This window comes from Suncus etruscus, chromosome 8, assembly GCF_024139225.1.
Source record: "Suncus etruscus isolate mSunEtr1 chromosome 8, mSunEtr1.pri.cur, whole genome shotgun sequence".
Taxonomy (NCBI): domain Eukaryota; kingdom Metazoa; phylum Chordata; class Mammalia; order Eulipotyphla; family Soricidae; genus Suncus; species Suncus etruscus.
In genome coordinates, this window is record NC_064855.1 from 115,291,295 (window position 1) to 115,403,794 (window position 112,500).

The 112,500-nt window shown below is 48.3% G+C and overlaps 2 protein-coding genes and 2 non-coding genes across 4 annotated transcripts in view; 3 read left to right on the forward strand and 1 right to left on the reverse strand.

Moving 5' to 3' along the window:
- Positions 1-18,927: 18,927 nt before the first annotated feature.
- TM9SF2 (transmembrane 9 superfamily member 2) lies at positions 18,928-71,285 on the forward strand. The gene is made up of 17 exons (XM_049778617.1): positions 18,928-19,224; positions 33,911-33,978; positions 35,563-35,656; positions 39,339-39,466; positions 48,953-49,082; positions 50,295-50,419; positions 51,560-51,671; positions 54,700-54,779; positions 56,250-56,358; positions 58,246-58,378; positions 61,416-61,535; positions 62,216-62,273; positions 64,384-64,543; positions 67,503-67,654; positions 69,068-69,179; positions 69,319-69,490; positions 70,576-71,285. The coding sequence occupies exons 1-17, from the start codon at positions 19,054-19,056 to the stop codon at positions 70,641-70,643; spliced, it is 1,992 nt and encodes a 663-aa protein (XP_049634574.1). The 5' UTR covers positions 18,928-19,053; the 3' UTR covers positions 70,644-71,285.
- Positions 23,013-23,122, forward strand: LOC126017013 (U6 spliceosomal RNA). Its single transcript, XR_007498691.1, has one exon. It is a non-coding gene; the product is annotated as a U6 spliceosomal RNA (small nuclear RNA).
- Positions 52,990-53,093, reverse strand: LOC126017027 (U6 spliceosomal RNA). The gene has a single exon (XR_007498704.1). It is a non-coding gene; the product is annotated as a U6 spliceosomal RNA (small nuclear RNA).
- A 19,872-nt stretch (positions 71,286-91,157) lies between the features above and the next one.
- Positions 91,158-112,500, forward strand: part of CLYBL (citramalyl-CoA lyase) — a 160,070-nt gene continuing 138,727 nt past the window's right edge. Inside the window, 2 exon segments of the mRNA XM_049778524.1 lie at positions 91,158-91,218; positions 91,296-91,407. Of these exon segments, the coding sequence (XP_049634481.1) occupies positions 91,158-91,218; positions 91,296-91,407 (173 nt within the window).

The window sequence follows — 112,500 nt, forward strand, 5'->3', positions numbered from 1 at the left end:
AGGCCCAGGGGCCTCAAACACAACAAGCATGTACTCTGCCGCCAGCCCAGAAGACACGATGACAGCCTGGAGCTGGAGGGAGGACCATACGGACTGAGGTCCCCTGGGTCGGATCTCCAGCAAGCTCATGCACCTGGGCTCTGAAGAGCCACAGCAAGAGCAAAGATCAGAGCAAAGCCAACACACCTCAAGGGTCAGGGCTGGGAGCACTGGAGAGGGGAGTGGGCCAGGCATATGAGAAGTAGGACCATGTCCTCCTTAAATAGGCTCTAAACCAACAGCACCTCAGTGAAGAGCGATAAAAAGTGATAAAAACCAGACAGTAGGGGGTTGGAATAATAGCGCAGTGGTAGGGCATTTGCCTTGGATGCAGCCGACCCGGAACAGACACGGGTTTGATTCTCTGCATCTCATATGGTCCCCAGAGCCCGTGAGAAGCGATTACTTTTTTGTTTTGTTTTGTTTTGTTTTTGGGTCACACCCAGCAGTGCTAAGGGGTTACTCCTGGCTCTATGCTTAGTAATCACTCCTGGCAGGCTCAAGGGACCCTATGGGATGTTGGGATCGAACCACCGACCTTCTGCATGCAAGGCAAACACCCTACCTTCATGCTATCTCTCTGGCCCTCAGGAACAGTTTCTGAGTGCAGAGCCAGGAGTAACCCCTGAGTGCTGCTGGGTGTGGCCCAAAAACAGAGGTTGGGGGGAGAGGAGAGCATTTACTTTTGCCTACCAATTCAGGGTTCGATCCTCAGCACTCCATAGGGTCCCCTGAGTCCCACCAGAAGTAAGCCCTGAGCACGGCTGGATGTGGCTCAAATACAAAACAATAAAAGTGATGAGCTTCTGGCTCTTCTTCAGAGGACCCTGGGGAACCAGTGCCAGGATGTATGTCACCCCATCCCAGGGAGGGACAGGCCTCCCAGCATGTGACCTTGAACGACTTTCCCAGGATCCATTAAAAAGTGCCAAGGACTGAGCCCAAGGACCCCGGGAAAGGCACCTTGCACTCGGCTGAAACAGGTTCAATTCCCAGCACCACCAAGAGTCAATCCTGAGCACAGAGCCTGGAGTCAGCCAAGGGCCTAGCCAAGTGTGGCTCCCATCTTGCACACTCACATCACGTGAACACATAAAGTGAGAGATTTTTCCTTTAGCCAGGACAGATCTGGCTGGGGCGCCTTCCGGCAGAGCTGAGAGGTGCTGAGAACTGAAATGTCCCGTGGTGGTGTGGAAACAGGAAACCACCCAGAAACAAGTCTTGGGCCCAAGGAGGGTTGGATGGGAGTTCCCGGTCTCCTAGGAGCGGGACTTGTGCATAGGAAGCACCTGGGGGAGAGGTCCATGGGGTCCCCCAACAGAAGAACAGCAAAGGCCACTGCTTCTGAAAGTGGCAGGGGATGGGGCTCTCCCATGGTTTGCTGAACCCCCAAGTCCGGCTCACATTTGACCCCAGAAAATACTCAAAAATTTGAGTCACTGAGGTCCCTGAGTCTTGCAACTGGACATGGAAAGACCTGACACTCCCACTGCCTAGCAGCCCGGGGTGTAGAGTCACCTCTGGCATGGACAAGGGGAGGCCAGCATCTGCCTGCTTTTGGAAGGGCCTCAAGGGGATCTTGGGAAAGTGAGCTTGCTGGATCAGGGACCCCTTTCCTGGAGAAGGGCTCCCACCTCTCTCTGGTCCTGACTGCAAAGAAGGCAGAGCACTGGGCTCCTGAGTACCTGGTCGTTAGGTGCCCATGAGAGTAAGCTGACATGTGGCCCTGTGTGGACAGGGCCCTCAGTTCAAAGAAGGTGGCTGGGTGACATGCATGTCCAAAGGGGGACCCAGAAGACGCTGCACAGCACAGGGAGTTCAGGGCCACGCTGCTTCAGCGCCCCTGTGTGGGAGAATTTGGAACTACAGCCCTCACAGGACACTAAGTCAGTCCCCTGCTCATAGGTCAGGCTGCCCGAGGACTGGGGACCCAAGGAGGTGATGGGAGTGGGGGGTGGCTGCCTGTCCCCTGGCTTCTTCCGAGGAACATCGTGCTTCAGAGTTTGGAGGAAGCGCCAGCACAGCTCTGCTCACACCCCAGAAAATTGACATCAGAGAACCCAGCAGAGAAGAGAGGTGACGTCAGAGCCCCATATTGGGCAAAGATGTTATCAGAGCCCATGGAGAGAAGTATGATGTCAGAGCCCCACACAGGGCAACAATGACATCACGAAGGGCAGAGATAACATCAGAGCCACACACACAGGGCAAAGGTGACGTCATGCAGGACAGAGATATGTCATTAGAGCCCCACACGGAACAAAGATAACATCAGAGCCCATGGAGGACAAAAATATAACATTAGAGCCCAGGTAGGATGGGACGCTGGCGTCAGAGTCCCACGAAAGACTGCGGGATGACATCAGATCCCTACGCAGGGCAGGAATAGGACATCAGAGAAGGCAGATTTGCAGATGGAAAGAGAACCACAGGCTCTGTTGGGCACAGGGGTCCCACGTGGAAGAAACAGCATCACACTCTTTGAAGCTGCAGGGTCAGGGGCACCCCCTTTCCACCAGCAACACTCCCCTGAGTCCCGCTTCTTGCCCTACGGATCACAGCTTCTTGCTGCTCGGCCCAGCTGCTTGGGCTGGTTCCCCAGGTAAGAGGGACTGTATGCCAACTGAGGGGGTTATGGCCTGGGTTTAGGAACCCCAACCTCTTGGACTGCCTTGTGAGGAGGAAAGAGGACACTGTGGCAGGCAAGGAGAGAGTACTGGAGCTGGCATCCCCCACTCCAAGAGAGGATCCTGGGGGGCTTCTGGGGGGCCTGTTGTCCTGTTGTGCTCTTGGTCCTACCTGTCGCCAGCAATCACCAGTCCTCAGGACTGGTGGCTTCTTGCTGTGCTTTGCACAGATCTTCAGTCTCTAGCAGAAAGTGAAAGCTCATGCCTCAATGTTTGTTCTGGCTTTAGGGTTTTTTGTTTGTTTGTTTGTTTGTTTGTTTTTATGGGTCACACCTGGTGGCATTCAGGGGTTACTCCTGGCTCTGTGCTCAGAAATCACTCTGGCAGGCTCAGGGGACCATAAGGGATGCCAGGGGTCAAATCACCGTCTGTCCTGGATCTGCTGTGTGCAAAGCAAATGCCCTACCTCTGTGCTATCTCTGTGGACCCCTGACTTTAGTGTTTGAATCAGAACCAGTGGTGCTCAGGGCTTACTCCTGGCTCTGCACTCAGGAATCATTCCTGGCAGTGCTCAGAGGGCCATATGGGATGCCAGGAATCAAACCCGGGTTGTTCACTTGCATGGCCTGAACCCTATATCATTGCTCTGGCCCCCCTGTTTTTTGTTTTAGGTGGAATGAATCGCGTTCCTGAGCTCTGGTGCCCCCAGTCCGTGCTCTGTCCCTTCTGATCTTCTCGGAATTATCTCGGAATTATGCCTGGGCTGTCCAAAGAATCTTTCGCCCTATTTTCTTTCTCTCTGGGGTTTTAATCCATGGTTTTACTTCCTCGTTGGGCGCTATTAATAGATAGTAAAGGGTTGGTATGGGATCTTTTGCAAACACGGAAGCTGTTAATGACCAAGCCTGTAAGTCCTTCTGGTGTGTAAGATCATTCTAAGGGTTTTCTGGGACGAGGCTATTTGCAGTTCGATAATTATTGCCAGAGATAAGGCACAAAGAAGCCACCAATTTACACCCTCTGGGCAGTGGGGAATAAGAGATTATTCTTCTCCACACACACTCCCTTCAGCTGTTTTGACAGAATCATCTGAGTACTGGAATGACTCAGGGAGATATTTTCTTTTCTATTTCTTTTTGGTTTTATGGGCCACACCTGAACCGTCAGGTGGTTACTCCTGGATTTGCACTCAGAATTTGCTCCAGACAGGCTGAGGACCATATGGGATACCTGGGATCAAACCTGGCTTGGCTGCATGCAAAGCAAATGCCCTACCCTCTGTGCTATCATTCTGGCCCCTATTTTGATTTCTTTTTACAAGTGAATTGGCCCTTTATAGCTGCTGTTTATTATTTTGGGGAAGGAGGCCACAACCAGTGGTGTTCCAGGGACCATATGTGGTCTTTGGGGTGACCTGTGGAATTCAGTGTGTTAACTTCACTGTCTCTCCTAGCCTGGCTTAATTTTTCTAGATATATTTAAAAGGGTTTTGTATTTTCTGTTTATGCACACTTAGGACATTTGTTTTGACTAATTTTTCTTTTTGTTTTGTTTTTCTTAGTGGCTTGTTGAATTCTTGATAGATTATTGAAATTCAACCTTTGCATGGGAGATATCTACAACGAAATACTAATGACATAGATTTTTTAAATTTGATTTGCAGATGAATTCAGATAATATCTGGACACATAACTTTTTTCCTTTTTGGAACTGTAATCATGTAATTATTACACCAGGCTGTGTGGGGCCCTGGGTTCTGAACAAGAAGGGATGCCATTTTGTGAAAGACCACTAGTTAGGCTTCTCTTTCTCAAGCTTAAATTTCCATTAACACTGCCCCCAAGCTACCTGGCCATACCAGGTAGCCTATCAGGAAAGGACATAGGGGGAGTGGTAGGAAGGTACCTAGACAATAGCCAATCATTTGAAAGGTCATCAGAAGGGCCCGGTGTTTGCCTTGCTAGCAACCAATCCAGGACCAAAGGTGGTTGGTTCGAATCCCAATCCCGGTGTCCCATATGGTCCCCCGTGCCTGCCAGGAGCTATTTCTGAGCAGACAGCCAGGAGTAACCCCTGAGCAACGCCGGGTGTGGCCCAAAAACCAAAATAAATAAATAAATAAAAATAAGAAAGGTCATCTGAAGCTAGAACCTTCTTATTCCCTCCCTATATAAACTGTTAGCTTGGGTGGGAGTTGTCTCTTCTGGGGCTTGTGGCTGATGGAATAAAGTTTTGTTTAGTTTTGTTTTTGTTTTTTGTTTGTTTTGGTCACATCCGGAAGTGCTCAGGAATTACTTCTGGCTCTGTGCTCAGAAGTCCTTCCTGGCAGGCTCAGGGGACCATATGGGATGTTGGGATTCAAACCACTGTCCTTCTACATGCAAGACAAATGCCCTACCTCCATGCTATCTCTCCAGCCCCAGGATAAAGTTTTATTTTGCTTTACGCCAGTTGTGTGGTCTCATCGTTCGATTTCACATCCTAACAATCTGTTTTTTTTCTTTACTTCTGGGAATTGCATGAATATACTTGATTGTAAGCAAGTTTTTGTCATTAGCTTTCCCAAGTTTAATTTTCAGGTTGATCAAACTGAAACTCTTTTGGTAATGACTAAATTGGGGGTAGGGGTGGAAAGGGAAGCCACAGCCAGCAGTGCTCAGGGCTTTCTCCTGGCTCTGTATTCAGGGATCACTCCCAGTGGAGCTCAGGGATAGAACCCAGGGTCAGCCACATGCAAGGCAAGTGCTCTTCCCACTGTCCTAACATCTGCCCAGAACACCTAACTTTGTTTCTTGAGGTTTCATTTCAATTATGATATTTTTCTGATGTCTGAACTATATGCTTATGATTAATAAACCTGCCTTTACCCTCACCCACATCTCATCCAAGACCTCCATCAAACTTGCCTGTCTGTTCCCCGCTCCCCCCACCGCCCCAAAGCCCTCCACTCCAACCTTTCAGTCTTGGATGCACCTAAGATTTGAAATTTAACCCATGAGTACTTCTGTGGCTGGGGAGAATTTTCTGGTTGTTCCCCGTTATGTAGGTCTCACCCTTTCTGCAAAATAAGCAAATCTTCCGTGATCTTTACTGTGTAATTCCCCTGCAAATGTTGTGGCCTGGAAATTCATGACAGTTCATGAGAACAGGATCATTAAACAAGCTATTAAAATTAAGCAAACGATTAACCAGAGGCGCCTTCACAGTTTCTGAACCAGTGTTCCATGGACAGACTTTAGAGCAGGAGTCTCAAACTCGAGGCTCGAGGGCCGTTTGCGGCCCTCCGTACAACATTTTGTGGCCCATGGCCGGCCTTCAAATATCGCAGTATTAGCGATTATTCGCTTACCGAATAATCGCAATAAAAATCACATTAGTAAGAAAAAAATCGCATTAAACATTCGCATACCCCGAGCAGTTACGTTCGAGGTATGCAAATGTTTAATGCGATTTTTTTTCTTACTAATGCGATTTTTATTGCGAATATTCAGTAAGCAAAATTTCTTTTTTTTTTTTTTTTTTGGTTTTTGGGCCACACCCTGTGACGCTCAGGGGTTACTCCTGGCTATGCACTCAGAAGTTGCTCCTGGCTTCTTGGGGGACCATATGGGACACCGGGGGATCGAACCGCGGTCCGTCCTAGGCTAGCGCAGGCAAGGCAGGCACCTTACCTCCAGCGCCACCGCCCGGCCCCGTAAGCAAAATTTCTTATGCGGCCCTGTCTCACCCCGACTTTGCCTCCTGCGGCCCCCAGGTAAATTGAGTTTGAGACCTCTGTTTTAGAGTGACCTGAACCAGAAAAAACAAAAACAAACAAAAAAAAACTTATCCTATCTTATCTTAGCAATACCCTTCTTTTTTTGTTTTGTTTTGTTTTGGGGCCACACCAAGTGATGCTCAGGGGTTACTCCTGGCTCTATGCTTAGAAATTGCTCCTGGCTTGGGGGGACAATATGGAACACTGGGAATCAAACTCAGGTCCATCTGGATCAGCTGCATGCAAGGCAAACACCCTACTGCTGTGCTATCGCTCTGGCCCCTTACCAATACCCTTCTAAGAGGAGAGTCATATAGATACTGGCTGAAAAAGACATCATCGCGGTGCTGCCATCTTCCTGGAATGGTTTAAGTTCACACCCCCTGGAAGAGTTCAGGGATACCTGACCCCAAAGCTGCAGAGGGAGTAGACCCTGTTGTTGCCTTAGTTGCAGACTTCTAGACTCAGGACTGAGGAGATGCTCCTATGTTTGAATCACCCCATGAGGGTCAGAGAATACCTACCAGTCATCAACAGAAATGATAGATACTTGGAGGCCAGCACAATTGGACAGCATAGGGCTCTTGCCTTGCATTCAGCCAACACGAGTTTGATCCCTTGCAGCCCATAGAATCTCCCAAGCGTCACCAGGAGTGCCCCCGAGCAGATCCAGGCATAAGCCCTGAGTACTGCTGGGTATGATCCAAAATCCAAATGAACAGAAAACACTGATATTTTCATATGAGGCCATGGTTGCCTCAGAGATTTCAGAACATGTGAGAGCTCACCAGGACTTTATTTTTTGGTTATTTTGGTTTTTGTTTGTTTTGTTCTGTTTTGGAGTCACACCCGGCAGCGCTCAGGGGTTACTTCTGGCTCCACACTCAGAAATCGCTCCTGGTAGGCTCAGGGGACCATATGGGATGCCGAGATTCAAACCACCGTCCTTCTGCATGTGAGGCAAATGCCTTACCTCCATGCTATGTGTCTGGCTCCTGTTTTTGTTTTTGTTTGTTTTGGGGCTATACCCGGTGATGCTCAGGCAATCTGGCTTTTGCACCCAGAAATTGCTCCTGGCTTGGGGGACCATATGGGATGCCAGGAATCGAACTGTGGTCTGTCCTAGGTCAGCCATGTGCAAGGCAGATGCCCTACCTGCTGTGCCACTGCTCCAGCCTTTACAGGGATTTAAAAATAATAAAACTGGAGAGATAATAAAATGCAGAGGGCACTTGCCTTGCATGTGGCTGACACGGGTTTGATCTCCAACATTTCATATGATCCCCTGAGCAAGCCAGGAATAATGCCTAATAATAATAATAATAATAATAATAATAATAATAATGCCTGATAATGCTAAGCTGAGTCACCCCGGAACGTTGCCAGGTGTAACCCAAAAACAAACAAAAAATTAATAAAATAGGAGCCAGAGCAATAGCACAACAGTAGTGCATTTGCCTTACACACGGCCGACCTGAGATTGGACCCGGGTTCGATTCTCAGCATCCCACATGGTCCTCTGAGCTTGCCAGGAGCGATTTCTGAGCCCAGAGCCAGGAGTGGGCCCCAAAACCTAAATAAATAAATAAATAAATAAATAAATAAATAATGTTTTTAAAAATTAATAAAAAAAAATGGGGCCGGGTAGGTGGCGCTGGAGGTAAGGTGTCTGCCTTGCAAGCGCTAGCCAAGGAAGGACCGTGGTTCGATCCCCCGGCATCCCATATGGTCCCCCCAAGCCAGGGGCGATTTCTGAGCACATAGCCAGGAGTAACCCCTGAGCGTCAAACGGGTGTGGCCCAAAAAACCAAAAAAAAAAAAAAAAAAAAACCAAAAAAAAAATTAATAAAATAAAATTGTTGCTGGTGGGGTCCCCGAGTGACCGATGTGAGGTGAGAGAGTCCTGACCTTCTTCTGGTGGGACTTCTGATTGGAGTGTGCTGACCTTCCGGTGGGAGTGTCTTAACATTGACCTTCGGTGACCTTCTGGTGGGAGTGTATTGACCTTCTTCCGGAGAATATGTCCTGACATTGACCTTTATTAGGTGACCTTCTTCTGGTTGGAGTGTACTGACCTTCAGGTGGGAGTGTCCTGACATTGACCTTCTTCCGGTTGGAGTGTTCTGACCTTCTTCTGGTAGGATTGCACTGACCTTCTTCCTGTTGGAGTGCTGTGACCTTCCGGTGGGTGTGTCCTGACATTGACCTTCAGGTGACCTTCTTGTGGGAGTGTTCCGAACTTCTTCCGTGGTACTTCCGGTGGGAGTATCCTGACCTTCTGGTGGGAGTGCTTGGACCTTCCAGGGGAGTGTTCATATCTTCTGGTGACTTTCTTCCTGTGGGAGTGTATTGACCTTCCTGTGACCTTCTTCCCTAAAACAAAACCCTAACCACAAACCGGAACCCTAAATCCTTGATCCTTGAAATTTGACCATTGACCCTTAACCCTAAACCATAACCCTTTATCTTTGATCCTTAACCCCCGATCATTGACCCTTAACAACAGACATGTGACCCATGACTCTAACCCTTGACCCAAAACTTTGACCTTACACCGGACCCTTGACCCTTAATATCTGACCACCGAACCTTTACCCCCTAACCCCAAACCATTGACCCATAACCCCTGAAAACTGACCGTTGATTTATAATCCACAAAAATTACCCATAACTCTGGAATATTGAACCTTGGCTCTTTTTTTTGGGAGGGGCCCACACCCGGTGACACTCAGGGGTTACTCCTGGCTATGCCCTCAGAAGTCGCTCCTGACTTGGGGGACCATATGGGACACTGGGGGATCGAACTGCAGTCCGTCCAAGGCTAGCGCAGGCAAGGCAGGCGCCTTACCTCTAGCGCCACCGTCCTGCCCAGAACCTTGACTCTTAACCCTGATAACCTGATCCTGGAACATAAACCTAGATCTTTTTTTTTTATTTGGTTTTTGGGCCACACCCGGCAATGCTCAGGGGTTACTCCTGGCTCTTTGCTCAGAAATCACTCCTGGCAGGCACGGGGGACCATATGGACGCCAGGATTCAAACAACCATTGGTCCTGGGTCAGTGCTTGCAAGGCAAACGAGCTACCGCTGTGCTATCTCTTCGACCCGACCGTAGATATTTGACACAGATCCTTGAGCGCATAACTCCCCGAACCTTAATTTCGACACTTGACCACGGATAACCGAACTTTGTCACTTGACCGTCGACTGCTGACCCCGAACCTTGGCCCCAGAAAGCTGACAAAGAGAAAAAATGACCCTTGACAGCTGACCCGAACCTTGAACCCTGAATGCTGACCAAAAGGAACATTGACCCTTGACCGCTGACCACCAAACCTTGACCCTTGATGGCCGACACATTTAACCTTGACAATTGACCGCTGATCCCAGAAACTTGACCCATGAACCTAGACCATGACCCCCAAACTTTGAACCTTGACAGCTTAAACATTTAATCTTGACAGATGACTGCTGACCCCGAAACCTTGACACTTGACCGCTGACCCCTGAACCTAAAAACTTGATCGCTTACGCCGAACCTTGACCCTTAACTTCCGACACATTTAACCTTAACCACTGACAGCTGACCCTTGATCTTCGACCACTGACCCCCGAACGTTGACACTTAACAGCTGACACCGAACCTTGACCCTTGACTGCCGACACATTCAACCTTGACAACTGACAGCTGACCATTGAACTTTGACCTCTGACCCCCCACAACTTGACACATGACCTATGACACCCGAACCTTGATACTTTGTAGTATATGAAAAAGTTTCCATAAGATGATTCATGGGGCCCGGAGAGATAGCACAGCGGCGTTTGCCTTGCAAGCAGCCGATCCAGGACCAAAGGTGGTTGGTTCGAATCCCGGTGTCCCATATGGTCCCCCGTGCCTGCTAGGAGCTATTTCTGAGCAGACAGCCAGGAGTAACCCTTGAGCAACGCCGGGTGTGGCCCAAAAACAAAAACAAAAAACAAAAAACAAACAAAAAAAAAAGATGATTCTTGGAATTGTTGTATATAAAAGTGTTTCCTTAGGATTGTTCTGTGACTATTGCCCCACCTAGCCCTTCCAGGTGGGGCGCTGTGGAGTTGGCAATAAATAGCTTGAGGGACAGGGGAGAGGGGGTCCTTCTGTAAAAGCTGCTGGCTGCAGGAGGATTCTCTGGCTCTCCTTGCCCGATCCTTTACACCCTATCCTTCTTGTCTGTGTGGATTATTATTTGCTGCAGATAAATATTACCAAGGTCTTCCCCCGAAAGGGGACAAGGGTATGGGAAGTAATTTCTCATTCTGGGGACTGTTCTTGGATTCACAAATACCCAGCAAAGTTAACAGCGAAGATACATTACAATACTTGACTGCTGATCCCTGAATTTGACCTCGACTGCCGACATATTTAACCTTGACCCTTGACAGCTGGCCCCAGCACCTTGACCCTTGAACCTCGACAATGAACCTGGAACTTTGATCCTTGACCGCAGAAACATTTAACCTTGACTGTTGACAGCTGACCCTTGAACTTCGACCACTGACTGCAGAACCTTGACACTTGACCGCTGACTCGAAGGTTGACCCTTGACTGCTGACATAGTAAACTTGACACTAGACCGTTGAACCCAGCACTTTGACCCTTGAACCTCAACCATAAACCGTACTCTGACCCTTGACAGCTGACACATTTAACCTTGACCGTTGACAGCTGACCCTGGAACCTTGACACTAGACCAATGACCCTGAACCTTGACACTTGACTGTTGAAACATTTAACCTTGACCCTTGACCACCGACACCAGAACTTTAACCTTTGAACTATGACCAATAATCACATAACTTTGACCCTTGACTACTGACCCCGGAACTTTGACACTTGACCACTGACCCCGAACCTTGATCCTCGACTGCCAACACATTTTAACCTTAAACCCTGACTGCTGACCTCGGAACCTTGACCCTCATCCCTTGATCACTGACTCCTGAACCTAGACCCATGACACATCGATCCTTTTCCTCTAACATTAGACCTTTGACCTTTGAACCTCGAACCATGAACTCATAACGTGACAATTGAACGTTGCTCCCATACCTTGACCCTTGATCATGGACATGCGAACCTTGACCCTTGATAGCTGACACACCGAACCTAGACCCTTGACCGCTGACATCTCCAAACCTTGACACCATGACCGTTGAACCCCGAACCTTGACCCTGACTGATAACCCCATAAATGCTGACCCCCAAACCTTGACCCTTGGCACCTGACCCCCAAAACTGAACCTTAACAGTTGACACATTGACCCTTGACCCATGACAACTGACACCTCAAACCTTGACCCTTGATCCCAGACTCTGAATATGAGTACTAACAGCATTATTCCTGACCCCTAGCACCTTGACACTTGACCCCAGATCCGCGAATATGGGCACATAACCCCTATCACATTGACCCTTGACCCCATGACCACTGACCACGAACCTTGTCCCTTGACTGCTGAAACATTGACCCCTGACCGCTGACCCCAAACCTTGACCCTTGACCTTGAACACTGTCCTTGCACTTTGATTCTAGACATTTGACCACTGACACTCTAACATTGACCCTTACCCTTGACCAATGACCCCAAACCTAGATCCTTGACCCTTGAACACTGACCCTCGAATCTTGATCCTTGACCCTTGACCACCTGACCTAGTACTTTGACCCTTGACCATTGAAAAATGACCCTCAAACCTTAATTCTTGACCCTTGAACACTGACCCTCGAACCTTGATCCTTGACATTTAACCTTGGACCATCGAACAATGATCCTGAATTTGACTACTGACCATTGACTGCATGATCCTTGAACTTTGACATTAGAACACTGACCATTAACTGCATGCCCTTGAACCTTAATACTTGAACTTTGACCACTGACATTTTTCTTCCTGACCCTTAATTTTTTTTTTTTTTTTTTTTTTTTTGGTTTTTGGGCCACACCCAGCGGTGCTCAGAGGTTACTCCAGACTATCTGCTCAGAAATAGCTCCTGGCAGGCACGGGAGACCATATGGGACACCGGGATTCGAACCAACCACCTTTGGTCCTTGGACCGGCTGCTTACAAGATAAACGCTGCTGTGCTATCTCTCCGAGCCCTTAACCTTAATTCTTGACCTTTGACCCACTGCCTTTGACCCCATGACCTTCAAACAATGTACCTTGAACCTTGATCTTGACCACAAAGCCTGGAATGCACCATACTAAAACCTTGAACCTACCATACTCAAACCTTGAACCTTTGACCGTCACCACTGACCTTTGACCGCATGACCCTCGAATCATGATTTTTTATTTATTTATTTATGTATTTATTTTTTGGTTTTTGGGCCACACCCGACAGTGCTCAGGGTTTACTCCTGGCTGTCTGCTCAGAAATAGCTCGTGGCAGGCACGGGGGACCATATGGGACACCGGGATTCAAACCAACCACCTTAGGTCCTGGATTGGCTGCTTGCAAGGCAAATGCCGCTGTGCTATCTCTCCGGGCCCTCGAATCATGATTCTTAACACTTGATCTTTGGCACTGACCCTTCATCCCATGATCCTTGACACTTGACCTTTGACAACCCTTGATCCCATGATCCTTGACACTTGACCTTTTACAACCTAATTCTTTTTTGTTTTGTTTTTTTTTTTTGGGCCACACCCGGTGACACTCAGGGGTTACTCCTGGCTATGTGCTCAGAAGTTGCTCCTGTATTGGGGGACCATATGGGACGCCGGGGGATCAAACCGCGGTCCGTCCAAGGCTAGCGTAGGCAAGGCAGGCACCTTACCTTTAGCGCCACTGCCCAGCCCCATGATTCTTTTTTATTATTATTTTTTTGACAACCTGATTTTTTACCTTTTTTGTATTTTATATATAGATATATATTTAATTTAAGTAACATGATCATAGTTGGGTTATAGTCACACACAGAACACCCCCCTTCACCAGTGTAACATTCCCCTCTCCCAATCCCTGCCTGTATTCGAGACAGGCATTCTACTACAGTTATTTGTTTTTAAGTTCAGTAAATTCTTTTTGTTTTCTTAAAGGATAAGAGTAAAAAAATATAGTAAAGGTGTGACAGTGGCAATCGCTGTTGTTTGCATAGGCCCAGAAAAATGTGCAGAAAACAGAAAAAAAGTCCTTAGCCTGATTACAAGAAGGCTTCACCCCAGTTTATGGCATAAGACCCACTCTGGACTCCAGGTGATCCTTGACCCTTGACCACTAACCCTTTACCTCATAAGCCTCAAAACTGGATCCTTAACCTTAACCTAACCCCTGACCTCATCCTTGACCACTGACCTTGACCCATTACCCTCAAACCTTGACTCTTAACCCTTGACACTAAACAACCTGATATTCGACACATAGCCCTTGACTTTGACCACTGACTTTTGACCCTGTAATCATTGACCCTTAACTCCTGATCACTGACACCTTTAAACTTTATGATAACCTTTGACCCATAATCCTCAAACATTGGACCTTTACCCTTAACTTGATCCTTGACTCTTAACCCTTGACCTTTAACCCTAGTCTATCCTATACTCCTAACCATTGACATTTGACCACTGGCCCTTGATCCCTATCCTTTTATCCCTGACTGTTAACCCCTAACCCTTGTCCCTGACCCCATTGTTTGACCCCTGACCCCTGTCCTTTGACCTAGCACTCATATTTCAGAGGCCCATCCTCTCTGGTATCTTGTGCTCTCATCATGATGGTAAAGGTCAGAACACTTCCCACTGAAATTGGTTTTGTTTTGTTTATTTTTTTTTTGGCCACACCTGGCGGTGCTCAGGGGTCACTCCTGGCTGCCTGCTAAGAAATAGCTCCTGGCAGGCGTAGGGGACCATATGGGACGCCAGGATTCGAACCAACCACCTTTGGTCCTGGATTGGCTGCTTGCAAGGCAAACGCCGCTGTGCTATCTCTCTGGGCCCTGGAATTGTTTTTTATGGAGGAGACTTGCGTGTCGGTTTTTTGGGCTATATCCAGCATGTTAGGGAGTACCCCTGGCTCTGCACTCAGCAATTAATCCTGGCAGGCTTGGGGGACCATATCAGTGGTAGGGTGTTTGCTGCTTGCACGCAGCCGATCCAGGACTGAAGGTAGTTCGAATCCCGGCATCCCATATGGTCCCCCGAGCCTGCCAGGAAGGATGGCAAAGCACAGAGCCAGGAGTAACCCCTGAATGCCGCTGAGTGTAGCCCCCCAAACACACACACACACACACACACACACACACACACACACACACACAAAACAAACAAAAAACCAAATTTCAGGTCTAGCTGGCGAAGGAAGGGAGCTGTAGAAGACATGTGCTCTCGTTAGGTGAGTCACAATTTTATTAGAGCCAAGCTCGGCGGAAATCAGATGAATCTCAGCATTCATATTGGGGACACACATAAACCAACCCCCCAGTCATTGCCTATCTGAAATGAAGGCCCTCCTGGGCACCCTACATATTCCCTCAGTTGCTGGGAAAAGACACAGAAGAGGGGGGACATCAGTGCCTACATCGGTGTGGCAGAGAGAAATGCAAGAGACCAACACAGGAATGGCCAGAGGGAAGAAAGAGAAAGTCACCCCCTTTTCCGGGGGTGGGGTGACAGCTGGGTCCCGGGGAATGAGTTCCAGGAAAGCACCATCAGGGTCCAACAGGGTGAAAGGAAAAACCCATATTTCTTCCTAGTTTGGAAATCGGGGTCCCGACTCAGCCCTTGTGCAGAACAGCAAGAGAAGGGGGCACCCACCAAGGCTGGCTGGGACCTGTCAATCACTCAGCTACCCGGGGCGTCCGGTAACCCGGGCAACCAGAAAGCGGAAGCGGGACCGGAAGTACACAGCAAGTCACGCCCACGATAAGCCACGCCCCGCTGCCGGTCTCGCAAGGTGACGTGTCTGAACTCAGCAGGCGGAAGGAAGCCGGAGCGAGGTCGCCGGGGTGGGAGGCTGGAGGGTCGTGGCCAGCCCCGCCTCTGCGCATGCGCGTCGCGTGCCGGTGGCCCGGGCTTGCCTCCAGCAGCCCGAAGAATCCGCTTCTCCGGGTCTTCACTCTTGCCGGTGTCGGGAGAGGCGGGGTTGGGGGGTGGGAAGGCAGCGGTGGCGCAAGCGGTAAGGCGTCTGCCTTGCCCGCGCCAGCCAAGAACGGACATGGGGACATGGGTTCGATCCCCGGCGCCCCATATGGTTCCCCCAAGCCAGGAGCAATTTCTGAGCGCAGAGCCAAGAATAATGCCTGAGTGTCACTGGGTGTGGCCCCCAAAAATAAAAACCAAAACAACAACAACAACAAAAAGAGATTTTGGGACTACTGTGGGCTGTCATTTCCTTTTCTTTTTCCCCTCTGAGAATGTAAGGTTCAAGGGACTGGGGAAATCTCAGGTTCATGGCAGAGCTGGATATTTGCAATTCTAAAGGAAGACTGAAAAATTTGGGGGGTTCCTGCTGATGACTTGCCCTTAAAGGCACCCCTTTCCCAGGCCAGTCGCTGCTGCTCTGGATCTTTAGGTGGGGGTCCCCATGGAGGTGTCAGGCTTGGGGATCAGGCCCTGCTGCCCAGTGCTCACCTTTATTCGGGGAAGGAGTCAGTTAAAAGACTCCCCTAAATGCACAGTGGAGAGGCCTGTGGGACCTCAGGGTGGACCCAGAAAGATCTTTCAACATTGCACTTAAGTGGAAGTTGAGGGGGGATTGCAAGAACTTGGGGGGGGGAGATTTGGGGTGGGGATGGGAGTGTGGCTGTGGCTGGAAAATAGTTGGAGCGGCTGGAGGAAGAATAGAGTGCTGGCCTTGAACTCTTCCTGAGTGATCCGAGTGATCTTTGGATGATCTCATTCGGTTCCCCAGCACTGTCAGGAGGGATTCCTGAGCGCAGAACCAGGAGTCAGCTCTGAGCTTCGCTGGGTGTGGCCCAAAAACCCAAAATCAAACTCAAAAGTATTAGGTTTCGTTCAGTCATGCAGGGACAGGACTTCCTGAAAGCCTGGAGGGGTGCAAGCAAAGGACGAGTCATTCCCCAAATTGGAGTAAGGAAGGCTGTGAAGCAGGGAGGGAGGATCAGAGGCACAGTTTCCCAAGATGGGGGAAACTGGTGGAGAAAAAGGTAAAAGATGGGTCGAATGGATCCAAACTGGTCAGCATGGATAGCACAGACGGTGGGACATTTGCCTCGCCCATGGCCAACTCAGGTTCGATCCCGGGCATCCCACATGATCCTTCCCCCCATCCCGGCCTGTCAAAAGTAATTTCTGAGCTGAGAGGCAGGTGTGGCCCTATAATAACAACAGCAAAAGATGGGAGGGAGTGTGCAGAGACCATGAGATAGGCAAATAGTTTGTCAGCTAAATAAAGACAAGATGGTGAACTTCTTTTCCATTTTCTTCCTGGTTCCTTCCCAAACAGAGAGGTCACCAGGGGCCTTTACATTATGTAACCGGAAATTACCATAACATCAAGTGCAGAATATTGTAAATCCCTTTCCCTAGCCCAACGCCCCCTTTGCTAAAGAGAAGCCGGGGACGGAGGCAAACATGTGCTCTGGTCACTCCTGCTCTATTAGCTTTAGCGGCTACAGTTCTGGGGTGCCAGGCACTGGGCCCAGCGCTTTATGGACGTTTCCTTACACCTCAGAGGCTAACAGTCTTTGCCCACTTCTCCCCACCCTGCTCACTTCCTTCTGCTGCTTTACTCGGAGGCAGTGCCCAAGGTCACACAGCTAGACAGCAGGATTCTAAGGCGGGGACCCTTGCGCAAGCAACCTGAGCAAACAAGAACTTCACTTTCCATTGTTCAGATAGCCACACAGTGAGGGCCTGGCCACCTTTGGGGTTTTGTTTTTTTTTGCAGGCTAAAAGAGCCCTTTGAGCATGGAACAGACTTGGATGTAAACTTGCCAGGGGAAAAAGATTTAAATCACCCAAAGAGTTTCGGTCTCATTCCACCAGTGCCCCACTTTCCTGCTCTGCCTGTTTAGCAAATGTGCTTATTCTTTTTTGGGGGGTGGGTTGGGGCATACCGGGTGATGCTGGGGGGGGGGTTACTACTCCAGTCTCTGCACTTTGAAGTCACTCCTGGCAGGCTCAGGGCATCATATGAGATGCTAGAGATCAAACCCGGGTCACTTGTGTGCAAGGCAAATGTCCTACCGCTGTGCTATTGATCCCTCGATCTTGTCAGGAGTAATTTCTGAGCGCAGAGCCAAGAATAACCCCTGAGCACACCAGGTATGGCCAAAATAAACAAAAACAAACAAACCAACCAACAAAAATACCAGAAGACATCCACACTAACAGTTCACCCCTTGGTAGGAAAAGGGAGAAAAGGAACCTCATTCTAAAGATGATTAACCCAGCTTCCAGGAATGCTGCACCCACTTTCCTCGGTGAGTTGTCGGGTGCATCCTGTTTTCCCTGGGCAAACAAGAGTTCATGCCAGCCACAGTTCACCATCATTATCTCCCACACCTCACATCTACCTAAGCCAAAAAAAGGTGCATATATTTTGTAAGCCCCCCCCCATAAAGCATGTGCAAATGGAAGTTCAGACCAGTGAATGCACACAGCCCACCAGTGAACTTTGCAGCTAGTTCAGACTCAGCCTGAGTCCCCTCCTGCAGTGCTCTCTGAGCACCAAATTCTAACAGGAGAGCGTTTTCTCCTTCACAAACACCGCTGCAAGGAATAAATAGAGTGTGCCACTGAATCCTATCAAACCTGCTGGGGTGGGGTGTGGGGGCCCTCCTAGGCCCAGCGCAACCCCCTCTTAAATGCAAATTACACCCAACTTCTGCATGGGAATCTGGATACACTCTGGGCGCTCAAGATCTGCTCCACCCCTTTTTTATTTTATTTATTTATTTTTGGTTTTGTTTTGGGGTCACACCCTGCAGCGCTCAGGGGTTCCTCCTGGCTCTCTGCTTAGAAATCGCTCCTGGCAAGCTCAGGGGGACCATATGGGATGCCAGGATTTGAACTACCATCCTTCTGCATGCAAGGCAAACACCCTACCTCCATGCTAGCCCCATATCTTGTTGTGTTTTTTTGTTTGTTTGTTTGGGGGTCACACCCGGTGACAACCAGGGGTTCCTCCTGGCTCTGCGCTCAAAAAATCACCCCTAACTTGAAAAAACCCAGAGGGGACGCCGGGGGTGGGGTGGGGAATCGAACCTCTGTCCTTCGTAGGCTAGCGCTTGCAAGGCGGACAGAGACGCCTTACTACTAGCGCCACCGCGCGGGTGCGCGGAAAACCCGGAAAGGATCAACTCCATTCCACTCCACTCTACTCCCCCCAGCCCGCCGCTTCCGGAAACTCCTCGCAGGGGGGGGGGGGGATATGAGGGGAGAAAAGGGGGCGTGACGCGGCCGCTAATACTGAGCATGCGCGGAAAGGCGCCGCGCATGCGCTTTCGAGAACAACCGCGCCGCCGCGCATGCGCCGTTGGAAAGACACGCCGCCGCGCATGCGCCGTCGGGGCCCGCTCGGGTGTCTGTTGCGGGCGCCGCCGCGGAGTCTCCCCCGAATCGCCGAGCGAGCGATCGAGCGATCGAGCGAGCGATCGCGGGGCCCGCCTGGTCGTTGCAGACATGAGCCCCCCGCCGCAGGCGTCGCCGGCGCCTCGGCTGCTGTCGCTGTCGCTGCTGCTGCTGCTGCTGCTCGGGGCGGCCCCGGGCCCGCGTCGCGCCGCCGCCTTCTACCTGCCCGGCCTGGCGCCTGTCAACTTCTGCGAGGAGGACAAGAAGACGGACGAGTGCAAGGTGCGGGGCCGGGCCGGGCCGGGGGCGCACTTGGCTCCTCGGGTTGCGAGTGCGAGACCCACCACCAGCAGCAGCCCGGGACTCAGTTGCCCCGCCCGGCCGCCTGCCTGCCTGCCTGCCTGCACCGAGGGAGGGCAGCTCCCGTGCATGGCGTTGCAGGAGTTGCAAGCCCCATGCCCCTCGGAGTTAGGGGGTTGGGGGAGCTCTCCCCATCCCAGAGCCGCACCCCTGGGCCCCAAGGCAGGCGCTGGGACTCTTGGGGGCAGTGCTCCCTTGCAGCTTGGCCTGGTTTGCCCTGCCTGGCCTCATCTTGCTTCCTGCTGGGCCCCCCAACTTTCCCTGGAATTTGTCCACTCTTTCCAGGCAAACGCCCTACCTCTGTGCCGTCCCTCCAGCCCCTATTTTAATTTTTTTAAATAATTTTTATCGTGGCCAAAGTGGATTACAAATCGTTCACAGTAATATATATGTATTTTGGTTTTTGGGCCACACCCGGCGGTGCTCAGGAGTTACTCCTGGCTTTCTGCTCAGAAGTAGGTCCTGGCAGGCATGGGGGACCATATGGGATGCTGGGGATTCGAACCAACCACCTTAGGTCCTGGGTCCTTGCAAACGCCGCTGTGCTCTCTCTCCGGCCCCATACGGTAATATTTTAGGTCCATAGTGACAGCGATTCAGGGGCATTCCCACCGCCAGTGTGGTCCTCCCTCCACTTCTGTTCCCAGCATGCATTCCATATCACCTCAGCTTCTTTACCCCCCATCCCGGGGGCTGCTAGTGTAAGTGGTCCCCTTTGTGTCTAGCTTGTTGTGTTTATGTTTGAGGCATAATGACAGATATCGTCCCACTTTGTTGCTGCAGTGACATTGTTCCTCAACTTTTGCAAGAGGAGGCGATGGCTTTGCTTTTCCTTCTCACCAGGCCCTTGCTTAAGATACTGATGCTTACCGGGGTCCAGTCTTTAGATTTGATAATAAAGGGTCAAGTTCTGGCCATGCACAAACGCAATTTTAAGTGGCCGAGACTCAGCATTTGAAAGACAGGCATGAATAATTTTAAGTGCCTGTAAGCAAGCATTTGGTGAACTTTTACAATCTATAACTTTTTTCTTTTAACTACTATGGTTTTACTTTCTTCTTCTCTTTTTTTTTTTTTAAAGCCAGTGTTTATTTTATTACCACTTGCTTTATTGTCGCTGTGAATTTGGGGTTTATTTTCGGGCACAAGGGAAACTCTTAAATGGTCCTCAGCTGCTTGTATCTGTTGGCAGGCGTGGGTCTCGCCAAGTGTCTGTCCAGGGGGCTTTTCTGGTTCACTCCTGTATGCTTTGCTTGGAGACTTGGCACTCCACACCCACCGACCCTGCCCTGCAAAAATCTAGAGCTTGAGGGAGTTCGGATCAAGAAGAGAGAAGCTCTGTCTTGCATGCACGTTGATTTCTCCATTAACTCTTAGTGATCAATTCTAGAAACTAAGTCATATGATTTTTTCAGTTTCTTGGCAGTATTCTTAATGAAGCAGGTATCAAACAAACAAACAAACAAACAACAGTCTCACATACCCTTTGGCAGAATCTCAAGGGAAGATTTACGGAGCCTCCAGGTTGGCATGTCAGGACATCCCTGAGTGGAATCTAAAGCGATTTGACCACTCATTCATGGTTCCCTCAGGTCCTCCTTTACTCAGTCTTTATTATTATTATTATTGTTGTTGTTGTTGTTAATTTGCTTTTGGATTGGAGTCACTGCCTGCAATGGTCAGGGTTTACTCCCAGCTCTGTGCTCAAAATCACTTCTTGGGGGAGATCATATGAGACATTGGGGATCGAACCCAGGTTGGCTGCGTGCAAGGCAAATGCTCTTCCTATTGTACTATCATCTCCCCAGCCCCAGTGCAGTCATTTCTGTTAATCCTAGACTAATTTCAGGAAAGACTTCGGCTGTGGGTTAGCAAGGTGGCCACTGTTTGGGAAAGTTCAAAATCATTCTCATTGCCCAATGCTCTCACATCTTGAGGTCAGTGACAGCACAGAACTCAGCAGAAAGCTGTTCTTTTTTTATTTTATTGATTAATTGATTGATTTATTGTTGGGCCACACCCAGTGGTGCTCAGTAGTTACGGCTGTCAAAGGAATTGGACAGGTCTTGGTGGTGTATTTCTGACAGCACAGAACTCAGCAGAAAGCTGTTCTTTTTTTATTTTATTGATTAATTGATTGATTTATTGTTGGGCCACACCCAGCGGTGCTCAGTAGTTACAGCTGTCAAAGGAATTGGACAGGTCTTGGTGGTGTATTTCTGATCAGGTTTCTATCTGTAAAAAGGGAATAATGGTTTGGTGTATATTCCCCCCTAAAAGGGGTTTCTTGGAAGTATCTATTTGTTGTTGTTGCTTTGGTTTGTTGGTTGTTTTATTTTTGGTTTTGGGGCCATACCTGGCCTTGCCAAGGGATTGTTTGCTCGTGGCTCTGAGCTTAGGGATCACTTCCTGGCAGTGCTGTTTGGGAAACCATAATGGGGTGAAGGGGATCAAACCCAAGTTAGAGGGCCAGAGAGATAGCACAGCGCTAGGTCGTTTGCCTTGCACGCAGCCGACCCAGGATGGACAACGTTTTGAATCCTGGCACCCCTTTTGGTCTCCCGTTCCTGCCAGGAGCAATTTCTGAGCATACAGCCAGGAGAAACGCCTGAGCACGGCCGGGTGTAAACCACCCCCTCCCCCCCCCCCAAAAAAAAAACCAAGTTAGACACATGCAGTTTTTACTCTACCGTACAAAAACCTGGTCAGGTATTTAGTCCACTCAATGGCTACTGAGCGACAGTAGAAAGAACCCCGAAGACTGGCTCAGTTATTTTCTCTTAAACTTACTTAATGATCATTTTCCCCAGAGAAGTTGTCCCATGAACAAAAGTCCTATTTATATGCTCAGCTTCCTGATTTATGGTCTTTCTGGGCCTCATAAAGCCTGTGACTGTGCTCTGAACTTTTTTACTTGTGAGGGTTTGCATATCCGCGTAGTGCGCTTCCTTGTTTCTTGGGCGTCATAGTCCGTTGTGTTGCCATTATTAAATTCTGTGGCTTAGCCGTGCCCTGCTTTTAAGGCATTTAGATCAGTGCTGGTTTTTCTCTGCTACTTATTGCCTCTGCTGGAGTGCTCTTAGCAGGAATTACTCGCTCCTTCCTGAATATATCAGGTATAAAATTTCGAAGTCGTTTTATTGCTCTGCTTATTACTGTTATCAAGTTTCCTTCCAAGAAGATAGATTTGAGAGGCCTTATTGCTAGTTCAGTGAATCCTCATGTCTCTGCGATCTTCTATAATTTTTGTTTGTTTTTGGGATCACACCTGGCGGCACTTGGGCTACCCCTGGCTCTGTGCTCAGAAATGGCTCCTGGCAGACTCGGGCGACCATATGAGATGCCGGGAATCGAACCGGGGTCCATCCTGTTTTGGCCGCGTGCAAGGCAATACCCTATCACTATGCTATCTCTCCAGCCCCAATCCCAGCATCTTACCGGGGATGGGTCTCTCTTTTTTTTTTTTTTTTGGATGGGTCTCTCTTAAAGCCCATTTGTGTTGGCACCAAACTCCATTCTCCCAAAGGTGAGGCAGGGACTTCTAGATCTTTGGGTTTTCTTCCTCCGGGCCCCTAAATTGTACTTTACTGGTGCATGGCTTTTGTTGCTATAAAGATTTCTCTTTATTTATTTTGCTTCACCTTCTTTTGTTCATTTTTAAAGTCATCAAAGGTTAAGGATTGAATCCTGGTATTGAATCCCCTTCACTTGTGCTTGCTTCAGCAGCACACATACTAAAATTGGAACGATACAGAGAAGATTAGCATGGCCCCTGCGCAAGGATGACATGCAAATTCATGAATCCCCTTCACTTAATTTTGTTTTTGTTTATTTGTTTTTGGGTCACACGCCTGACCGGGCTTGGCAGACCATATGTGATGCTTGGGGTCAAACCTGGGTCAGCCCTGCACAAGCTAGCTTCTTGCCTGTTGGACTATCTCTCCCCCCACCCCCAGCCCCCTTATACTTGCTTTTTTCTTAAATTTTTTAAACTTTATTTATTGATTGATTGGTTGGTTGGTTGGTTTCTTGGGGGCCACACCCAGAGGCGCTCAGGGGTTCCTTCTGGCTTGGGAGGAACCATATGGGACGTGGGAGGATCAAGCGTGCAAGGCAAACACCCTACCACTGTGCCACCACTCCGGCCCCAGTTCAGTGACTTACTGATCAAAAAGTATCTGACTTTAAAATTCTCTTTTTTGGTAGTTATTTTTTAGGAGCTTTTAAAAAAATAATTGTCATTTTAGCAGCAATTGTGACAAATAGGTAATGTCAGATTTAAGCGTTTTATTTATTTATTTTTGGTTTTGGGGGTCACACCCGGCAGCGCTCAGGGGTTACTCCTGGCTCTGCTCAGAAATTGCCCCTGGCAGGTACGGGGGACCATATGGGATGCCAGGATTTGTACCACCAACCTTCTGTGTGAAAGGCAAAAGGCCTTACCTCCATGCTATCTCTCTGGCCCTGTTTTAACTATTTTTAATACTATATTCAGGGTTGAGTATATACATTGACTATGTTCATTTGAAATAGTATGAGTTTGTGTGTTTGTTGTATTTTTCTGGGTCTTTGGGCCACACCCCACTATGTGCAGGGTTCATTCCCAGCTCTGGGCTCAGGAATTACCCCTGCTGAGGTTTTGGGACCACGTGTGGGGCCTGGTCAAGCCTGAGTCAGACGCATGCCAGGCTGATGCCTTCCCCACTATACTATCTTTCTGGTCCGTGAAAATTCTGAAATACCTAAATTCAAAAATGTGTGTTTCTTGACCTCATTGATTTATATTTACTGATACTCAGTTTCCCTAACGCTCTGTTATCTCTCCAGACGCGACCCCAGATTATTTGTTTGTTTGTTTTTGGGCCACAGCGACAGTGCTCAGGGGTTACTCCTGGCTCTGCACCCAAAAATCGATGATTATAAATAACCTCCAAGCTTCTCAACATCCATTGTGAATTCCAGAATTTTGGTCTTTTTTTTAGGGGGCCACCACCAGACTCAGGGGTTCACTCCTGGTTCTGCACTTGGGTTACTCTGGTGTGGGATGCCTGGAATCAAATCCAGGTCGACTGTTTGCAAGGCAGACAGATACTTCCCCGCTGTACTATTGCTTTGGCCCTGAGTTCCAGAATTTCTTTTGATTTTTTTTTTTTTTAAATGGAGAGGAAAGCCCTATTTCTTTTTTTGTTTGTTTGTTTGTTTGTTCCTTTAGGTATAGGAGTGGGCTGAGCTAAACCCAGCAGTGCTTATGTGCTGTTCTCTGGGCAGTGCAGACAGTGGGTATGGTGCCAGGGATTGAACCTAGCCTGTACCCCAACCTTCAAACTTTCACTCCAGTGCAAGTTCCAAAATTTCTAATGGGATTTTTTTTTAAATATATATCTAAGTTAAGACTTCTCATCTTCTGGATTTTTCCCACTTTGGACTTTTCCAGCATCAGCTGTTGCATCATCCAGTTTTCTTTTCTTTTTGTTTGTTTGTTTTCATGGTCTAGCCTGCTTTGGGACTTTTTTTTCCTTTTTTTTCTTTTTGGGCCACACCCAGTGACACTCAGGGGTTACTCCTGGCTAAGTACTCAGAAATCACTCCTGGCTTGGGGGGCCATATAGGACGCTGGGGGATCGAACCATGGTCCATCCTAGGCTAGTGCGTGCAAGGCAGAATCCCTACCGCTTGCGCAACTGCTCCAGCCCCAGGACTTCATTGAAACTGGGACTTTTTTTTTTTTTTTTTTTGGTGGTTTTTGGGTCACACCCAGCAGTGCTCAGGGGTTTTTCCTGGCTCCGTACTCAGAAATTGCTCCTGGCAGGCATGGGGGACCATACGGGACGCTGGGATTCGAACCGATGACCTTCTGCATTAAAGGTAAACGCCTTACCTCCATGCTATCTCTCTGGCCCTGAAACTGGGACTTTTTATAACTGGCTGATCCCTCGTACAAAACCAGACCGATTTCTTCTTGGTGATCTCTCCTGACCTGAAGACCGGTTGTTATGGGTGGGATGGCAGTTGGTAAGAGTATAAAGGCAGAAAAGAGAAGGGGACAGGAAAATGGCAGGCCTGAGTATGTCCAGTATGTCCCGGAACAGGTGTGGCTGTGGGCACAGCGGGGGCCCAGTGTCCTGTGGATTGGACTGCCATTTGGATTTAGAAGGATGACCAGAAAGCTCTCAGTTCCATGAAATAAGTTCTTGGGCCGTTAGGGAAGGCCCTTGCCTTGCATGCAGCAGACCTGAGTTTGATCTCTGGCACCCCAAAATGTGCCCCAAGCCCACCAGGAGTAATCCCTGAGCATGAGACAGGAATAAGCCATGACCACTGCTGAGTGTAGCCCCAGAAAATACATACATACAGACACCTATAGAATTTCATTTATTTATTTATTTATTTATTTATTTATTTATTTATTTATTTATTTATTGGGTTTTGGGTCACACCCGGCAGCGCTCAGGGGTTACTCCTGGCTCTATGCTCAGAAATCGCTCCCGGCAGGCTCAGGGGACCATATGGGATGCTGGGATTCAAATCACTGTCCTTTTGCATGCAAGGCAAATGCTTTACCTCCATGCTATTTCTCCAGCCCCATATTGGCATGTTTTAAGGACCTTGCCTTGGCACATGACCAACCCTGGTTTGATTTTCTGTTCTCACATATGTTACCCTGAACATCACCAGGACTGATCCCTGAGCTAGGACAGAACCAGCCTGAGCACCTCTGGGTGTGGCCTAAATAGGAAAATAGTCAAGATAAAAGATTTACTCAATTCATTGTAGTTCACGGAATGGCAGGAAAAAAAGTCCGATCCAGTGGGTTTGGTGGACTCTGCTGGACTAGCTGGAGTATTAAGTTTGGGGAAAGTCTCAGAGAAGACAGGGAGGATGAGAAATAAAGAACTGAGCACAACTGAGTTGAAAGGTGATGGAGCCAAGCAGAGCTGACTTGGGACTCTTGATTTGAAAAGAGTCTGGTTTTTAACTTTATTTGTCTTAGAGTAGTACAGGTAACCCTTGCTTAACAGGGCTATTTCACAGAGCCTTGTACTTGGTCATTACTTCCCGGTCTTCCCTGTCCCTTAGACTAGTAGCCAAGAAGAAAATAAACAGGCCAAAAAGAGCATCCCTGAATGGAGGACAAAAAGCCTCCAGGTCCTATTTCTGCTAGTCATAACTCAGATTCAGGAAAGTGGGTTTTTCTCACTTGAAACTGCCAGGGCTGGAGCAATAGCGCAGTAGGTAGGGTGTTTTGCCGGCATCCCATATGCCCCCGAACCTGCCAGAGTAACTTCTGAGTGCTGCCGGGTGTGGCCTCCCCCCCCCAAAATTAATAAATATGTCTTTGACTGCATGCTAACTTAGCCTTGTAACTTGCTGATCCTGTGTAACTCAGTCTGTGGCTTCCACATACTGAGAAATCCTTCGTCCTGTAATCTACAGCTAACCGAGTAACAAGTTTGTGTACAACTCAGTCTCGCCTTATAGTTCACAAGTGCAGCAAATCACAGTCCGATAACTTAGGCTACAAGGTACCTCACAGTCCTGCATCGTCCGCACAAGTCCTGTGGTTGTTTACAGATACTGCAATTTACGGTCTACTATGATTTACAGGTACATGTCCCGACCCTTACAGGTACCGAGTATCTAACAATCCTATAGCTTGTGACTCACTCTTCTGTGGCTTAGAGGTACCGTCTGATTCATACTACTGTAGTTTACAGATGCTGAATTACCCACGGTCCTGCGGTTTGCAGATGTTGTGTAACAGTCCTGTAGTTTGCGGCTCACAGTCCTATCGTTTACAGATAACGTGTAGCTTGTAATCCCGTACTTTACAAATACTGTGTGACTAGAGGTCTTTTTTTGTTTTTGAGCTACACCCATTGACACTCAGGAGTTACTCCCGGCTATGCTCTCAGAAATCGCTCCTGGCTTGGGGGATTCTATGGGACGCCGGGGGATTGAACGGTGGTCCGGTCTGTCCTAGGCTATTGCGTGCAAAGCAAGCGCTCTACCACCTGCGCCACTGCTCCAAATCCCTGGAAGTCTTACAGTTTACAGACAACGGTAACTCATAGTCCTGTAATCTATAAATATAGAGTAACCCAGGGCCAGAGATATAGCATGGAGCTAAAGCGTTTGCCTTGCATGCAGAAGGACAGTGGTTCAAATCCCGGCATCCCGTAGGGTCCCCTGAGCCTGCCAGGAGCCATTTCTGAGCATAGAGCCAGGAGGAACCCCTGAGCGCTGCTGGGTGCACCCCAAAAAACCAAAAAAAAAACCAACAACTGAGTAACCCACATTATAGATTCAATATAACTCTTAATCCTATGGGTTAAAGATACTAAATTATCCACAGTAACCTCAGTATCTGTGACCCATAGGATCATGAGTTACATTGCATCTAGAAGCAACCCACAGTTTGTTGTTTATAAATACAATATAACTCATAATCCTATGGGTCACAGATACTGAATTGTCAGCAGCTCAATATTTTATAAATACTTTGTAGCTTAATCTGGTAACCTGCAGATACTTCATAATCCACAGTCCTGTGATCTACAGATTCTGTGTAACTTGCGGATGAAGGGTCTGGCTCCTTCCATGGCCCAGCATTCCTCTTGCCCTGTAAGGGTCGGCCCTTGCCCAAGCAAGCTGAGCTCGTGCATCGTGATATTTGGAAGAGACAGGGATTTTGAGCAGGAGTTCGAAACCAGCCCGGCAAACTGCGTCTGTCTTCACTTGGCTTACTTAAAAGCCTTTAAGGAGGGGCCGGGCGGTGGCGCTGGAGGTAAGGTGCCTACCTTGCCTGCGCTAGCCTAGGATGGATCGTGGTTCGATCCCCCGGCGTCCCATATGGTCCCCCAAGAAGCCAGGAGCAACTTCTGAGCGCATAGCCAGGAGTAACCCCTGAGCGTCACAGGGTGTGGCCCAAAAACCAAAAAAAAAAAAAAGCCTTTAAGGAGGCCTAGAGTTTCCTTCCCTTCTTGTGCGCCGTGTGCTTAATTTTGCTTTGCAGTTGCGTCATCTCTGAAAAGAATCTCTTCTTCAGGGGTTTGGCCGGTAGGAAAAAAAATTAATTCGTTGATAGCCCCGAGTAATCGCAGACACAAATTAAATTTGTCTCGACACAAATAGAAATCACTGAGCAAGTCCGAAATAACCCTCGTGGATGACGTTGCTCATTCCTTTGCTGCTAGGAAGCAGTTTTCTGTGGGGAGGTTTGGGCCGCATTTGGGCTGTTCCTGGCTGGGCCCAGAGCACCCACACTGGAGCCAAATAGCCTCATCTTCTGTACTGTCCTAGCAATAGAATTTACAGCAGCTTACCAGATTAGAAAAGGTTGACCAAAAAAAGGTAAATGTAATTGGGTTTGATATAAGATAAAATGCCAAGTACATGTAAAATGTAACTAAACTAAATAATGTTGAAGCAAACAGGGAGTGGAGGCGAGTGATAGAACAACGGGTAGGGCATTTATTTGCCTGTGTGCCTCTGACCTAGGTTCAATCCCCAGCATTCCATATGGTTCCCTGAGCCTGCTAGGAGAAATTCCTGAGCACCCCTGGGCCTGGCCCCAAAACCACAATAAGCAAATAAATAGATATCTTTTTTTTTTCTTTTTTTTTTTGGTTTTTGGGTCATACCCGGCAGCGCTCAGGGGTTACTCCTGGCTCTGTGTTCAGAAATCGCTCCTGGCATGCTCGGGGGGACCATATGGGATACCGGGATTCGAACCACCGTCCTTTTGTATGAAAGGCAAATGCCTTACCTCCATGCTATCTCTCTGGCCCCAGATATAACTTTCAAAAAAGAAAAAAAACACCAGGGAGGGAATGAGTGGGTCTTTGGCTTATAGACTAAAATGAAGGAATTGCCAGTACCAAAGTATTATCTACCAAAAAGGGGAAGGAAGGGGCCAGAGCAGTAATAGCACAGTGGTAGAGTGTTTGCCTTGCACGTGGCCAACCCGGGACAGACCTGAGTTTTATCCCCGGCATCCCATATGATCCCTGAGCCTGCCAGGAATGATTGCTGGGGAACGAATGTATTTCCAGGAGCTCTTTTTGAGTTACAGGAGGGGGGGTGCACAGAGTAGTGAAAATTACTTTGTGTTTGTGGCCAAGTGAAGGGAGTTATCGTTAAAAGCAATTAGCCGCCACCACATTTGAGGCTCCATGAAGAGCAGGATAAAGGAAGGGCAACGACCCTGAAGAAGGTTCAGGAAAGCTAATGAGAAGTTAACAGTCGTTTTCGTGCATATGTGGGGCTTTGATGTCTGGCCCTTGAATTCTGCCTGTCACCCTTTCGAGAGCAACATGAGAGAGGGCCGAGTGCCTCGGCTGACACCATCAAGGCTCTCGAGAGGGGAAGACCTTTCCGTTTTGAAAGACCCAGACTCAAAAGGCGATGTGAGATATGAGAGGAGCCAGGAAATGAGAAGAGGGTTTTTTTTTTCTTCTCTCCGTCTTCGAATGCTGCACCCCCAAAAGACGGACCAGGAAACTTCAGAGGGAACTTCAGAGCTCTGCAAAAATCCTTGCTGCGTCTTACTAGCGAATGAAGACGCCGGTTTCCCGTAGGTAGGACTCTGTGCCCTGGGCCAGTGTTCGAAGAATGTCCTTGGGACAATGGGTCCTTGAGCCCTGTGCCCTATTTTGGACTTCTTGTTTCGGTTTGGTTTGGTTTTGGTTTTTGGGTCACACCCGGCTGCGCTCTGGGATTACTCCTGGCTCTGTGCTCAGAAATCGCTCCAGACAGGATCGGGGACCATATGGGATGCTGGGGTTCAAACCACTGTCTGTCCTGTCCTGGGTTGGCTGTGTGCAAGGCAAACACCCTACCGCTGTGTTATGTGTGTGGCCCAGATGCTTATTTAGTTTCATTGATTGATTGATTGATTGGTTTTTGGGCCACACCTGGTGACGCTCAGGGCTTACTCCTGGCTATGCGCTCAGAATCGCCCCTGGCTTGGACGAGCTTATTGGACGTCGGGGAACCGAACTGCAGTCTGTCCTAGCTTAGTGTGCACAAGGCAGATGCCTTACCACTTGTGCCACCGCTCAAGCCCCCTTATTTAGTTTTAAATCAAAATTACATTTTGGGTCCATATGATTCAGCAATACCACTCCTAGGGATATACCCTACGAACACAAAACACAATACAAAAATGCTTTCCCCACACCTATTTTCATTTCAGCTCTAATTACAACAGCCAGACTTGGAAACAATCAAGATGCCCATCAACAGATGAATGGCTAAAGAAACTGTGGTACAGCTACACAATGGAATATCACACAGCTGTCTATATGGATGGACATGGAAACTATCATGCTGAGTGACATGAGTCAGAGTGAGCAAGATAGAATAGTCTCACGTATGTGTGGGATTTAAAAAAAATAAAAGATAGTATGGTAATATTACCTAGAGACAATATAGTTGAGGTTTGAAAGGACCAGCCCATGATAATGAAGCTTAGCTGCAAAGATTAAAGAAATAAAAAATTAAATAAATAATAAATAAATAAGAAATTAAAAAAAGTTAAAGAAATAACTACGGGGCCCGGAGAGATAGCACAGCTGCTTTTGCCTTGCAAGCAGCCAATCCGGGACCTAAGATGGTTGGTTCAAATCCTGGTGTCCCATATGGTCCCCCGTGCCTGCCAGGAGCTATTTCTGAGCAGACAGCCAGGAGTAACCCCTGAGCACCGCTGGGTGTGGCCCAAAAACCAAAAAAGAAAAAGAAATAACTACACCAACAACTATCATAACAATGGTAATGAGTGAGAGAAATAGAATGCCTGTCTCAAAGACAAGCAAGGATGTGGGGGAGGAGGGAGATGGGGACATTGGTGGTGGGAAAGTTGCACTGGTGAAGGGGGTGTACTTTTTATGACTGAAACCCAACTATGAACATATTTGTAAACATGGTGCTTAAATAAATAAATTATATCCAAGACAAAAAGATTTGGGTCCGTATCGCACACGGCCATTTCAAATGGTTTTTTGAGCACGGCCATGAGTCACCTCTTAACATTGCTGGGTGTGGGGGTCCCTCCACCTCATATAAACTTTCCGTCCAGAGAGCTAGTATACCAGGGTAAGGTGCTTACTTACCTTGCATGTTTGCATACGAACTTAATTTGAAAGCCCCAGAACTACATATGGTCTGTTGAGCACACCAGGGTATTGTCCTCCCCTCCAAAAGTGAGATTTCTGAAAAGGTAAAGTTCCCATTAAAATTATTGAGCCATCCTGGCTGTAAGTGAAGTCACCAATGGTCATATGTAGGGCTGGTGGCCGCAGTGTTTGGCCGAGTTGAAGAAGCATTTCTATCAGAGTTCTTTGGGCGCTCATTGATCGCTACGTATAGAATCATTCTAAGTTCTTGTGCCAAGCACTTTTCTCTTCCTCAGACCTGACCAAATTGTCTATTCTTTTTTGTTTTGTTTTGTTTTGTTTTGGTTTTTGGGCCACAGTCAGCAGCACTCGGGTCACTCCTGGCTTTGTGCTCAGAAATCGCTCCTGGCAGGCTCAGGGGACCACCTGGGATGCCGGGATTTCCATGCTATCTCTCCAGCCCAAAGTTGGTGTTCTTGTCTGCTGCCTTGCTGCTTTCCATGTGGCTTTGAATCCTCTGTTTACTGGGCCATCAAGTAAACATCTCATCTCCATGTGGGGCTTCAGCAGCCAGAAGCTGACAGCCCTCGTGGATGAAATACAAGCTGCAGGCAAGGCTTGGCTCTTGCCAGGGGGCCAAATGTGGCTCCCAGGGCTGGTCCCTTCCCAGAGGCTTGTCTCTGGGCCACGAATGCCTGGATTAGGGGCCAAAGACTTCCAGGAAACCAATTTCTCTTCACTGAAAAGCTCCATCCCCACAGCTGTGATGTGCTAGCCTGCCAGCGAGGCAGTGTGTGTTTTCGGTTTTTTTTTTTTTTTTTTTTTTTTTTGGTTTTTGGGCCACACCCAGTAACGCTCAGGGGTTACTCCTGGCTATGTGCTCAGAAGTCGCTCCTGGCTTGGGGGGACCATATGGGACGCCGGGGGATCGAACCGCGGTCCGTCCGAGGCTAGCGTAGGCAAGGCAGGCACCTTACCTTTAGCGCCACCGCCCGGCCCCGTGTGTTTTCGGTTTTATGGAACTTCGAGTGTAAGAGACAGACAATTGGGGGGAAGAAAGATAGCACTGCGTGGAGGGCATTTGCCTGGTACATGGCCTGCCTGGATTTAACTTCCAGCATCCCATATGGTTCCCCACCCAAGCACCGCCAGGCCTGTGCCCAGCCCCCGAGCTGTTTCTGCAGCCCCGTGTAACATTCTCCGGCTGATCAAAGCAGCCTTTATTCTAAAGTTAGGCCATGTCATCGTCCAGTATTTTGTCTGCCTCTGAGCCCACATGGTCATGGTGTGATGTTTCTAGTACGGTTGATCTAGAAACGTCATCCCCACTTGGCTGGACTTCTTGGTTGCTGTGACAATGTTCAGTAGTAGTTTTGAGGGTAGAGTGAGTGACTAGCATGCGTTCAGGATTCAACCATTGGTACCCCCCCAAAAATAAATGAGATATGTATTGAAATAACTAATATTTGGGGCTAGAGAGATAGCATGGAGGCATGGGGCGTTTACCTTGCATTCAGAAGAACTGTGGTTCGAATCCCGCCATCCCATATGGTCCCCCGAGCCTGCCAGGAGCGATTTCTGAGCATAGAGCCAGGAGTAACCCCTGAGCGCTGCTGGGTGTGACCCAAAAACAAAACAAAACAAAAAAACCAAAAAACCCCAGATATTTATTGATAAATAAATCAACAACATTAGTATAAATAAAGATAAATGAGTATTTATCAAAATAAATAAGTTCAAAAATAAGATTTCATTGAGGCTGGAGCAATAGCACAGCAGGTAGGGCATTTGCCTCGCACGTGACTGACCCAGGTTTGATCCCTGGCATCCCATAAAGTTCCCTGGAGCACCTCTAGGAGAAATTCCTGAGCACAGAACAAGGAGTGACTGCTGAGCACTGGTGGATGTGGCCTAATAAAAGAAAATAAGATTTAGTGGCCAGAGAGAGAGAGTACAGCGGGCAGGGGGCTGGCCCTGAAAATGGCCAGCATCAATCCAGGTTTGGTCCCCAGCACCCAGTGCGGTCCCTAGGGCCACCAGGAGTGATCGATCCCTGGACACAGCCAGGAGTGAGTGCTGGCACCGCCCACGTGCCCCAAACCCGAAACATTAATAATTAAAAAAAGAACATCTATCTGCGTTAGAATGAAACCGTTTAAAATCAGAGTTTAAAAAAAAAAAAGAACTGAGAGCCACAGATGTCCCTGGATTTGAAACCTGGCAAACCGCCCTCTCACCCAAAAAAAAGAAATCATTTATATTGGTGTGATAAATGATTTAGGTATCACTAAATATTTTAGATTTCTTTCTCCCTTAAAAGCATTTGGGCAGGCTTGGAAATGTGTGCGGCTCTGCGGATGAAAGTGGTTGGTCTCAGAAGCATCCCATGGCCGGCACGTCCGACTCTTTCCATTCTGAGCACCCCTGAGATGGACCCACCCCACCCCCGCCCCGATCGCTGAAGCCTTCTCATTCTCTCTTTTCCTCATTTCTAGGCGGAAATCGAGCTCTTCGTGAACAGGCTGGACTCCGTGGAATCCGTCCTTCCGTACGAGTACACGGCGTGAGTGTCCCCGCCCCTTTCCAGAGAAGTACCTGCTGCTAGGAACCAGACTTTGTCCTACACTTTGGAGGGCTCTTTTTGGACACATGGACTGGGGCCCCGGGTTGTGGCTCCTTGGAGGGCTTGAGGGCCAGGCTGCAATTCGCCTCTTCCTAAGGGATCTGGGCCTTGTTGAAGTTCCCCAGGGTCACCAGCGACTTCATCTTGGTGGAACCCTGGGACACTGAGCTGGCACCCAGCCACTGCATGCAGCCCTTGGAACTATCTTTCTGTCCCCCTAAACATATTGTAAAGGGTTTTTCTTTTCCTTTTATCCAAGATGGAGTTAAAATGTAAAATGTTTCCTTTTTTTTTTTTAAATGTTTGTTGTTGATGGATTTTGGTTTTTGGGCCACACCTGGTGGCGCTTGGGTTACTCCTGGCAGGCTCAGGACCATACGGGATGCCGGGAACTGAACTACCCTCTGTTTGAATCAGCTATGTGCAAGGCAAACGCCCTACTGCTGTGCTGTCTCTCCAGCCCCAATGTTTCCTTTTTTTTTTTTTTTTTTTTTTTTTTTTTTTTTGGTTTTTGGGCCACACCCGTTTGACGCTCAGGGGTTACTCCTGGCTATGTGCTCAGAAATCGCCCCTGGCTTAGGGGGACCATATGGGACGCCGGGGGATCGAACCGCGGTCCTTCCTTGGCTAGCGCTCGCAAGGCAGACACCTTACCTCCAGCGCCACCTACCCGGCCCCCAATGTTTCCTTTTTTTATGCTGCTTTGCAGTAAACTAGAAGAGTGGGTTTCTTTCTTTCCTATGCCTGGATTAAAAGTGATGTTGGGGCCAGAGTGATGACACAGTGGTAGGACATTTATTTGCCTTGTAAGCGGCTGACCTAGGACAGAACTCGGTTTGGTCCCCCGGCGTCCCATATGGTCCCCTGAGCCAGGAGCAAATTCTGAGTGTCACTGAGTGTGTCCCGCCCAAAGGAAAAAAAAAAAAGAAAAGCAATGTTGAGGGGCTGATAGCACAGTGGGGAGGGTACTTGCCTTGCACACAGCCAACCCTTCTTGATCCCTGGCATCCCATAGGACCCCTTCCACCCGACCTGTCAGGAGTAAATTTCTGAGCGCAGAGCCAGGAGTAAGTCCTGACCACTGCCTGATGTGTAGTCCAGACACCATAAAATTAGTTACTAAGTAAACAGTCGGATTAGAAAGTTGGGACAAATGGAAATGATCTGTGTAACATTTGCTTGAAAAATGTCAATATTGCTTCTGGCTTATGGCAGGGAGGCCTAGGGCGAGGCTTGCAGGTGCATGGTGCTGCAGGTTTCCACTCCTGGCATTGAAATAGTGTTAAAATGGACCCTAGTGTTTCCCCAAAATGGTGACTTTTACATCTTCCTACGAGAGTAATTTTCAGGCTTTGTTGTTTTGAGGTGCTGTGCAGCTATGGAGCACAGATCATGGCTTTTCTTGCTTGTCTGTTCCAGGCCTTGGGGCTCTCGTTCTTGGCCACACTCAGCACCGAGGAGGGCAGGGATGGGAGAGCTCACTGGTCTGTGCATGTTTTACAAACTCTAGTCCTCTTCCCTCAGGTTTGATTTTTGCCAAGCACCGGAAGGAAAGCGTCCATCTGAAAACCTCGGGCAGGTACTGTTTGGAGAAAGAATTGAGCCTTCGCCATATAAGGTTCGTATTTCACTTCCTTAGCTTTTTTTCCCCTCTCTTTTTGTTTGTTTGTTTGTGTTTTGGGGCCACTCCTGGCGGTGCTCAGGGATTACTCCCGGCTCTGTGCTCAGAACTCTCTCCTAGAAGGCTTGGGGGACCATATGGAATGCCGGAGATCAAACACATGTCTGTCCTGGGTCAGCCATGTGCAAGGCAAATGCCCTACCACTGTGCTATCTCTCTGGCCCCTTTCTTTCTCTTTATTCTCTCTTTCTATCTTCTCCCTCCCCCAACAACAGCCACAAAAAAAACAAACATGAGATAACTTAATTCTCATAACTAAGAACAACTTCATTTCTCTTAGGCATCCAGTAATAGTATAATTATTTTGGTTTTTTTTTTTTGGGGGGGGGCACACCTGGCGATGCTCAGGGGTTACTCCTGGCTCTGCACTCAGAAATCACTCCTGGCATGCTGGGGGGACCATGTGGGATGCTGGAGATCGAACCCAGGTCTGTCCTGGGTTGGCCTCATGCAAGGCAAATGCCCTGCTGCTGTGCTATTGCTCCAGCCCCCATTTTTGAAAGTTTTTCAAATAAAGTAAATTTGAAGGCCTGATACGCTTGAGTAAAGGGGATCTAACAATTACTGAACAGACCAGGTCCATTAGATAATACATATCTCCCGGGTGTGTGACTTTGGGAGATTACCTGTATGTTTTTGGTTAGAGGTGAGGAGGGGTTGGGGTCATGCTCAGCTTGCTTACAGCATATTCCTGGCTCTGTGTTTGGCGGTGCTTAACAGGCACCATTTGAGATACTGGGATCTCACCCCCTTGTTTTGCGTTCTTTTTTGTTTGTTTGTTTGTTTGTTTGTTTTTTGGGTCACACCCGGCAACCCTCAGAGGTTACTTTTGGCTCTATGCTCAGAAATAAGCTCCTGGCAGGCCCGGGGGACCATATGGGATGCCAGGATTCGAACCACCGTCCTTCTGCGTCTAAGGCAAATGCCTTACCGCTGTGCTATCTCTCCGCCCCCACCCCCTTTTTTTTTTCATTTTGCATTCTTTAAAAAGAAATCTGTGAGGGGCCAGATAGTACTCTGATAGCACTCTGTGGCCAACCTGAGTTTGATTCCCGGCATCTTTTATGGTTCCCCTGAGCCCACCAGGAGTGATTTCTGAGTGTAGAGCAAGGAGTAACCCCTGAGCACACTTAGGGGTGGTCCCAACACAAAAATACAAAGAAAAAAAGCTGTGAGACGAGCAATAGCACAGTGGGAAGAGTGTTTGCCTGTACACAGCCGACCCAGGTTTGATCTGGCATCCAGATGGTCTTCTGAGCCCACCGGGAGTGATTCCTGAGTGCAGAGCCAGGAGGAAGCCCTGAGCTTTGCCAGGTGAGGCCCTCAAAAAACAAAAATGGCCTGATTATTGCTGTCTTTGAAAATAGTGCTGTGACAGGCCTGCTGGCCTGTCAGGTGTAGGGATACCTAAAACATTCCTGTGTCAGCTAATGCACAGAAACAAGTTCAGGGCTGGTAAGAAACAATGTTTGAGGGGCTGGCATGATTGCACAGCGGTAGGGCGTTTGCCTTGCTTGCATCAACCAGGGACGATCCTGGGTTCAATTCCCGGCATCCCATATGGTCCTCCGAGCCTGCAAGGAGCGATTTCTGAGCACAGAGCCAGGAGTGCCGCCAAGTGCGACAAAAAAATAATAGTAAAATAAAAATCAAAAAGGAAAGAAACTTAATGTTTGAAAAATGCATTGCTTAGAAGCAAAATATATGCCGTTTACTGTTTTGATGGGTTTTTGTTGTTGTTGTTGTTTTTAACTTGAATTTACTGGGACAAACTACACAGTTCTGAATTGTGTGTTCTGAAAAACTAGGGAATCGAGTTTCAAACCTTGGGTACAAGTGGACCCTCATTAAGTCAACTTTCATTACAGAATATATTTCAAATCATATTTAGATGCATGAAATCAAGTCCAGCTCTCCATGACAAAACAATTGTTCGTGTTGTAACTTTGTCTAAGCAGAGTTTCATCTTCTGCTCTTATATGTCTTAGCTTATAAACGGGACCCTGAGAATTGGTGGTCTTTGCAAATGTGGCCATAAAGACTCACATTGGCCCTAATTTTCTTTTGTTTGGGGCCATAGCTAGCGGGGCTCAGGGCTTACTCTTGACTCTGTGCCCAAAAATCACTCCTGGTAGGCTCAGGGAACCATATGGGATGCCACGGATCGAACCCGGGTTGGCCGTATACAAGGAAATGCCCTACCACACTGTGCTGTCGCTCTGGTCCAGCATTGGGCCTAATTTTTTAGACATTACGGCCTGACTTTTTTACACCACCATAGCCTGGGGCCTGTACTAGAGACCAACTCTGTAGCACTGTGTAAAAACATGGTTTGAAACGAAAACCCCACTGGTGACGGGAAATGTGCACTGGTGAAGGTGGTGTATGTTCATTCTGTGAAATTCAGTCATGAATGATTTTGTGACCACGGTGCTTAAATAAATCGTATTTTTTAAAGTAAGGAAAAAAAGGGGCCAGAGCGGTGGCGCAAGCGGTAGGGCATTTGCCTTGCACGTGCTAGCCTAGAATCGCCTTTCAATCCTCCAGTGTACCTTGTGGTCCCCCAAGCCATGAGCAGATTTCTGAGCACAGAGTCAAGAGTAACCCCTAAGCATCACCAGGTGTGGGAGGGAAAGAAAGAAGAAAGAAAGAAAGAAAGAAAGAAAGAAAGAAAGAAAGAAAGAAAGAAAGAAAGAAAGAAAGAAGGGAGGGAGGGAGGGAGGGAGGGAGGGAGGGAGGGAGGGAGGAAAGAAAGAAAGAAAGAAAGAAAGAAAGAAAGAAAGAAAGAAAGAAAGAAAGAAAGAAAGAAAGAAAGAGAAAGAAAGAGAAAGAAAGAAAGGGGGCTGGAGAGATAGCATGGAGGTAAGGCGTTTGCCTTTCATGCAGGAGGTCATCGGTTCGAATCCCAGCGCCCCATATGGTCCCCTGTGCCTGCCAGGAGCAATTTCTGAGCCTGGAGCCAGAAATAACCCCTGAGCACTGCCGGGTGTGACCCAAAAACCACAAAAAAAAAAAAAAAAGAAAGAAAGAAAGAAAGAAAGAAAGAAGAAAAAGAGAGATAGAGAGAAAGGAAGGAAGGAAGAAAGAGAAAGAAAGAAAGAAAGGAAGGAAGGAAGGAAGGAAGGAAGGAAGGAAGGAAGGAAGGAAGGAAGGAAGGAAGGAAGGAAGGAAGGAAGGAAGGAAAGAGGGAGGGAGGGAGGGAGGGAGGGAAGGAAGGAAGGAAGGAAGGGAGAAGAAAGAGAAAAAGAAAGAAAGAGAGAGAAAGGAGGGAGGGAGGGAAAGAAGAGAGGGAGGGAGGGGGAGGGGGAGGGAAAGAAGAGAGGGAGGAAGGAAGGAAGGAAGGAAGGAAGGAAGGAAGGAAGGAAGGAAGGAAGGAAGGAAGGAAGGAAGGAAGGAAGGAAGGAAGAGAAAAGAGAGCCCCAGTGACACAGTTGTAATGAAACAAAAAGACTGAATTTTAATTTGATTCATTGATGAGTTGAGAGATGATGACTGGTATTCGTGTACTTAAATAACGAACGAGGCCTTTCCTTTTACTCAGGCAATGGCATTGTAGATCGATGGACCTAGATTTCTTCTCCCCCGTTTTACCTTGCTTTTCCATTTTATCTCCACACAGTTTACATTCAACAAAAAGGAGGAATGTAAGCTCGTGTGCACAAAAACGTACCACACGGAGAAAGCGGAAGACAAACAGAAGCTAGAATTCTTGAAGAAAAGCATGCTGCTCAATTATCAGCATCACTGGTAAGATGTGGAGATTTGGAGTTTTTCCTTCTCAAGGAGAAGCTCGTGCCTCATTGAGCCTAGAAATCACCTCGTTCATGCTGCAAAAAGTAGCAGATTCATTGATTTTTCCTGGCTGGTAAATGATAGTAGAAGTAATGACTTGCTTGTTGAGGATTTCTATGGGTGTCAAATTTAAGTACCTTTTATCTTTTCTTTTTATTTAAACTTGATTGATTGATTGATTGATTGACTGACTGACTCACTGGTTTTTGGGCCACACCTATCAGGAGTTACTCCTGGCTCTGCACTCAGAAGTCGAGCCTGGCAGGCTGGGGACCATATGGGGTGCTGGGAATCGAACCAGGTTCCTCCCAGGTTGGCTTCGTGCAAGGGAAACGCCCTACTACTGTGCTCTCTCTCTGGCCCCTCAAGTACCTTTTGTCTCCTGGAGTGCTGCACGGTCTCGGACCTCCCTGGCATGTCCATGTAAGGCACTTTGTTTATCCGTGTCCAGATGGTAGGCGTCTATATTTCTGCATCACGGGAGGACCTGGAATTGTCTTCTGGGCGATGCCATTGCTTTTTGCTCGCAGCTGCGAAAGAAAGACCGAGGGAAAGCAGAGTTTAATTTTATGTTTGAGAAACGTGTCTTCTTGCCAGAAGTCCTGTTCCGTGTCATCTATTGTTTTATTTTATTTTATTTTTTTTATTTTTTATTTTTGTTTTTTGTTTTTTTTGGGTCACACCCGGCAGTGCTCAGGGGTTATTCCTGGCTCCAGGCTCAGAAATTGCTCCTGGCAGGCACGGGGGACCATATGGGGCGCCGGGATTTGAACCGATGACCTCCTGCATGAAAGGCAAACGCCTTACCTCCATGCTATCTCTCCGGCCCCCATCTATTGTTTTAAATGTGATGTAATCATATTTACTGGTTTGCCCTGTAATCAAGAAATGTTTAAAAGCACGTTATCTCCGGAGAGATAGCACAGCGATGTTTGCCTTGCAAGCAGCCGATCCAGGACCAAAGGTGGTTGGTTCGAATCCTGGAATCCCGGTGTCCCATATGGTCCCCTGTGCCTGCCAGGAGCTATTTCTGAGCAGACAGCCAGGAGTAACCCCTGAACACCGCTGGGTGTGGCCCAAAAACCAAAAAAAAAAAAAAAAAAAAAAAAGGCAGATATTCAACAGAATATTTTTTTTTTCGGGCCACACCCGTTTGATGCTCAGGGGTTACTTCTGGTTAAGAGCTCAGAAATCGCCCCTGGCTTGGGGGGGACCATATGGGACGCCGGGGGATCGAACCTCGGTCCTTCCTTGGCTAGCGCTTGCAAGGCAGACACACCTTGCCTCTAGCGCCACCTCGCCGGCCCCAACAGAATATTTTAGAAGGGCGTCAAAGCCCACATTTTTTTATTTTGGGCCACACCCATTGACACTCAGAGGTTACTCCTGGCTATGCGCTCAGAAATCGCTCCTAGCTTGAGGGACCATCATATGGGACACCGGGGATAGAACCGTGGTCCTTCCTAGGCTAGAGCTTGCAAGGCAGACGCCTTCCTGCTTGCGCCACAGCTCCAGCCCACATTTTTAAATAACCATTGTTCTTTCCAGATCGTTTGGGCAGCAAATGCCCTCCCTATATTCTAGACCAGTCCTCTATGTTTTGCCTATTCTTTTTTTTGGTTTTTGGGCCACACCTGGTAACGCTCAGGGGTTACTCCTGGCTATGCGCTCAGAAGTCGCTCCTGGCTTGGGGGACCATATGGGACACGGGGGGGATCAAACCTCGGTCCGTCCTAGGCTAGTGCTGGCAAGGCAGACACCTTAACTCTAGCGCCACCACTCGGGCCTTGTTTTGCCTATTCTAAAGCATGCAAGGTGGGGGCTAGAGCAATAGCATAGCAGGGAGGCCACTTACTTGCTCGTGGCCAACCCGGCTTTAGCCTCAGGTCCCTCCCCCCCACATCTGGGCCCTGGAGCACTGCCACGAGTGATTCCTGAGTAACCGGGACTAGAGCCAGGAGTCACCCCTGAGCATCTTTGGGTATGCCCCCCCCAAAACGAAACAAACCATAAGGTGTGGGAGTGGGTGAACAGGATGATAGTCTTTTTGTCCTTCCCTGTGACCGTCTCCATCAGTATTTCACCTGGACTCATTTGCCCTCCACACCCCACACTAGCCTGGCACAGGGTTGGGGGTGGTCCGCACAGACCACCAGAGAGTGTCTCCCTGCAGAGTGTGGGAGGAGAGAGTTCTCCTGCGGACTCCCGAAGCTGAGCTTGGGTTCAAACAGGAGCCCAGCTGTCTGCTCCCTCCTCATTCCCTTGAGATCCTCTCACAGTGCGTGCTCCTTCCCACCCGGTTGCTGGGAAGTGTCGCTTCATGGGTGGCTCAGCGTAATGGAGTCCTTGAAAGCTCACTGCCCTTCACAGTGGTCTGTACCACCCCGACCCCAACCCAGTGTCTGGTCTGTATTTCTCTGTGACGTCACTGCTCATCTCCTTGGGCTCCTCGGAAAGGGAGTCTCCGCTGCTCCCTCTTTTTTTTCATTTTCATTATGTGTTTGGAAGATGTTGTTTCACGTTGAGGGAGGAGGGCATGGGCACACCCAGCGATGCTCAGAGGTTGCACCTGGCTCTGTGCTCAGGGATCGCTCCCGATAGGCTCAGCTAACCAACCGTAGGGATGCCAGGGATTGAACCTGTAAGGCAGGTAGGTGCATTTCCCCACTGCGCTTTCATTCCAGCCCCAGGTGATTCATGTTGATGCATCTATTTGAAACATCCCTTGAGCCTGGTGTCTGTCTTTGACTCCTTCGGATGACTTGTACTCTGTAGTTTGGCTTTGAGCATCCAGGTTACAGGAAGACCTTTAGGCATGTAGCGTCCTGTTAGAGAATGTTAACGGTGCATGGAGCGCTGTCTTCTCCACCTTGCCCTGACACGTTTTGAAGAGAGCATCCGCACAGTAACACGTCTGTGAAGAAACTACAGTACAGGGAGACTGGAAGAAGTATGTCTTCTCCACCTGCTTCCTGGCCCTACATTATATATCCTGTATCTTGCGCTTTCCATTTCAAAAAACTGGCATTTTTTTTTCCCATGCCAAAGCTTGTCTCATCTCTGTATTTACCTCATCCTTTTTTTTTTTCTTTTTTTGGTTTTTGGGCCACACCCGGCGATGCTCAGGGGTTCCTCCTGGCTGTCTGCTCAGAAATCGCTCCTGGCAGGCACGGGGGACCGTATGGGACACCGGGATTCGAACCAACCACCTTTTAGGTCCTGGATCGGCGGATTGCAAGGCAAACGCCGCTGTGCTATCTCTCCGGGCCCTACCTCATCCTTTTCTTTGAACTTGCATTTCATTCTGATAGAGTGAATTATAATTTTCTTGAATGAATTGTAATCTTCTTTTTTCTTTTTGTTTTTTTTTGGGCCATGCCCGGCGCACTCAGGGGCTACTCCTGCTAGGCTCAGGGAACCATATAGGATGCTGGCATTCGAACTACCGTTCATCTTGGATCTGCTGCGTGCAAGGCAAATGCCTGCCCACCATGCTATCTTTCTGGCCTTTGAATTGTAGTTTTCTTTTTTTTTTTGGTTTTTGGTTTTTGGGTCACACCCAGCCGCACTCAGGGGTTACTCCTGGCTCTATGCTCAGAAATCGCCCCTGGCAGGCACAGGGAACCATATGGGATACCGGGATTCGAACCACCGTCCTTCTGCATGAAAGATAAACGCCTTACATCCATGCTATCTCTCTGGCCCCTGAAATGTAATTTTCTTTTTTTTCTTTTTTTAAGAATTTATTCTTTTTATTTTTAATTATGAGGACAAAGATGGAAAGAAAGAGGACAAGATAAAGTTACAGTGGAAGGACAATCACCCATAAACATTAACAGAATTCTTAGAAGAAATCCCCTTGCTGATACCTTAATTTTGAACTTTCAGCCAAAGAACATTAAGAAAAACAAAATAGAACCCATGTACAATTACTTTATCCCTCAAGTCCGCAGATCATAGTACATTATAACATTTCTTAGCAGTACACAAAGCAATCTAAGGCCATAAAACTTATGTAAGTCTTTAAACATTGAAGGCATAGTATTTTCTTATATTTGCTTGCATATGCATATTAGTTTAGGTTAACCTCAAAAGTTTAAGTGGTTTTTTTTTTTTTTTTTAAGGATAGAGTCAAAGGAGCACTGTAAAAACAGTGTTAGAGTGGCATTGTTGTTTGGATAGGCCCACAAAAATATGAGGGACATGGAAAGGAAAAGCTTTGGCCTAAATACAAGGAGACCCTACCCCTGAAGTTTCCTGGCAGAAGACCATCTCTAGGCTCCAGGCAAACTAGTTTGTCCAATCTAAGTCATTGTCTGTAGTGCCAATACACTTTTATTTTTCATAGTCTCTGTTGTTGGTATCATGCTTCTGTATTAAAGATCCTGGAATCTGCATATCCTAAATTGAAGGCAGGATGGTGTAGAGCATCCTCTAGTTTCACCTCCCTCACAATAAAAGGGCAATGCAGAGAGCCCTGTCCTGTAAGCAGCTCGCTGTTGTCAAGTCTTCTTAGTGTTGAGGGAAGTCTCTTTTGAGCAGGTCAAAGTCAGAGCAGCAGTAGGGTCTTCTCTGGTAGAGGATTGCTTTCAGATGATGTTATAAATGACCTTGGATGTTTCGTAGATAGCTTCCCTGGTTCAGGGTTGAATGGAGAATGCCCATTCTTCTGAGGCCTGTGCCAGGTCATTATGTCAATGTTCAGGATATAAGGACCCATTGCACTACAATATTTGTGTGTTCCTATCTCTATTAGATAAGAACTTATTTGTATGTATAGTATTTTCCCATTTTAATGTGCCTATGCAAACAAGGAACAGTGCCATGTAGTGTTATCAGTGCATATGGGGGACATAAGAACAAGTCCAACAATGTCCATGACATGGTTCAAATATAAGCATTAAACTTAGGGACTCTTACACCAAAAATTCCTTATTGAACAGCTCACAAAGGGAAGAAAAGATAAAAAGTGGGGAAAATCATCACTGTATAAGAGAATATTTAGTAAGAGTTATAGCTGTCAGAGAAAATAGACATAAAATATTTAAAAGCCGTACGTGTCCATTGTATGTCTTTTGAAATAGTTGGGGGTTGTTAAATGCAGTGCACCACTTTGGTCTATGATTAGAACTGTGCAGTACTGAAGTTAAAAAGGGTAAATGTGGGGTACTGATGCTTGGGGGTGAGAGAGCTAAGGAGTAAAAATGAGCTTTACAGGGGTGTGCGAAGGGGCAGAGTACAAGATGGACATTCTGCATACACAAAACATAACTTAAGGATAGGGAATACTAGTAATATATATTGTGCGCCCCCGCGTGGTTTTGAACATGTAGACTGGTAAGAAATTGCCAGAGACTGCCTTAGTGAAAATGAGCAGCTCTCAGCACCCCCCTAGTTTGGACCTACCTTTTCTGGCCGCCCGGGCTGGCTCCCAGGGAAGGCCTGAAGGCCGTGGGGCAGGAGAGGGGACGGCTGGGGCCCTACGAAGGCTCCCCGCACCCCCAAGCTAGGGAGAAGGCCTTCGACCTGGGGTCTCCCCAGATCCCATGCTGGCTAGCCTCCAGATCAAGAAAAAAGCTGAATTATAATTTTCTAAGTAACCTTTTAGCCATGCCGTCTGTGCAGTGACTGACAGGACTGAATTCAGTAACAGCTGGCATGCCAGCTCCTTATTCTCGATACAAGTATTAATTACCCATCACAGAATGTAGAATTAGCAGTACTTGTATTCTTCAGTGGGATTCTCAAATACAATTTCTTTTTTGGGGGGTGGGGCACACCCGTTGGAGCTCAGGTGTTACTCCTGGCAGGCACAGGGGGACCATAAGGGATGCCGGGATTCGAACCAACCACCTTAGGCACTGGGTCGGCCGCTTGCAAGGCAAAAGCCGCTGTGCTATCTCTCCGGCCCCTCAAATACAATTTCAAAGTCTTGACTTACCCTGTCAGTTACCTCAGCCACTTTTTTTTTTTTTGGCTTTTTGATTTTTGTTTAGGGGCCAGACCTGGCAGTGCTCAAGGCTTACTCCTAGCTCTGTGCTCAGAGATCACTCCTGGTGGGGACCATATGGGATGCTGGGGATTGAACCTGGTGGTAGTGGTGGTGGTATGCAAGGCAAGCACCCTCCTGCTATGCTATCACTGCAGCCCCAGCTCTGCTACCAGAGGAATCTTGAGCCTCCTAAGTGTTTCAGTGCTAGTTCCAGAACTTTCTTCCCTCCATGTGTGCTTTGTTATTCATATGTGCTTTGTTATTCAACTTCTTTTTTTTTTGTTTTGTTTTGTTTTGGGGCCACACCCGTTTGAGGCTCAGGGGTTATTCCTGGCTATGCGCTCAGAAATCGCCCTTGGCTTGGGGGGACCTATGGGATGCAGGGGGATCGAACCGTGGTCGGTCCTAAGCTAGCACTTGAAGGCAGACACCTTACCTCTAGCGCCACCTTCCTGGCCCGGTTATTCAACTTCTTACCTAAGCTTCTGAATCCTTGTGACAGTTTATTTATAAACGTAGATTGTATGTGGCTCCTTACTCTCATAGAACGTCAAGGATTTCCTGGACAGAAAGGGATCTTTGAAGATTATTTTAGTCTGGGGAGTTTGAATCCCAGAATCCACGAAGCAATCAAAAGGAAATTAAAATGTCAAAACCCTATAATGGATATTACACATTTTTATGTTTAAAAAAATAACTGACATGGAAGAACTCAAACTAAAAGCCATGCTTTTTTGCTTTGGGGTGTTATTTCCTGACTGTAATTGTGGCTGTCTGGGTATTTTTGGTTCTGATCAGAAACAGGGAATTGACTTGGGAACTGGGTCACTAGCAAGAAACGTTTGATTGATTAAAGCATTTCAAATGGTGTGGGGCGGGGGGTTGGAAGTCATGGGAAGGAGATAACAATGGCAGGTTCTGGAAGAAGCCTCTTCTGAAGAAGAATCCTCTCCACGTTCTTTTTCACTCTCTTAGACTAAAACTGTGATTTTTAAACTATTTGGAGGTTATAGCTCAAATAAAAACTGTTCTCAATTGGCACAATAATCCTTGAAAATTTTCTTTCAAAAATTTCTTTCCAAAAAATTTCTTTCCAAAAGCTTCTGCAAGTTTTCTTTCTTTTTTCTTTTCTTTTGCTTTTTGGGCCACACCCGGTGATGCTTAGGGATTACTCCTGACTCTGCACTCAGAAATTGCTCCTGGCTCGGGGGACCATATGGGACCCTGGGGGGATTGAACCTCGGTCTGTCCTAGGTTAGCGTGTGTGTAAGGCAGACGCCCTACCACTTGCGCCACTGCTCAGTCCCCTCTTTTTTATTTTTAAATTTTATTTATTGTCCTTAAGATCATGTGTTCTTGATAGCACTGACATTTATGGTCTGTGGTACATAGTTGTCTCCGCTTCCCACCACCCAGAGCCAAATACCCCCACTCAATACTTCTGTGTCGCATCCTGTCCAAAGTTCTGGGAGTGGGGAGCAGCCTGCACTTGCTAGTGTTCAGGGCTTACTCCTGACTCTGTGCTCAGTGATCATTCCTGGCATGGGGTTCAGGAGAGTTACAGAGCTTGTGGTGGTTGGGACGGAATCCTGGTCAGCCACCTGTCTGACAAGTGCCTTAATCTGACTTGTGGCAGTTTATTGTTTTTCACACTACCAGGAAAAAAATCAATTCGGGATAGTTGCTTTTGAAGAAATCTAAATTGTCGCACTAATTGCTTTTTTGGGCATCTAGCGTGGTAATTTCTATGGAGTCCTTTCTTTGATATGATAGCACAAGATATAATTAGTTTCTCGCTAGTAGATTAATTGAACTTGATTCTCTTTCTGAAATGTGAAAACATGATCTCTTTCCCAGAAACAGGAATTATTCATTTGTTTTTTGTTTTGTTTTGTTTTTGAGTCACACACGGTGGTGCCCAGGGGTTACTCCTGGCTCTGCACTCAAAATCCCTCCTAGCAGGCTTGGGGGAACCGTATGGGATGCCAGGAATCAAACCAGTGTCCATCCTGTGTTGGCCGAGTACAAGGCAAATGCCCTGCCGCTGTGCTATCTCTCTGGCACCAGGAATCATTCATTGGACATAGTATGACTTCTGTGTTTTTAATCGCCTGTATTCTTTGCATGGGGGCTGCTCACCTGCTGGTTACAATAATAAGCAACTTTTAATAGTCTTAGGTGGTTCTAAAGTTGGCCACGTTGGGTGCTATTAAACGGCATTTAGATGGGACAAGGCGTTTTATGGGGCCATTAATGTACATACACACTGGGTGCATAAAGTGCCATAACTGCTTCCGGAGGCACGCATTAATTAACAAATAAAATACGCCCGAGGGTGTGTGGTACAGACAGTGCATTTCTGGTGTTTCTCACTGCGACCCTCGACCCTCGGAGCCTGGGCAGAGCCATGACGCTTTGGGCAAGTTCAAGACTGATTGGACTCGGCTTTATTTTATCCTTTCTGTACTCTCCTCCCCCCTTTTATTATTTCACAAGAAACTCTGAAGAAGTTTGTTTTTACACGTACGGGTATTCTTTCAGATGTGTTTGATTCACAGCTTTAATAGAGAATATTACGGTTTTCACTTTTTCACCTGGTCCCGAAGTTGGATTTTTTTTTTTATATTTAAACTATCATATTTTGCATTGAATGACTTTGGTAATAAAATAATTTTTTTTCTCTCATACTGTTTTATCAACTCTTTCAAAGGAAAAAAATTTTGTTTGTTTTTTTTTGGGCCACACCCGGTGATGCTCAGGGGTTCCCCCTGGCTATGTGCTCAGAAATCACTCCTGGCTTGGGGGACCATATGTTACGCTGGGGGGATTGAACTGCGGTCCGTCCTAGGCTAGCAGGCAAGGCAGACACCTTATCTCTTGCACCACTGCTCCTGCCCTTTTCAAAGGAAATATTAAAATTGTTTTGTGCCCATTTAGAGTTTGAGTTTCAGCTAAAGGCAACTTAGACTTAGGGTATAAGGAGACTGTTAAACACTGGTGAGAAATTCATTGAGAAAACTCCTTTCCACCATGTGTTTCTCATTTAAACCCCCCCCCCCTTTTTTAAAGACCCTTTAACCTTTATTTTTTCCCCCTCCATGAAAGTTTGTCCAATTTGGGCACAGTGCCATTTCTTTGGAACTATATTTCTTGGTAGTTTGGTCTCTTCTTTGTGTAGGCTCTGGAAGTCACACCTAGCTGTGCTCAGGGGCTACTCCTGGGTCTAAGCTCAAGAATCACTCCTGGTGAGACCCTGGGGGAACTGTATGGAATGCTGGGGATTGAACCCAGGTCAGCTGCATGCCAGGCAAATGCCCTCTTCGTTGTGCTCTGGCTCTGGTATTTATAGCAGTTACAAACATTGGGATTTTACCAAATGCTGACAGATTGGAGTGGTGATTCTCAGTCATATGGTGTGGTTTCTGACTCTTTTTTTCCTCCATGTAAAGGATCGTGGATAACATGCCTGTGACATGGTGTTACGACGTTGAAGACGGTCAGCGGTTCTGTAACCCCGGGTTTCCGATCGGCTGCTACATTACAGACAAGGGCCATGCGAAGGACGCCTGTGTTATCAGTGTGAGTTCGTAGAAACTTCGGTGGCTTTTCAAAATACAATGTCGGGGGTCTGGAGTGTTAGCACAGTGGTAGAGCATTTGCCTGTACACGCTGCCCCAGGATGGACGTGGGTTCGATTCCCAGTATCTTATATGGTCGCCCCAGCCTGCCAGATGTGATTTCTGAGTGCAGAGCCAGGAGTAACCCCTGAGAACCACTAGGAGTAGCCCAAAAAATCAAAATACTACCTCAGGGCTCTGCCAGTTAGTCCTTATCTGCTTTTCCTGGTCATCATTTCACGAGCACACATGGATATCATAGAGCAGAATTGCTTGCCCTGCTCATTAATCCAGATGAAAAGTGTGCAAGTTTAACCCTCGAACTAAAATTTAAAATTGATCAAATTCAGTTCATTATTTACTGGTGTCTCTTAATACGTTAAGCATGTCGGCAGGACTCGTTCTGTGTGAAAACTGAGATTCACAAAGCAAAACAAATCCTTAAGTACATAGTGGAGGGTTAAAACTCGTCACAAATCTGAAACATTGATGCAATGGACCAGAGAGATAGCTCAGTGGCACACATACATACATGGATTAAAATTATTATTATTATTATTATTATTATTATTATTATTTTGATTTTTGGGTCACACCCGGCTGCACTCAGGAGTTACTCCTGGCTCTACTACACTCAGAAATCACTCCTAGAAGGCTTGGGGGGTCCGTATGGGATGCCACGATTCGAACCACCGTTCTTCTGCATGCAAGGCAAACGCCCTACCTCTATGATATCTCTCTGGCCCTTGGATTAAAATTATTAAAGTTGGTTTTGGGGGGATCGGGCCACACCTAGTGGTCTGTTACTCCTGGGTTACGCAAAGATTACTCCTGGCAGGTTCGGGTTTCTGTGTGGGGTGCCAGGGATCGAACCTGAGTTGGTCCTAGATCTGCTGCAGGCAAGGCAAATGCCCTACCTGTGTGCTGTCACTCGGACCCCTAGAGTTTTGTTTGGTTTTGTTTTTGTTTTTGGGCCACACCCGGCGGTGCTCAGGGGTTACTCCTGGCTGTCTGCTCAGAAATAGCTCCTGGCAGGCACGGGGGACCATATAGGACACGGGGATTCAAACCAACCACCTTTGGTCCTGGATCGGCTGCTTGCAAGGCAAACGCCGCTGTGCTATCTCTCCGGGCCCTTCTTTCCCACTTCTTACCCTCAAATTCTGTTCCACAGTCAGATTTCCACGAGAGAGATACTTTCTACATCTTCAACCACGTCGACATTAAGATCTTCTACCACGTTGTCGAGACAGGGTCCATGGGGGCAAGACTCGTGGCTGCGAAGCTCGAACCCAAAAGGTAATAAAGACTCTCTGTGTGGGGGGGGAGGACAGGAAACATGCCAGAGGGGCAGTTGGGCTCACGGAACAAGCAATTGGAGCCCAGTTAGAACTGTCCTGTTAGGGTCCAGAGCAATGGCACAACAGTAGGGCATTTGCCTTGCACGTGGCTGACCCAGGACGGACCTCGGTTCAATCCCCAGCATCCCATATGATCCCCCAAGCCAGGAGCGATTTCTGAGGGCAGAGCCAGGAGTAACCCCTGATCATCAAAAATAAATAAAACTGTCGTTTTTTTGGTCCTTTCCGAAGTCTAGCGGTCCATCCCGATTTCTCCGGGACCCTCACTGACCCTCACTCACACATCCTTTGCCATGATTTCTTTTGTAGTGTGGCTTATCCAGAGGAGTCACACATAAGTGTTCCCTTTCCTCTCCAATCTGGTGATTCAGGCAGGAAGCTGGGGTGACCACACACCTTGCTGAGGCTAGCTGTGGCCGGCCACTTGTGCTCACTTTGCAGTGTGGTCCTTCTTGGGCCTATGAGGCAGGGACCTGGTCACTCGTGCCGGCCTCTCCCAGGTGGTCTTCTGGAGAACTAGCCGCTGGCAATAAAGAAAGGCTGGCCACCAAAGGATCCTCAGTTCAGCTTCCTCTGTGCCTGTCTGACTTCCCAGAATCTTCCAAGATTCTCTAATGCTTCTCCAGTAAAGCATGTATCTAACTTTATTTTCTTATTCATTTGTTTATTAGGTTTTTGGGTCATACCCAGCGGCACTCAGGGGTTACTCCTAGTTCTGTGCTAAGAAATCGCTCCTGGCAGGCTCGGGGGACCATATAGGATGCTGGGATTTGAACCAGGGTCCGTCCTGTGTTAGCTGCCTGCAAGGCAAATGCCTTACAACTGTGCTATAGTTCTGGCCCCTCTAACTTTAAGCACTAATTTTTGAACATGGGCTCACTTAACTGAGCTCGTTATTTTCGCAAATAAAAACCCATATTTGCCCTTCTGAGTGTGGTGAGAAAGATTTCTTTACTTCTGGCACACAGCAACACAGCAAGAGGTGGACAGAATCTCTAAGCTGTCCAGGGGCCCCGTGCTGAAAAACTTTTAGTCCCTTTCATTCCAAGCCACTTAACGGGATGTTTGTACTCCACAGCTTCAAGCACACCCACGTGGATAAGCCTGACTGCACCGGGGCCCCCATGGACATAAGCAACAAGGCTTCCGGGGAGATCAAGGTCGCCTACACCTACTCGGTCACCTTCCAGGTGAGTGGTCCCGTTTGCAGCGACACCCGGAGCGGTAGTGCAGTGGGCAGGGCACTGGCCCACTCTGGATACAATCCCTGACCTCCCAGAGGGTCTCCTGAGCATTGCCATGAGTAATTCTTGCCATCAAAAACCCAAAACCGGAAAAAAAAAAAACAACCAAAACTGACAATGACTCAATCTGCATATCAAGCAGTTAGCAATTTCCAGCAAGCTAATAAAGCAGGGCCTGGTCTGCCAGACATGTATCTGCCAACACCATCAGACTCTGAGCGACAGGGCCAAAAATGTGAGCAGTTGGAGAAGGGAGCCTGTTGGGGTGCTTCCTGGAAGCCCAACCACTGCCTGGAGGTCAAAAGGGGAAGGAAGCCTTGCCTTGGAGGAGCAGCAGTGCAAATGCTCTTGAGACTGAGGCTCTGGGTCTCTGGGCAATGTAGCTTGTTTGTTTTCAAAGTCTGTATTTGAAAAAAACTAAAAAAAACAGTCGGGGCCGGCGAGGTGGCGCTAGAAGTAAGGTGTCTGCCTTGCAAGCGCTAGCCAAGGAAGAACTTTGGTTCGACGCCCCCCCCCCCCAGCGTCCCATGTGGTCCCCCCAAGCCAGGGGCAATTTCTGAGCGCTTAGCCAGGAGTAACCCCTGAGCATCAAATGGTGTGGCCCGAAAAACCAAAAAAAAAAAAAAACACAAAGTCAGGGGCCAGAGTGGTGGCACTAGAGGTAAGGCATCTGCCTTGCTCGTGCTAGCCTAGGCAAGACCGCAGTTCGATCCCCCGGTGTCCCATATGGCCCCCCCAAGCCAGGGGTGACTTCTGAGCGCATAGCCAGGAGTAACCCCTGAGCATCAATGGGTGTGGCCCCAAAACAAAACAAAACTAAAAAACAAAGTCAGTATTTGAGTCTGAATTAACTGGAGCATTTTCCCGTGATCAGCAGTTTCTGGCAGTTCTGGGGAGTTCTGGAGAATTGGTGGGAGCAGAGAAAACAGGTTTCCAGGAGGGCTGAGAGCTGAGTGGGATGACAGCTCCCATATCCCGGGGCTGGCATCTGGCATGGTCAAGTGTCTCTGTGGAACAGCTGGCAAGAGAGTGAAACTGATTATCACACTTTTGGGGGGGGGGGTGGCTTTGGTTTGGGGCTACATCTGGTGGTGCTCAGGGTTTACTCCTGACTCTGCACTCAGAAATCGCTCCTGGCGGGATTGGGGGACCATATAGGATGCCAGGGATTGAACCCAGGTCAGCTGAGTGCAAGGCAAATGTCCTACAACTGTTCTCTCACTCGAATCCCGAAACACTTTCTTTTTAACGTCACAATTTTTTTTTAAATATGTAACGCTTCACGAATTTGTGTGTCATCCTTGCGCAGGGGCCATGCTAATCTCTGTATCATTCCAATTTTAGCATATGTGCTGCCGAAGCGAGCACGTAACGTCACAATTTAATGCAAAACTTTAAAAGCATTATTTTTCTAGTAGCTAATACTTTGAAAAGCTCAATCTATTTGTTTGTTTGTTTGTTCTCACTCATGTGCTTCATTTCAGCTGATTTTCTTTTGTACACCTAAACTTCCTGAATCTCAGGACTGACCAAAGTTAAGATCAGTGAAAATTGGGGCCAGAGAGATAGCATAGAGGTAGGGCATTTACCTTTCATGGAAGGATGGTGGTTCGAATCCTGGCATCCTATATGGCACTCTGTGCCTGCCATGGGCGATTTCTGAGCATAGAGCCAGGAGTAACCCCTGAACGCTCCCAGGTGTGACCCAAAACCCCCCCCCAAAAAAAAAAAACCCAAAAAAAAGATCAGTGAAAATTGGGGCTGGACTGAGAGCATAGTGGGTAGGGGGGTGCTTTGCCTGTGGCCAACCTGGGTTCGATTCCCAGCATACCATAGGGTTCCCCAAGTAATTCTTTTTTTGGGGGGGTTTGGTTTTTGGGTCACACCCAGCAACGCTCAGGGGTTACTCCTGGCTCTGCACTCAGAAATTGCTCCTGGCAGGCTCGGGAGACCCTGTGGCAGGGGTCTCAAACTCGCGGCCCGCGGGCCATTTGCGGCCCTCCATACAACATTTTGTGGCCCGCGGCTGGCCTTCAAATATCACAGTATTCACGATTATTCACTTACCAAATAATCTCAATAAAAATTGCATTAGTAAGAAAAAAATTGCAGACCCAGAGAGAGCAGTGTTTGCCTTGCAAGCAGCCGATCCAGGATCTAAGGTGGTTGGTTAGAATCCCGGTGTCCCATATGGTCCCCCATGCCTGCCAGGAGCTATTTCTGAGCAGACAGCCAGGAGCAAGCCCTGAGCACACAGGGTGTGCTGGGTGTGGCCCAAAAACCAAAAAAAAAAAAAAAAAAAAAAATTGCATTAAACATTCTCATACCCTGAGCAGTTTTGTTCGGGGTATGCAAATGTTTAATGTAATTTTTTGCGATTATTTTTCTTACGAATGCGATTTTTTTATTGCGAATATTCAGTAAGCGAAATCCCTCATGCGGCCCCCAGGTAAATTGAGTTTGAGACCCCTGCTCTATGGGATGCTGGGATTCGAACCACCGTTGGTCCTGGATCAGCTGCATGCAAGGCAAATGCTCTGCCGCTGTGCTATCTCTTTGGCCCCCATGTCAGGAATAATTTCTTTTTCTTTTTTTGGTTTATAGGTTACACCCGGCAGCGCTCAGGGGTTACTCCTGGCTCTATGCTCAGAAATCGCTCCTGGCAGGCACGGGACCATATGGGATGTCGGGATTCGAACCACCATCCTTCTGCATGAAAGGCAAACGCCTTACTTCCATGCTATCTATACTCCGGCCCAGGAATAATTTCTGAGAGCAAAGCCAGAAGTAATCCGAGCACTGCTGGGAATGTCCCTACTGCTTCCCCCCCCTCCAAAAAAAAAAAAAAAAAACAGAATTAGCAAAAATTGCTCTTACGGGTAGACTATGACTAGAAGGTTTGGCTGTGAGTGGGCAGTTTGGAATTCTGAATATGTTTCAAGAGTTTTGTTTTGTGGTGTTCTTGTGCCTTCAGGAGGACAAAACTATCAGATGGGCTTCGAGGTGGGACTACATTCTGGAGTCCATGCCCCACACGCACATCCAGTGGTTTAGGTAAGAAGGGCTCACTTCCCTTCCACCTGGCCTGGAAATTATAGTCTGGAAGCCCGTGGGAGGGCTCTTGCCTTGCATGCACTCGACATGGGTTCGATTCCCTGGCATCTGGTGGTCCCCTGAACCAGAAGTACCCTCTCAGCACCACTCACTGAGTTGGCCCTCCAAACCAAACGCTTGTGCAGAGTCTGTTTCTCTGGCGATGCCTGCCTCTGGCCACTGCTTGGGGACCAAAAGGAGCTAAGTGTCCCTGCCTCTGAGCATCTTCTGTGACTTGGGAGGACCAGAGCCCCTCCTGGTCCCATCGCTCTCCCCTCCCGCATGGCCAGCCGATACTTTACCACTCATCACTGGACTGACTGGACTGGTTCTCGGTCGATTCGCTCAGGGCCCAGACCAGTCCTTGCAATTTGTGGCCCATCGCCTTTGGGTACAGTGGCATTTAATAATGTGACTGTGGACACCTAAGTCAAGTTACATATTATACACATTACACACAGGAATGTGTGCAATATACAGTCCGCAGTGTAGCATGTAGATTACACGTGTGATATGTAAATGCAGTGTGCATTTGCTATGCACATAAAATTATATGTATACATGTAAAGCTACATATTAACTAGGCTGTTCAATAATGTTGACTTGGATACACACATATACATGTGTGTAATATGTTAGCGTGTTATGGGCATAACACACATTATGTATGTAGTATATACTTATGTAATATAAATATTGTAAAATAGGGGCCGGAGAGATAGCATGGAGGTAAGGCCTTTCATGCCCTTCTGCTTTTCATGCAGAAGAACGGTGGTTTGAATCCCGGCATCCCATATGGTCCCCTGTGCCTGCCAGGGGTGATTTCTGAACATAGAGCCAGGAGAAACCCCTGAGCGCTGCCAGGTGTGGACCCCCCCCCAAAAAAAAAATATATATATATATATTGTAAAATATTTTTATATATAAATAAGACCTGGATCCATACTAAATTACATTATATATACACACATCTATGTGGTATTATGTATTACATGTGTAATATACAGTTCTGTAACGTGAACATCATCTATATACATGTATATATGCTACATACAAAGTACCTGAAGCTACCACCTATATCCTGCAAGAGACCTGGCAGAAGCCTGCCCACTCCCTGAACTGAATTAGATTCCAGTCACGTGTTTTGGTTCTGACTCGAGCTGTGTGGGTGGCGGTGCCTGGGAGGACCCTCCCCAAGGCCTCAGCCACTGAGGGTGTGAGCTGTGCCCCCCAGCCCCATCCCGCCCCTCCCTCGCATGTGTCAGCCCCTCACCAGGAAGTGTGGGCAGTCCTCTTACCCTGTGGTTCTGGGGTGTTGGCATCAGGCGCCCTCACCGGCCACGCCAATGACTGGGGAGCAGTTTTCCCCAAAGTTTGCCCCTCGGGAGCTAAGCCTCAGATAAACCCTGGCACTTGTCTCTCTCCAAGTAGCATCATGAACTCCCTGGTCATCGTCCTCTTCCTGTCTGGGATGGTGGCCATGATCATGCTGCGGACGCTGCATAAAGACATCGCCAGATACAACCAGATGGACTCCACGGTGAGTGCAGGGTTTGGTAGACAAGATCGCCTTTTGTTCGTTTGGGGCTTGGGTCCATTGTTTGCCCAGGCTTGTTCCTGGCTCTGCACTCAGGGTTCGCTCCTCATGGTTCTCTGAGAACCATACAGGATGCTGGGTGAGCTGAATGGAAGGCGAGCGCCTTCCCTGCTGTCCTGTCACTCCAGCCCCTAGTGAGGTGCTTGAGCTGAGTTCTCTCTCCCAGCTGCCTTTTTCTTCTTCTCTGGACCAAGGTTGAATGGCCTGAGGTCGAACTAGCTTTTTTTTAAAGCCTTCTCAAGAGTTGTCTTAAATTCACGTTGTCTTTTCTTTCACTTTTATGATCTTATTCGAGGCACCCTGGTTGGCCGCACTGGGTTTCACGCACTCAGCACTCCAAACCCACAGGCTCCACCCAAGTTTCCACTTCCCTTCATCCTTGTGTTAGGGTCCTCACCAGACCCCCTCACCCCACTCCTTTGTGCCAGCTCTTGGGTTATGTTGCCATTGACCAATTTATTGGATTCTCATCATCAAATATTTTTTTGTTTTTGTTTTTCTTTGGGGGGGGGTCAAACCTGATAGCGCTCAGGGGTTACTCCTGGCTCTATGCTCAGAAATCGCTCCTGGGGCCGGTGTCTGCCTTGCAAGCGCTAGCCAAGAAAAGACTGCGGTTCGATCCCCGGGTGTCCCACATGGTCCCCCCAGGCCAGCGGCAATTTCTGAGCGCTTAGCCAGGAGTAACCCCTGCGCATCAAATGGGTGTGGCCGAAAAACCAAAAAGAAAAAAAAAGGAAAAGAAATCACTCCTGGCAGGCACAGGGGACCATATGGGATGCCAGGATTTGAACCACCGTCCTTCTTGATGAAAGGCAAACGCCTTACCACCAAGCTATCTCTCCGGCTCCATATCAAATAGTTTGTAAATAAGTCTCAGGCTTGGGCATAATAAAGTCATCAGAGCAGTCATTTCTATATTGAAATCTGAAAAGTGGAGGCCAGAGCAATAGCACAGTGGGGAGGGCATCTGCCTTGCATGTGGCCAGATTCAACCAGTAGCATCCATATGGGTCCCCAGAATCTTCCAGGAGTACAGAGCCAGGTGTGGCCCAGAAATTAAAAAAAAAACACACACACAACATGGGGCCAGAGAGATAGCACAGTGTGCTAGGACATTTGCCTTGCACACGGCCGATTCAGGACAGACGGTGGTTCGAATCCCAGCATCCCATATGGTTCTCTGAGCCTGCCAGGAGCAATTTCTGAGCGCAGAGCCAGGAGTAAACCCTGAGTGCCACTAGGTGTGGCCCCAAAACAAACAAACAAACAAAACAACAACTGTGAAAAGTAGAGAGAGAGGGAGAGATCGATGAGAGAGAAAACATTGGAGAAGGGGCACTTGCCTTACATGCAGCTGACCTGAGTTGCTCCCCAGCATCCCCTAAGGTCCTCCCAAGCCCCACCAGGAATGACCCCTGACCTGAATACAGAGCCAGGATTAAGCCGGAAGGAACCCCCGGTGTGCCCTCAAACCTCAAGATTCTCCTCCGTCGCATAAGCTTGATTCTTTTTTCTTTCTGTTTTTTTTTTTTTTTTTTTTTTTTTTTTGGGTCACACCTGGCAGCACTCGGGGTTACTCCTGGCTCTACGCTCAGAAATTGCTCTTGGCAGGCTCGGGGGGGGGGGGGGGGGGGGGACACGACTATACGGGATGCCGGGATTTGAACTGATGACCTTCTGCATGAAAGGCAAACGCCTTACCTCCATGCTGTCTCTCCGGCCCCAAAGCTTGATTCTTTTGGCTTCTGCTCTGGGGTTTTGGTGCTTCTGAGCCAGGTAGGCTGAGCCGGTGCTGGATAACCCACGTCCCCTTCTCCCCTCGCTCTGCAGGAGGACGCCCAGGAGGAGTTCGGCTGGAAACTCGTTCACGGCGACATCTTCCGGCCGCCTCGGAAGGGGATGCTGCTGTCAGTTTCCCTCGGCTCGGGGACTCAGATCCTCATCATGACGTTCGTCACACTCTGTGAGTGTTCAGGGTTTTGGGGGGACCGGGCAGGCCTCGCTTTGGTAGCCCACATCCTAGATGGTGGAAAGAAGGAGCTGTGGCTCCCAGGTTAGAAAGAGAAAAGGATGAGCCATCAGCGAGTCCTGGTAACCGGGTCATCTTAACGCCACCAGGATGTCCACTCTCCTGGGCCACATGCCTTGGGGTCCCTTTGGACTTCCTCAAGGCAGATCAGGAGGAGTTTTGGGGGGCTGGAGAAGGAAGCTTTGGGTGGCCCTTTGAGGGGGCAGCGGGAGAGAACTTTGTTTTTTGTAGTAGTGTCCGGGAAAGATCTTTTTATGCACAAAAGTACCTTTTTTTTTTTTTTTTTTTTTTTTGGTTGTTGGGCCATACCCGGTGACACTCAGGGGTTACTCCTGGCTATGTGCTCAGATATCACTCCTGGCTTGGGAGAACATATGGGACTTTGGGGATCGAACCCAGGTCCGTCCTGGGTCAGCCTCGTGCAAGGCAACCGCCCCACTGCTGCGCCATCACTTCAGCCCTCAAAAGTACCTTCTTGTGCAATTTCTAAGAATCTGCAGGAATGGGGCCGGGCGGTGGCGCTGGAGGTAAGGTGCCTGCCTTACCTGCGCTAGCCTAGGAGACGGACCGCGGTTCGATCCCCCGGCGTCCCATATGGTCCCCCAAGCCAGGAGCGACTTCTGAGCGCATAGCCAGGAGTAACCCCTGAGCGTTACCGGGTGTGGCCCAAAAACCAAAAAAAAAAAAAAAAAAAAGAATCTGCAGGAATACCATTAATTACCCTTTGGCCAACTAATTCCTCCCCACCTTAGATCAGGGGCCATGTTCTGAAGCCTTTCTGGGGTATGGGGGGTGCTTTGATCCCCTGGCTCTGCTTTCCAAATTTGTGAGAGAGCGAGGGAGGAAAAGGCTTATGAGTGGAATTTTCCGAATTCTGCTTTCCTTCCTGTCGGTCTCCTATGGTCTGTGACCAGGAATCTGGATATAATCGGAAAAATTCAGAAACCACTGGCTTTGCTTGCTTTGAAGTCGGATTGAGGTTAAATCCATAATCCTAAGGCAGGTTCCCGTGGGTGAAATTGTTGCCTTACTTACAGGGGGCTTAACTGCACACATGCTGGGTAGTGCCAACGCTCATGAGTATTGATGAGGCAGGTTTGAATCCATGCATGTGTCAGACTGACGAGGACACTGAGAAGAAGGCAGGCAGGAGCTTTGGGCGATGGCTTGAAGGGCCCAGAATCCCAAAGAATCAGGCTGCGGGATACCAGGGGCAAAACTCTGCCCTGAGCTCTGTGCAGGAGACGCACAGAGTGCATCTGCCACTTCTGGGTCTTTAGTTGTCGGGCACAACTGCAAAGAAGGCGTGTCGGATTTGAGGGAGAGTCGGGGAGCCTCGGGGAGGGCGTGGTGGGGATCGTTGTCAGCCGCACACATGGGGACAAGCTGCTTCTGAGCCCGCTGGTCCCACCCAAGGGCCGGGTCAGAGGGTTCCAGGAGCTCCTCCACTGCGGTTCCCAAACTTGCTTGACCTACCACTTCCCTTTCCAGGGGGGAAAAAATTCCTCAGCAGCGTCTCTGGTGCCTGAGGCTGCTTTCGTCCATAGCCCCTTGACCCAGCTCCAGTGTTGGCATTGTCCATACCTGGGAACTCGATCAGTCATTCTCCTGTGGCTAAGGCCCCTTCTGGCTTCCTTCTGAGGGAGGTACCGAGCTTGTGTTGGGCATGTCCTGGAGGGAGGCGCCTGGCTCCACACTCCTGGGATCAAGACGCCCCGGGAAACCCCCCTGACTCCCTCTTGAGTCCCGCTCAATGCTCCGAGTGTGGCAGCTTATTTTATTCCCAGCTTGAGCCAAGCCCTGACCGGGAAGACCCGGCAGGACTGGCTGGCGGGGTTCGGGAAACCCAGCCTTCCCTTCTCTGCTGGTTCCATTCTCTCTCTTACACCTGAGCGTGAGGTGGGTTTTCCCCACCCTGGAGGGATGGAAAAGGCCTGAGGGACAGAGAAGTTTGTCCCTACCTCGGGCACTGGACATGCAACTCAGATATGGAGCACCCCTCTTGGGAATAGGGGACACGTGTGCTCTTAGGCAGTCGTGAACGTAACAAATATGTAACAAGCGGAAAAGACCCTCGGCCTCAGCTAGGCCACAGTATATTGGTGATGTATCAGGAAGTATGTGTTGGCGAACGGATGGGACTCAGACATTTGCTGTCTGATTGGAGCCCAAGCATCAGCAACTTGTCACTGCACCTCTCCAGGTGATTCCATTAAAGAATTTATTAGAAATTGGGGCTGGAGGGGCCGGGCGGTGGCGCTGGAGGTAAGGTGCCTGCGCTAGCCTAGGACGGACCACGGTTCGATCCCCCGGCGTCCCATATGGTCCCCCAAGAAGCCAGGAGCAACTTCTGAGCGCATAGCCAGGAGTAACCCCTGAGCATCACAGGGTGTGGCCCAAAAACCAAAAAAAAAAAAAAAAAAAAAAAAAAAGAAATTGGGGCTGGAGGCCAGAGAGATAGCATGGAGGTAGGGCATTTGCCTTGCATGCAGAAGGATGGTGGTTTGAATTCCAGCATCCCATATGGTCCCCCAAGCCTGCCAGGAGGGATTTCTGAGCATAGAGCCAGGAGTAACCCCTGAGTGCCACCAGGTGTGACCCAAAAATGGGGGGGGGGATATATATGTATATATATCGGGGCCAGAGTGACAGAACAGTGGGTAGGGTGTTTGTCTTGAATGTGGCTGACCTGGGTTCTATCCCCAGCGTCCGATATGGTCCCCCAAGCCTACCAGGAGTGATTTCTGAGTGCAGAGCCATGAGTAACCCCTGAGTAATCCCTGAGCCCTGCTGGGTGTGGCAACAAAACCAGAGAGTTATTAAAACTAAAGGAATAAAAGGCAGTATCCTGAAGCCTTTGTAATATTTTAAGCTAGTAATTCTTCCATAAAAATGCATTCCAAATCAATAAAACAACAAAACAAACAAAAAATGCCCTGGTCACACCTCACGTGTCCTGCTTGCCTTCCAGTCTTTGCCTGCCTGGGCTTCTTGTCTCCTGCCAACCGAGGCGCCCTGATGACCTGCGCCGTGGTGCTCTGGGTGCTGCTGGGCACGCCCGCGGGCTACGTGGCTGCCAGGTTCTACAAATGTAAGTATATCTCCGCAGCTGCCCCGGAAGCTGCGCGTGTGTGTGTCGTAGCCTTGGGAAAAAGACATCCTGTTCTTGGTTTCCTTGTAGTGTGGGTCATTCACTGTCTCTAGATTCATTTGTTCAGCCATTTTTTTTAAGTTAGGGTTTTGGGCCAGAGTGAGGAGTGATAGCACAAAGGGAAAGGTATTTTCCTTGCACACAGCTCCCCGTGGGTTTGATCCTGGCATCCTATAGACCCGCAGGGGTCTCAAACTCAATTTACCCGGGGGCTGCAGGAGGCAAAGTTGGGGTGATCCTTGAGTGCAAAGTCAGTAGTAAGCCCTGAACATTGGGGGGTGTGACCCAAACAACTAAAACAAAACAAAAGGAAAAAAGATTCCTCTAGAGCAGGGCCACAAAATGTTGTACGGAGGGCCGTTTGCAGCCCGCGAGTTTGAGACCCTTGCTAGGTTCCCCTGAGCACCTCCAACAGTGATTCTGAGCACTGCTTGTGTGCGGCCTCCCAAAAAGAAGTTGGGTTTTGACTTAAGTGGTTTGACTGAGGGCCAGAGAGAGTCCAGTGGTTTGGGCACTCCAGTCTTTGTGGGTGGGGGGAGGGGTATTCTTTATTCAGCCCTAGACTGGCACGGGGGACCTTGGGGTTCCATGTGTTTTACTCCTTCTGTTTGCCTTCACAGCCTTCGGTGGCGAAAAGTGGAAAACAAATGTTTTATTGACGTCATTTCTTTGTCCTGGGTAAGTGGATGTTTCAGTGACAACGTAGCCTTGTTTCTCAGCTTTCAATCGTATATCTAAAGCACTGTCTTTAAAACCACATTTCTGAGAAAGTCAGATTTTTTTAAGTAATTCTTTTTTTTTTTTTTTTTTGGTTTTTGGGCCACACCGTTTGACGCTCAGGGGTTACTCCTGGCTAAGTGCTCAGAAATTGCCCCTGGCTTGGGGGGACCATATGGGACGCCGGGGGATCGAACCGCGGTCAGTTCCTTGGCTAGCGCTTACAAGCAGACACCTTATCTCTAGCGCCACCTTCCCGGCACCTTAAGTAATTCTTTATTACTCTAGTGTAATTGCTGAAATAGTTTTTTCCCTCAAGCCAACAGAGTAACAAAACTGAAAAGCACATTTTTTTTTGGTTTTTGGGTCATACCCGGCAGCGCGCAGGGGTTACTCCTGGTTCTATGCACAGAAATCGCCCCTGGCAGGGTTGGGGGGCCATATGGGATGCCGGGATTCGAACCACCGTCCTTCTGCATGAAAGGCAAACGCCTTACCTCCATGCTATCTCTCCGCCCCCCCCCTTTTTTTTTAATTAAAAGGGTGAAGGGCTGGAGAGAGGGCACAGGGGTTAAGACATTTGCCTGGTATCCTTGTATGTATGCAGCCTACCTGGTTTTGCTCCCTGGCACATGTATAGTTGGTCCCCCCCAAACACTTTTCGGAATGATCCCTGAGAACCAACAAAATGTGACTCCCTCCAAAAAATTCTTTTTTCTTGAAAAGAAAAGTCTTTAGTAAACATCTGCAGTATAATTACTGTATGCCTTCTCTGGAAAAAGTCTGTGTCTTCTTGTAGAGAAGATAGCATGATGTTTATTTACTTGCTTGTTTATATATTTTTTGGTTTTGGTGCCTCACCCAGCAGCGCTCAGGGGTTACTCCTGGCTCAGTGCTCAAAAATCGCCCCTGGCAGGCATGGGAGACTACATGGGATGTCAGGATTGAACCCAGGTTGGCTGTGTGCAAGTTGAACACTCTACCGCTGTGTTATCATTCCAGCCCATTTGTTTATTTATTTATGTATTTATTTATTTAAATTGAATCGCTATGAACGATAGAGCTCTGATGCTATTCACGATCGAGTTCCATATAGACAGTGTCCAACACACATCCCATCCCAGGGCTGTCCTTTTCTGTGAGGCTTCATCTAAGGCTTCTGGCCCCTTCTCTCCCTTTCCCGTGTGAGACACTCACACCACACACTGCTCAACTCAACGACCCCTTTCTCTTGGGACTCTTTCCTCCCTAGCTTCATGACAGCTGCCCCATGCTGGGTCTCTTATGTGTCCGGCCATCCCTGCTCTGAGTCACATTTATCAGCCCTCTCTTGAAAGTGGGATAGGGTAGGGGTGAGAAGCATCATTTACTGAGACCCATCACCACTTTTTACATCAGCCAACACCTGCAGAGAATGATGGTAGTAGGCACGACAAATGCATTTGAGAATATTGGGAAGGTTGTTTTGTTGGTTTGTTTTGTTTTATTTTGTTTTGGGGTTATTCCTGGCCCTGTGCTCAGGAATCATTCCTGGGGATGTTTAGTGAACCACCTAGATGCTGGGGATTTAGCTGAGTGAGTCAGCCTCGTTCAGGGCGAGCCCTTACCTACTATGCTATTGATTCAGCCCCTGCATTTGACAATGGTAAACATTGTTTCTAGATTTTATTTATTTATTTATTTATTTTGGTTTTGGGGCCACACCTGGCAGCGCTTGGGGGTTACTCCTGGCTCTGCACTCAGAAATTGCTCCTGGCAGGCTCGGGGGACCATATGGGGTGCTGGGATTTGAATTTCTGGCATCCCTTATGGGTCTCTTGAGCCTGCCGGGAGTAGCTCTGGAGCGCAGCTGAGTGTGGCCCCAAAACCAAAAAAAAAAAAGACAATATGGCGTTTCCTAGTGATGTTTAAGTTTGCATCCTGCGTGACTTGGCCACATATAGCCTGGATGAACAGGTATAAGGAATGGACCTTGTACCTGGGTCCAAGCAGGTTGTGCCCGTCAGCTGCTCCCCCGTGGTTCAGGTGCTCATCTACCCATCCCATTTCTTCCCACCCCTGTGTCTTTCAGGATCGTGTTCGCAGACTTCTTCATCATGAACCTCATCCTCTGGGGGGAGGGCTCCTCGGCCGCCATCCCCTTCGGCACGCTGGTGGCCATCCTGGCCCTGTGGTTCTGCATCTCGGTGCCCCTAACTTTCATTGGCGCCTACTTCGGCTTCAAGAAGAATGTAAGTTGGCTGGGCACTGCGACCTTGCAGGGAAATGGTCCCATGGCGGCCTCAGCATTTACCACCAGAAGAGATGGAGGGAAAGATGAAAAAGAAAAAGTTTAAATTTGAGTTTTGTAGAAAAAGAAAATTCCTGCCTTTTGAGCAGGACGACGGTCTTGCTGAAAATAAGAACGTCTTTGGAGTATGGCCAAAGATTAAGGGTGTAGCTTAGGCTGCATAAGTTTTGTAGTAAATGAATGAAATGACCTTTTTTTTTTTTTTTTTTTTGGTTTTTGGGCCACACCCAGCAGTGCTCAGGGGTCACTCCTGGCTGTCTGCTCAGAAATAGCTCCCGGCAGGCACGGGGGACCACATGGGACACCGGGATTCGAACCAACCACCTTTGGTCCTGGATCGGCTGCTTGCAAGGCAAACGCCACTGTGCTATCTCTCCGGGCCCAGACCTTTTTTTTTTCTTAATAAAAATAGTCAGCATGTGGGGTTTTCCTTCCTAATCCGTCAACAGCAAAAATATTTGGGGAGTTGGGTTAGTTTTGTTTTTCATCCTCACCTGGCAGTGCTCAGAATTTGCTCCTGGTTCTGCACCCAGGGATCACTTCCGGTAGGCTTGGGAAACCATATGTGGTACTGAGGATTGAACTTGGATTGGCCTCATGCAAGACAAACACCCTCCCCACGATATTATCATTCCAGCCCTTAAGTTTTTAAATACATGACTTGAGAGTGAAGGTCTAATATTCCCTGCTGAAATTTGGGGAAGTTGTTTGTTTTATCTTTTGATTTGGTCTTCAGACAGCCAGCAGTGTCCACGGATTACTCTGACTCTTCTCGGGAATTACTCTTGTTGAGTGCCAGGTGACCGTATGGGGTGCCAGGAATCAAACCTGGAGCAACTAGGTATAAAGCAAAGGCTCTACCTACCTTCTGTAGTATCTATCTCTCCGGCCCCTGAAATTTGATTTTTTTGTTTTTTGTTGGTTTGTTTTTGGGTCATACCTGGCAGCGCCCAGGGGTTACTCCTGGCTCTGAGCTCAGGAATCACTCCTGTCAGGCTTGGGGACCAAATGGGATGCCTGGAATCGAACTTGAGTCTGTCTCCGGTCAGCCACTTGCAAGGCAAACAATCTACTGCTGTGTTATCACTCCGTCCCCTGGAATTTGATTTTTTTTTTTTTTAAGAAGGTAGAAAAGTTTATTGCAAAATAGAGGGAAAAGAAGCTGGAATTTTATTTTTAAGGGAGATTATAATCAAGGCCCAGAGCTCTCTGGCCTGGCCTGTCTCTCTTCTCCCCTCAGGCTAGGAAAGTGAGGAGGAGAAGGAGGAGGAGGAGGGGGAGGAAGAAGAGGAGAAGGAGAATTCTTCCTCATGCCCAAGTCTTTTCCTTGTCCTTCTCTGAAAGTTGGTGTGAAGTTCGGAGAATGTGGTTTGCAGTGTGAGGGCACCTGTCTGTCTGCTTCCTGCTTCCTCTGCACCCCTTTGCCAACTACTCAAGGGTTTCTCCCCTCTCTGGAATATTGTTTAATTTGTGATTTTAAATTCTTATTGTATAAGTAGGAACAACACATCTTTTTAATTACATACATAAATTTAATTTTAATAAGTACCGAAATTCCTGACATACTACTAGTTAAAAATTGAAAAATGGGGGCTGGGAAGGTGGCGCTAGAGGTAAGGTGTCTGCCTTACTTAGGTTCGATCCCCCAGCGTCCCATATGGTCCCCCCAAGCCAGGGGCGATTTCTGAGCGCATAGCCAGGAGTAACCCCTGAGCGTCAAATGGGTGTGGCCCAAAAACCAAAAAAAAAAAAAAAATTAAAAAATGAAAACTGGAAGAACAGTATAATGCTTTTCTACATATATATATATATATATATATATATATATATATATATATATATATATATATATACACACACACACACACACACACACACACACACACACACACACATTATCTCAAGGAAAATGCCAAATTTAACTTTATTTTTGGGTTGGAGGCACACTCGACAATGCTCTGGCTCTGCGCTCAGGAATTACTCTTGGCAGTGTTCAGAGACTATAGGGGAAACCGGGGATCAAATCTGGGTCAGTCTCATGCCAAACACCACTGCTCTGTACTATCATTTCAGTCCTCAAAAAAACCAAGGTTGGAGCCCAGAGAGATAGCACAGCGGCGTTTGCCTTGCAAGCAGCCGATCCAGGACCAAAGGTGGTTGGTTCGAATCCCGGTGTCCCATAGGGTCCCCCGAGCCTGCCAGGAGCTATTTCTGAGCAGACAGCCAGGAGTAACTCCTGAGCAACACCGGGTGTGGCCCAAAAACCAAAAAAAAAAAAAAAAGAACCAAGGTTGTTTTCTTTTTGTTTTGTTTTTATTTTTTTTGGGGGGGGGGGGACACACCCAGTGACACTGGATTACTCCTGGCTTGGGGGACTATATGGGATGCCGGGGATGGAACTGAGGTTCATCCTGGGTCAGCCTTGTGCAAGGCAAATACCCTACTGCTGCGCCATCGCTCCGGCCCCGTTGAACTTTTATTTTAAACAAGAATTCCTACATATACACAAATATTATTCCTCTTCAGCTCTGCTCAGTTATTTTAGACTCCCAGTACCTTGTAGTGCATTATGAAAGGGAGAATGATCAAGAATGCCACCAATTGGGGCCAGAGCAATAGCACAGCGGTAGGGCATTCGCCTTGCATGCGGCCAACACAGGACAGACACCAGCTTAATTCCCAGCAACCCATATGGTCCCCTGACTGGCCGCTCGGTGCCCAGGCTCTCCTGCTCTCCTGTTCTCCTGCGGTACACCTTGGTAAGCCCGGGCTGCTGGAATTGACTGGCCGGCACATTCTCGATCCTGAGAATCTGAGGAGAACAATACGGCCATGTAGCATAGAGAAGGGCAGAAATCAATGGATCTCACTCTTTTCCCTTCTCTCTCTTCCTCCCAAAGGCCATTGAACACCCAGTCCGCACCAATCAGATCCCACGGCAGATTCCCGAGCAGTCCTTCTACACCAAGCCTCTGCCTGGCATCATCATGGGTGGGATCCTGCCCTTCGGCTGCATCTTTATTCAGCTCTTCTTCATTCTGAATAGTATCTGGTAAGTGAGGGTCCCTTCCCTCTCAGTCCCCATTAATTATCCTTAGACGAATCTTATTTGTTTTCTCTTTCGCCACATGGATCGTGCTTCTAGCTTGTAAATAGAAGCTCCTCCAGGGGCTGGAGAGATAGCACAACAGTTGGGCGTTTGTCTTGCATGCAGCCGATCTAGGATAGACAGGTGGTTCGAATCCTGGCATCCCATATGATCCCCTGAGCCTGCCATGAGTGATTCCTGAGCTCACAGCCAGGAGTAACCCCTGAGCACTGCTGGGTGTGGCCCAAAAACCAGTAAATAAGTAAATAATAGAAGCTCCTTCAGTAACCAGATATCATGGGGGTGGGGCCACACACCCATCAGTGCCCGGGACTGACTCCAGATTCTGCACTCAGGAATCACTGGCTTGGGGGACCATCAGGGGTACCTGGGGATGGAAACTAGTCAGCCAAGTACAAGGCCATCACCCGGTGGTGTCACCCACTCGTCCGGGCCCTGATGCCAGCTTTGCCTTTGTTCTCAGCCCCCTGTGCCCGACAGAACTACTCACCACACACTTTGAGCCCCTTACCGGGCTGGCATCAGAGAGGCTTTTAATCAGCTTTTGCGCCCATTGGCAGAGCTGCCGGTTTGAGGTAGCTTAGGGTCAAAGAAACTCACCCTTCTCAGTCAGTAGAACACCCCTTCTGCCCCCGTTATTCCAGCATCCCCCAAGTCCAGCTGATTGTATCACGTGATAAGCAGTGGGACACATGTGCCCAGAATAACTCTGGTGTCTTCCAGCCTCTCCGCTAATCCCTGTCCGAGTTGCCAAGGTGCACTCTGGGCTGTGTGTGTGCCTGACTTGAGAGTTTGTGGTTTTGGGCAGGAGCCATAGTACAGCAGAAAGGGCCCTTGCCTTGCACTTGACTGATCTGGGTTCGATCCCCAGCGTCCCTTCGGGTCCCCCAGCAAGCACTATCAAGAGTGACTTCCTGGGCCCGGAGAGATAGCACAGCGGCGTTTGCCTTGCAAGCAGCCGATCCAGGACCAAAGGTGGTTGGTTCAAATCCCGGTGTCCCATATGGTCCCCCGTGCCTGCCAGGAGCTATTTCTGAGCAGACAGCCAGGAGTAACCATGAGCACTGCCGGGTGTGGCCCAAAAACCAAAAAAAAAAAAAAAGAAAAAAAGAGTGACTTCCTGAGCGCAGAGCCAGGAGTCAGCCTTGAGCATCGCTAGGTGTGGCCCCAAAACAAAAATATATCTGGCTCCCCACGAGCAAGGAAGTGCCCTCGCTCAACTCAGCTCTCACCCAGGTACTCGGAGAAACGGGCCTTTGGGAGGGGGAGAAAGTGAAGAGGAAGGAAGAGGCAGAGGCAGCTCCTCTGCCTGCGAGCAAATGCCTCATGCATCGGCGTGGGCTTGTTGGGTTCTAGGTCCCACCAGATGTACTACATGTTCGGCTTCTTGTTCCTGGTGTTCATCATTCTGGTCATCACGTGTTCCGAAGCCACCATCCTCCTCTGCTATTTCCACCTGTGTGCGGAGGTACGTGTCGGTTCATCTGGAAACCATCCTTCCTTTGCCTGTCCTCTGGGCATTTCAGCGGCTGCGGTTGCCGCGTGTCTTCTGTCCTCTGCCCTGGAAGGTGACTTTGCTCTCCTCCCCTCCCCTCCCCTCCCCTCAGGACTACCACTGGCAGTGGCGTTCGTTCCTCACCAGCGGTTTCACTGCCGTCTATTTCCTCATCTACGCGATCCACTACTTCTTCTCCAAGCTCCAGATCACGGGCACGGCGAGCACCATTCTCTACTTTGGCTACACCATGATAATGGTCTTGATCTTCTTCCTCTTTACAGGTAAAGTGCTCAGCTTTAAAAAGATGTTCAGAGGGACCAGAGCCATAGGATGTATGGGAGGGTGCTTGACACAGCACACACACACACACACGAACACACGAACACACGGCTTACCTGGGTTCTGTCCTCAGCATCGCCTAGGGTTCCTCAGCCCACCAGGAGTAGATATTCCTCAGTGCATAGGTTGGAGAAACACACACCCACACCCACACCCACCCCTACACACACACACACACCCCTACACACACATACCTACACACACACACACACACACACCCTGACACAGGACTGATTCCCCGGCCCACCAGGAGTAGTTACTCCTCAGTGCATAGGTAGGAGAAACACACACACACACACACACACACACACACACACCACCCCTACACACACATACCTACACACACACACACACACACACATCCTGACCCAGGACTGGTTCCCCGGCCCACCAGGAGTAGTTATTCCTCAGTGCATAGGTAGGAGAAACACACACACACACAACCTTCACACACACACATACACACACACACACAGACACACACACACCCTGACCCAGGACTGGTTCCCCGGCCCACCAGGAGTAGTTATTCCTCAGTGCATAGGTAGGAGAAACACACACACACACACACACACACACACACACCCCTACACCCCCCCACACACACACCCCTACACCCCCCCCCCACACACACACACCCTGACCCAGGACTGGTTCCCCGGCCCACCAGGAGTAGTTATTCCTCAGTGCACGCATGCACGCACGCACGCACACACACACACACACACACACACACACACTATGGAGTATGGACTGTGTGGTCTGATCCCTAGCAGTTCTGATCCCTGGCGTCCTACATGGTTCCCTTAAGCCAGGAGCGATTTCTGAGCACACAGCCTAGAGTAACCCCTGGGCGTCACTGGGTGTGGCCCCCCAAAAACCACCAACTCATAAACCTAGGGAGTATTCTCAATACATTTATAGTTTAGTGATGGAAGGAACCAGTCACTTTAAATCTGCATAGTTTTTTCCATGTAAATTGGAAACTTCCTTTGAAAAAGGTTTCTTTTCTTTTCCCCCCCTCTAGGAACAATTGGTTTTTTTGCATGCTTTTGGTTTGTTACCAAAATATACAGTGTGGTGAAGGTTGACTGACGGAGGAAGCCCTGGTGTGTCCAGTTAAAACAGAAATAAATTAATTCTTCATCAACAAAGACCTGGTTTGTGACTCCCTTGAGTTTTATCAGACTTATTGGCCTAGTATTCCTTCAGAAAAAAAAAAGAAAATGAATTTCAAATCCACTTCTTCCCATCCACCTGTCCCCGAAAACTGTTTTCAACTCTCAAGACATTTGTATTGTGATTTGATTAAGTATATACTCAGTTGTTCTCCATGGAGAGCAAATTTAAATATGCTCTGTGTATTTGTAAATATACAATAGCTCTACAATTTTTTTCCATCATCTAACACAGGTAGAGACGGCCATATTCAGCAGTGAAATGCAGGACTATTTGTTGTAAATAGGATTTTCTAGGCTCTGGAGGCAGAAAGAATTATTTTTCTTTGAAGGAAATAACTTTTTATCATGGTAATTTTGAAGGATGATTCGTATGCTCTGTTTCGGGGGGGTTGTGGCTTTTAAAACAAAACAAAACAAACTCTTGTATTGGTTGTACCTGTCGAGTACCTTCTCTGTTTCAATATCCATCATTCCCGTGGATTGGCCTTTTAAACTATGTGCCTCTGAGTCTTTGAATTTATAAATTTGTTATCTTAATAAATACTGTAAAAACGTCTTCGTTGTTGCATCTTGACCTGTTGTATATTCACGGAGATTCTGTAAATACAAATCTATTTACCACCAGTGTTTGGAAATGATTTCTCTACCAATGTTAGCTGTTTTTCACCTGACTTTTGGGCATGTTCCACTCACATTGGAGGGTTTGATTTTGGTTTTGGGGTCACATCTGTCATGTTCAGGGCTTACTCCTGGTTCTGCACTTGGGGATTACTCTTGGTGGTGCTCAAAGGACCATATGGGATGCAAAAGATCGAACTCGGGTTATTCACTTGCATGGCCTGAGACCTCCCCACTGTGCTATCGCTTCAGTCCCCACAAGTGAGGTTTTGTTTTTTTTTTTTTTTTGATCCAAAGGAAATTCCTATCTCCTGGGATTTGTGAAAACTGGTGTTTCTCACTGACGGCAGTAACAGGAATTTGAGTCCTGTGTCCCTCCCTCGCCAGGAATGGAATCGATGGGGGTCTGGTGGACAAGAGTGGGCCCTACTGCATAGTCATCACGAATTTCATGAGGGGAATTGCCTGTTTTTCAAAAGAAAGTTTCTGATTTTTAAAAGGTTCCTTGTGCCGTGATTAGCAAGTCTTTCCCTCTTTGCTCTTGAATGGCATTTCACAAAGGTTTTTATTCCTTGGCATTATGAACTTTCATGTCCGTCTGGTGAGTTGAATCCTGTGGAGTATGGGAGCCGGGGAAGTTCTCAGAAACTCAAGTCTACCTTCATGCCGAGGATCATCTTTTGTTTTGGGGTTGAGTTCTGGTCTCGTGAGAGTAAATCCTGGACAACCTGCTTTTATCTGACAAGGGAAGTGCGAATGTTGGCTGTTGCTTTGCAGTGTCCTCCTGAAGAATCTGCTGATGATACTTTAAAAAAATAATGGGGGAGGGCCCGGAGAGATAGCACAGTGGTGTTTGCCTTGCAAGCAGCCGATCCAGGACCAAAGGTAGTTGGTTCAAATCCCGGTGTCCCATATGGTCCCCCGTGCCTGCCAGGAGCTATTTCTGAGCAGAGAGCCAGGAGTCACCCCTGAGCACCGCCGGGTGTGGCCCAAAAAAAAAACAAAAACAAAAAATAATGGGGGGCCGGAGAGATAGCACAGCACTAGGGCGTTTGCCTTGCACGCTGTGGATCCAGGACTGCCAGTGATTTGAATCCCAGCATCTCATATGGTCCCCCGAGCCTGCCAGGAGCGATTTCTGAGTACCACTGGGTGTGGCCAAACCCCTTCCCCCAAAAGGCCTATAGTTGTGAAGAGTGAAGGAATTCTTGTTATTTTTAAACCTCTCTCTTGGAAGATTGGAGACTGTCACTTCAGATTCATTTTCTAGGCCTCTTGCAGTGTTTTTTTTGGGGGGGGAGTTGGGATCACTGTTAGCCAGGGGTCTCAAACCTGTTTGCTGCCCTCTGTACATTTTGTGGGCCTGCCCTAGAGGAATCTTCTTTTGTTTTGTTTTGTTTTAGTTGTTTGGGTCACACCCCTCAATGTTTAAGGCTTACTACTGACTTTGCACTCTAGGATCATTCTGACTTTGCCTCCTGCGGCCCCCAGGTAAATTGAGTTTGAGACCCCTGCTTTAGCGGAGTCAGGGGATGTTCTCGATAGTGTTCAGGGGACCATATAACAAGCTCATTCACAGATAACCTTGAGAAAGACTAAATAAAATCTCTGCATCTGGATCTAGTCCTCTTGTTGGTCCAAATTCCTTTTGTTTTCCTTCAATGGACCAATCTATTAATGATCAAATTTACTTTTTGGGGGCCGGAGAGATAGCATGGAGGTAAGGCGTTTGCCTTTCCTGCAGAAAGAAGGTGGTTCGAATCCCAGCATCCCATATGGTCCCCTGAGCACTGCCGGGTGTGACCCAAAAACCAAACTTACTTTTTGATTTTTTTGTTTTTGTTTTTGTTTTTGGGCCACACCTGGCGGTGCTCAGGGGTTACTCCTGGCTGTCTGCTCAAAAATAGCTCCTGGCAGGCACGAGGGACCATATGGGACACCGGGATTCGAACCAACCACCCTTAGTCCTGGATCGGCTGCTTGCAAGGCAAACGCAGCTGTGCTATCTCTCTGGGCCCACTTTTTGATTTTTTCAAAAATCCCTTTCTCTTTTCTTTCTTTTTCTCCTTTTTTTTTTTTGGTTTTGGTTTTTGGGCCACACCTGGTGATGCTCAGGGGTTACTCCTGGCTATGTGCTCAGAAGTCGCTCCTGGCTTGGGGGACCATATGGGACGCTGGGGGATCGAACCTCGGTCCCTCCTAGGCTAGTGCTGGCAAGGCAGACACCTTACCTCTAGCGCCACCACACCGCCCCCTGTTTTTTCCTTCCTTTTTTCTTTTTCCCCTCCCCTCCCTTCCTCTCCTCTCCTCTTTTCTTATTTTCACCACATTCTGCGCTTTTTGGAAGTGACGGAACAGCCAGAGGAAACAGTTGTTGGTCCGAGAGGAGACAGTGACAGGGCTGGGGCCTGTGAGCAATTTCTGGAGACGCCCTCTGCAGGGCCATTAAGGAAGTTCCCAGCCTAGATCCCTGCAGTCTTGTAGCTCGATTCCAGAGGCCTTTTCCAGAATTGGTTTTAGTGTGTTGCCTGGAGAACATGTAAGATTGGGGAGATCAGGCTGTGAGCCTTCAACAAGAAAGGCTCCCCTCGAGGGTACCTGCTATGGGCCTTTTCTTGGAGAAGTGGGAGATGCTTTGTCCTTTCAGATCAGTAATGCAATGCCCACAGGCCATCACAGGGCTGAGCTCTTGATTGTTAAGTTATTGCATGTGACCTGGGCATGGCAGGCAGTGTTGGGCCATTCCTGGCAGTGCTCGGGACTGACTTCTGGCTCTGTGTTCAGGGATAAGTGCTTTGAAGAGAACAAAAACTTTGCCTTGTTCCTGCTCCAAACTTAAGGTATCAGCGAAGTCTTGGTGCAGATTCCCGGAGGCACCGGTGGCATCTCCCTTACTTCTAGTTCCTCCCTGTGTCTGAGCGGCTTGCGCTGAGCTTAGGTCTCCCTCCCAGTTCCCCTTCTATGCCTTTGGACCCCTCCTCTCAGCCTTCCCTGGCTAAGAACTGCTAAATCAGTTGGATTTCTTTTTTTTTTGGGGGGGGGGGTCACACCAGGCAGTGCTCAGGGGTTACTCCTGGCTCTGTACTCAGAAATCGCTCCTGGCAGGCTCGGGGTACCATATGGGATGCCAAAATTCAAACCACCGTCCATCCTGGGTCTGCTGCATGCAAGGCAAATGCCCTACCTCTGTGCTCTCTCTGGCTCGCTGGATTTCTTTTTAAGGCCTCTGCGCCTGATTTGTTCACCCCACTGACGTGGTCCCAACGCTTTTCCCCAAGACTTCTGACTGTTGTGATGAGCCACCCTTATCCACAGCCCTTTTCACAAAAGCAGAGTCCAGAAGGATCAGCAGGAGAAGAACATCCATGTGGGAGATGCTACTTTCTAACTCCCTTTTTTAAAAAAAATGTTACTTAGGGACCAGAGTGATAGCACGGTAGTTGGGCATTTGCCTTGCACATTGCCAACCTGGGATGGACCTGGGTTTGATACCCGGCATCCCATATGGTCCCCTGAGCCTGCCAGGAGTGATTTCTGAGCACAGAGCCAGGAGTAACCCCTGAGTGCTGCCTGGTGTGACCCAAAAACCAAATAAATAAAATACTATTTTAATTGGTGGGGGCACATCTGGTGATGCTTACTTCTGGTTCTGCATTTAAGACTCACTCCTAGTGATGTTCAGAGGACCATATGGAATGCCAGAAATCGGACCCTGGTCGGTTGCATACAAAGGCAAGCCTCCTCCCAACTACGCTCTCGCTCCAGCCCCTCCCCAACTCCTTTGCCCAAATTCTTCCCACTTACCAAGAGAGGTGGGATCCTGCCAACCCCCATCTGTGACTTAGCTTATTGCTTGGTTTCTTCTGTCCCAATTTCCTGCCTTTCCCATTGACGGTGACCCATATCTATCTCCAGCCGTAAACTCCACAATTTATTCATGAACTTATTTATTTATTTATTTATTTATTTATTTATTTATTTATTCATTCCAGGCCAAGGCAAACTCGCCTCCTCTCCATACCATATTTAGTGACACTCAGAAGCAATCTAGTCTCTTCTTCCTTCTCCCCAAACCACCATCACTCTGATGTCCCACCATCCGCTGGCCTCAAGACCCCGGGGCTCACTCTGCCATGTCTGAGAAGTCAGCTGATGGCTGGGAGAAGTCATTTCTCAGAGAGGAACGCTGCTCGTTGACTGGTCAGCCTGCTGGCTTGTCTCCAGAGGCCATTCCTGGCCGTTCGCTTCTGGACTTCTGCATTTTCATTTTCTTGGTCTTGGCTGTCTGGTGGGGGCTGTTCTCACTGGTCTTGACAGATTCTGCAATGCCAGGACCCACCCCAGGCTCCAGCATGCCAAGAAAGCTTATGGCCAATTAAAATCTATGCACATTTATTCCCCACAGTTCTGCTTCTGATTAAACCACAAGTGCTCAGGGGTCCGAGATCACAGCAGGTAAGGCACTTGTCTTGCATCCAGCTGCCCCGAGTTTGATCCCCAGCATCCCATAGGGTCCCCTCAAATACGAGAGTGATTCCTGAGTGCAGAGTCAGGAGTAACTCCTGAGCATCATCTTTTTGATATAATAAATTTGAATAAATAAGATGAGAAATAGCCACATCTTGGGATCTCTTGAAGGAAAGAAATTCCAGGACAGGGGTTAAAGCACTTACCTTCTGTAGTTCAATTCTGACTGGGGTCCAATTCCCAGTACCCCATATAGTCTCCTGAGCCCCGCCAGGAGTGATCCTTGATCACAGAGCCAGGAGTGAGCCCTTAGCACCACCAGATGCTGAAAAACAACAACAACAACAACAATGTGATTTTAGAGAAATTAAGGTTGGCTAGAAAATTGAAAGGAAACAAGGGAGCTTGGGTGGATTTCATTAAATTCCACAAATGTGGACCCGGAGAGATAGCACAGCGGCGTCTGCCTTGCAAGCAGCCGATCCAGGACCAAAGATGGTTGGTTCGAATCCCGGTGTCCTGTATGGTCCCCTGTGCCTGCCAGGAGCTATTTCTGAGCAGACAGTCAGGAGGAACCCCTGAGCACCGCTGGGTGTGGCCCAAAAACCAAAAAAAGAATTCCACAAATGTGTTGAAATCCTCACCTACTCCCCAAGTGTAGGTGCCCTTAGAAAAAGCATCCTTGGGGATGTCACAAGTAGTTGGGGTGCCTGGTGACACCACAGGGACTGGTGCCCTTGGGACTGGCTCAAGCAGAGGGGTATGTGTCCTGGCTGTGGTGTACCCCAAGACCCACCCATATCTGGGAGGAGTTTTGGGAACCAGATAATAGGTGTAACTACCTGCAAAACCGCCCATTTCTGGGAGGGGTCTGGAAAAGGATAGATAAACCTCTGAGCCAGGGGATTCGGGCCTTTTGCCGTTTCTCTCTTGGCCCGGCTTGGCTTCCTGGCTTTTGGATCTTTGGGCCGCATGGAGCCCAAAGGGAAGATGGCTAACAGGAGATAAGATGCAGGGCTAGCAAAATATAGCTGAATGCTTAAAAGGTTGACATAGGCCACACACCTGTGGTGGCTAGGGCATAAATAAAGATGATTCTTCCTGAAGGCTGCGTGTGAGTGAGTGATTTCACCTGGGCCTGGAACTCGCCGGCTGCATGGAGGTTGCAGAGCCATGTGGGCTGGATGGCATCATCCACCATCCAGCCCCATCGTTAATTATTTAATGCAACATCTGGCGCCCGAACAGGGACTTGAATCCTGGACCCAAGAAACCAGCAACAATGGTAACATTTCTGCTTTTCAGTTTAATTTTGGCTCTTGTCGGGTGCACTGAGCCCAAAACCCTGGGCCACGTGCAACCATTTTCAAAGATGGCCGACACCCCATCTGGGGGTTCAAAGGCCATTAAAACAAGAGAGGTGAAAGCTTGCACCACCTCTGGCCAAGGCCCAGAACTGAAACCTTGTTACAAGAAACAAAAACCTCGGCCTATACAAAAACTTATTAAAAGCTTAAATTGGAAACGGAGGAGAAAAAAGACTGTATTGAAAATGGACTGATTTTCTGAGAATGACCTTTGGCTTGAATTTGAATTTCGACTTTGGAAATTTCGAACTAAACTTTTAGTTTAAATCACTTGGAACTTTAAACAACCAAAGTGCCCTGTGAAGGTGTGGCCGAAAACTTGCTTGCAAAGTGCGCCCAAAGAAAAAAAAAAAAAAAGCTGCGAAAAGCTCCAAGCGGCTGGGCTCGGCTCGGCTGGGATCGGCTTGGCTGGGCTCAGCTTTGCCCGGAAAAGCAAAAAACCTGGAATCCTCGCTCCAGGCAGCGGAGCCTGGAACTACGGAAGAAAGCCACGTGGTAAGATCAGCGTGGGACAAAACAACATCTGAACTTTAAAAGTTTACAAAAGCCACGTGGTGAGATCAGCGTGGGACAAATTAATCTAAACTATGGTTTTAGGTGTATAAAATTAGTGGGTAGTAATATTTTACTCATAGTTGGTAATGTAATAAGTTTTAATTAGTTAGTGGTTAAAAAATAAAAATATAAGGGAGGTAATACAGATTAGCCCATTTTAACATCTAATTTCTAACCACCTGCATCTTTGTCTTAGTCATTTTCTTTATAATTTAAATGTGTTTTGTTGTCTTTCAAAGTTAATATTTTCAATTGCAAAATGTTTTACTGTGTATTTTAATGTACTTAGCCTGTTTTTAAAATGTATGTTATGCATGTATGCTGCAGTACTTGTGTATAGAAAAGTTATAGGAACAATGAAGTTCCCCCAATATAGTTTAAAAGTATAGGAACATGAAAGTTCCAAAATAGTGCTTGGTAAAAAAGCATTAATAGAATTTTAGGTTACAGGTGTAAAGTATATTTTGCAAATAATATGTTTTTGAAAAGGGCTGGTATATTAATTTTCACTTTATTACGTTGGCGCATGAAAATATTTAAAAAAGGGGGAAATGTGGTGTACCCCAAGACCCACCCATATCTGGGAGGAGTTTTGGGAACCAGATAATAGGTGTAACTACCTGCAAAACCGCCCATTTCTGGGAGGGGTCTGGAAAAGGATAGATAAACCTCTGAGCCAGGGGATTCGGGCCTTTTGCCGTTTCTCTCTTGGCCCGGCTTGGCTTCCTGGCTTTTGGATCTTTGGGCCGCATGGAGCCCAAAGGGAAGATGGCTAACAGGAGATAAGATGCAGGGCTAGCAAAATATAGCTGAATGCTTAAAAGGTTGACATAGGCCACACACCTGTGGTGGCTAGGGCATAAATAAAGATGATTCTTCCTGAAGGCTGCGTGGTGAGTGAGTGATTTCACCTGGGCCTGGAACTCGCCGGCTGCATGGAGGTTGCAGAGCCATGTGGGCTGGATGGCATCATCCACCATCCAGCCCCATCGTTAATTATTTAATGCAACACTGGCCAGCCCAGAAAGGTGCATTTCTGCTCTTTTTTTTTTTTTTTTTGGTTTTTGGGCTACACCCGTTTGACGCTCAGGGGTTACTCCTGGCTATGCGCTCAGAAATTGCCCCTGGCTTGGGGGGACCATATGGGACGCCGGGGGGATCGAACCGCGGTCCTTCCTTGGCTAGTGCTTGCAAGGCAGACACCTTACCTCTAGCGCCACCTTCCCAGCCCGCATTTCTGCTCTTTTCCCTGATGCCAAGTAACAGGACTGGGCAGCGCTGGGCAGCTCTGCCCAGGTGAGATTATGCAACGTCTCCACCAGGGGGAGCAGCGGAGTTGTGCTTAACTCAGACCCACAGCTGCTCCAGTCCCAGGCCCAGCTGCTTAGGCGGGAATTTTGGTTTTTGTTTTCGGTTCGTTTCTGTGTTTTGCTTTTTGGTCCACACACGGCTGTGCTCATGAGTTGCTCCTGGCTCTGGACTAAGGGATCACTCCTGAAAGTGCTCAGAAGACCCTATGGGATGCTGGCGTAGAATCAAGATGGGCTGCACATGCAAGGTAGAGCCTACCCCTTGGAATATCTATTGCTCTATCCACCTTTGGGATTCTTTTTCATTTGTGTTCTGTGGAAATGTGGACTCAGTGGTTTGGCCTCAAGTGCAGGATGGGAGGTAGCAGGATGGGGCTGGATCATGTATGCTGGCTTTAACCATTTCATTGGGGGTTTTTAATTTGATTGATTGATTGGTTTGGGGGCCACATCCTGCGGTGCTCAGGGGTCACTCCTGGCTCTGAGCTCAGAAATCACCCCTAGCAGGCTGAGGGACTTTATGGGATGTCTGGAATCGAACTGGGTCCTTCCCAGTCAGCCACATGCAAGGCAAACTCCTGCTGCTGTGCTATCTCTCTGGCCTTGGCTTTAACCATTTTGACAAGAGGATATTTCCAGGAAACAGGAATAATATGGGGGGATATTGTTTTGATTTGTTTTCAGGACAGAGGAAGCAGCAAAATATGCCCCTCTGGAAATCGTTGTCTACATTGGCAGGAAGACACTTTCTTCATCTACTCCAACCTGGAGTTGATTTTCTTTGAGTCTATATTTCTATGGGATGGAAAAGAAAAAGAATCCCTATAAGCAATTGGAGCGATGGTACAGTGGAAGGGTACTTTTGTTTGTTTGTTTGTTTGTTTTGGATTTGGGTCACACCGACAACTCTCAGGGGTTACTCCTGCCTCTGCGCTCAGAAATCACTCCTGGCAGGCTCAGGGGACCCTATGGATGCTGAGATTCGAACCACCGTCTTCCTGATCAGCTTTGTTGGTGCAAGGCAAATGCCCTACCTGCTGTGCTATCTCTGGCCAGGGAAGGGTACTTTCTTGCATGCATCTGACTTGGGTTCTATCCACAGTGCTTGGTTCTGGGTTCCTCTGAGCTAGGCTCCCAGATCAGGGGTCAGTCACTACCTGAGAATGTGCTAGAAAGGCCAAAAAATGTAAGTGCCTTTAGATAGAGCATTCTTGAGAATATTCATCAAGTTAGGTGGGGGTATGGGGCCTGGTTTGTCCTTATTGTTTTTGTTTTGTATTTGGGGGTCACACCCGGGCAAGCACTCAGGTTACTCCTGGCTCATGCTCAGAAATCGCTCCTGGCAGGCTCAGGGGACCAGATGGGATGCCTGAAGATTCGAACCACTGTCCTTCTGCATGCATGGCAAATGCCTTACCGCCATGCTATCTCTTCGGGCCCCCAAGGTTTGGTTTTTTTGTTGTTGTTGTTGTTGTTTTTAATGTTCCCGGAAAATTAAAGTTGGCAGACTACTTTGTGACTTTTTTTTCCTCTAGAGAAACAATCTCAAGGAAAATAATTTTTTCTCTGTAAACAAAGACAACAGTTTTAATTTTTAATCCAGTATTTTGAACCTTCCTATCTTTTTTGGTGGGGGGGATTATTGGGGGTGGGAGAGGTTGGCCACAGAAAGGAGGACAGGGAGACCTTTTTTTAACTCTTTTTCTGAAAACAAAACAAAAAAATTCTTTTTCTGGTTGAAAAATAAAAGCCCTGCTTTCTTTCTGTATTCGGCAGACATAAAAGATTGAAAAATTAATTAGATAAAGTACATCAGGGTTAGAATTGTTCTAGATTTCAGGCTATTTATAACTTTCTCATATTTCGCATTGGTTTGACCTCGGGTTAAGGAATACTTCTTGAAAAATGGGATTTGATCTCAGCCCATGGGGGGGCAGCAAAAATAGTGGGTCAATCAGTAAAATTAAAAGTTTAAACAAAAAAAGAGAAGAAGCAGAAGCAAAAACTACATTCTGCAGACCTGAAGCTTCAGCTCTTGTGATGATAGAAGAATTTCTTGGATGTGTTAGTCGGAAACATACCTGTCAAATACTTTCAAAGTTTACAAGGATTTAAAGGCTAGAAGGAACATACAATTCTTCTGAACAAAGGTTACACCTTGGGCCCGGAGAGATAGCACAGCGGCGTTTGCCTTGCAAGCAGCCAGGACCAAAGGTGGTTGGTTCGAATCCCGGTGTCCCATAGGGTCCCCCGTGCCTGCCAGGAGCTATTTCTGAGCAGACAGCCAGGAGTAACCCCTGAGCACTGCCAGGTGTGGCCCAAAAACCAAAAAAAAAAAAAAAAAAGATTTGCAGGGCCTGAGCGATGGCGCAGTGGTAGGGTGTTTGCCTTGCACCCAGCTCTCCCAGGACGGACTTCGGTTCAATCCTTGGTGTCCCATATAGTCCCCCAAGCCAAGAGCAATTTCTGAGTGCATAGTCAAGAGTACCCCTAAGCATCACCGGGTATGGCCCAAAAATAAAGATTTGCTTTAGCTGGTGAGATAATACAGGAGTATGGTAGTGGATGGTTAGGTGATAAGGTTGAACCACCTTGCATGGGGCTGAGGGTGGTTTGCTCCCCCGTCACCACAAAAGATTTCCAACCCCTTCAGGAATTATCCCTGAGCAAAGAGGCCAGGAGCAAGCCTGAGCACCAAGGGATGTTGTCCCCCAATTAAAAAGTAAAGTTTCTATTTTTTTTGGTTTTTGGCCACACAATGGGGCGCTCAGGGGGTTTACTCCTGGTTCTGAGCTCATAACTCCTGGCAGGCTAGGGGGGACCATATGGGATGCCGGGAATTGAAACCCACGTCCATCCTGGATTGGCCGCCGTGCAAGGCAAATGCCCTACCCGCTGTGCTATCTCTTGGACCCCCCCAAAGCAGATTTGTCCTTTTATTTCACTATGTCCTTAGAGAACAAACTAAATGCAGGAACGCTTGGAGAATCCATCTCTGAACAAACACGAGGTCCTGTTATTTATTGTCAGAAGGTCCACTGGGGAAAATGGGTGCCGACCTTTTCTGAGTACACAGGGTGGCCTGTGAGGATGAAGAGTAGCTCAGAACAGGGAGATCACATGAACCTCAAAGGTCTGGGGTGGGGGGTGAAACCAAATTCGAACACTGCTGCAGTGAAGGAAGACAGGTGCGTGGTTACAAGCCTGTCTAGACGACATATGATATCAGCAATTAACTGATTGGGTCTTTTGTTACTGAGACTGTCGAGGCTCAAGGAATAATCCTTAAATGACAAGCCTGCCCTGCCAGGTAATCAGACACCCACCCCAGTCTAACTGTTTGGGATCTTTTCCTAGAGTGCATTCAGGATTAGGCGGCCACACCCAGAGATATGTCCCAACATAGCCCAAAGTGCCAGGCGCTGTGTCCATGAGCATTCATGGTCGACTCATGATCCGGCCTTTGCTACTAGGACACTGGCTGGGACTTGAGTATGTGACCCCATGTGGGGTGTGAGCAGAAGCCTGACTCACAACACAGGTGCCCCAAAGCAGGTGGGGTTTGAATACAGAGATGGTTACAGGAGACCCTGGGAGGAGGAGGGAGGAAGAGGAATGGAGGAAGAAGGGAGAAGAAGTGGGGGGAGGAGGGAAAGGGGAGAAGAGCCCCAGGTGTGTGGCCATTTTCCGATGCTTTGGACCCCTTAACATGCCCTTCTTTGGACTCTTCATCCTCCTCTTCCTCTTTCTCCTCCCGCTGCCTTTCTCTTCTTCTCTTTTGTGCATGCATGTGTGTGTCTGTGTGTATGTGTTGTGTGTGTGTGTGTGCACCTCACACACACGAAGCAAGTGTCCTTACAGCTGACTTACACCCCTAACTCCTCTCTTTTGCTCCTCCCCACTTCCTGTTTTGTAAGCTCTTTAACAGTTTGGTCTGTGGGGCTGGGAGCTAGCTCCAAGAGGGTCTCACTGCTTTGAATGCAGAAGCCCTGTATTCACGGGCCGGATATGCCCCCCAAAGAAATGGTTTGCTTGTAGAGGAGTTCTTTCTTGAAAAGGCTTTTTTTTTTTTTTTTTTTGAGAAGTCTTTTCTTTTTTTTTTTTTTTTTTTTGGGTTTTTGGGCCACACCCGGTAACGCTCAGGGGTTACTCTTGGCTATGTGCTCAGAAGTTGCTCCTGGCTCGGGGGACCATATGGGACACCGGGGGATCGAAACTGCGGTTCCGTCCAAGGCTAGCGCAGGCAAGGCAGGCAACCTTACCTTTAGCGGCCACCGGCCCCGGCCCCGAGAAGTCCTTTTCTTTTCTTTTTTTTTTTTGTTTTTGTTTTTGTTTTTGGTTTTTTGGGCCACACCCGATGATGCTCAGGGGCTACTCCTGGCTGTCTGCTCAGAAATAGCTCCTGGCAGGCACGGGGGACCATATGGGACACCGGGATTCGAACCAACCCACCTTTGGTCCTGGATCGGCTGCTTGCAAGGCAAACGCCGCTGTGCTATCTCTCCGGGCCCGAGAAGTCTTTTCTTTAAGGGACTGTTGGATTCTTTTTTTTTTTTTTTTTTTTTTTTTTTACTGTTGGATTCTTATTGCTGTGGAATAAAGGTGTGTTTTGTTTTGTTTTGTTTTGGGGTCACACCCCGGCAATGCTCAGGAGTTACTCCTGGCTCTGTGCTCAGAAATTACTCCTGGAAGGCTCCGGGGGACCATACAGGATGCCCGGGGATTCAAACCCACTGTCCATCCTGCATCAGCTGCTTTGCAAGGCAAACGCACCTATGGCTGTGCTATCTCTCTGGACCAGGGTGTGTTGTAATACACAGCCTTGCTATTTGCAAACAACTTGTAGGGTCTGCAAGTGGAGTCAGAAAGTCTCTTCATGCTGGTAGGAGGGGTCATGACACCTCCACAGAGCTTTTGGAACAGTCCAGGAGATGGTCATAGTCTCAGGTGAATCTAGAGGCCACACCCTGTTAGTTTAAAGAAGGCACATTGCCAGGAGGGCAAATTTTTGGAATTTTTCCTAATTTTTGGGATTTTTTTTTTCTTGCTTGACTGTAGGTCTAATAAACTAAGGCACTTTCTGTGCCTCTTATCTCCACTAAGCTGCCTGACAGAACCGAAGTTTTTTTATGGAGTCCAGAGACTGGGCCCTGGGTGGAAGCAGTAAGGAAAGATAGCTGGGGCCAGAGAGATAGCACAGCTGTAGAGTGTTTGCCTTGCACATGGCCAACCCCAGTTCAATTCCAGGTATCCCATATGGTCATCCAGCCTGCCAAGGGCTGATTTCTGATTGTAGAGTCAGGAGAAACCCCTGAGCATCACCAAGTGTGGCCCAAAAACCAATCAATAAAATTTATTATTATATTATTATGTATATTTTTTTTTTTTTGGTTTTTCGGGCCCACACCTGTTTGATGTTCAGGGGTTACTTCTGGCTAAGTGCTCAGAAATTGCCCCCTGGCTTGGGGGGACCATATGGGACGCCGGGGGATCGAACCTGCGGTCCTGATCCTTGGCTAGTGCTTGCAAGGCAGATACCTACCTCTAGCGCCACCTCGACGGCCCAAAGTTTATTTATTTATTGGTTTTGGGGCCACACCCGGCGGTGCTCAGGGGTTTACTCTTGGCTGTTTGCTCAGAAATAGCTCCTGGCATGACAGGGAGACCATATGGGGACACCAGGATTCGAACCAACCACCTTTGGGTCCCGGATCGGCTGCTTGCAAGGCAAACGCCACTGTGCTATCTCTCCGGCCCTATTTTTTTTTAATTGGATTTTGGTTTTTGGGTCACACCCAATGGTGCTCAGAGGTTACTCTGCTGTCTGCTCAGAAATAGCTCCTGGCAGGCACGGGGGGACCATTATGGGACACCAGGATTCAAACCAACCACCATTGGTCCTGGATCGGCTGCTTGCAAGGCAAACGCCACTGTGCTATCTCTCCGGGCCCCTATTTTTTTTTTTTAAAAAGGTCATTACCAAGTAGGGAAGGGGAAGGTGCAAAAAAAAAAAAAAAAAAAAAAAGGACAGATATCTCAGGCTATCCTGAGCCAGTCCCACCCAGGTTTCCAAGGAAGAGAATCTCTGTTTTGAGATAAACCCAAATTGTAAACCAAAAAATATACCAAGGAACGAAGTAAAATAAGTTGTAAGCCAGCGTTTTTCAACCACTGTGCTGCGGCACCTTAGTGTGCCATGAGATTTTGTCTGGTGTGCCATGGGAAAAATTCCACTTTCATCCATAACCTATGGCTATGGCATGATTGGTCTATTGGTCTATTTGTGAGCCAAAGTGGATGTTATGAACTATAAAAACTAAAAACAGAGACTTGAGAACTGTTGACAAAGAGCTACGTGTATGTCTTTCTTCGATTCCTACCAGAATATCAGCTTTGTGTTCAGCCAAACAGGCCAAGGTTTCGCACTGAGTAAGTGAACAGAAAATAAGAACAATTATAAAATACTTTATGGACTGGTCTGATGGCAGTGGTTTATCAGAATTTATTAATGTTAGTATCACAAAAGTTAATATATAACCCCCCACTGCTCAATTTGACTGGCTTTAAAAGAAAAGTAAAATGGGGCCGAGAGAGATAGCATGCCTTTCATGCAGGAGGTCTTCGGTTCGAATCCCGGCGTCCCATATGGTCATGAGGCACACCGCCATTAGAAAATGTTAAAAAACTTAACTCGGCCGGAGAGATGGTACGGAGGTGGGGTATTTGCCTTGCATGCAGAAGGATGGTGGTTCGAATCCGGCATCCCATATGGTCCCCTGAGCCTGCCAGGAGCAATTTCTGAGCATGGGGCCAGGAATAACCCCTGAGCACTGCTGGGTATGACCCAAAAACCACACACAAAAAAAGAAAGAAAGAAAGAAAGAAAGAAAGAAAGAAAGAAAGAAAGAAAGAAAGAAAAAAGAAAGAAAGAAAGAAAGAAAGAAAGAAAGAAAGAAAAGTAAAATAACAATTTTATAATTTCATAATAAAGTAGTTATAACATAATTTCTTTGTGTTTATTTGATTCCTATTCAAGAGGATCACTTTACATATAGTCAATATAAGCACCGAGTTAATTTTTCTTTGTTTGTTTTGGGGGTCACATCCGGCAGTGCTCAGGGGTTATTCCTGGCTCTATGCTCAGAAATTGCCCCTGGTAGGCTCAGGGGACCATATGGGATGGCGGATTCGAACCACCATCCTTCTGCATGCAAGGCAAATACCCCACCTCCATGCCATCTCTCTGGCCGAGTTAACTTTTTTTTAACATTTTCTAATGGCGGTGTGCCTCATGATTTTCTTTTATTTCATGATAAAAGTGTGTCTTTGCACAAAAAGGTTGAAAAATCACTGGTGTAAACTAACAAGGAAGGTCAGAGAGAGGAGGTCAGGAATGCGCCTCCGCTTGCGGGCGCCAGGGGGCGCAGCAGAGCAGTGGCCGCGGCTGACCTTGGGCCCAGGGCGTCAAGGTCCATTGGTAGCATCCTTGCTGGTCCAGCACCTGCAAGGCTGGAGCGGCAATTCCAGTTTTCTGTCGCTCTGGAGGGGCGCTGCACCGTGGGGTCCCCAGTCAGTCTGCATTGGCCTCGATTCAAGAACGGCTGTCTCCTGCGCCCCAAGGGGGCCAGACAGAGGCTTGGGGGCTTGAAAGGCGGCCTGGGCCAGAGGGGGAGCGAGGGTTTTGTGTCTGAGCTGCGGGAGGCCCCGGGAGGCGATCTCGAGGCGGGAAGAGAAGCCTGGGCAGATCTTCTGATATTCTGTTCCTAAGAGCGAGCCGCTTTCTTTCGTCTCCAGTGGGTCTTTGAGACGCAACTTTGGTGAAAATACTCGCCTCGCACCGAGACGCCCAGGCAGAGACGTGAAAGGGGGACCAGAGGGTCTTTCTTTGGTGTCTGGAACAAAAGGACGCGGCCCTTTCCTTTTTTTCCTAATCTGGCCTGCTTTAAATGCTTGTTTGAATCAGTGCAATGCTTGATTTTTTGCAATTGAGCTTTGCCAGGGTGAGAATAATACGAGGATTGGCTTGATGTTTTGGAGGGGGCAGTTTTGGGGCCTAGGCGGCAATCCTCAGGGCTTACCACCTGCTTCTATACTCAGAAATCACTCCTGGTGTGGCTCGAGAATCATGTGGGGTGCCAGGGAATGAACCCAGGTCGGCTGTATGTAAGTAAGGCCGGACCCTTTTCTACAGTACTATATCTCTGGGCCCTGATTTTGTTTTGTCAATATATATTATATTATATATATTCAATATTATATATATATATATATATATATATATATATATATATATATCAGGGTTACTCCTGGCTCTGCACTCAAGTCATTCCTAGTGGTACTTGATGGAACATATGGGATGCCGAGGATGGAACTTGGATTGGCTGTGTACAAGGCAAATGCCCTACCCCCTACGCTATTGTTCCAGTCCCCTCAATTATTCTTTATTTTATTTAATTAATTTTTTCTCAATTACTTTTTAAATTAAGGCAGTGGATACAGTGGGTAAATTGTCTGAATATTGCCACAAAACGAATCTTCCAACTCGATCCTGCACCAATCACTGCAAGGCTGCTCGGACCCTCTGCCTTTCTAACTCAGCCAATCCAAGCAGGCTTTTTATGCATGCCAATTAGACAATGAATCTACACTGTAAAAAGCCTGCTCCAATTGGCCAGAGCCAGAGAGGAAGTCTATTACAGTATACCCTCTGAACCTTTGCTTGTTGTGATTGGCTCACTGTGGTACATACCAGTCTTCTCAATCCTTGATACCCTATATGTTCCCGCAATTACCACCAGGAGCGATCCCTGAATGCAGAGCCTTGAGCACTGCTGGGTGTGCGCTTCCACCAAAATAACTCACAAGTAAGCCAACAAACTCCTGCTTTCCAGATAAACATGCAGGGATGATGACGATGACGATAATGACGCCTCAGTGGAGTAGGTGATGGGGCAGGAGCTTTAGTTGGGGTTTCCTGGTCCCTTTGGATGGGCAGCAGGTGGGCTCCATGTCCTGGAGAAGGAGCCACCTCCCAGGTTAGAGAATAGCCCCAAAACAGGAGTGAACTTCAAATGTGGAACTGTGGCACATATGTGACAGGAATTAAGGCTCTTGCCCTGCATGAAGGCTGACCTGGCTTCCATCTGCATTCTCCAGCGCCACATGCACTTGCCCCCCCCCCCCCACTAATCACCAGCAACCCCAAGCATGGGTGCATCCTCAGGTCCTTACATTGACCCTCAGGCCCAGTTGGTTAGGTACATCCCAACAGCAATCTAAAGCATCCCCCGTGGTCTCCTGAAACCCAGCCAAGAGTAATTTCAGAGTGTAGAGTTAGGAGTAACACCCCTGAGTCCTACCAGGTGTGGCCCCAAAGCCAAAATGAACTAAACTAATTAATTAAAATGAAAATGAAGAGGAGCTGAGGTCGGAGCGATAGCACAGCGGGTAGAGCTTTTGCCTTGTTCGCAGCCTACTTGAGTCCGATCTCCGGCATCCCAGATGGTTCCCAGAGCCTGCCTGCCAGGAGGAGTGATTTCTGGGCGCAGAGCCAGGAGTAAACTTCTGAGCACTGCCGGGTCTGACCCAAAAACCAAAAAGTAGTAGTAGTAGTAGTACTACTAGTAGTAATAGTAATAATAATAAATCAAAATGAAGAGGAGAATATTTGGTTTGTGTCAGAAGGGATGGAGTCATGACATTTTCCTATACATGGATGTACCGTATTTTCCGACGTATAAGACGACTGGGTGTATAAGACGACCCCCTAATTTTGCAGTTAAAACATAGGTTTAGGCCTATATTCGCTGTATCAGACAGAACGTTCCTGTGCTGCAACTGTATGTACCACAGTGAGCCAATCCCAACAAGCAAAGGTTCAAAGGTTCTACTGTCATAGACGTCCTCTCTGACTCTGGCCAATTGGAACAGGCTTTTTACAGTGTAGATTCGGGTCCAGAACATTGACTAATTGGCATGCATCAAAAGCCTGCTTGGATTGGCTGAGTTAGAGAGGCGGTCCAAGCAGCCTGGCAGTGATTGGTGCAGGATCGAGTTGGAAAATTCGTTTTGTGGCAATATTCAGACAATTTTCGTTTAGCGGCATAATGAAGCATTTTTTGGGATATACTCGGCGTATAAGACGACCCCCAATTTTCAGTTGACTTTTTTTTTGTTTCAAAAGTTGTCTTATACGCCGGAAAATACAGTACATGGAATCTATTATGCTGAATGAAATAAGTCAGAGGGAGAGAAATAGACATAGCATAGTTTCACTCATCTGTGGGTTTAAAAATAAATAAAAGAGATATTGTAATAATGCCCAGAGACAATAGAGATGAGGGCTGGAAGGATCAGCTTACAATATGAAGCTCACCACAATGTGTGGTGGTGAGTACAAGTTAACTGACAACTATCCTAACAGTGTCAATGAATGAGGGAAGTAGAAAGCCTGTTTCCAATGCAAGAGGAGGATGGAGGAGGGAGACTGGGGGGGAGGGGACATTGGTGATGGGAATGTTTTAATGGTGAAGGGGGTGTTCTTTATATGACTGAAACCCAATGACAATCATGTCTGTAATCAAGGTGCTTCAATAAAGATATTAAAATTTAAAAGTGGGCTGGAGAGATAGCATGGAGGTAAGGTGTTTGCCTTGCATGCAGAAGGTCAATGGTTCAAGTCCCAGCAGCCCATATGGTCCTCTGAGCCTGCCAGGAGTGATTTCTGAGCGTAGAGCCAGGAGTAACCTAAAAGGAGTGATCCAAAAAGCCAAAAAAAAAAGTACTTGTGGGAGGGAAGAAAAAAATTTACGGAGGCCAGGCGGTGGCCCAAAAACCAAAAAATAAATAAATAAATAAATAAATAAATAAAAATAAAATAAAATTTAAAAGTAAGATTAATAAACACTTGTACCCACCTCCAGTTCCCTACTCCACACTAACAAATATACAATGTGTTTGTGTGAATTAAAAAATAATTAATTCAGGGAGATGCAAATCAAAACTACTATGAGGTACCACCTCACGCCACTGAGATTGGCACACATCACAAGAAAGGAAAACAAGCAGTGCTGGCGGGGATGTGGAGAGAAAGGAACTCTTTTTCACTGCTGGTGGGAATGCCGTCTAGTACAACCTTTATGGAAAGCGATATGGAGATTCCTTCACAAACTGGAAATTGAGCTTCCATACGATCCAGCTATACCACTCCTAGGAATATACCCAAGAAACACAAAAATACAATACAAAAAACCCTTCCTTACTCCTATATTCATTGCAGCGCTATTTACAATAGCCAGACTCTGGAAACAACCAAGATGCCCTTCAACAGATGAGTGGCTGAAGAAACTGTGGTACATATACACAATGGAATACTATGCAGCCATCAGGAGAGATGAAGTCATGAAATTTTCCAATACATGGATGTACATGGAATCTATTATGCTGAGAAGTAAGTCAGAGGGAGAGAGAAAGACGCAGAATGGTTTCACTCATCTATGGGCTTTAAGAAAAATGAAGGACATTTTTAACAATATCTCAGAGACAAGAGAGATGAGGGCTGGTAGGTGCAGCTCAGGACATGCAGCTCATCACATAGAGTGATGAGTGCAGTTGCAGAGATGACTACACTGAAAACTATCATAAAATGTGAATGAATGAGGGAAGTAGAAAGCCTGTCTCGAGTACAGGTGTAGGGGGGGTGGGGAGGAGGGAGATCTGGGAAATTGGTGTGGGAATGTTACACCGGTGAAGGGGGGGTGCTCTTTACATGACTGTAATCATACAACTATAATCATGTTTGTAATCACGGTGTTTAAATAAAGATAAAAAATAAAAAAAAAAAAAAAAAAAAATAAACACAAAAGAAAAAAAGAAAAAGGAAAAAAAATAATAATAAAATAAAATTAAAAAAAAAAGAAAAAGACAAGCCCGGAGCCTAAGCCTGGGTGTGCACAGAAGGGGAGAGGAAGGGGGCGTGGCTGCGCGAGACCGAACGACTTGGCGTGGGCGTGGCGTCGGGATGATGGGCGTGACCAACCTGCTGTGGGGGCGGGACTATACGCGATGGGCGTATCAGAGGCAGCGGGCGTGTCGGGGGCGTGGCGAGCGAGCATGGGGTGGCCGAGGGGAGTGGCCCATACAGTGGGCGTGTCGGAGGCGCGGCGACGCGACGGTGGGCGAATCAGAACGTGGCCCAAAGGCGGAGGGCGTGCTGGGGGCGTGGTTACACGGCGGTGGACGTATCCGAAGCGCGGCTCCGCGCAGGGGGCGTGTCAGGGCGTGGCCTGCGCGTCGAGAAGATGGCGCTGCGTCTGCTGCGGAGGGCGGCTCGTGCACAGGCGGCGGCGGTGCTGCCGAGTTTGTGAGTTCGAATCCCCGGCCCCCTTCGTCCCCCTTAGCGCCCGGCCCGGGCTCCCCGCGGAGCTCAGCCCTGCAGCCGTGGAATCCCGGCAAGGAGGGAGCACATGTCCCAGGACGTCCCCGCCAAGGTCATCCCCACTGGCCGCACCGGTGGAGACCCTGGCTTTGGGGCTGCAGAGGGGGATCCCCATGTTGCCCCGAATGCAAACTGGCCCCAAGCAACCCCATCACCTTCCACACACCGAGGATTTCCCCAGAAACGTGGTCTCAGGACTCCCTTGGCGAATTCAAAACATTGCAAAAATAGACAATCATACACAAGAAGTAGCAAATTTCATGGGCAAAAAAAAGAAAAAAAAAAAAGCTAAATCACTGCATTTCTCTAAAATCCAAGGCGAGCAGACAGTTTTGTTGGGTGCTTTGGAAGTCTGGTTCATCCAGACCCTTGGAGCCTCAGGTCAGCTCCAGCAAGACTAGGGAGGAGGACCTGGGGTAACACCCCTGGGCCTGTCCTAGACCCACACTTTGCAAACCTCTGGCCTGGCATGCATGGGCCTCATTGCTGGTGCTTACTTGTGTTCTGATCTGACCCTTAGCCACCCCGTGTCCAAGCATTGGGGAAGTCGAGGATTTGTTTATAGAGAGGGAGAAACTGAGGCCCAGAATCTCTTCCCACCCTGCCTGGACTGAAGTGACTACACCTTTGGGTTCAGAAGTCAAGTCTGGGGTCTCCTCCGTGCCCTCCAGTTTGCTGACTGGCCAGTTTGCCTTGCATGCCATAGACCCGGGTTCGATCCCTGTAATCCCATATGGTCCCCAGAACCTGCCAAGAGTGATTTCTGAGCGTAGAGCCTGGAGTAAACCCCTGAGTGCTGCCGGGTGTGGCCCCCAGACCAAACCAAACCAAAACATAAAAAAATAAATATTAAATAGATGCTCTCAAGTCAGGGGGACACATAGTGCCCCAGTATCCTGGCTGTGCCATCTCTTGGGATGGCATTTCCTTGAGGTCCCCTCAGCCGGACAGGGAAGGATTGTGCGGAGTAATGCGTGGTTGCATACACATGATCAATCAATATTTCACAGTTCTGATCCATTACCACATGGAACATTCCAGCCCCTTGCGCTTGTTTATTTAGAAGTTCCTACACCAACAGAGAGCATCTGTACCTCATCTCATCTGCCATGGCTTTACCAGTTGGTTGCGTTTCACAGTGTGTGTGGATATGTCTGCAGCAGTGAATGAACTGAGCCCAGGTCTGGAGATGCCGGATTCTCTGGAGTTACAGGGTTCCTGGGCAGTTTCTCAGCCTGAGCCTGACCCCCTCATCTCACATTCAGTTGCACCTTTCTTTCCCCTTGTACTCTTTTTGGAGCAGTCTCTGCATTCCTGCGCTGGCTCCCACCTTGGCTGATTTTTGGCTTTGTTATTATTATTTTTTGTGTCTTTTTTTTTTTTTGGTTTTTGGGCCACACCCGGCGGTGCTCAGGGGTTACTCCTGGCTGTCTGCTCAGAAATAGCTCCTGGCAGGCACGGGGGACCATATGGGACACCGGGATTCGAACCAACCACCTTTGGTCCTGGATTGGCTGCTTGCAAGGCAAACGCTGCTGCGCTATCTCTCCGGGCCCTGTTATTATTTTTAACATTAAAATGTTATCATCATTATCATAACATTAGATAACATTTAGCTTTGTTATCATTATTATTTTGGGGTGACTCCTGGCTCCACGCTCAAAAATCGCTCCTGGCAGGCTTCGGGGGGACCATATGGGATGCCGGGATTCGAACCACCGACCTACTGCATGAAAGGCAAACGCCTTACCTCCATGCTATCTCTCCGGCCCCTATCATTATTTTTAAATTAAAATAAAAATATATAAATAAATTTAAAATTAAAATAAAAAATTGGGGCTACACCTGATGATGCTCAGAAATTACTCCCAGGTCAACCACACGCAAGGCAAATGCCTCCCTCACTGTACTATCGCTTCGGCCCAACCCAAAAATATTAAAAAAAAGTATTTTTAGCCAGGTTGGCTCAGAATCACTCCTGGCAGGCTCCGGCAGTGATGGCTAACCTTTTTGAGCCTGAGTGCCCAAACTGCCGCACAAAACCAAAGAATTTCCTCAAAAGTGCCAGCACGTCAATCAAACCTTAATAACACGATTTTAGTATCTAAAAACTATGTGGCATGAGCCACATATCTTAATTGCGGACCTTCCCTTGTGCCAGCTGCAAGGCCTTTGTGTGCCATCAATGGCACGCACGCAGGCCATAGGTTCGCCATCACGGGGACTCAGGAATCCATATGGGATTCCGGAAATTGAACCTGCATTGGTTGTGTACAAGGCAAACCCCTTCCCTGCTGTGCTATAGCTCCGGTCCCTAATTTTTTTGCTTTAAGCCACTCCTGTTAACTGTCACTCTTTTTGCTTGTGTCGTCTCTGACTTTTGATCAAAGTCTCTCATGTGTCATGGGCTAACCTAGCAGCATCCTGGACGTGCTTCGCTTCCAACTCCCGCTTCACCCCTTCATCTCCCCTCTTCTCCCAAATTCAGGGCCAGCCCCAATTATTTCCCTATTATTGGTTTGCCTTTTCCTGGCTGGGCCTTGATCACCCTTCGCCAGTTGGTGGTTTCTTTAGACCTGTTCTCACTCAGTCTTTTTTGTATTGTTTTGTTTTGGGCTACCCCTGAAGGTGCTCAGGAGTTCCTCCTGGCTCAGCACTCAGAATCAGACCTGGCAGGCTCAGGGGACCATATGAGATGCTGGAGCTGGAACCCTGGTTGGTCATGTGCAAGAACAACGCCCTACCTGCAGTGCTATTGATTTGGCCCCATCACGTTCTCTTGGTTCTGAACTCTGGGGAGTCTCCCATTAGTTCTTGGGAGGGGGGGGGAACGACACGAGGTTCTGTGGACCAGAATGTATCGGCCACATGCATGGTGAGCACCTTACTTCTCTGATTCACAAAGCCAAAGTTTCTGGTTGGTTTTTGTTTCTTTCTTTCTTTCTTTGTTTTTTTTTTTTTTTTTTTTTTTGTTTTGGGTCACAGCAGCGGCACTCAGGGATTACTCCTGGCTCTGCACTCAGAAACCGCTCCTGGCTTGGGGGACCATTTGGATGCTAGGGACTGAACCCTGGTCAGTCCTGGGTTGGCTGTGCTATCATTTCCACCCCAAAGTTTCTGGTTTTAACCTAGCTGTTGTTCCTTTCTTAGATACTTTGGTGGTTTGTTTTTGTTGTGGTTTTGTTTTGTTCTGGCCATACTCCTGGCTCTGTGTTTAGAGGGCCCCTCTTGAAGGAGTTTGGGGGACCATTTAGGGTGCTGGGATTAAACTCAGGCGGGCCATAGGCAAGGCAAGTGTTTCACCCACTGTGAGATCTTTCTAGTCTACTGCTTTTTTGTTGTTGTTTGTTTGTTCTGTTTAGGTTTGGTTTGGGCCACACTTTGTGGTGCTCTGGGGTTACTTCTGGCTCTGTCCCCAGAAATCATTCCTGGCAGGCTCAAGGACTTCTGGGATACTGGGGATCACTGTTGGCCATGAGCAAGGCAAATGCCTTCCCTATGGTTCTATTGCTCTGGCCCTGACTTTGTATTTAAAACCTCATTATGGGGTGGAGAGAGATTGTAGCTGATGGGATGATGATTATCTTGCATGTCACCGACCTGTTTTCAATCCCCAGCACTGCATAGGTTCCCCTGAACAGTCAGTCAGCCATGAGTAGATCCTTAGCACTACCAGATCTGCCCCCCGCCCATGAAAACAAACTCATTGCCAGTGAAACCTGAGAGAATAAAAGGGTTAAGGCGTTTGCTTTGCATGTTGCCAGCCCTGGTTCTATGTCCCTGGGACCCCCAGGAGTGACCCTGATGAGGCCCCAAACTCAAAATAATAATAATAATCCTAAGAATAGGGGCCGGAGCGGTGGTGCAAGCGGTAGGGCATTTGCCTTGCATGCGTCCCATCTGGTCACTCAAGTCAGGAGTGATTTCTGAGTGCACAGCCAGGAGTGACCCCTGAGTGTCACCAGGTCTGACCCAAAAACCAAAAATAATTCTTTTTTTTTTTTTTTTTTTTGGTTTTTGGGTCACACCCGGCAGTGCTCAGGGGTTATTCCTGGCTCCATGCACAGAAATTGCTCCTGGCAGGCACAGGGGACCATATGGGACGCTGGGATTCGAACCGATGACCTTCTGCATGAAAGGCAAATGCCTTACCTCCATGCTATCTCTCCAGCCCCCCAAAAAAATTCTTAAGAACAATCATGATGGGCCCGGAGAGATAGCACAGCGGCGTTTGCCTTGCAAGCAGCTGATCCAGGACTGGTTGGTTTGAATTCCGGTGTCCCATATGGTCCCCCGTGCCTGCCAGGAGCTATTTCTGAGCAGACAGCCAGGAGTAAACCCAGAGCACTGCCGGGTGTGGCCCAAAAACAAAAAAAAAAAAAAAAAAAAAAAAAAAAAAGAACAATCATGATAATAATTTATGACACTTGAAAAAAAATATAAAAGCTCATTTCCAAATTTTTTTGCCATACCCAGTGATGCTCAGGGGTTCCTTCTGGCTATGGGCTCAGAAGTCGCTCCTGGCTTGGGGGACTATATGGGATGCGGGGGGATCGAACCAAGGTCTGTCCTAGGCTAGCGCTGGCAAGGCAGACACCTTACCTATAGTGCCACCACGCCGGCCCCTCATTTCCAAATTTAAGGGCACATAGATATTCTATTTTTGGGGGGGACACCCGACGGCACTCAGGGGTTACTCCTGGCTCTGCACTCATAAATCACCCTGGGCAGGTTCGGGGACCATATGGGATTCCAGGAATCGAACCACCGTCTCCTGGGTTGGTTGTGGCAAGGCAAACACCCTACCACAGTGCTCTCTCCAGCCCCTATTTTTTTGTTTGTTCCCTTGTTTTTTGTTTTGGGGTCACACCTGGCAGTGCTCCACGCTAATGCCTGACTATGAGCTCCAAAGATCGCTCCTAAAAAGTGCTTTAGGGCCTCTTTGGGATGCTGGAGATCAGCCAGGTAGAAAGCAAATGCCCTCCTCACTGTGCTGTCTCTCCAGCCCGTGGTTTGGTTTTTGTATTACTCCTGCACCCAAGGTGCTCAGGGCTCACTTGTGGCTCTGTGCTCAGGAATCATGTATGGCTGAACTTGGACCTTATGGGTACTGGGGATGGAACTCAGTTTCGGCATTGTACGACAAGTGTCCTGCCTTGGCCCATGCTACTGTCTCTCCATCCCCCTCTGCTTTATCCTTATTTTTTAAGGGTCTTTATTTATTTATTTATTTTGTTGGTTTTTTTTTTTGTCTTTGTTTTGGGTCCACACCCGGTGGTACTCAGGGGTTTACTCCGGCTCTGTGCTCAGTAATCACTCCTGGCAGGCTTGGGGATACCATATGGGATGCCGGGAATCGAACCGGGGGTCAGTGCTGGGGTTTGGCTGTGTGTAAGGGCAAACCCATATCAGCAGCATGCAAGGCAAAAGCCCTTCCCCTCTGTGCTATTGTTCCGGCCCCAAGGCAGCCTTATTTCTTCTCTTCCAACACATGCCCTTTTCCGGTCTTACTGTACCACCAGCTCTGATGTGGGTTCTCTGCAGGGGGCGAAAGAGAAAGGAACTTTGCAGTTTTTCTGGCCTGCGCTCTCCCCTGACGGGTTTGCCTGCGTCTCCCGTGGAGCCGCTAGAGGGCGTGCGGCGCCTGTTTTCTGGATGCTGAGATGCTCCAAGGAAGGAAGCTTTAGGCTTCTGGTGGAGACTGGCAGAGCTGCCCCTCCCTCCCCACTCCCCGCCCCTCCCTCCCTCCCTCCCTCCTCCCCAGTTTCCACTTCTTCCCTTCCTCCTTCCTTTTATCCCTCCTCCCTCTCTCCATATCTTTTTTTTTTTTTTTTGTGGGTCACCACCCGGCAGTGCTCAGGGGTTATTCCTGGCTCCAGGCTCAGAAATTGCTCCTGGCAGGCATGGGGGACCATATGGGGCGCTGGGATTTGAACCGATGACCTCCTGCATGAAAGGCAAAGCCCTTACCTTCATGCCTATCTCTCAGCCACCCTCTCCATATCTTTTTTATCCCCTTTTCTCTGTTGTTCCTCCTTTCCCTTTTCTTTCCTTGCTTCCTTTCTTCATTCTTCCTTCTTTCTCTTTCTCTTTCTTTTTTCTTCCTCTTTCTCTCTCTCCTTCCTTCCATCCTACTTCCTTCCTTCCTTCCTTCCTTCCTTCCTTCCTTCTCTTCCTTCCTTCCTTCCTTCCTTCCTTCCTTCCTTCCTCTTTTCTTTCTTTCTTTCTTTCTTTCTTTCTTTCTTCCTTCCTTCCTTCCTTCCTTCCTTCCTTCCTTCCTTCCTTCTTCCTTCTTCCTTTCCTTCCTTCTTCCTTTCTTCCTCCTTCCTTCCTTTCCTTCCTTCCTTCCTTCCTCCTTCCTTCCTTCTCCTTCCTTCTTCTTCTTTCTTTCTTTCTTTCTTTCTTTTCTTCTTTCTTTCTTTTCCTTTTTCTTTCTTTCTTTCTTCTTTCTTTCTTTCTTTCTTTCTCTCTCTTTCTTTTCTTTTTCTAATCTAATCATCTGTTTATTTATTATTAATTAAGATTTTTGTTTTGTTTCTGGGCCACACTGATGGTACTCAGGGCCTTACTCCTGCCCCTCCTGGGGGAATGCTCAGGGACCCAGAGGAATCAAACCCTGATCACCAGGGCCCTCTGTACACATTCCTCCCGCCCGGCTCTATGTTTTGTATTTTTTTTTTTTGTTTTTGTTTTTTTTATTTTCCCCTCAGCACTTTGCTCATGATTGTGACGGGGTGTTTTAGAATTTTATAGGCAATAAAATTACAAAGGAAACAGTTCCCATGGCCTCCATTGAGGTCACTTGGAGAGGAATTAAATTCCACCGTAATTCGAACAGATTTATTTCACGCTGTTACTGTGTTTTATAGTTTATCGAAATTAAACATATCACTTGAGGGGCGCCCGAGCGCTAGTAACAGCAGGCAAGGGAGCTTCCTGTGACTCGGGATTCACTCCTGGCAGGCTGGGGACCCTATGGGTTTCCAGGGTTTGAATCCTGGTTGGCCATGTGCAAGGCAGAAGCCCTACCCACTGTGCTATCACTCCAGCCCCCAGCCTCTTGCTGTTTTTAGGGGTCCAAATTTTGGTGTGGAATAGGAGGAACCTATTCCTGGCTCACTGCTTTGGGGATGGCTCCCGGCAGAGAGTACTGGGTAATAGGGATGCAACTCGGGCTCCTGCAGGCAAAGCCCGCTGGCTGGCCAGGTCTTCTTACTCTCTGACCCTTTCGCGCACATAATGGGTATTTGTGGGACCCCACCCTCATTCATGCCTGCACCCTTCCGGCCCCTGTGCCCTTGGGAAACCACGAGCGTCAGCAATAATGGTGAGTGGGTATGGGGCTAGCAATGGGACAAAGTCAGGGTATCTCCTGCTGTTCTTTGCTTGTGGCCAAATTATTGTTTGGAAAGGGGGCGTTGTAGCGCTGAGCCACGGGGTGACTTTCAGACAGTGCTCTGCCCACTCTCCGTGGGCAGACCATCTGGGGCCTCTGCCTTGTTGGGTAGCATGGCACAGGCTGCTGGCATGGCTGGCACCAACAGTCCCTAGCCAGCCCCCTCCAGGAGTTTCCTTTGAGTCGAAGTAGTGGGCGTCACCCTGGTGTAGCCCTTGGGCATTCCTGCCTTCTCCTCATATCTTTCTCTTTTGTTTTTGGGTGCTGCTCCTGGTTCTGTGCTCAGAAATACTCATGGCTGGCTCCGGGGACCAGTATGGGTGCCAGGATGTCCGAACACAGGTTGTGACCATGTGCAAGATCATTGTACTGTCACACTGGCCCTTTACATTTTTTTCTTTTTTTTGGTTTTTGGGTCACACCTCGGTGGCTGCTCGGGAGTTACTCTGGCTCTGCACTCAGAATTTGCTCCTGGCAGGCTCAGGGGACCATATGGGATGCTGGGATTTGAATCAGATTCGTTTCTGGGTCAGCTGCATGCAAATCAAATTTCCTAACGTTGTGCTATATTATTCGGATGTTTGGGTCACACCCGACAGCACTCAGGTTACTCCTGGCTCTGCACTCAGGAAATTGCTCCTGGCAGGCTCAGAGGACCATATGGGATGCTGGGATTCGAACCCAGATTCGTCCTGGGTCGGCTGGCATGCAAATCAAATTTCCTACTGTTGTGCTTTATATTGGATGTTTGGGGTCACACCCGACGGCACTCAGATTACTACTCGGCTCTACACTCAGAAATTGCTCCTGGCAGGCATGGGGGTCCATATGGGATTTATGAACCTCCATCTGTCCTAGGTCAGCTGCGGTGCAAGGCAAATGCCCTACCGCTGTGCTATCTCTCCAGCCAGGGGGTCCTCAAACTTTTTAAACAGGGGCCAGTTCACTGTCCCCTCAGACCATTGGAGGGTTCTGACTATAATTAAAAACAAAACTTATGAATGAATTATTGTGCACACTGCATATATCTTATTTTGCAATGAAGAAAACAAAACAGATACAAATATAATATGTGGCCCACGGGCCATAGTTTGAAGACCACTGCGAGTCCCGCCCTTCACATCGCTCCCTGGCAGACTAGGGGGGACCATATGGGATGCTGGGGATTTGAACCACCGTCCTTCTGTATGCAAGGCAAACACCCTACCTCCATGCTATCTCTCTGGCCCAGTTCACATCTTCTCAACCCAGGCTTTTGAACTTGACCAAAGTGTTTACTTTCCTATTGAGGAAGTCCAGCTTAAGGCCAGCCTGGTGGGTGGTCCCCATAAGCCGAGACCCCAGTGAGCCTTTGGGGGGCTGTCTTTGAGGTCCCCTCAAAATGGTCACTATTTGGGATGTCCCGTGACAAAGACCTTTCACTGGCTGGTCATTGCTATCGCCAGCACAATTAGGGAATCTAACCCGTGGTCTGCTGTGCGAAAGATCTCTCTGGTTTTGCACACTTTTGGGGTGTGTGATCAGGGCTTACTCTTGGCTCTGCTCTCAGGGATCACTCCTGGTGGGGCTTAGGGGGCCATTTAGGGTGCCAGAGATGGAACCCAGGTTTGCTCCATGCAAGGCAAGCACTCCCCTTGCTGGACTATCTTCTTGGGCCCTTGCAGATTTTATTTTATTTTATTATTTGTTTTGGCCAGCTTGGGAGACCATATGGGATGCCAGGGATCAAACCTGGGTCTGTCTCGGGTTGGCGTGTGCAAGGCAAATGCCCTACTTCTGTGCAGTCTTGCAGACTTATTGTAAAGCTCTTGTACTCGACTCAACATTTTTACTGAAGCCTCGCCGTGTTCTTGGGGGTCAGTCAGTCTCTTTTGGGTCCGATGCCAAACCAGAGGGAAAAATTAAACTGCCCAGCGCACTCTATACTGTTCTCACTCTGAGGCACCAGAGGGCGCCCCTGCAGTGGGTGCCACAAATGCCACCTTGGAAGTGGCTTCCTGGCTGCTTTTACATCATCTGTGTCCAGAGCTTGAAGGAGTTTCTTTTTTTTGTTTTGTTTTGTTTTTGGGCCACACTCGGCGGTGCTCAGGGGTTACTCCTGGCTGTCTGCTCAGAAATAGCTCCTGGCATGCACGGGGACCATATGGGACACCGGGATTTGAACCAACCATCTTAGGTCCTGGATTGGTTGCTTGCAAGGCAAACGCCGCTGTGCTATATCTCCGGGCCCTTGAAGGAGTTTCTAAGACACTGGAAAAGGGACCCTGTACTGGAGGTCTTCTCCCTCGCCCTCCACTCCTCTCTTCTTGTCCTAGGCCTGGGTTTGTAGAATGAGAGGGGCGGGGGGGGGGGTTTGCTTCTTGAAATCACTTCTCTCTGACTGCATCTCAACCTCGCACCCTGACTGCCCCACCGTTTCCTCTTTCTGGAGATTCTTCTCACTGGACCCTTCCACACACCCTTTCTTTTTTGGAGACCCACACGCATTGGTGCTCAGGGGTTACTCCTGGCTCTGTGCTCAGGACTTACACTTTTTTTTTTTTTTTTGATTTTTGGGTCACACCTAGCGGTGCTCAGGGGTTACTCCTGGCTGTCTGCTCAGAAATAGCTCCTGGCAGGCACAGGGGACCATATGGGACACCGGGATTTGAACCAACCACCTTTGGTCCTGGATGGGCTGCTTGCAAGGCAAACGCCACTGTGCTATCTCTCCGGGCCCAGGACTTACACTTTTGGAACCATATGGGATGTCAGGGATTGAACCTAGGTCAGCTGCGTGTAAGGCAAACACCCTACCACTGTGCTATCGCTCTGGCCACACACACACACACACACACACACACACACACACACACACACACACACACACACACACACACACACATTCTGTAGTCTCATCCTATAGCATCCCTTGTCTGTCAGAATAATGTAATAGAATGTTGCTGATTGAAAAAGCAACAGACTTAGGAGACAAAGGTTGTTTTGTTTTGTTGGTTTTTGTTTTTGTTTTTTTGGGTCACAACGGTGACGCTCAGGGGTTCCTCCTGGCTCTTTGCTGAGAAATCACTTTTGGCAGGCTTGGGGACCATATGGGATGCTGGGAATCAAACTGGGTCCGTCCTGGGTTGGCCGCTTGCAAGGCAAATACCCTACCGCTGTGCCATCGTTCCAGCCCCACAAGGATCCCACTGGATGGTCCTGAGGAGACCCAAGGAGATGCCGGGAAATGAGTCCAAGTTGGTTGCCTGTATGCCAGGCAAATGCCCTCCCCACTGTACTATCACCTTGCCCCCACTTTAAAAAATATTGCACAGCACTTGGGCACTTACGTAGCCTAGGGGAGGGGTGGGACTCTGCTCTGTGGACAGGCCAATCTGTGTTTTTCCTTCCAGAATCCTCTCTGCAGAGCCTGAACAATAGCACAAGCGGGCAGGGCATTTGCCTGGCACATAATCTGTCCGGGTTTGATCCTTGGCATCCCACATCACAGGGTTCCCTTGACCACCACCAAGAGTGATTTCTGAGTGCAGGGCCAGGGGTAACCCCTGAGCATTGCTGGGTGTGGCCCTCAAAGGAAGCAAAACAACTCCCTCCACCAAAAACCCAGGCACCCCAGAATCCTCCCTGTGTGGCAGTGCTTGGGCTTCCGTGCAGCCTTCGTGTGACTCGCTTCCCACATCTGTAGTGAATTTCTTGAGGGTCCTTCTGAGGAACTTCAAACGGCCTCAGAGTCAATTAGCAGGAGTTTTCCAGCCCCACTCGGCTGCCCGGCTGGGGCGGATCCCAGGTGGGTGTAATGGGAGACAGATGGCATTCCAGGGCTTGGGTTACAAGAGGGGGCATTCCCAGGACCCCCTCGCCGTGCCCAGTGCTTAGGCGCCCGTGGGGTTACCCACAAGCCCGCGAGGGCTCCCCTGTCCATTTAGCTCAGGCCACGGGGTGCAAAGCTTCACTCCTCTGCCTACTGCTCTGCTCGCAAAGCCACAGAAGCTCAGACAGAAGCTCCTGGGCACTGAGACAGCAGCAAAGACTCAAATATCAGATATTTGAGTCAAATATAATAGATTTGATATAAAAGCAAAGTGACGTTGAGATTCCAGGAACTTCAGAAATATTTCCTTTGATCCGTAATCTTGAGAAATCTTGAATTTGTTGGTTTCTTCTTTTGCATTGGACCCTGGGTGGGCCCTACCCATGGTATTACCTCTCTGGTCTCAGGCAGATATTATTATTATTATTATTATTATTATTATTATTATTTTGGTTTTTGGGGGTCACACCTGGCAGTGCTCAGGGGTTACTCCTGACAATTGCTCCTAGCAAGCATGGAGGACCATTTGGTATCCCGGGAATCGAACCATCATCTGTCCTGGGTCAGCCACGTGCAAGGCAAACACCCTATTGCTGTGCTCTCTGTTCTTCCCCTATTATTACTTTCCAATGGAGATAAAATGCATGAAAAAAAGTTGAGTATGATCATGAGCTTCTTTTTCTGCAACAGAAATCGAAACTCAAAGCAAGAATCAATCAAGCAGGTCACTTGCTGGGGGTTATTCTTGCTCCTGGGTGCTACCAAGTCAATCATTTGGGGCAGTAGGTTTTTTTGTTTTGTTTTGTTTTGGTTTGGTTTGGTTTTTGGGGCCACACCCGTTTGATGCTCATGGGTTACTCCTGACTAAGTGCTCAGAAATTGTCCCTGGCTTGGGGGGACCATATGGGACGCAGGGGGATCGAACCTCAGTCCTTCCTTGGCTAGCGCTTGCAAGGCAGACACCTTACTTGTAGTGCCACCTCACCAGCCTCAGTAGGTTTGTTTTTTGGCACTTCTAAGCCTATTACAAATAATCTTGGGAAATCTTTTGTCTTAATAAGGAAAACTCGGTGTACTTGAGTTTTAACTTGAGCTTCAATGAGTTTTTTAAGTTTTTTTAAGCTGTTGATATGGAGTTTTGTTTTGATTTTGTGATTTTTTTAAGACCTTTAAAAGGAACTGGAGCAGTAGCACAGTGGATAGGGTGTTTGCCTTGTATGTGGCTGACCTGAGTTTGAGCCTCAGCATCCCATATGGTCCCCTGAGCCTCCTGGGAGCAATTTCTAAGCACAGAGCTAGAAGGAACCCCTGAACACTGCTGGGTGTGACCCCAAAACAAAAAAAAAAAAAAAAATTTTTTTTTTTTTTTTTTTTTTTTTTTTGGTTTTTGGGTCACACCCGGCTGTGCTCAGGAGTTACTCCTGGCTGTCTGCTCAGAAATAGCTCCTGGCAGGCACGGGGGACCATATGGGACACCGGGATTCGAACCAACTACCTTTGGTCCTGGATGGGCTGCTTGCAAGGCAAACACCGCTGTGCTATCTCTCCGGGCCCAAAATAAAACAACTTTAAAAAGTATTGTTAAGAGGCTGGAGTGATAGCACAGCGGTAGGGCATTTGCGTTGCACGTGGCTGACCCAGGACAGACCATGGTTCAATCCCCTGGCACCCCATATGGTCTCCCGAGCCAGTAGTGATTTCTGAGCGCAGAGCCATGAGTAACCCCTGAGCATCACTGGCCCACCCCCTCCCCCAAATTGAGAGTCTATTTAGTGTGTATGGTTTGCACTTCTATCTTTCTGCCTCAGGAGAAATAATTATTTTTGTTTGTTTTTGGGCCACACCCTGGGACCCCTGGGATTGTACTGCAGTCCGTCCTAGGCTAGCGCAGGCAAGGCAAACATCCTACCGCTTGTTCGACTGCTTTGGCCCCAGGAAAAATAATTTGGTTGTTGTTGTTTTGGTTTTTGGATCAAACCCTGCAGCACTCGGGTGCAGCGCTCAGGGGTTACTCCTGGCTCTACGCTCAGAAATTGCTCCTGGCAGGCTCGGGGGATGCCGTTTGGCATGCCAGGATTCTAACCACCGCCCTTCTGTATGCAAGGCAACTGCCCTACCTCCATGCTATCTCTGGCCCCACCAGGAAAAATAATAAGCCAAGTATTTGGAGCTCTGCCATCTGTCTCTGTGGTTTCCTCTAGTCACAGCCAAGTTCCCGGTATCTAAAACCTGAGTGACTGGTTGGCTTTACATTTGCTGGTTCCAGCCGAGGCTTTGGGGCTGCTGGTTCTTTCTAGATTAGCTTGTCGGGGCTGTGCCAGCCTCTCACATTGTGGGGACCCTTTGATGGGGTCCTCATAGTCTGCTGTGTGGCAAATGGCCAATAGGATCCAGCCCTCTTTCCCTCCTTCCATAGTTCCCTCTTAGCGAGCCTGTGTGCCAATGCTTAGAATGAACTTTTACACCCAAACAGGGTCACCCCAAGTTTTAATGTGCCAGGAGAGGTAAGGACTCCATCGGACATCTCTGGGTGCTGAGTGAACACCCCATCAACAGCACTAGAGCTGTCTGAAACTTCCTGGCCTTGGGAAAAGCCAGCGGCCAGAGAGGGAAGGAGGCTCGCCCCTCACCTCGACGTTCACGCCATGCCCGGCTGGCGAGCCATCCTAGGGGCTCATTTACGTGCAGTTATTAGCAGCTTGAGAACGGGGGTGCCCGCCACCTCTGGACTGGAAGGCACGGGCAAGGTGCCATTTATAAGTGTGCAGGGCCCCCAAGGCTGGCGGGACAGGCTCGTAAAGTTGAGCCTTGGGCTCCGGCCCCCCGTAGTTGGTTTGGGACTGAGTTTATAGTCCGAGGGGACCAAAGCCCTGAATGCACCCCTGAGCGTCACAGGCAAATCCCAGGACACGTGAGGCCGGGAAGGGCAGGAGGACACAATGTCTCCTTGTCCAGATCCCAGTGTTGGCTCTTTTCCTGCCTCTTTGGATGGGGGCTTGGCAGAGGGACGGCCACACTGCAAGTGCCTCGAGTAAGCTTGAGTGGGATTTATTTATTTATTTATTTATTTATTTATTTATTTATTTATTTATTTAATAGAACAGACATTGTAAATTGTAAGATGAAACAGAAAATTAAAAAAAAAGTCTGGTGGGGGCCGGGCGGGTGGCGCTGGAGGTAAGGTGCCTGCCTTGCCTGCGCTAGCCTAGGACGGACCACGGTTCGATCCCCCCCGGCGTCCCATATGGTCCCCCAAGAAGCCAGGAGCAACTTCTGAGCACATAGCCAGGAGTAACCCCTGAGCCTCACAGGGTGTGGCCCAAAAACCAAAAAAAAAAAAAAAAAAAAAAAGTCTGGTGTTTGAGGGGCACTAGAAAGATAGTATAACAAACAAGGCATTTGCTTTTTTGGGGGGGACGAGTGGGGGTTTAAAAATCTGTATTTTGGGGCCAGAGAGATAGCATGGAGGTAAAGTATTTGCCTTGCATGTAGAAGGATGGTGGTTCAAATCCCGGCGTCTCATATGGTCCCCCGAGCCGACCAGGAGTGATTTCTGAGCATAGAGCCAGGAGCAATCCCTGAGCACTGCCGGGTGTGACCCAAAACCCAAAATAAATAAATAAATAAACAAAAACAAAAACAAAAACTGTATTTAGGGGCTGGAAGATAGCACAGCAGTAGGGCATTTGCCTTGCACGCAGCCAAATCCAGGTTCGAATCCTGGCATCTCGTATGGTCCCCGAGCCTACCAGGAGTGATTACTGAGCGTAGAGCCTGGGCACCCCTGGGTGTGACCCAAAAACCAAAACACTAAAATAAAAAATACCCCAGTTTACAGAGTCATTCATAATGCAGTTGTTTTAGTCAACATTCTTTTTTTTTTTTTTTTGGTTTTTGGGCCACACCCGGCGGTGCTCAGGGGTTACTCCTGGCTGTCTACTCAGAAATAGCTCCTGGCAGGCACGGGGGACCATATGGGACACCGGGATTCGAACCAACCACCTTTGGTCCTGGATCGGCTGCTTGCAAGGCCAACGCCGCTGTGCTATCTCTCTGGGCCCTTTAGTCAACATTCTAACTAACACTAATCTCACTCCAGTATGGCCTTCCTTCCCTCCACCAGTGCCCCCCAGTTTCCCGCTGGGGGAAACTTTTATGATATGTGGAATTGTCCAAAAAAAAAAAAAAAGAAAAAGAAAAAGGAAAAAAAGTTCAGTAAAAGAAAACATGTAGAAATTGTTATATTTCATATTGGTATTACTTTGTTTTGCCTCACCGGGAAGTGCTCAGGGGTTACTCCTGGCTCTGCACGTAGGAATTAGTTCTGCCAGTGCTCAGGGGATCGAATCTGGGCCAGCCGTGTGCAAGGCAAGTGCCGTGGACCTGCTGTGCTCTGGCTGTAGCCCTCACAGTGACATTCTTACAGTCCTTGTCTGGGGATTTCCTGAGCTGTGGATTCCTAGGGGAGCCGCCTGCGTTGTGATGATTTTAGCTCCTTGAGCTTGGTGGGCCTGTGGCCGCTCTGCCGTCTGATTTGTTGTGTTCCTACTGTGCTGTCAGTGTTTGGAGTCTGGAAGGTTCCAGGAACTCTGGGATCTGTACAGCTGGGACGATTCTCTACCCACTCTCCTCCTGAGGTCGTTCCAGGGTTCTTGGCCCCAAACACTCATGGACCCATGAATTTCAGCGGCTTGGCTTGCATCTCTTCCTCGATCACTATAGGCCCGCACAATCTGAACCATGGGTAAGGTTGGGTAAGAATCAGAGGGAGGGACTCCCAGGTCTAGGGAGGGAGAGAAAAAGGAAGGAAGGGAAGAAGGGAGGGAGGGAGGGAGGAAGGAAAGAAAGGAAGGAATGCGAAAGGAAAAGACAGAAGGAGAAAGGCAGGGCAGTCAGGCAAGCATTGGTAGGCACCCAGGACTCTGCATTCCTGAGTGCTTCCTGTGTTCTGGGCATTGAGCTGGCACCATGACAGTCCTGTGGACCACCACACTCTTGGGCCAGTGTTATTGGCCGTTCTTGTGTTTCTCAAAAGGAAACTGACCCCCAGGGAGGCTCAGTTCCTCCAAGGCCAAGGAGCTCTGGAGAAGGTGGAGTCAGGGCTGGGCTTGGAGGGACCGGAGTTCAGACTTGGGGAGTTCAGACTTGGAGGGGGCGAGCCAGGGGCCTGACTCCCCCCTCTTCCCTCCCCCTCCCGCTGCTGGATTGCAGGGTAAACTCAATATTAGATGCCATTGAGCTCCACTAAGACGAGACGTGCCTGAGACTGAGACTGGTTGGATCTTTCTTTCTCTTTGAAATATCAAATGAAACAAAATCTCTCCAAATTCCATGAGAGGGCCCAGAGAGGTGAATACATTTGCCTTGCATATAGCTGACCCGGGTTTGATCCCCAACATCCTATGGGGTCCCGAGGGCACCACCAGGAGCAGAGCGGGCAGGAAAGTGCCCAGTATCAGACTGGTGCCAGTCCTCCTCATGGGTGCGTCTGCTTGGGGATGCTCTAGAGACCATGTGCCAGGGATCAAAGTGATTCTCCTATATGCAAAGCCTGCCTACTCCCCTTGGAGCCAGTACCCACTCTGGTTTTTGGGGAGGCCACACCCAACAGTGCTCAGGGGTTACTCCTGGCTCTGTGCTGAGAAATCGCTCCTGGCAGGCATGGAGGGATCGTATAGGATGCCCGGAATCAAACCAGGGTCAGTCCTGTGTTGGCTGTGTGCAAGACAAATGCCCTACTGCTATGCTATCTCTCCAGCTCCCTCCATGAACACGTTTTAAGTACTGTGTTTTGAGTTCATTCGTGGACATGAGTGATTAGAATGTCTGAATATGAAATTACCTGGAAACAAAAACCAAAAAACAAAAACAAAAACAAATTGGGGCCAGAGAGATAGCATGGAGGTAAGGCATTTGCTTTGCATGCAGAAGGGCGGTGGTTCAAATCCTGGCATCCCATATGGTTCCCCAAGCCTGCCAGGAGCGATTTCTGAGCATAGGGCCAGGGGTGACCCCTTAGTGCTGCCAGGTGTGACCCAAAAACCAAAAAAAAAAAAAAAAAAAAGACATTACCTGGAAAATTCCAGCTGTGTAGTTGTTTTATACATTAAAAAAAAAAAAAGAATTTCTCTCATGTAGTGTAAAAAGGATGATTTTATTTGCATATGATTTCCTTGGGGAGGTTGATATTGGAGGTTCTCTGAGCTCTCTGCTGGGGTCTGCTGGGGTCACATGTAAAGTGTCTGGGATCAAATCGGGGTTGGCCAGTGCAAGAAAAGTGCCTTAAAGTCAACCCCTAATCTATAGTTCATCATGAAAATAAATTTTCAACTCGGAGTCTGAAGTAGGGTTTGTTTTATATTTTGGTGTTTGGGTCATCCCTGACAACAATCTAACTGACAACACTGATTGAAAACAATCATTTTTTTTCTTTTTAAAAATACAATGCCATTTGATAAAATGGACAGTTACATTATTAACTATATATATATATGTATATATATATTTGTTGTTATTATTGTTGTTTTGGGCCACACTTGATGGTTACTTCTGGCTCTTGTGCTCAGACATCGCTCCTGGCAGGCTCAGGGCACCATATGGGATGTCAGGGATCAAACCTGGGTCAGCTGTGTGCAAGACAACACCCTCCCCACTGTGCTATCTATCATTATGACCCCTGATGTGAACATTCAGGACATTTTGTTTGTTTGTTTTGGGGTCACACCCAGCACTGCTCAGGGGTTGGTGCTCAGAAATCGCCCTTGGCAGGCTCAGGGGACCATATGAGATGCTGGGATTTGAACCACCTTCTGTCCTGAATCGACTGCTTGCAGGCAAACCCCTTACTGCTGTGCTATTTCTCTGGCTCCATTCTGGACACTTTTTATTTTCCTAGAGCATTTTCTCTGAAACTTCCTGTCTTCGAGTCCTTCTGGAAATATCCCTCCCCCTCAGAATTCATTTGTTTTTCTGCTGATTTAAAAATTCGAATAACTGTTCCCAGCTACTAAGTGAGGGTGGGGCAGGGAGGGGGTCTGTAGCTCCTCATCCTCCACTGGCAAACCCCAAAGCCAAGAGGTGAAGGGAACTGTCAGGGAATAGCGGGGGGAACTGAAGCAAGCCACAGCTGTTCACACTGTGTGCCCACTCTTCAAGCAGATGTCCTTTCTGGAGAATTAATGCCAGGAGGGAAAAAAAGAAATACCTGCTTTCTTAAAAATAGTTGTGCCCTCGCAGAAGAAACAGAAGTAGAAAGTTCAGGATAAACTCAAAGAAAATGGGCTATGCCTGAGATGGGTTGAATCTTTTTTTTTTTTTTTTTTGGTTTTTGGGTCATACCCGGTGGTGCTCAGGGGTTCCTCCTGGCTGTCTGCTCAGAAATAACTCCTGGCAGGCACGGGGGGACCATATGGGACACCGGGATTCAAACCAACCACCTTTGGTCCTGGATTGGCTGCTTGCAAGGCAAACGCCGCTGTGCTATCTATCTGGGCCCAGATGGGTTGAATCTTACTTTTGGAAATGCCAAGTGCAACAAGAGCTTTTAAATTTCCAGTAGAGGGGCCGGAGAGGTAGCACAGTGGGTAGGGTGTTTGCCTGGCACGCAGCCAACCTAGATTTAACCCCCAGCACCCCATAGGATCCCTCAAACATTGTCAGGAGTAATTTCTGGGTACAGAGCTGAAGTAACCCCCGAGCTCTGCTGAATGGGGCCCAACCCCTAAAATTTCATTAGAAAACTGTTCCCAACTTTTTTTGGTGGAGGGGCTGTACCTGACAGTACTCAGGGGTTATTTCTGGCTCTGCACTTAGGAGTTACTCCTGGTGGGCTCAGGGGACCATATGGGATGCCAGAGATGGAACCCTGGTTGGCTGTGTGCAAGGCAAGAGCTGTCCTTGCTTACTATTTCTCTAGCCCCAGGGTTCCTAATCTTTGGGCCTTGAAACTTGCTTTGGCTTTTGGAATTTGCCCCAGTAGTTAGGAAGAGAAGGTGTGGAAGGAACATAAGGGGCAAGCCTTGGAGTGTGTGGGCCCCTCTGTGGTGTAGAGGTGAAATATCTGTAATTCTTTTTGGCTACACCCCATAGTGCTCAGGGATTACTTCTGGTTCTGTGCTCAGGAATCATGCCTGGTGGTGCTCAGGGAACCATCGAGGGTGCCAGGGATTGAACCTGGGACAGCTATGTCTAAGTAAGGATCCTTCCTTCTGGATTGTCCCTCCCGTGCCAATGTCTCTATGCATCTAAACCCCTAGTTCCAAGGCTTATGTCAACACAGAACCCAAAGACAATTAAATAGAAAAATGTAACTACTGAGAAGTCAAAGTGGGGACCTGGGGTAGATGAGATTGGGGGTGGGGACTATATATGCCTGAAACCCTTTGTAAACAACTACATAAACCACAGTGTCTATATCAAAGAAAGAAAGGGGGGGATACCCCAATAAAGTTTGAACATGCCAATTATGAGTTTAGAAATCAAAACAGTAATCGGGTCCCCCCCCCCATATAAAAATCCAGGACCAGGTGCTTTAACCAGCAAATCCACTCAACTGTCTAAAGAAAGCTAGTTATTATCCTGCTGAAACCATTGAAAAAATATTCATAGATGGGGCCTGAGATATAGCACAGCAGCAGGGCTTTTGCCTTGCATGCAGTCAATCCAGGACGACGGTGGTTCGAATCCCGGCTTTCTATATGGTCCTCCGAGCCTGCTAGGGGTGATTTCTGAATGTAGAGCCAGGAGTAACTCCTGGGTGCCATTGGGTGTGACCCAAAAACAAAAACAAAAAAAATTTAAAGTTGAGGGTTGGGGGGACAGTCATATCTCCAAACCGGAAGAGGTGTTCCTTCCACCGACACCAGCAAAACCCCTAGAGTAGCATCTCAGAGGCATGGAGGTGAGACTGTTCTCCAGAAAATGCTGGCACGATGGATTCACCATGGTCCAGTGTGATTTTGTGCAAGTAATGTGGGCCAGCAGCAGGCGGACCCCCTTGGCATTGAGTCCCCTGAAGTAACGAGGCAAAGAGAGGCGAAGTTGGTTCTCACAGCCAGCCCAGGGCCGAATCCCACATGGCTTGCCCAAATGGGGAGGGTGGTCCCCTCATAGTACTTGGGGGTCCCTATGGGATGCTGGGGATCCAACCTGGGTGGGCTACATCCAGAGCAAAGGCTCTCTAGCCTGGCAGCTAGTCCATAGCCTTTGGGTGAGGCAGGAGGCCTCAGCCTGTGGGCAGTCTATGCACCCCACCATGAAGCTCGGTGGGGCCCCTGAGAACCTTCAGTCCCCGGTGATCCAGTCCTGATCAGGGCCAGACAAGGCAGAGCTGATGGACTCTTGTCTAAACTGCTAGTATCTACACTGCAGACCCTTCCTGAGGACCCTGCTCTGGGCTCACTTGGATTTTTTGTTTTTGTTTTTGGGTCACACCGGGCAGTGCTCAGGGGTTATTCCTGGCTCCATGCTCAGAAATTGCTCCTGGCAGGCTCAAGAGACCATATGAGATGCCGGGATGGGATGCCACTGTCCTTCTGCGCCTAAGGCAAACACCTTACCTCTGTGCTATCTCTCCGGCCCCCTCACTTGGATTTTTGCTTATCCATATAATCAACCCCCAAGCCTGAATTCTGGGGATGAGTGGTACCTAAGATGGAAATTGCCCCTTGCTAAACCATCTTTATTTCGGTGGGGGGTAGTCATACTCGGTGGCACTCAGGGGTTTACTCCTGGCTCTGCACTCAGAAATCGCTCCTGGCAGGCTCGGGGATCATATCGGATGCTGGGTTTCGAACCACCCTCCAACCTGGAT

Coding starts and splice junctions, on each gene's coding strand:
- TM9SF2 (XM_049778617.1), top strand. CDS start 19,054: ATGAGCCCCCCGCCGCAGGCGTCGCCGGCGCCTCGGCTGCTGTCGCTG. Junction 50,420..51,559: donor GCGAAGCTCGAACCCAAAAG/GTAATAAAGACT, acceptor TGTACTCCACAG/CTTCAAGCACACCCACGTGG. Junction 64,544..67,502: donor ACTTCGGCTTCAAGAAGAAT/GTAAGTTGGCTG, acceptor TTCCTCCCAAAG/GCCATTGAACACCCAGTCCG.